Source organism: Chroicocephalus ridibundus, chromosome 8 (assembly GCF_963924245.1).
Source record: "Chroicocephalus ridibundus chromosome 8, bChrRid1.1, whole genome shotgun sequence".
NCBI classification, from domain to species: domain Eukaryota; kingdom Metazoa; phylum Chordata; class Aves; order Charadriiformes; family Laridae; genus Chroicocephalus; species Chroicocephalus ridibundus.
The window spans coordinates 160283-304461 of NC_086291.1; the positions used below are offsets into that span (position 1 = coordinate 160283).

Sequence of the window (144179 nt, forward strand, 5' to 3'; positions counted from 1 at the left end):
TCCTTTTTCAAATCATTGATGAGTATCTGGAACAGCAAGAGTCCTAACGCGTCTGTCTTTGAGATTCCATGGGTGACCCCACCACTGTAACAAATTTTTGCTTAGTCTTGAAATTTTTTAAAAATATTTTTTAAAAATATTTTTTGTAAGAGTATGTGGAAGGAAAGTGCCTGCTCCTTTAAGGGTATCTGGTCAAGAACCTTTTCAATGCAAAAAGGGAGAACAAGAAGAGAAGAAAGCCATAAACAAGAACATAAAGAGAGTCAGTCGCACTAATTGGTGAGGGAATGTTTGTTTCAGTGACATTATCTGATCAAAGGTCTCATCAAATTGGATACCAAGGAAAACCGGGAAGCCATAAACAAAATATGGAGACACAAACTTGACAGGCAAACATAACAAAGACAAGAAACAAACTGACTCTCAGTTAACTGCAGGCAAACTGGGATTTTGCAACTGATGAGGATGCAAACCTGAGGGTCCAGAGTGTTGGAAAGGCATCCGTGGAGCTATACAAGTTATCAAAGGAATGCACAGGGGAAGGGCATCTGGAGGAATGAAGGAGGAATAGAGAGAATGGGGTATAGAAAGGGCCAGTCGTGTGTGAGAGGGCAGTCAGTGCACTTGTCTGACAGCCCAGCGCCTGACCAACACAAGTCTTCTTATTAAATCCCATCTTCTTATTAAATCTTTTCTTAACTCTCTCTTTGTAATATCAGTATCTATCCTGTGTGTGCGTGTGGTCAGGATGAAATGCCAGCTGCTGGGGGCCCTGTGTGCGTGGGTTTGGTGCCAGCGAATGGAGTGGGGCTGGCAGTGTGGTGCTGCGGCCTGTGGTGCGGCCTGTGCCAGATGCCGGAGCGATGGCGGGCTGGGAACAGCTTCTGTCCCCAAAACCTGCTGCTGGGGGGACTGGGGTCGGGGAGGCGAGTGAGGAGCTCAGCACCAGAGCGGGACGGTGGGGACAACCCGTGTGCTGGCACTGGGGGCAGTGAGGGCCAGTACCTTCTCCAAAGTGGGCGTGCGTGTCTCGTCCGCTGGCCAGCTTCAAGCTGGACTTGCTGGTAAGTAGGAGATGCTGGTTCCAGGCTGGGGTATGGGGCAGGCAAGGATCCATGCTGTTATCCAGGGAGAACCATGAGGGTGGAGGGCCTGTGGGATGATGCCTTTGTGGCAACCACCAAGGGAACGAGCCAGCATGGCGGTTCCAGGGCTGGGACCCGGGGAAGGCACTTGGCAGAGAGAGGGGCTGGGAACATACGTGTGCTTCTGCATCCAGAGTCTGTGCATGTGCCTGCACCAGAGACGTGTCTCTGCCAGCCCAAAGGAGGAGGGAACGTAGCATTCGTCAATGTGGGTCCTGTTTGTGGGTGCTGCTGAGAGCAGTGCCTCGTCCGTGGCATCGTGTGAGCGGCCGAGCCGGTGTCCTGTGTGTGCCCGAGTGTCTGTGTGTGTCCGTGTGTCTCCAGGGCACACTCTGCTCTGCTGCTGGCTGGGCCTGCAAACGGGAAGGTGGCAGCCACGTCCTTCAGCCTGGGCAGAGACCCCGGTCCCCAGGCACGGGCCGGGGTCCAGTGGCCGGGCAGGTGGTCCTGGGACAGGCTGCACAATGTGACAGCCGCTCCTAATGTCCCATAACGTTTTTTAGCCATAAAAAGATTTTTTTCTTTTCCATCTATGGTGGATTAATTTATTTAAGACTTTTTGTTAAGGAACCTTGTGGAATGTTTTCCAAGTAACCCGAAGATCAGTTTCCAAGAAATCCAAGTAACCCGAAGATCAGGTGGATTCCCTCACCTTCGTGCCTGCTGACTCCCTAGGAGGTCTCCAGCGGTTCTGTGGGCCCTCACTTCTCTTTACAAAAATCGTACTTCCCAATATATCATATGTTCCAAATCTGTCTGCATTATTGTAGTTTCCACTATTTGCAATGTGCAGAGATGAGGTTTATCAGTCTGTAGTTTTCAGAAGTATTTTCAAAAATTTCCAAAATGTTTACACCTTCAAGTCTATATATGCGTAGGAAGCTCAAGGAAAATATTGTGTTAGCCCCGCATGTTCTCTTCCTGCTCTTGGCCTTTAAAAAAAGTATTATTTTCAATGTCCACGCTTTTTGCAAATTAATGTTCAAACTCTTTTTTGGCCTGCCTTCTTATGCTTTCACATTTAACCTGACAAATTTTGTGATCCTTTATAATTTACTCATTTGAACACAACTTTAACTTATCAAAAGATTCTTCCTTGTTTGCAGCAATTGCCCTTTTCATTCTGCCTAGACATGCTGACTTGCTTTTGCCATTTCTCAGGCCCTTCTGGAAAAACATGAATATATAAAGATGATCTGCTATGTCTCCAAGTGGTGTCCTTACACAGCCTTCTGTATGCCTGAAAAACTCTAACTCATGTAGTTTTCAGCACTATTCTAACCTTTTAAATTCTTTTTAGCAAGTTTTCTCTTGTTTTTAGTGTATTTTTAAGTTATTCCTTGTTTCTGATAGTCAGAACCAAGTCAAAAGTTAATTCATCTGGAGGATTTTTCACTAACTTCTTAATATTATACATGATTTTACTTTTTTAAAAAAATCATAAGAATCCTTATTTTATGTTTGTCTGTAAACTCTAATGAAAATAAAGATGAAACTTTGTGAGGTTGGTTGTTTTTTTTTGCCAGAACGTGGAAGTGTTGTGTAAGTAAAAGCTTATTTTGGGTTGTTAGCCATAGCCCAACATATATATGTGTTCTGTTATATATAACATATATATCACATATATAACATATGCTCTATGTTATATATAGCATATATGTTAAATATGTTAAATACAATGCATAATACATAAGATAAATACTAGATTATATAGTATGTATATTATATATACACACACTATGTAACATATTGTGTATGCTGTATGTTATATATACACTATATGTAATATATGATTCATATATATATATTATATATTTATTTGTAGGACTGGCTATACAAGCTCTATTACCTATGTTTTCTACTGTGTAGTTTGTTGAGATTCCCATGTCCGTTCCTGAAAGTAGGCTCTATATAGACACCTGCCTCTGCACAGAGGGAACAGAATAACACTGAGCAGTAGAATAATACTGAAGGTTCTCAGAATACGGCTTCAGCTCTGACTAGCAAATCCTGACATGCTCTGCTACCTTCAGGTTCCCCTGCCTTATTGAGCCAGAAGACCTTACCTCTTACAAAGCTGTCCTACGCAGCTTTTCTCTCGTCTCAATCTCTGACACAAGAAGGGCTGCTTTCTGTAGGTGAGATTGTCTGAATTGTTCTCCTCGTCGTCAACGCTGAGATAAAATAAAGATTCATCCCTTTTCCACATCAGGTGTTCATCCTTGGGACCCATTTCCTGGAACAGAGACAGGCATCTTGGGAAGCTGGTGGGTGCTTACCGCTTGGGTAGCGAGTGGCCTAAGAGCACAGGTGGACTAGGTTTATGAAAGAACTCTCATTAACTTTGCAGACCCCCAGTGGCGCACGGAACGCATAAACCTGTGCATCAGAATGCATAATTCTGATGAAATGGACTAACTGGAGGAAGCAACTACTAATTTAAGAAGTTAGAGGCACAAATAAATCCTCACAATTTAATGCAGAGGGGGAAAAAACTTCCCCCAGTACTTCCTCTACTAGCAGACGAAACTGCACGTGTGAAATTCAGTAAGTATTAGAGCAACTGGCCTGAACTGAGGCTGCTGGGAGGATGGATCAGGGGCTACATGTGCCTGATTTGGTTTTCTTAAAACTATCCAAGGCAGCTAGCTCTGCGAGACCTGACGTTGCACTGACTGTGGAGGAGGCACATACCCTTACTGCCTTTACTGCATATATGGTTGGTTTATGTTTCCATACAAGCATAGTAACAACTTCCATGACCTATGCATATTAATTTACTCGTGAATAAAATAATCGTGTGCTTTCGAGGGTCTTAGGGCAATTTTTGAAAGGGTACCTTTGTTTGCAAGCCTTGCAAAGTACCTTTTCCTCAAACTGCTCGTGTGTAAAAATGTAAATGATGGCCTACAGATGCACTTCTGTCAAGAATTACATAGGGTTATTTCAATTTTTTTTTCAATACTAAATGTTCTGTGTGTTGGATTCAGCAACTTTCCCTATGTGACATCTGAATATAGTGCCCTTTTGCTGTAGTGGTGGTTTGGGCTGTCACAACTGAAGGAATCTCAGCAATCAGGCTAATTGCTCTTTAAGCGGCCATTGCCCCATGCAGGTAGAACAAAGGGCGGTGGATGACAACTACAGGAAAGTTTATGACGAGCGAGCGGTGTTTGCCGGGACTGAACCTGTTTCTTGGCAGAATCATGAAAACGCCCCCGCCCAGAACCACGACCGAGGTGTCGGCGTTCCCCCCGCCCGGGAGGAGACAGAGAACCCGGCTCCCTGCGAGCACAACGCAGCGCTCCGGATACTGGGGCGGCCGCTGCCGCCCGCCCCGCCCCGCCCCGCCGGGCTCAGCACGGCGGCCCCGGACAGCTCCGCGGCTCCCGGACGGCCGCCGCTCCCCGCCGCCCCAGCGCCCCCCGTCTCGGGGCAGGGAAGGGGCAGCCCCCCCGCCCCGACAGCGCCCCGGGCGCCCGCCCCCCTGCCCGGGCCGCCCCGGCTGCCGGCTGCCGCGTTCCGCGGGGAGCGGCCGGCGCTGAGCGCTGCGCCGGGCAGGACGGGGGGAGGATGGAGACCCCCCCGCCGCCGGCCCCCCCAGGTACGGCGCCCGCCGCCACCGGCTGCCGAAGTTGTCGCCGGCGGCCGGGCCTGGGCGAAGTTGGCGAGGCGCGTCGCGAGGCAGGGGCACGGCCTGGGGTGGGAGGTGGGGGGGGGGCACGGCCCGTCCCGCCGCCCCTGCGCCCGCCCCGCGGCCCCCCCCCGTGCCGCCCGGCACCGCCCCCGCGGGCTCGGCGCAGGCGTGGGCCGCGGAGCCGCGGGACGGGAGGGTCAGGCGGGGGCGGGTGGTGTTCCGAGCGGAGCGGAGGAGTGGGGGCTGCCCGGCCGCTGCCGCCTCTCATGCCCGCACGGCAACAAAGGGCGCGCTGAGCGGCGGGCGGAGGTGCCGGGCCCCGGCCGTGCCGGCGCGGAGGGCACCGGGAGACGATGGCGAGGAAGGGAGAAGCCTCCGCGCCTCTCTACGGTGAGCGTGGGGGCTCAGCGGGGCGGGGGCGGCGGGGGCTGGTGCCTTCCTCCGGCCTGTTCACCCGGCGGCTCCGGCCGGCGTGCGGCGGCGGCCGGAGTTTGTTTCCCCTGGGCGGATGCCGGGGGCGGGTGGGCGTAGGGACCCCCCGTGCAGCGGGGAGCCCCCAGAGGCGCCGGGGCTCTGCTGGTGCTGCGGCGGGCCCGGCCGGGAGCTGCCGGGAGGGCCGGGCTCGGAGCGGGGGGCAGCCGGTGGGGCAGAGATGGGGGCCGACAGGGCCGGACTCCCCCGGCCCCCTCCCTGCCAGCAGGTGCGTGGCGGCCGCTTTGTCCGCGCTCCGGGGGGAGAGGCTGCGGGTCGGGGCGGCCGGGCCGGGCGGAGGGAGGGAAGGGAAGGCCGCCGGGCGGCAGGTGCGCGGCGGCAGGGAGGGCCCGGCGGTTGTGGCCGCTGGGCCGGGCCGGGCCAGGCCGCGCGGGGCCGGTGTGGGGCTCGCGGCCGCTCACCCGCCGTAGGGCCGAGGTTCCGCGGCCGGTGCCGGGGGTGCCGGTGTTCGGTCTCAGGGGTGGGAGCGCCGGAGGGTGCCCCGCTCCCCGGCGGGGAAGGTCAGCGGGGGCAGAACCTCATCCCCCGGCCCTGCTCCGCCTGCCCGGCGGGAGCCGGTGTGTTTGCGGCAGAGGACGCGGGGCTCGCCAGGCTGCCCAGCCCGTTTGAAGGTGTCGCTACGAACCGATTTCTTCTCCCAACGTGCGCGAGATTTCCATGGCAAAACAAGTGCAGAACGGGCAGAGCCCCTTGGAAACAAGGCTGCCGCTGTGCGCGTCCCGGCGGCGGCCGGCCATTGGCTGCGTGCGGCGGCCGGGCAGAGCGGGGCCGGTGGGGCAGCCGGTGCCGGGATGTCACGGGCGCGCTCTGCGGAGTGTTTACAACTCGGAAAACTGTTATTTTATAATTCATCTCTGTGGTCTGAACCTTGGTCTGGCTGAAAGAAAATTCACACCTTGGCTTTCTCCCAAAAAGGAAAAGGGGGGGGGGAAGCCTTTAGGGGGGGAAAACAAGCTAGAAAGAAATTAAGTGTGTTTCAAAGGTGAAATCTAAATAGGTGAGAGTGTAGTTATTTAACTTCTGAGAGAATCTGTTCCCGCTTCTGTGGAATTCCAATGGTTTTGCAGGTTACTGCAGAGGGAGTAGGCCTAGGACCGTGGATACGCAGCACTGATGGTAGAAAGGTGGGCTTGGAAATACTCTTCTGAAAGAAGAGCAGGCATACAGTATTTATGGAAGGGAAAATACCTTTGGGAAGTGTTCAGTAAGTGCTGTGTATGCTTCCTCACTTGCCGTTTGTAAGCAAGAGCACCCTGGTAAGAAAGCCATGACAGGGACTGCTGAGCGTTGTACTGTCATAATACAATAATTCTTTAACTTCATTTTTTCGGATAAGAAAGGGTGATCCGTTAGTTATTCAAATTGAGGGAGGAGGGCTGTGTATCGCTAATCAATTTGTAGTTCTGAAGAATTATTCCGACAATAAATTTTGCTATTTTAGCTGTTTCATGTCATCAGTGTGTTTACTTCCTTTTATCTCATTTGCATCTGTGGATTTGGTTAGTGATAGCATGTACTGTGTTACCACATTTGCAGGGATCTTGAGTAATTGCTCTAGTCTTGTATTGGGAAGCAAGGTTTGAATTCAGACTTGTTTTCCCTGTTAGATCACATAATGTTAAAGACTTACAAAAGGAAAGCGCAGCATTTCTAAATTCAGCATATACAGTATGCTTTCCTTTTAAATTAGGTTGCTGTAATAGTTATTCTCTTGACTTTGTTGTCTCTGCCAGTAGCTGGTTATTTATTAGCCCACAGGTATATTTTTCATAGGTATAGGTGTCTTAAACCTTTCTCCTTGGAATATCAAGGATTCCTCAGTTTCAGCATTTATAAATGACAACGGCAAATTCTTCTCAAAAGTGCAGGTCCTTTAAATTGCGGCATCAGTCTGATTCTGTAAGTCGAGCCCATGGTTGACAGCTGACCTTAGGCTCTGTGAGCAGTTTTGTAACTGCCGCGGGTTTTCTCTTTGCGGCAACAAGGATCCCATCCGATGGCTGGTTATTAGAGTGACTGCTGGAAGCCCAAGGTGTGGGACAGAATGGTTGGCTGGTGGTGCGATTGTGGCTCTGTAAAGGTTCTGATAATCCCACAGGCACTTTGAGGCCTGTTCCTCTTAAGCTCTCCCACTTTTAAGCTGCGTTGTCTGTCTGCATGTGCGAGTCGGATTGTGAGTTCATCTTCGAAAACAAGCTTCTTCGTGATTCCTTAAGTTTAGTCTTCATTGGGGTAGCTGTAAGCTGTCTCCAGGAATTGCATCAAGTTTTTCCTTAAAATGGGTTAAATATGAAGGATTTGTCAAGAACAATGGCATTGACTTTATTGAGGCCTCTCTCTCTAGCAGGGGACTTCCAGATGAGAAAAACCGAAGTTTTTTCACAACAGGAAGGTTGCCACTGAAGCTTAAGGAGGCAAATTACTCATTATTTCCTTTTCTCATTATAGCTCATTTTTGAGGTTGTGGGATCTTTATTTTTTAGCCAAAGTAGTATTAGGGGCTGTGATGTGACCGTTGAAATGGATGGTAAAATTCTTGTTGACTTCACTGCAGAATGAGGCTCTTAGCGGTGATTGTGCCATAAGCAATTTCCTGTGGTAGCGGACTGCAGTTCAGTTGTTAGCTTACAAATCACCAAAGACCAAATGTATGATGACATGGCCTTTAAAGAAAGCTTTTATCACTATTTTAAGGAACATTATTGAGAGGAAGTATATAAAGTGCCAAATTTTATTACTTTCAACTCAAATTTAGCTAGCTAGCTTTTTTGTTTCTGCATGTTTAGATCCTCTCTACGCCTGTGATTTCTTTTGCCAGTAGCAGCTGCAACCAAAACTTGATCTGTAATTGGGATTCCTGGTTACTGCTGTGAAGTGACCGTGCCAGTTTTTTTTACTAAAAAGAATTGTATTTGTTTATTTTCCCAGGTGGGGGAGGTTCTTCTGTTTCCCTTGGAAGAGCTTTTGATGACTATGAAACTTTCTATTAACATGTGTTATTTCTTGTAGCTTGGCCTGCATTTCCCTTTCTTAATCTCATCCAGCGACACGTGTGGGCCGTGCAGGAAGGGCATCCCCAATCTGAGGCAAATGGGCTATTTAGCCGTAGCAGCGTCATACGATGTGGAAGCTGTTGGCTGTGACGCTGCTGCAGATAAAGCCTCCTTTGCTCCTGCTGGTAAATCCTTGTGTGCCATGTAATTCATTTCACCTTCTGAGGTTCAAATTTCATACCAGTGGGTGACATTCATAGTAAAGCTGAAACTTGATTTAGCACTTTATTCATATTTGAATATACTCAGAAGTGTTAGAAGTAGGTGAAACTCGGATTCAGATTGTTTGAACCTTTCTTCCTCTGACGTAAATTTGGTCCGCTTTATCTAGGCTTTGCAGTGCCTATTTTAGGTGGGATAAGTCATTTACTCTTTGAGCACATCTGCTGAACCTAGGTACAGAGCTTCACCAGTGTCTGATTTTGCTAACATCCTAGTTTTAGGTAAAACAATTCACTGTGTAATAAATTTAGGATGCTGGGGAGAAAAGCAGAGAGAATTTCAGAAGCAGCACTTTGTAGTGTGTTTCCTGTTCTTTATTATGGCACACAGGTCTCTTTGAGTGGGAACTTTCTCTCTTAGCATGCTGCTTCATCTTTTGCCTGGTGCTGTGGTACTGTCCTCCACAACATCCTTGTCCCAAGAGTTGCAGTCAATGGCTCAATATCGAAGTGGAAACCAGTAACGAGACGTGTCTGTATTGGGACCAATGCTATTTAATATCTTCATCAACAATAATGGATAGTGGGATCGAGGGCAGCCTCAGCAAGTTTGCAGATGACACCAAGCTGAGTGGCGCAGTTGATTCGCTAGAAGGATGGGATGCCATCCAGAGGGACCTGGACAGGCTTGAGGACTGGACCCATGAGAACCCCTTGAAGTCCAACAAGGCCAAGTGCAAGGCCCTGCACCTTGGTCAGGGCGATCCTTGGTATCAGTGCAGGCTGGGAGATGAATGGTTTGAGAGCAGCCTTGCAGAGAAAGACTTGGAGATACCAGTGGCTGAAAAAGTGGGCATGAGCTGGCAATGTGTGCTCGCAGCCCAGAAAGCAAACCATATCCTGGGCCACATCAAAAGAAGCGTGTCCAGCAGGTCGAGGAAGGTGATTCTGCTGCTCTATTCTGCTCTGGTGAGACCCTGCCTAGAGTACTGCGTCCAGCTCTGGGGTCCTTAGACACAGACCTGTTGGAGTGGGTCCACAGGAGGCCACAGAAATGGTCAGGGGGCTGGAGCACCTCCCCTGTGAGGACAGGCTGAGAGAGTTGGGGTTGTTCAGCCTGGAGAAGAGGAGGCTCTGTCCAGGGAGTCCTTATTGTGGCTGTTCAGTATATAAAGGGAATTTGTAAGAACGGTGGAGAAAGGGTTTTGTTACCAAGGCCTGTATTGACAGGACAAGGGGCAATGGTTTTAAACTGAAGGAGGATAGATTTAGATTGGATGTAAAAAAGAAATTTTTTATGATGAGGGTGATGAGATGCTGGAACAGGTTTCACAGAGAAGTTGTGGATGCCCCATCACTGGAAGTGTTCAAGGCGACGTTGGATGGGGCTTAGAGCAACCTGACCTAATGAAAGATGTCTGTGGCAGCGGGGTTGGACTAGATGATCTTCACAGGGCCCTTCCAACCCAAACCGTTCTATGGTCTGTATATCGCTTTGTATTGTAGCAAGCACCTATTGTCCAAGTTGTTTAGATAACTAAAATACTTACACCATCCCTCAAATTTGCCTGGGTAGTAATTACATGAAGGAGAAGGTGGTGTGTTGACTGAACAGTAGTTAATTAAATTGAATTTTATTATCTGTTCCAAATTTTTTGCATTAAAAAAATAAATTCCATGAGTACTGAAACTCAGGAAGCCAGGTTTCCTATGCTCGTGTCTTGTGACTGATTGACTTTGTTGTCAAAGTCAATGAAGTTTTGGGGGACATGTAGAGAGTAACTTGCTTTCCTCCCATCTTTGGTTCTCTGCAGTCTAATACGGTGTTTGCTTAACCTTTCGTGTCTGGCGGCATGTACAAGGTAGTCTTTCTCTGCCATCTCCTGATTTTCACAAAATGTAAGATTATCTTAATATGCATATCCACTTTTCTAGCAGATTTAATGGAAGTTAATGATGGAATCATAAGTTACTGGAAAGTATAAACAAAATGCATGCAGAAGGTTTATGCAATCACATTGTAGATTTATTGAAAAATAGGTTTAATAAACACAACACTTAGAATACTTCCAAAAGGGTGACTTGTTGAAAAAAGCCGAAGGTACTGCAGTATGTACTTTTGTTGACATAAAAGTGACAAAACAATTTTAGGTCACTTACGTGGCTGCTGTTTCTCTTTTGGCTTCATAAACATAAAATGAATGCAGTAGGGGAGACACACAAGACCATCACGCTTTGTGTATGTGAGCTAGCTTTCTAACACTGCAAAGTATGAGGAACGTTTCTTCCCAGAGCAGAACTGGGCTCTAAATCAGGTGTCTGATGTCGAGATGTGCCTGCATACTCCGAGCTGTATGACACATTTATTACTTGTAGTCAGGAAGTTCATGATCCTGTTGAATGTTTTTATAATGAGTTTGTTTTCTTGGAATAGATAAGACATAAAGTATATATCATAATTCACTGAACAATCAGTATGGTGTCAAGAAAGAATTAGAAAAGCAGTACAAATTTGTTTCATTTTACCATTTTGTCATTAGAAGACTTTAACTCAAATATATCTCTAAAGAAGTTAATAGAAAGTTGTGCCCCAAAACTTTAGGAAGTATAGGACTGATAATCCGAACTTTTTCATGTGCATATTAAATTACAATTTTAGAGAGAAAATAAAGATCCCTATAGAACTACATGAGAGTAAACACAAAGTTTTGCAATAGCTTTCTAGATAAATTACATTTGATTATGTAAATATGCATTTCAAGACTGCTTAAATACACGTGTTTGTAATCCGTACTTTGAAGACTTTAAATGCATGTTATTGACTGCAATAGGATATGATATAAATATGTATCTAGACAGCATTAAAGACACATACTATTTTTATTGGACTACGGTGACTATCTCTATTAATGTGTATTTTAAAAAAAAGTAGAGTATTTACCCAATAGAACAGAGAGTTTCTGAACAGCAGTGTGGTTTATTGTGTATTATGGTAAAACCCTGATTACAAAGATAACTGGACGTTCTTAGTTTTTTGTGCGGTTGTGGTATTTCAGAAGCGTGGTGATAGTGATACCTTCATGGGATTCCTACGTTTTGCTGATCTCGGAAACAGTTTAAACTTCTTTTCCTCATTTGTATTATCATGGAGAATTTTAAGGGATGACTTGGATTTATAAAGCTAGGTGTATTATAAGTTTTTGCAAGAGGTCTTCAGCAGGTTATTGACGAGATGTAAACAATACTTCAGTTAAATTTACAAACATCTCTTTTGATACAAAAATAAGTGCTTACTTTATTAATCTAAGTATCTGAGTTGAATTCGGTGTACCACCTTATAATATGAAAAGTACTGTGTACCAGAAACGGTTAGGTCAGTAAGTGAATAGGCAGTAAAACCAGTAGGATTTACTCAATACAAATGGCTCATCTAGTGGTCTAGTGCTTCTTTGTATTTCCTGAGCCAAATTAATTACTTCAGTTTCCGGTCCAATTAAGATTCTGGAGTATGTGAAAGCATCCAGACTCTGATTTATCATCCTTTAGAGCTTGAGTATTGTAGTTCTTTCAGTTTATTGACTTAAGCTGAGCCGTGCTTGGGAGTAAGGTGTTGCTCAGCCATGAACAGGGATGACGCAATTGGAACATCTTTAAGTAAGGAGATTAACTTAACTGTTACACACAGTTATACGTTGTTCAGTTGGTTATTGCTGAGGGGTATGACTGTCACTGAACATTACCTAAAAAGAAATAGTTTAACAAGCTAGGCTTCTTTATGATTAAATAAACGTTGTTTTGTCTTTTAACAGGCAGGATATTCCCCTCAACTACGTTGAGGGGACATCTTCTCTGCTAACATACACTTTAAAAATGATGTAATGAAACTAACTCTGACCTTTGCACAGTTTCTACGTGATACAAACTGGAGGGAAGTGTGGGTGTGTAATGGAGCTGTCACGCAGGAGGACATATAGCACAAACCCAGGGCTCTAAGTGGAACTCCCTGTGCTACGGGAACTCCCTGTGCGTATGGAATTTTTAAAGCCTTTAGTGTTCTTATTTCCCTGGGCTGTGTGCTCTGAAACAGGAGACATTGGACAGAAACATGAAGCATAACTTGCAGAGTTAGAATTACTCAGCATAACTTGGTAGTTTTGCCAGAGTCAGTGAATCCTTCTGTTCAGGAATCCATGGATATTTCTCTGCATCAGGGCACCAAGAACACTAACAGGTCATCGTTGCCCTGAGGAGTCTCACCTGGGGCTTCCCCCGCCTCCTCTGCCCACGGGCACCATTTAAGCTCAGGGCAGTGCCTTTGGTTCCCGCTGGAGCTGTGTCCCGGGGGTGTCTGTCCCTAGCCCTCTTTCTGAAGGGCTCCGTGGAATCCCCAGGCGGACCCTGGCCTGTTGCCCTGTCTTGCCTGATGGTCACTGAGCTGTCAGGAGGACCTTTGCTGTCCCTGCTTTGCCTCTGGCGCCGTAGGTGCGAGGTCGTTGCACAGCTGGTGTTTTGGGCATCCGGGGTTCCGGACTTGCCTTGTCTTAGGGAGCGGTCCTGCTCTTACTCCTCCTCGGCTCTCTAGTCTGTCTCCATGTCAGTTTGCCTTTTCAATATGACTGTCAAACACTAAAAGCTGATCCTTTTTTGGATTAATCGGCATTTTGTGCATTTGCCACAAAGAAGTTGTTTTCACATCTCAGCTTGATAAAAGAGAAGTCAAAGAAACCTCTTTGTATCAAATGCAGAGACACTAATGACTTTGTGAAAGTGAGATGTGGTGCTTTTCTGATAACTATTTGATGTGTTTATGCTCTGGTGTGCTGGCAGTTAAATATCCTCAGGTGTTCCATCTCTTTCCAAGCTTCTCTTACTTTCAAAACCAGGTACAGCCTTAATGTAAAATAAAACCAAAATGACATCTAGCCCTGCCTATTTTTCTCTGATGCACATACGTGTAGTATAGTTGTTTACATATCCTTGAAAGCCATAGAGTCACAGAATGGTTAGAGTTGGAAGGGACCCTGAAGCCCACCCAGTGGCACCTCCTGCTCTGGGCAGGGACACCTCCCACCAGCCCAGGTTGCTCCAAGCCCCGTCCAGCCTGGCCTTGAACCCCTCCAGGGATGGGGCAGCCACAGCTTCTCTGGGCAACCTGGGCCAGGGGCTCACCACCCTCACAGCAAACAATTTATTCACAATATCTCCTCTAAATCTCCCCTCTTTCGGTTTAAACCCGTTCCCCGTCGTCCTATTGCTATGTTCCCTGACAAAGAGTCCATCCCAGCTTTGCAGGCAGGGATGGGATGCTCCTCACTGTTCCTTCTAACTAAGGAAAGGCCACGCAGCAATACTTGCACTTTTCCAACCTTGATTCGCATAAGTGAAATCATCCTTTCCCTCCTAGACAGCACTGAAGAGAGCTGCAGCAAGTGACCGTACTCCTTGAGTGTACTCTGTTGAGCAGTCACCTCTGAGGTCAAAGCTCTTTTATTGTACTAAAACCTGAAACCATGCCTTTGGTTGTCCTCTGACAGCTGCCAAGGCAAGGAAGTTTGGCCTAAAGAGATCCTCTCCCTAACAAGGACAAAGAACTAGGGTTCTCAAAAGATGTTTGGTGAGTTAGTTCTCCAGCAGGAAGTCTCATGCTTGTACCTCTTTCTTAAACCAGGAGATAATCCATTAAAATATATGGTTTAGTGTGTGCTTCTGACATGATAAGGATGGGAACCTGTTTCTGCCTCAGGAGCATGTGTCACCAGAAAGAGGAGCTCTAACACGAGTAGGACAGGATTCTGCTTAATTATCTCTTCTGCACGGCAGATAATATATAGAAGAAAGTAAGTATCTTTTTCAGGTTAAGAGATTCCTGCTGGGCCAGTTGCACGCAGAGCATCTAGACTTGCACAAGCTGATGTGCCATGAAATCTGGTAGCTGAATTAGTGTCCTTCATGATCAGTGAAATAAATGAATATGCTGAATAATAGCTCTGGTACTTATTATTTAAGATTATTTATACTGGATCGTACAGTAAAATTAATTGTCTTTTTTCATCACATGCGTTTCTACAAGAGAATTTCTTGGACGTGATCAGGTTGCTAAAAAAACAGCTGACTAACAGTGTAGCAAAATACAGTATTTATTTTTAGATTCCCCCCCCCCCCCCAGCAGAATGATAAATAGTTCCTACGTTGCTGCTTTGCTCTATCTGACAACAGGCAATGAGCTGTATCTGTGAATACTCCTTTTTGTTGGTTTCGGTACAATGCAAGGTCTGTGCTAGCATCTAGACAACTGCTATAAACAGGAAAATCATAATAAGTGCTATGTCCCTGTGACCAATACTCTTGAACTCCTGTAATATTTACCCCCATGAGTAATTTAAAGGATTGAGTGGGATTTGTGAGATAATAAAGTGCTTAGATATGTGTATGTACATATATATATATATGAAAATATGTATATAATAGGTACATACATATCCATTTTCTGTTAGCGTTTTTCTAGCATCTGTCCAGGTCCCAATTCCACCTGGACAGAACATCAATAACAGAATTATTATGGCCTTGAATACTTAGTTTCATTTGGAAAGCAAGTACCATAAGATGCGCGTACACTATATTTCTGTTTAGGTAGTTGATGCTGCTCACTCGCGCTCATGGGCTCTCCACAAATGACTGAGTGTTGTCACAAGGCGAGTGTGACGCCAGCCCAGTCTCTTGCCACCAGCGTGGGGGCAGCCACTGCTTTGGGACTCTGTCCCAAAGGAGAACCTCTGTCTTGGCAGCTGTCGTAAGGCTTATTTTGCAATTGTAGAGAAAATAATAAAAATAGCTCAGCTACGGGAAACTGCTGGCCTTTTCTGCTGATCCCTTTGTAAGGAAAGGTTTCCCTTTCAACCAAGGGAATAAAAAAATCTGTAGGTAGTGAATGAGTGGTTTGGGATACTGAAAAACAAAACAGGAAGAGAAATCAATGAATGTTCCTTAACAAAACAAAAGCAACCCCAAACCAAGTGAATCTGTAACTGGGGATAGTAAACAAATAAACAGCCCCCCATGAATTCTGTGCCATAAGCTATGAGTGACGATGCATAGTCACCTGGAAATGCGTCTCTTGTTTATGGCTAATAGCTTGCTTCTGGCCTGCATAAAAGGTGAACCTGAAAGAGGAACTGGTTTCTGTGGTTAGTGTGGGAGCGCTGGAGGACAGGGCAGGACTCTGTTCTGCCTGGCTCTTCTTTTCTGGCCATTTCAAGCATGTTGGCCCTGCCCTGCCCTGGCTGCTCGTCCTCTCGTACAGGTCTGATGAGCACTTGCAGACCCTTGGGATAGCTGGGCAGTATCTTAAAACATGTCTTCCTGATGTTAGTGCAGTTTAACTTAGATATCGGTCGTGGTTAGTGCAATAAAGGGCAAAGCCGTGTGTGTCCCTGCTTCCCCTTGCTGCCACTGCAGCGTACGGTGTTGTACGTGATTTCTTCTTGCGATCGGGATTGGTTTGCTTTTCACCTCTGTCCTCACCTTTCCTTTTTCAAAGATGGATGAAAACAAAATATTTGATTAGAAGATTAAGTTATGTACTTATACTTCTGCGTGCTACACTTAACATTTAACGACAACTCCACGTTACGCTCTTTCTCTGCTGCCGCAAGTGCGTTACAAAAGCAGCAGCAAGTGACGTTGTTGGCTGCAGCCGCTTCTTGTCCATGTGAGACAATCTCCCAGCCAAACGCTGCTGGTGTTACAAGTGTAGACGCTTCCAAGGAATTGCGAGGTTGCGTTCCTGCAAGGAAAAAGAAAACTTACTGACATTATGAGCATAGATGAGAAGTTCTTGTACTATGTTGTCACTGCAGGCATCTGCATTTGCATCACCTGTGCACCTTGTGTGTGGAGCGTCTGCTGTGTCTGTCATCATTGTCTGTTTGTCTCTCTAAGCTCTATCTGTCTTTTTGTTAAAAAATAACCGTTTTTCTTGAAAGTACAGTTTTAGTTTATTGTCTGCTCCTTCATTGTTTTCTTCTGATTTAGAGGAATTTTGTGGATTTTCCTCCCCACCCTCACTGTGCTGGTTTCAACACTGCAGATCTGACCTGCAGCAAAACAAAAGTGAGTGAAAGGCAAGGGATTTGAGGTTTCTTCTGTGTTATGTTTGTGTTGTATGTCACTATCAACATTTTTTTAATTTTTTACTTAAAGTAATTGCTTGTGGCCAAAATATAATCATAGATAGAATACAAGATTTCTGTCAGGATGACTTTGTACTTGATTTCCAGCTGTGAGTTCTTCATAATGCGTGATTTCTCCCTGTAGGAAAAACTGCCATTTTCTTTTGGTAAAACCTCAGTAGTGAAAAACATTTATCAGCAAGTTGTTGGAGGTGATTCTGTTCATTTGTTTTGCGGCTTTCATAGAACTAGGTAGAAAGCACATGGCAGTGGACTTTCTATACAGCTCAAAGTTATTTGCAAATCTTTTCCAAATCTTCTGGTGAGTTATAATGCTGGATCTGTAATAAAATAAACATTTTGGCTATGAGAAGAATCTTCCTCTGAAAGCACTGAGTATGATGAATATTGTCATGGACTACCGCATTAGAAAAAGATCAGGAAATATTTAACGGATAAAGGAAACCTCTTGTTTTCGTCAGTTAGCTTTTAATGACTTGTGTGATACTCAAGACAGGAAACTTCTAGAATATATGAAAAGCTCACGCTTCAGGACCATTTTCTGGTCACTTTTCTTGAACAAGTAATACGCTCAAAGCAATTGTGAATGTAATTGTATGGATACAACTCTGACAAAATATTGGAGTATCCCAGAAATAACAGGTTTTAATACCTAATGATCAGAACTGCATTTGGCTTGATGTACACATTTCTGGTGGTGCACTTGCAAAACCACCGAAACACTTCTAGCACTGGGAACACGAGTGGGATGGAATGTGGACTGTGTGACAGATTTTTGCTCAAATTCTTTAGTGAGTGGGAAGTTTTTGAAGAGGAGGGGAAAATCCAAGCACGGAGGTAAAGAAAATGCCATGTTTGGGTGCTTTGGGTTTTCTTTTTTTTTTTTCTTTAAGACTGAATGATGGCTTTAATGCATATAGTGAAAACACGTAATTGTTTCAGTGTTCCAGCACAAGCTGGATAACAACTAAGGCAGGGCTTACCGGGGTAGGTATCAAAATTGTACTGAGGGAGACAGGGACTGTGTCTTGACATAAAACGATCGGTGAACATGTAGCTAAAAATGTGTCGCAAGACTATAGAGGTCACAGGCGAAGTGACTTCAGTATTTCCAGATTTCTGAGTGCAGTAATTCACAACTCTAACAGGTTTTTTACTTTTTTTTTCCAAGTATATAGTGAAGTGGGAAGAGAGGCTGAGGATAGTTATTGGTACGTCTGAAAAAGCTGGGGACTGAAAAGCACTGACTTCCATCCTTAGAACAGAATAGTAACTTGTAACAGCCTTCTGGCATGTGATCTTAGAAAAGTCGGTTTTGTGTCCTAGTATTCCCAACCTGTCATGTTTAAACTATACTAGTCTTCTCAAGTTTTATAGAAGCTTTGATTAGGTTTAGTGATTGAGATCTCGCGCAGAAGGTGGTCTAAGAGAAAAACTATTTGTAATCCTTCATTTTGCCTGTCAATAATAGGAAAACACATGGTTGTGGTTCAGGTAATATTTTTTGTTTTTTCTTCAAGCAAGTTCATTATTGCCTCTCCTAAATCATTCAGGATATACATTTATTATCTTCTTAAACTGCATTGTGCCAGTACATGCTCATTGTCTATATGGTTCTGTCGAGAAATCATATGGGGCTTACTGTGTTTCTTTGTAAGCATTCAGGAATCATTTCATTAGTGTATTATCCAGAAGTCAAAACAAAGTAGTAACATATTATAACTATCTCATTTATACGCAGTTTACTAGGGTTATAGTTTGACTTATTTGGATTCAGTTGATGGGAATATAATGTTCAGTTGGAAAATGCTTAGATGCCTTAGAAGAAATTATTGCCGATGGTTAAGATCAAGTCACATTATGGCTTGCAAGGAATTGTGTCTTGAAAACATGCTTGGATTTGACCTTCTTTCCTTTCAATTCATATCATTCTTAATCACAAAATTGCTATGCTTTAGATTCAAAATTTTAATTCAGAAACGGGTTTTTGGAATTGTTTATTCCATTTCTCAGCTGTCAGGATAACTGAAGTCCAATTTTAACTTAATGCCCTTAGGCTGCCTACTAAATATAACTTGTCGTAGACTTGTCTTTAGTGAAGGACATATGGATAAATCTGCTGTTGTTCTCGGGCTCCTGATGGGTCTTGTAAACTCTCCTACACTTACGTCACAGTTTGTTTGCCACGTGTCCTACTGCATCATCTCATTCCTGCCTCCCTTGCCTACCTGATTAGGCGTTTCCATTTCCACTTGCTTTGAAGTTCACCCCCTTTTTTTTTTCTTTTTTTTCCCCCCTCCAGAATAATTTTTGTTCCAGTTAATCAAGCTCCATTAATTTCAATTTAGATGGAGATCTGGTATTGTATCTTTTAAGCCAGAGGACAAATATTGCCATTGCTGCCTGGAAAGCGGAGAACATAAGAATTCTAAAGCATTTGATCAGTCCTGTTTAAGAGCAATATGATTTTAAAAGCAAACAAAAAACCCCAAACAAACAAAAAAAACCCCTTTCCATCCTGGGAACAGCACTCACAAAAAGAGACGCATCGCTATTGCATGGACCAGAGACTCTTTTTCAGCAATAATATTGAGCTTGTTTAGGAGACTGGGGAAATGGAATGGGGCAACACTTGTAATTGTTTCACAATATAACAGTTTACCACTGGTAGCATGAATTACACATTTCCTGAAGCTGCTACAGATCTAGTTTCCTCAGACTTAGCCTCTTCTTGCACTCAGAAGTTCTGCTCAGGAACTTTGAGGGCTATAGATACTGTGCAAAATTTCTGGATCCCACGTAGTTGGATACTTCTGCCCTCCATGCTCAGCTGTGCTGCAGGCATTCGTTCAGCCATCCCAGCAGCGCTGGCAGCTGTTAGAACAATCATGTATGTGCTGTGCTGTGGGGGGGTGTAGGAGGCTGACCCTCTTGGAGGCACAGCCTTACTTCGTGTGTCCCACCCCTTCCGTTTGGTGCATGTGTTGTAAATCTGTGTTTGGAGGAAATGTCACGCCTACTGTGTGTTCACTTGGCAGTTGCTACCAACCTGGAGGTGCTGGACTTAAGCCATGTGGTGCGGACATCGTTTCTCCTTCCTCACAGTTCCCCATCTTCCGAGGAAAAGCCTGTTGTTTGTCTGACTTGGAAAGCTGTGGCTTGAGCCAAATTGCTGCTGTTGGTCATCCAGGGATCAGTTCCCGGGAAGTGGTGTGGGGGTGTTGTGTTCTCACTGTTAAGATACAGGTTATATATTAACTGATTGAGTCTGATCATCTGTAAATGGGACCTGAAATGTTCATTGTTCAAGAGAAACACATTCACACAAAGACTAAAGTGAAAGACTGATTAGTGCTTGCGAAATCAAATATTTCAGAGGTGAAAATTTGTGACTGTTGTCATTTATTAATGGAAAACACTCTAGATGTTGAAGAGGCTGGTGAACCTTCCAGTGTCCTAAAAACAGATGAATGTTTCTTTCTTGATCAAATTTTGATCTCCTGTGTGGATGATGCTGTTCTGATTCAGACCACGTAGAATCCCATGTGACGGATCAGCACACCCCCACAATGGGGGAAGGCTCAGGGGAGATGGGCAATAACCATGAGCTCTGGGAATAATGAAGGGAAAGACCAGCAGTTACTGTAAAGAAAGCTGAACGCTTTCAGCTCAACGCAGAAAGAACTACATGGTAACCTTTGTTTTAGATATACAGTGGGTAACATAGTTGTGTGAACTGCCTTTCCTGAGACAAACAGTCATGTCTTCCTGAGCCAACCAGACCAGCATGGGGCAGGGCAAGTACATACGTGGTGCAGCCCATCATGAAGTCTAAAAAGAAAACGACCAACAAAAGGACCTTCAAAGAGGGCCATGGGCTTGAGCTAGCTTTGACTCGTGCATTTCTTCCCAGCGTTGTGATGATGGAGCACATAGCGACAGGCGCTGGGAATCATATTTGCGTTGTGATCCAACTGTACATTGCAATTGCTATATTGTGCTTGCGTTGTGATTTCTGTACGTGGTGGCATCGCTCTGCTAAACCCATGGAATGCCAAATATCATCAAATAAGTAAACTTGATACTAAACATTAAACCCTCTTAGTGTGGAATATCTAAAGTAACCTGGTCAGAGAGTATCAAACTCTGACACTAATGGACTCGTGACATTCCACAAGGGAAGAAAATCCCCTATTTTCAATGACTGACTTTAAACCAATTTTATTTGCTGTGAGTTACATATAACTCTTACTTGAGTTATAGACATCAGGTTTTCTTGCAAGTAAATTCAAAATACGCATTATTAAAGGCTACCATTAACCTGATGTAAATCTATGGTGACTATAAACGATAAGCATCTTCCTCCGTTTGTCTGCTATTAAAAAATATCCTAAAGCTTTAAAACCTAGTTAACCTTCATAGCTGCATTCAAAAATAACAGTAACTTTCTTGCATCTGTAATTCTATAAATTTGTAAAGGTTCTTACCAGTTTTGTTCTGTAATGTTGTAAAACAGTATATGTACTATTTGGCATTGACCTGAACTGTATATTAAAACAGTAACCTTTTTCTCTGAAATAGCTGTGATATGATGTTTTATTTATGCAACTTAACTTTCTTTTAAAGTAACAGTGGGAATTGTGTTTTTCTTGATCGTTACGCTTTCATACAGTGATCTGGCAGAAAGTCTGGGTGAAATGGCTAGTTTGGTTGGACTCGATGATCTTAAAGGTCTTTTCCAATCTGAGTGATTCTATGATTGTGACATACCTGATGGGGTAACGCTTCCCTTTGGATGCAGTATCACAGTATCCAAAGTCAAGGCCAGGCCTTCTGCAGTCTCATTGTGTGTACGCCGTTCCTCTCTTTTCTGTGGGGACTTGTGCTCAGACTGATGAAAACTAACTCTCCCGAGGACAAAATAAAGAGTGTTGTCTTTGGCCAGCTTGGCTGCCGAGCTGGCTTGCTGTCCAGCCGCAAATATGGAAGGATGCTGGCAACTCTGACATGAATTGCCTCGGGCTGCTGTAGAATTAGGTTAAATAGCTTCAAATTTCTGGTTTACAGGTGTTTACAACTCAGTGTTTTTAAACAAAAAGCTGTAGCTCTTGTTCCTCTTGTGAAAGTTTGGGAGCATTTTAATATCCCGTGATGGAAGCTGCTGTGTGGCCATGGTCTGTATAAATACAACTACACTAGTATGGAGCACAGAAGGGTGAATGTATGTTTAACGCCGCGTCACAGACTGTCAGCCTGTTAAACTTGCGATGGCTGCGAGTAGGATTAACGTGGTTTTCTAAAAGCCAGTGTAGAAAGCATGTGGGAGTAGTGGTGGACTTGTCTCATCAACTACCTCGCTACCTAATGAAGTACCTTGTGTTTAATCTGACATTTGGTCCTCTTGTACTGATGGCTGAGTAACAATGCTGTGACAATTGCAGTCATCCCATACAGGGTGGAGTGGTGTTAGGAAACAGTATGTATTGAACCAGACTGGACACGCTCTGGCGTCTGCTCAGAGCTCTGGTTTCTCCGCAGCTGTGTAGCCTGATAGAAAGCTGGACTGTGACTTGCCGAATCTTTGTTCTAACCTTGCTATTGCCACTAGTCTTCTGGATGACCTTGGGCAAGTTACTCTTTAGTCCTTTCACCGATTATAAATTACAGAAAACTATAACATTTTGTATATGAAGGCATTGTATGAGAGCTAGGTATTGTTCTTCTGTTCCTTCTCAGTTAAAGATCTTGCTCGTGTTGAAGTAGCAGCAGATAGCACAATGATTTTTAAGTAGAAGTGTAATCTTTAAAGTCTTAAAAAAGAAAAAAAAAAAAAGTCTGTGGATGCCTGTGCCAGTATATAGAAATTTTACTTCATTGGATACTTTAGGATTGATGGATGAAGAATTTTTTATATCGTAAATAATTTTTTAATATAACACTAAGATTTTAAACATTCTTTAGTTTTTCTTTCCTATGTTAATTAATAAATTACTCAGAGAACTTCCTTTAGTTAATTCTCAAAACATGGATAGCTATATAGTCAGAGAATTCCTTCCTTCAGCTCCTCGCCTGACCAAGAGAGTATTTGTTAGAGTGAGAGGGCTAAATTTAATGGTATCACTACATAACTGTTAGTTTAACTTTTACTTTCAGTAAAAACAGAATTCTAGTGAACCAGACTCAATAAGTCTAGGAACGATTAGATAATTTTTATTGAAAGTTATCATTGAGCCCAGTTAACTTTCCAAAGGATATATCTGTCTCTGATAGAAGAAATCATTACGTTTTAGACCATGGAAATTTCTTCACCTTGTTTTCCTGTTGTCTGCACTTGTCAAATTCCTTAAAAATAAATTTTCTTTGTACTCAATGTGTCTTGTGAGATACATAGCTCAAAACCTTCTCTCTTCAGTTTCTGTCAGCTATTTTATTCTGTAAAGGTGATCCTCTGGATAAAGAAGTTTTACTCAGATGTTATGCAGGTCATGATAGCCAAGGGTATTTCTGAGCCATTGTGGTGTCTTGGCTGCATGCGTTCCTCGTCAGTGGACGGGCTTTTGAACAGATAAACCCTCCTGCTGATCTGGTGTCTGTGTGCTTTGGAATGCCTTTTACCTACAGGGAACGGGGGATGCAAAGTTCCCTCTCTGTTACCTGTAATCCACAAAGGGATTCTCTTCATGAATCTCCCTTCATCTTCTGGACATTTGAAACACGGGCTTTTTATTCAAGAGCGGAAAGGTGTTCTGGAAGCAGTCAGTGATCATCTTCTCCAGCATTAAGATAAAGAACAAAGATCTAACAAGAGCTACCCTGGATATAGTGGGAGGTAAAAAAAAATAACTCAAAGCAAGAACCCTCTGCATTTATTTGGATTTCCATTGTTTTCTGATTTATACCTTTTGTCTTCAAGTGGTGAAGACACCCTAAAGGTGACTGTCCCATCACCCCTCATTGCCACAGATATATGCCTTGAGTGCAGGTGTAATTAGCGTCCTGCAGCCACAAGTAGTCTGTCCTCTGAAAGAAGGAAGAACATCGTAGGGTAGATGCCTTCTACTGTCACTTCTAATCATGAGGTCAGACTGATAAAAGTGTCTGTTGTCTTGGGAGTTTGGTGACGCTTCAAAGAAGCTATCTAGACCCAGACAGACAAGCTGCGAATGTTTGTAACAATTGTTAATTGTTAAGTTGGTGCCCTGGAGAAGAGAGGATCAGTCTGACCTTCAGAGTCCTCTTGTGTTCTTTCTGCCCGTTGCTATTCAGCGTCTGACAGCTTATGGGAGCTGCTTTCTATGAGCACCCCTAGTGATGAAAGACTGATGTTAGCATAACTTTCAACAGTCATGAACAAGGAGCATACACGTGCTCAATTAATTGCTGTTTTATGATGGTAAAAATTATTTACCTGTGTCTCACTTGCTAATAAAACTAGGTAAATTGAATATTAAGTCTAATTTAGAGACTGACTGTCTTGCTGTTATCACAATGTGTAAGTAAATATTCCTGTAGGGAAATGTAATCGGAGGCGTGTAAAACAATGGGAAGCAAGAAACTTCCCTGAGAAGGGAAAACAAAAGAAAACAACTTGGCTGAGCGTGGGGTACTTTATAGCTGGCTGACAGGGAGTGGTAGGGCTAGGATATGTCTACAGCGCTGTCGGGATTCAGAATTTAGGAGACTTGATCGTGAGCTCACATTACGTGGAGCTGTTTTGCACAGATCTCAGAAGAGGTTACTGCTGTAAAACGTGAACAGGGAGGTTCCCACGGGGGGATGTTCTGGCTGGAAGACCAAGGGAAGTCCTGAACAAAGTGCCCCCCCCTTGGGTCAGGGTGCAATCAGCATAGTCTAGACAAGAGCCCAAATTATTAGATTGCAGGCTAGGCTGGATAGTAACTGTTCCTCTGTTCTGGAGGCAGGGCATGGAGCAGGATGCAAAGCAGGATTCACAGCAACAAAAACTCACAGGAGCATGAAAAAGACCCAAGTAGGAAAGCTCCTGGAGTGAGGAGAGACCTCGGTTCAAGTCTCTGCGGTAGCGTTATTTTTATTTATATGTATATATATATATATTTATTTTTTTTTTTAGATGACAGCTGTTCAATATAAAGTCAGTGCTCTCACAGGTTGGAAACCAAACCTTCCCAGCAAGAAAATGTACCTGTCTACCGGTCCAGTTTTCCCCTTGGCTTACTGACTATGATCTCCCAACTTTTACATTCCTGTCCCTGCAGTGGTCTGCTCGTAACAGGATCCCTCAAGTTTTCATAGTTTCTTTTTTTAGGCCCCTAATTGAGTTTATAGACCTGCCCCTTCACCTCAGGCCAGCCTATAGTGGATTACTACAGTGGAGAAAACCTTTCAGAAAATAGTAAAAGACCAGTCAGAAAGCTTTAGATTCTGCTCTTTGGCATCTTTTTCTGTAGCATAAGGTTTGCTGCTTAAAACATCAGATAAACGCAACACTTTTGCTATTTTCAGTGCAAATGTTTGTAGGTTTTCTTGGAATTGCTGCTGTGTGTAGTGATTGCAACACATTTGAGTTGCTCTTTAAGAACTCCATCTGTCTTTTTTAAAAAAAAAAAACCCAGAAGATAGAATTTAGATGAAGTAGAGAGAGATGAAGTTTCTGAAGCGTTATTTCAGTCTAGTTCAAGTCTCACTCAGCTTACGGGAAAGACAAACACAGGCCCTTTCCTGTGGAACAGAGAGAGAAATCTGTCCTTTTAACTGAGCAAGTGATAAAAGATTTGCAAATGTTACTGTAGAATACTTGATAAATGCATGCATAAACAGTGTTCACATTAATAAAATGTGTTAGTAAATATATCCATAGTCATGGGAAGACTAATATCTATACCTTTAAAGTCCAAATGCTCTGGTGATGTATGTGAGTATTCATTGTTGAAAGTTTAGAGCTATGCTATTCCAGCTGGTGAGCGGATGCTTCAGTGAGGCCAAAGCTTGACGCCGCAGAGTTGTGGCTGCAACACAGTGCCTCAGTGGAAGAGGGTTTTTGTTACTGCTGTTCCCCTTGCTCCATTATGTGGATGACCACAAGTTTTTAATCCTTAACGTCACTGCATGACTTTTCTTTTAAAAAGTGCTGGCTGTGAAACTACAGGAGTTATGTAAATATCTGAGTATAAAAATGTATCTGTTTACATTATTTAGTCTTTGCAGCTGTAGCGATCCTTTCTGGAAGACCCTTGCACACCACGGTGTTAGTAATCCACATAACAGTTAACCTGGAAAGGCACTGTGCCGTGCCGCATGGACGGCTCAGTCTTCAGGGCTGTGGTGTGTCCTCTGGCTGCAGGAGAACCTGGCCAGCGTAAAGGAGGAGCCTCTAGACACCAGCAGTGGCCACCTTGACACCACCGGCATGGCCTTGGCTTTACCTTAAAGTGAAGAAGCATGTTCTCATGTCAGCATCCTTTCTTTGACAGTAGAAATATTTAATAGAGTTGTTTTCTTCCAAGAAAATCCTTTAAGACCTCTACAGACCAAAATGCTGACGAACTTCTCCACAGATGACAGCATGCCATGCTGTGATTTGAGGTCGGTGTGCAACACTGTGCAACTTGGGGTTCCCAGCATCTGAAGGAACGTCAGATTATCATACTGTCCTCTTCTTCCTTCTAGTGTTAGCACCAATAAATGGTATTTTAATCAATACAAGCAGCATTATAACTTTTGTGTTTGTTTATTATTAACAAGATTGTACTTGTTAATAATACAAAATGGCTTATCATCTCTTTGGAATACCAAGGGCTTTCTTTGCTGTTTTCAAAGCAGCATATAGTGTTAGTGGCTTGAGGGAGTATAGACATTCTCTTCAATCTTCTGTAACTCAAAAGGGCTTAGCTGGAACCAGTTCTGCAATGTCGCATATCAAAAAAAAAAAAAAAAAAAGAAAAAAAAAAAAAAGGCCTTAGTGGAAATCAAACACAGCATTTCAAAATATTATACCAGGTTCTTAGAGACAAGAACTGTTTTAATTCCAGGTTTATAGAATCATAGAATCTTCAAATCTTCATGGTTGGAAAGGACCATCGAGTCCAACCATATATATAAACACCTCCCCACACACCCACCCCCAACAAAAACAAAACACCAACCCTACCGTCTCTGCCACTAGAGCATGCAATGCCACATCCATTAGGACCTCCAACTTAATTTCAATTTTGAGACCTTTCTATAATAATGTGTAGTAGCTTAGTAGACAACAGAAATATTGTCCAAAGGGGGTGATAGCTGTTGTAACATTCTCGTTTTACAGAAGCACTAGTTACAACTGTCAGTGATTTTACATTAGTTTTTAAAATGTGTTACTGTGTTTCTGTAACATTTATTTTTTGCTTTGTACCCTTCTTTGAGCTGGTAAACAGTCTGTATAATACCAATAAAAATAGTCTGGTGTTAATCACACAAAGTGGCAGTAAGCCCACCTCCATTTTAGGCAATGCACTTTCTAAACACAAAAACTGAGCAACTCTGTGATTAGTATTTCTCTTGAGAAAAGAATTTCCAGTCTGTTGGTGTGATATCACACAAACCTAATGAAGCCTGAGAGCGCTGCATGGAACAAATTAAGCAAGTCAGGGCACAAATCTGATCTTGGCTAAATAGATTAAAAACTGTAGCAAGTCAAGTGAAGTTAGTGAGTTATTCTGGATTTATACCATTTTATTTAGACCGGAGAATGGCCCATACTACTGTAAAAATAGAAATGGAATCAAATCCCATAGTATGAATGTCCTCTCAGACTTTTGATATAATCTCAAAATTTGGCCGTCTGATAGTTGAAACAAAAATGTTAACATGCCTAATAATGGTAATAAACAGTTGATAGAATGTGTGGCAAAAGGTTGGAACACAAAAAGGATTTCAGAAGCATACATAATGGCATTTTTATTGGGATACTGATTCTGGAGTTGCTCTGAGGCAATTTGTTTTTTCAGTAGCCTCAGAGTGTAGTACACACCAAAAGATCATGTTTTCAGATTTCAGACAAACAATATTTACGCTACAGCGCCGTCAGCATGGCATTTACCTTTTTTGCAAGAGATGTTTAATTTCTGTCAAAATTAAATATTAGGGGTCCTTAGATTTATTCTACCCACAGAAAACTGATTTCCTGCAAAACCAACAGAGTTTAATCTAACTGAAAGTTAATTACATCTTGAAATCTCTTTAAAGGCCTAGACCGGTCTTTGCTTCTGTTGTCATCATCCCCCACCTTTCAGAAGCGAGAATCTGCCCTCCTCTCCCCCGGCGAGAAGGACGCCTTTCCCGTGGATTCCAGCAGCAGGCATGGTGGGCGTATGCGTGCGGAGAATTTGGTGCTGTTCTTTCAGGTGCCGCTCAGCTTTAGTGAAGGTTTTGCTTTATCTCTCCATTGTATCTTTAGAAGTCTTGTTTCTAAAACAGAATTATGTCTCTGTGCTGGTCTTTTAGAATTCCCTCTCCTTATAACACAATCTTGCCCAACACCAAGATTCTTAAAACGTCGTACACATTTATCACAACAGAGGGAGGAAAAAAGTAGAGGTTCAGAAGATTATTGAAAATGTTCTCTTCAACCTTTTGATAGAAATGTAAACAAAACTGATTAAGTTGTGTTGATAATTTCCACCTTTATTTCACTGAGGTGTGCTGCTGAATGCTTGTGGAAGTCTTTGCACTTTCTTAGGGAACTCACCCTTAATGACAACGAAAGAAATTCAAACAGTAATTCAGTCAAGTGGCATCCTAAAGCGACAGAGTGTGATATGAATGGTTTGAGAACACCACCGTAACTGAGACTGAATTACAGCCTCCTTAACGTGAGGTCTGTGAATACCAGATGTATAAAACATTTTTATGTCTAAGGTTGAGCAGAATGAAAACCTGTCACCCAGCCGCTGCCCTGTTGTATATATATATGGCTCAGTGGAATGACAATAAAAAGGTGGTTAGGAAGAGAAGTGAGAATAATTTGGGATTCAGGATGGAGGATTATTTAAGGGCATGTGAACTAGGAAAACGAGGATTGAAGGACATGTGGTACAGAAGGAAAAGGATTACAGGGCCTGGAACGTTGGAGGACACAGATGATTGGAATATAATTTATGAATATTTGCACATACTCTGCTTGTACTTGAGCCAGGGGAATTCCATGAAGATCTGCCTGTTCCTGAGGGATTACTGTTTTAACAGAACAGGCATTTCTGCTGAACTAGAAATGAAGCGTGTAGTCTGCTAGCTAAGTGTAGGTGATGCAAGCGTTATCATGCAATAACACATGGACACATGTCACCTGGAGTGTTAAAATCTTGCATTTCAGCATCACAGTGAAGAAAATCCTTCCAATTACGATTTTAAATCTATGTGTGTGTTTGCTCACAGACACACATGGAAACAAATTGTAGGTAAAATACAATAATTGCAAAATTGCTAGTTAATAGTATTTTTTAGCTTCTCCAGAGATCTGGAATATTTAGTGAGTGCTAATAATAAAGTCATATATTTCACATTTATGTGTAGTATAGTGCAGATGTAGTGTCTTCTTCCTCACTTTCCTTTTTTAAAGAGATTAGTGGATTAACAGAACGCTAAGGAAAAAGTAGGGTATAAGCACGCACTATGAAATCTTCCCTTCACCCACTGACAGTTTAGTTTTGCAATACCTTTCATTCGTACCAACCAGATGTTCATGAGAATGAATGCTGCGGTGCGGTGGTTCACTGTAGAAGCCAAACTCAGACTGCAGACCATGAAATTTATGTTGGTGTGCAATTGCCTCAAGGTCTCAAGAGATTAGATTAACGTACTAGGGTAATGCATTCTGTAAACTCAATTCTAATTTAAGCATGGTATCTAAAGGGCGTGAAAAGAGTTCTGGGACCTGCCCTGTCTGCAAGTAAACGTGTCCCAGGCGTGTTCTGTCGGTGTACCATTGGGAAGGACAGAGTAGGGTTCTTCATGGCACCAGTAGCAGAGTTACTGGCCACTGGCACCTGTCTTACTGCTATAAAGTTCAGCCTAGCAAAGCATGTTAGCAGCACCTTCATGGCCAAATCTTAGTCTCACGTGCTTTGCAGCATTTGGCAAGAATCAGAGGCAGACTGTCCTTCAGCACATCTTTTTGCTGTCTGCGTACTAATAACTGACTTCATACGTGCCAGAGAAAAGTGGAAGTAACCTGGGTGTTAACGTGTGCCATTTTAAATACAGTTTTTATTGGGACATATAACAACAATAATAACTTATTGCTTATTATTATAATTGTTCTTGACTATACTTTTCAGAGCCAGATACCCCTAATAGAAAAAAGCATTGCAGTGGATTCAGCAACAAAAATATAATACTAAATGTTCACATTTCAGGATTTATTTTGCTTCTGATTCCTATGATTTCACAGTTTTCACAGGTTATTACAACTTTGTCCCAATAGTCTTTTATAAGAGCAGGCACTCTAGTTTCCAGTTATGATCTACGCAATTATTAATATTTATCAATTTAAGATATCAATTTGTGGGAATACGTTGGAGATTAAACTCCATGTTTTACTTCTGAGGCTGGGCAGGAGTTTTCTGATCTTTCAGCAGAGTAAAACAAATCCTTATTTTTATGGCTTCCATCTTCTCTCATGTTTTTGCAGCTCTTTTAAAAATTGTCTTGGTGTTGCTAAGATTAATATGTATTCTGAGAATCTCCCCAAATCATATTTTACCTTCTACTTTGGTCTGGTTTTGATTTGTCTTTGAGGTGTTTCTTCTACACAAGTTACTTTTCAGCCTGTTAAATATTCATGTTTTAAACATTCACGTGAAATATTTGGTTCCACAGTGGGCTTTGTTTCCCCCCACCCTGCCCCAGAAGCTGGAATACACTTTTCATGTCATTTGTGTGTAAAGTGTGAGTAGTAGCCTGGAGTTGCTACAAAGCCTGTAAGGGTACCTCTTCCCTCTTAGATAACAGTGAGGATCTGAAATGGCATCTACATTTGACAAACTGTCCAGCTTCTGGACCCTGAACATTTTCTTTTTAAGATGCTACTACTTGCGTTTCTATAATGGAAGCAAATGTTGGGCTGGGTTGGCCTTTCTAAGTAGCCTTTATTTTGAACAGCATGTTTAGACTGTAGAAGGCATTGTAGAAATGTTCCTACAGGTTTTATCTTTTGTAATTACCTCTTCACTAATTCCACATACCTTATGGCTGATCCGCATCTAATGATTCTTATATATGGAGTATACTCCTATAATCATTTCAGTCCAGACTGAGCATTCAGGACTGTTATTTATGCTGTTGTGTCTGTGAATTTACATCCAGGTTTATACTCTTCAGCTGTTTTGGTTCTAAATTGATATATCAATAGCAATAGAAAACGTGTTCCTAATTGCATCGCAGACTGGTAAATCTGCAAACCAGTTATAATAAACCGAGTCTTTTACATTGAGCACATCATGTATTTTGCTATTGGTGGGGAAGGGGGAATCTGAGCCGGCTCCGTGTGCTTTAGAAAGGAACTGGACACCTGCTTCTGCAAGAACAGGTTGTTTCATAGAAAGACTTTTCTCATAATGCACAGTGCTCTGTATAGAGGATCGGGTATTCATGTCTGCAAAATATCATTGCAAGTTAGCCTTTGTACAGGTTAAAGAGTCACCATATATCAGTTTTTTCAGATCTCTAGCTAATGTGAAGTTTTTCAGACTTAATCCTCTTGCATTCCAAATAATTCAAACAATTTTCAGGTCACCATTGAAATAGTATTTTTTTTATTGTAGTGCCTGATAATGAGATGTATGAAGACACTTTTTTCTGCGTCAGTGTAACAATATCTCATTAATTGGATATGTTGGAAACACTGACAAATTCCTTTTAGGAATGAAAACCTTTAACTAATGCTGGATTACTTAATTATTAATAGTCTTATAACCTTGGAATAGAACCTGGCTCAATGGATGCAGACCAACTTGGCATAACACTTTGTGCCTTTAGGGGTCTATAGAAACAGAAAACATCAGTAGTCACAGTCCCCTTCTTTTGTATAAAAACACATTTAGCTTTGTTTGAACTCAAGCTTTTGATTCCAGAGGATTTTGTATAAAGACAAAATAGAGAATATAGTGGAAGTCTGTTTTCTATTAATAAGTGGAAAAAACTTGGAACAAAGGGTCACTTCTGACCATTTCTAAGCAACTGTAAGAGATTTATTTGCTCAAATAAATTCTTAAATTAAATCTGCCTGTGTTATCTTTTTGTGAATATATTCACTGTTCCAGATACACAGAGCCATTGTTAACACTGGTAAGGCTGCAGAGCACATCCTACAGTAAATGGCAGTAGTCTCAGAAATGAAGGCAAAATAAAAGAAAATGTGGCTGCCTATTAAAATACTGGATCTAATTAACATAATCTTACAAACTCCACTTGTAACTGCATATCTAATGGTTCAAAAACAACCACGGAGAGCTGGTTCTTTGTTCATTGTACCAGACAGTGTGCTGTGCATAGACTGCTTTCAGAAAGGCAGGCATTCATAATAATGCATCTTATGTACAGTGTTACACAGACATAAATTTTAACCTCTGTTAAAGCAGCAATAGTCATGAGTCACCAAATCTCCATCTGAATAGTTTTCTTTAGATCATTCTTTTTTCTTTTTATTTTTTTACAGAATATCTCTAAAAGGTGTGCATATCTATTCAGAGGATAGACAGTGAATTAGCAAGTGTCTAATGATAAGGCTTCTAAATCTTATCTGTGAGTTAATCATTTTCTGGACAAATCTATTGTTTGCCTAATGTTGTAATCAGTCTAAAGCATAACCAATTATTTTTGTATTCAAATATCATACCAGATACTAGTAACCAAGTGCAAAAATTGGTCATGCAATCGGGCAGTTAGACTTTCATGTGAAACTGTGTGCATGGTTGAAAAAATGCCCTTTGTAGAGGGAAAATAAAACATTTTCTAGCTTTTGGAAATGCTTTAAACTGTCAACGTACTTGTGACATGTTAAATTGTCCACACTAATGTAGTGTAATTTACCACGTATTGCGCTGCATATATGATCTATTGGTATTTCAGCAATGTTTGGGCAAAACAACCCTTCATTGTAGAGGGCATTCTTTTAAGAGAAAATGTTTTACTAATGTTAAATATGCTGGAATTTCTGATATGTTGGTCTGTGAGAAAAAATTCACAGTCAGTCTTCATGTTGTCGTCCTGCTGTGATGGCATGGTTTGCCTGGGGATCCGGGCGGGGAGCCCCATGGCTGGGCTGGCCGGGCAGGGCCTGTGCCACGGCCTGTGCCATGGCGCCCAGGCGAGGCCGGCAGGGATGGCCTGGCGCCAGGAGTGAGCCCTGGCCATCCCTCGGCAAGCCTGCGGCACAGAGGCAGGGCTGGGGTCCAGCCAGGGACCGGCGGGGTGGTTGGAGTGAGGGCCCGGCCTGGTGGTGAGTAGGGCCAAGCAAGGCCTCCACCTTGGGGTGGCTGGGGGCCAGCAGGGAGGGCGAGTCTGGCCAGGTGTCCGGTGTGTGGCACACAGCCCAGGCTGGTGGCCCGGCACAGGCATGGCTGCCATGCAGCGGGAGCTGTAGCTCAGGGCTGGGAGGCTTGGCCCTCACCCCTCTCCAGATTTGGGGCAGAGGGTGGCCCTCAGCTGCGCCATGCTGAGGCCCAGCCTGCAGCCAGGCAGAGGGCTTGCAGGGCCATGGCACTTGCACTGCTCTTAGTCATGCATGGTCCAAAAAGCTATGCCTAAGGCATAGAACTGAATTAGAGGCAGAAAACACCTTGCTGTTTCCAGTTTTTAGTCTCTTTTTAAGAAAAACAATGGTTTTATTTCAGATACGAAATGTGGGCGTGCGGTGGAGGGCACCACAGAAAATGCATTGCAACAGCTTGCCAATAAAGATAATTAATACAATGATGACATCCAAAGACTTGTTAAGCGGAATAAGTAAAATTTTACTAATTCCCCAAGCTATGCAGGGAGATTTTCTGTATGTTTTTCTGTTTTCTCTTGTAAGCAGCTAACCATAGTTGGCTGCAGTTTCCAGGCCAGATTCTCACGGACTGGAGGGCTGAGGCTGGAGTTTCCAAAAGCCATGCATTAAATTACTAGCGACAATTTTCCCAGAGACATTGTAAGAATGTACTTTATAGACTTGTATCCCCTTTTCCCCCAGAACAAAGGACTGTGGGTGTGAATATTTGTGTATTCTATTGAAAAACAAAGGTTGAGAGACAGTAGTTTGTTGAGTGAATCAGGATGTCCGGCTTGCAATTTTTAGAAATTATTGTAATTTCTTAGTGTTGTTCAAAGAAGTGGAACTTAATGTGTATGCTTCTGTCAGTAGATTACACCAAGGCATACCCTCATGTCATTTCTCTGGTTTTGAACTGACCGACACTACAAAGTTCTTATTCAAATACTTCTACTCAAATAGAGGGGAAAACGTGATTTGCAATGCTGCTTCCAATACTCTGTTTACATCTAAAAGAAATTTTGACTTTGTTAAATAAGTTGTGACTTGAAGGTACTGCATAGACTGTCATAGTTTTATAGTGGATACTTGTTAGTATAAAAAAAATAGGCAGTAAGAGCCAATTTTAAATTGCTATTTGATCATAGTTCTTAAAGGAACGTGTTTGAAAATCTATGAATTGTCTCTATTTTGAAGTAATTAATCACATAGGACCAAGCCTCTGCCTCACAGGAAATTATAGTCATTATCAAAGGTCAGAGTCCACTACAGTGCTAAATATTTAGTGGAATAAATTTTGTTAGTCTTAAAAATGTATTGTAGAGGAATGTTAATAATCTAATTTTCCCTTAACAATAAATTCCAACTTGTTGTAGAGCTGAAGGTGATCTTGCTTATTTTATGCCTTCCCTTTGATTTCAGTATCATCAGGCTCATTTAGTTTGTAGTAATAGGGATGGAGTTTTTGTTGTTGTTGCCCAAAAACCAGAAGATTATTTGAAATTCCTGTTTTCACCTGCAGGAATACAGAGGAACACCCTAAAAGTGGGGTCCTAGTTGTAAAAGTGAACTCGCCGGTTGCTGCACGTACTCAACATGCAGCTTGCCAGAGGGCGGCTGAAATGGAGGGGTAGTACATGTGTCCTACGCCAGGACCAGGGCAGTACACAGCAGGAATGGAGCCTTCAAGACATGAGGAGCCAAAACAGGGAGATAAAACTGACGTAACTGTCTACAAAATTTGGAGGTCTGAAACGTTGTTTTCAAGACACAAGCTGCATTTTAAAATGATAGAAAAGAAAAAAAAAAGAGGAAAGGATAGAACCTTATCTTACTGTTTTGCCATCTGAGAACTGGATAAGTAATCATAACTGAAAAGTAAAACATTAGTTACATTTTGAATTATGGAACAACATGAGGCACACGGTAGCTATGTACGTTTTATGTTGGAAAATTTAACAACATGTTACATTAGGATTGTTGATGTCCAGTTTTCACAAAGAATGTTAGCTCGCTAGACAAATTCAGCTAACCTAAACCAGACAATCATTGGCCATTCTTAGTTTAAATCCGCAGCCATTAGAAAAGGCCTGGTATACAGAGGAGGACAGCTTCTCAAAGTCATGCATTGGTGTTAAAGCTCTGATTACTGCAGTTTCAAGACGGCTTTTGTGGATTAGACATTGGTTTATTCAGAAGGTTGTGGGTCTGACTGTCCCTTTGCTAGCAAAGTTACTGAATGCATTTGTACTAATAAAATAGTGGCAAATAGATGATGTAGACAAAGTCCAGAATAATCCAGCTTTTGTTTCCTCGTGACATTTTTATATATGAAAAATGTGTATAATTGTACTTCCTTTCCTAGCAGAGACAGTGCAGTGGTTTAATTATTAATGGTAAATGCTGATAGATAATATCCTCCTCCTGAGGTTATGAAAGTGTTATTTTAATGTTATTTTAATGATTTATGGAAAAAGTCTCAGATGGTATGGTATCTGCATGCAGCATTTTACAGCATAAGATAAACTAGAAAAGGTTGCAATGATATGTAGTGGTATAAAGCATTTGGGGCTAGAGACTCAGCTAGCAGAAAAAATAATTGGCTAGCGTCTCTTGTCCTAGATCAACTGGTGTAGAGCAGCCTGGAAATGGAAATTTGGCATTTTCTGATCCTGGGTAGGAAGCATCTCATTCTTATTTCAAATCATCACTTTTTCCAGTTAAAGCATCATCAGAGACTTTATTTTAGATGCTGTTTTTCCTAAAGCATGAGAGTATGTTTCAAGACCAAGCACCCAGCTTGATTAACAAGTATAAATGTTGGGAAAAGGAGATACTTAACAAAACAGTTACATCAAACAACTGTATGATAACAGCTTGCTTTTCCCTAGAGTTCACCCAGTCTTCTGGGCCTGATCTCACTTGGACAAAATGTCTCGTAGAATCACAGAATAGTTGAGGTTGCCGAGACGTACTCTTCCCGCACACTTTGCTCCATTTTGGAAGCATCTTGGTAGCTGTGTTTTTGCTTGGAAATTCCACGGAACTTGTGGCTGCAATAGTCCCAGAAAAAGAATAAGAAATGGAAGATGTGAGACAAAAGAACAGACATTATTCCATCTCTAAAGAAGAATCGGGGGGGAACCGCTAACAAGCACATTGAAGTGGAAGCCTTAATGAAGCTATGTAGGTGGTCCAAACTGCCGGCAAACTTACTGTTTAGGGAAATGTGAAACCTCCACTGGCTATCAGTCTTCTTGATTGCATGGCAGAATTGCAGTTTAGCAATCGATTAAGTTGTAGTATGTTAAACCATGTACATTTTTAATCCCCTTTCCGTCATTAGTTGTTTGACAACTGGTATATTTTAAAATCTGCCTAACAGCCTATGTTATCACTAGTATCAGAAGAATGTTAGGTGGGGACGTTTGAAATTTGATCATACCACACTGGTCAAACAGATTTCGATGTTTTGTCTAATCTTAAGTGAACATGTTAATTGTACAGGCACCACCTCAGGAAAAAAACATTGTACAATTCTTGGACAAACTGATACTCAGCTGGGTGTATGAGGTGTTGTCATTCACTTTGCTGTGTGGCTATGACATGGAGAACATCATGCTTCTTTGCATACATGACTAATTAGGACAATGCAATAACATTCATTTTAAAGTTTTAGATACTTAGAGCCTAATTTCGTGCTTAGTTTTTGCAAGGTGGAAAAAAGGTCGTCCTTTTCCATTGGACTGTCACTGACCTCTGGATTCCCAGACAGTTCTCTTGATGATATGTACATTTGTAGTGCTTATGGCCTGGACTGGTTGGGAAGCGAAGGAGTCTGGATGATGAGTAAAACTGGCGCAGAAGTACATAGTACTTTGGTCATCTTGAAACCTCCTTAAACCCACGTCTTTCACTGTGTTGTGTTTTCCCCCCTCTTCTATCATGTCCTTCAGTAAGACTTGTGATACTTCGTTTGTGAGCAGCGCCAAATGCCCTCAGCTCCACTGTAGACAGTGGCAGTCATTTTTGAAACTCAGACTGAATGTGGATGGAAAACTGTGACTTGCATGTGAAGGTTTGCGTCCCTGCAACTGTGTAAAGAAAAGGACACTTATGTGGTGAGGTGATCTGTTTGTCTCATCTGTCACCTCCTCTCCCCTCTTCACCCCTTGTTTTTTTGCAAGTCATGAGCCGTATCAGTAGCATAAAGGCCGTACTGGATTCAAATGTCATTTGGGTTTCAATGCTTTGCCTAGTTCATGAGTGCGCCCTGTGTGACCATTGTCTACCTAGTCAGCCCCTTGAATGCTCCGAGTGGTGGCTGTCCATGGACAAATAACCTGAGCATAGTGGCCAGCCAGTGTAATTCCAAAACACCCGTTGCATATCCTTTTGCCTTTCCAGAAAAACAGGAAATGTAGTGGAAAGCTGATGGAGAACTACAGGAGGAAAGGAATGTGTGGACATGGGAACGAACTGGAAGAATCATGTGGGAGTGGTTAGAGAATGTAGAAGACGGAGAGCATTTACAGCAGTGTCAGTTGTTCTGCTGTTGAATCACAATTTTTTTCCCCATGTGTTAATCTCTCTGAAAATTCCAGAGAGGGAATGAATTCATGCTGATCCTGTGCAGTAGCAAGTATATAGCACCATGAAGAGTTGTTCCCTTGGGTGTGTAGCTTACTGGGAAATTTATTGCACTGTGCATTACAAAAAATTACCTGTCCTGGTTGCTATTTGTTACTGCCGTTCCTGTTTTGTGAGTTCATCAAAAACCTGTTGCAAAACATTTTACTTCGAAGTCTGAGTGATTGTCATATGATAGAGCAAATGGTTTTTCATTACTGTTAATAACTTTCCTCTTGAATTACTATTAGCAATGCAATCCAAGCCACCAGTTAGATCTTTTTGAAGCTTTGCATTCTGGGAATTTCTAATAAGATGAACGATAGAGTACTTTTGGCATCTGGCAGAAAAAAACCCCTAACTTCTGTGTAATACCATAATAAGAAATTTTTAGTTAAAACATTTAAAGGAAGGAAAAATTATTTTTTTATATTGGAAAGAAAGAACTTGCTGGTCTGGCTGTATGTTACATATTAAATATTGGAGTAGGGACAGGATTTGTGGTTGATCCACTGTGAGCTACCCGAACGTATACGTAACGCTGTTCTTTCTGACAGTAACTCTTGCAGCTTCATGGAGTACCTTTCTGTTCGCCATAAGGGAATGTCTTCCAGCCTCCTGTTCTGCAGGGTGTGTCTGAATTCAGATCTCTTGCATGTTGGGCTGGAGCAGTCTGTTTGTTTAGTGGCACACAGTCACCATCATCTCTTGTGGCATCTGTGTTTTTAAGGAAAAAAATGCCTTGGTTGTTTTTTTGGGGTGTTTTGGGTGTTTTTTTCTTTTTCCTTTTTTTTTAAATTTTATTTTTTAATAGAAGCTCCAGGGAAGGATGCCGGGCTGTGAATTTTGCCCTGAATTATGTACCCAAGTACCACACTTTTAGAAGACTCTGGCATCTGAATTTGTGAAAATATTTACTTTATGGCTAGCTATTGCGTGCAGGTTTCAAGGTCTCAGTGTTTTTGAGCTCACCAGGTGCAGGGATGAGGAGGAGCGAGACCTGGGCACTTGGCCCAAGCTGCCAACAGGATTATTTCATACCATGAACTCAATATAAATTAGAAAGTTTGCAGAGACAGTTGTGATCCCAAGGACTCTTTGCCTGGTGCCGGACCCCTGAGCCCTTCCCTTTCTCCTGAAGCCCCAGCGCTCGCAGTGTCTGACATTTGCTGTCCCCTGCTGGGAGTGCACAGCTTCCTGCTGAGAGAATGGGCTGAGTATAGTCCTTGTATATTTTGTATTGGTATTGGGATCAATATTGGTTCTTCAGTGTTATTAATGTTAATTATCCAATCATAGAATCATAGTATAGGCCAGTCAGTCTCACCTCTGTGCCTGGTAAGATTATGGAGCAGATCCTACTGGAGGCGCTGCTGAGGCAGAAGAATAACGAAGAGGTGATTGGGTACAATCAACATGGCTTCACCGAGGGCAAATCGTGCCTGACAAACCTGGTGGCCTTCTATGAGAAGGTCACAACATCAATAGACATGGGGAGAACAACTGACATCATTTACCTGGGCCTGAGCAAAGCCTTTGACACTGTCCCGCATGACATCCTGGTCTCCAAGCTGATAAAATATGGGTTTGATGGACTGACAATTCAGTGGATGAAGAACTGGCTTGACGGCCGCACCCAAAGAGTGGCTGTCAATGGGTCCATGTCCAGGTGGAGGCCAGTGACAAGTGGAGACCCTCAAGGATCAGTACTGGGACTGGTCTTGTTTAACATCTTCGTCAGCGACATGGACAGTGGCACAGAGTGCACCCTCAGCAAGTTTGCTGATGACACCAAGCCGTGTGGGGTGGCTGACATGCTGGAGGGAAGGGATGCCATCCAGAGGAATCTTGACAGGCTGGAGAGGTGGGCCCATGCCAACCTCATGAAGTTCAACAAGACCAAGTGCAAGGTCCTCCATCTGGGTCGGGGCAATCCCAAGCACTGATAAAGGCTGGGCAATGACTGGCTTGAGAGCAGCCCTGAAGAAAAGGACTTGGGGGTGCTGGTGGACGAGAGGCTCAACACGAGCCGTCAGTGTGCACTAGCAGCCCAGAAAGCCAATCGTATCCTGGGCTGCATCGGGAGAAGCGTGGCCAGAGGGTTGGTCGAGGGAGCTGATTCTCCCCCTCTACTCCACTCTGGTGAGACTCCACCTGGAGTACTGTGTCCAATTCTGGAGCCCCTACTACAAGAAAGATATGGACGTGCTGGAACGTGTCCAGAGAAGGGCCACGAGGATGATCAGAGGGCTGGAGCACCTCTCCTATGAGGACAGACTGAGATAGTTGGGGTTGTTCAGTCTGGAGAAAAGAAGGCTTTGAGGAGACCTTGTAGTGGCCTACCAGTATCTTAAGGGGGCCTACAAGAAAGCTGATGAGGGACTTTTTAGGATGTCGGGTAACGGTAGGACTAGAGGGAATGGATTAAAACTAGAGATGGGTCGATTCAGACTGGACGTTAGGAAGAAGTTCTTCACCATGAGGGTGGTGAGACACTGGAACAGGTTGCCCAGAGAGGTGGTGGAAGCCCCATCCCTGGAAGTTTTTAAGGCCAGGCTGGACGGGGCTCTGAGCAACCTGATCTAGTGGGAGATGTCCCTGCCCATGGCAGGGGGTTGGAATTAGATGATCTTTAAGGTTCCTTCCAACCCTAACAATTCTATGATTCTGAGTACCTGTAGAGAGCTGCACTGAAGATGCACTTATTTATTCGGTGTTCTTCTACTGGCAAGTTAATCATCGCCTGCCTCAGCGTGCTGGCTGCCACTATCCTGTTTTGTTAGACTTCTGTTTTGCTGTTGTTAGGTGGCCTACGTGACATAAGGCTGTGGATTCCACCGTAGGAACCCAGAGTCTCTCTAGCCCTGACTTTAATCACCTAATGTTGCCATCTCTTAAGTTATTTTATTGTCCCCAATAGCTTCTACTTGTACGATTTTGTTCAACCTAAATTAATGTTTCAAGTGCAAAGGAAAATATTTTACTTAGTTTTTGGATATTTATCAATTTGTAATGTTTAAGGTACCAGAGCTCATATGCATGTGTGGGCACACGAAGAAACAACCAAGAGAACTTCTCCTGCCATGCAAGGTTCCTGACAAACATGACATACACAGTCTAGCCTGTGATTTAATAGAGGATCAAGACGTTAAAACTCTAGTACAATTATTTAATGCAATGGTATTGCTGAGTCACATTTCAATGTGTCGTATCCATTCACGGAGACTTTTATGCTGAATTCTCAACTTTTAAAAGATGAACACATTTTTGTTTTGTTTCTGGAAACAAAAATCTGTCTGCATGAATGGCTAATAGGAAATTTAAAAAAAACCCAGCAACCCAAAGTCAGGAAAGTTTTTTGTCTTTGGAATTTAAAAATGGAATTCAGGGCGAGTTTTATTCATCCCCTCATTAGCTTTTCTGACTGACAGAGCAACAAACAAAAGACTCATACTGTCATGATAAGAGATATTTCAAAGAAATCTACCATTTAGTATGACTTATTACACAAGAGAGAAATCATAGTGTGCTTTTATTATAATTGAAATTTATGTGTATACCAGTGTATGATCTTCTAATGAGTTATAGCTGAATCTTTCAAAGGGGAAAAAAATCCAGTATGCCTGTAAACCAGGTACAAGACTTACTGGAAGAGCAGTTTTTATATTAATGTCAACATTTTGACTTACTAGAGTGCTTCTACACGTGTGTCATACAGTAATAATGTATTATTTTATATTACTAGTATCATTAGCCTGTTTCTGTGTAAGGAACATTACATGTGACTTACAACATAGCTTAAGATTGCCTAAAAAAAAAATCTTTAAGTAAAATTAAATTAACTGCTACTAAACAGTAGCGTGTCAAACATTTATTTGGATCCTTTGCAAAATTGGACTGTAAACCTTGCAAAGGTTAGGCTTTCATATATATCAGGAAGTTTCTGCTTCTGAAAGGGATAGAAGAATTGTGCAAGAACTTGTGTTATTTTGTTTTTTCGTACTCCTCCCCAGAATAGAAAGGCAGAAGCATCGAAATCTTCATATGATTTTTTAGAGAAGCATCAGCTGGGATGAATCTCATTCATTCCTAATAAATCCCGAGCATTTATTAGCAGCCTGATTTGTTGGCTTGTGTATTTGTATCCGAGCATTAAATTAGCAGATAGTATACGCGTACCCTGAAGGAGGCATTACTGTTGCTGAGGCAGTACTTTTGATTACTCGATCATCCCTATTTATTCCAGTAGAGGGAAGCAGTGCATACATGTATTGCTCTGACGCCTCTCTAATAAAAGTGCGATTCTCTTGAAAAGCCACACCGATCCTAGCCACAGGCACATCACGTGTAATCGATGACCAAACACCAAGGAAGAAACCTGAAGAAACAAATAGTTATTAAAGTAGAAATAGCATTTTATTAGAGTTATGTGGTATCTTGCTGGGGAAACGCCATGTTAGTTGGTTGTACATCTGTGTTTAGCACTGTCTGTTTGGGGCCTTCTGTTACTGTACTATAATGAGATTTTCTGAGCAGCTTTGATGGAGGTGCCAACTTGAGTAGGAGCACAGAATCGTAGTCAATCGGCTTCTCTGCTTTTCTTTTTTTCTGTATTTGCCTAAGGATAGCAGGAAGTCTTGGGAGGCAGTTCAATCAACATTTAATATTGTACAAAAAATCAGTCTGCATCCTCATCAGATTGTTCTTACCTTTGTTTACTGGTACTGGTTCTACTAAATATCTCATTTGGTAGACATTAGAACATTGCTGCTAAGTTCTGTAATAACAAAATGGGCTGTGACTTCATATCACAGGCACCATTTGTGAACTATGAGATCATTCTTCTTTGTCATTGTGTACTGACAATGACAGGGTTGACTTCAAAATATTATTTTTGTGGTTCCTGCATGTACTTCTGCCCTGTCTGTAAAATTACTGCAGAAATGCCTATACAAGTGTATGTGCTTCTCATTACAGAGTTCTACAATTGCTGTTTTAATCATATTCCACAGAGAATGGAAATTTCAGACTGGTCAGGATCACCACAAGGGGATTCTGTTCCTTTGTGGCTAAAAGGAGAGGCTGCTAGCTTTTTTTTTTTGTTTGTTTTTTAATGGCTTCAGACTTTCAGATTCACGCACTAACTACATGCCTGGTACTTCTTTCTCTATGTAGGCATTACACTATCTAACTTAGAATTCTAAGACTTTCTAGCGCCAGCTCCTGTTCTGCACTTTTGTGCTATGCAGAAATATGAAATGTACATTTTATTAAGGAAATAGTTTAGTAAATTATGACTACTTCTACAGATAAATGTTCCACTTGACAAGAATGAAAATTTGATATACAGCAGACAGTTTACATTTTAGACTTAAACATGTCAGAATAAGTCTTGTTTTTCTACTTGTGTTACTTTGGGGGAGCTTGTCAGGTGTGGAGAGGAAGGAAGATTTGGCCACCTGTGACAAGGAAAAACTATTTTCTCTCACAGTAGCACAGCCTACAAAAGCACAATAATTACCAGCAGTGTGATACTTTATTCTCAGTTACCTAATCATCAGTATTTTTTTCGGTTGTATTGACTTGCGTAAGATTATTTTACAAATGGTATTTAGGTGCAGGCATTTCCCTTTCTGCTTATACATCGTAGGTTAATACAAGCTGGTAAAAGTTTTTCCTCTTCTTTCATACTGTCATCTGGCCTGGAGTAGGTGTGCAAGGCACCCAGTGATGGCTTTCTACTCAGAGAAAGGCCTGCCTACCTTGTGAATTTCCATTCTGATTGGAGGAGTCCCTGACGCTCAGCTTTATTTTAAAATCGATTTAAATAGTATTTTTGTATATCTGTGCTTGCTGGAGAAAGTGTGCTAGCAACACAGGAGTCCACAGCTGATGCCTCACAAAGCTCGCTAAAGTGACCCAGGTACAGTAACATGGATAGAGATGAAGAAAACTACTATGGAAAACACGGTAATTTACCTGCTTTCTTATGACACTTCCTAAGCATCTGATCTGAACCTCATTTATTTCAACTGGGTTGTTTCAATGGACTTTAATGGGCTTGGATCCAGCCTCAAATGGTTCTCTATAACTTCTTCAGTTATTAGCAATATCCTAATTCTTTTCCAGCATGACATTTGCAAGTTTATTTAAAATGCAAATCAAATGTAAACTTTATATATGTATTGTCCATTTTTATTTCAGATAAGTAATTTAGATTTGTTTTTTAAAAATCATTCAGTAGTAAAGTACAACAATTAAATTCATATGCTGTTTGAAGTCAGAATTGGCGAATGAAATATCTTGTGAAATAGTTTTTGTGATGATATTATGATTTAATTTACAAAATTTTCCTATTATAAAGCAGCCTGTGAATAGATCTGTCTCATCTGCAAAGAGAGAATATAATCTCAGTTTTTAATCCTAGCAAAAAGATGACCGTCATTATCCCACACCACTGCTTTCTTCCTTATGCCTACTGAACTCTTAAACTTGGAATTTGCTTTCTAAATACGTTTGGGCTTTATAGCTAAGGAAGTAGTTTGCTTTTACTAGGAGCTATGTAAATACTAATGACATAAATAATTGCCACCTCACCCCCAAAGGATCTTCTCAGTTCTTAAACAATGGTAGTAATTAAGTAGAGAATTTGATATCTAACTTGGAAAAATGAGAATGCAACAAACAGCGGTTTTCTGTTGTTCCATGTTCCATGTTTTGGTAAGGAATATGCCAGTGACACTACAGACTACTTCTGTCAGTGAATTTTAATGTATTTTTAACTTAGAATGGAGTTACCTGCCGTATTCTGTGGTGGATTTATCCCAGGAGCTGAGCAGCAGAGGGAGGCAGTCTGAGCTGCCCGGTGCCACGCTGGCGCGCTGACTGCCGGCAGCCAGGAGCACTTCTCCAAAGAAGTTTGCAGTTCTGCAGTGTTTTTACTGCTGTTAATGACTGTTGCTATCTCACAGCATCCCTCTGCTTGCCTGACGGAGATGAACGTCTCCATCTGAATCAGAGCTTGTTTTCTGGAGTGCTTTGTCTGTTTTTCTTTTCTCTCCTATTAATTAGTGGATATTAGTTCTCATTATAGCAGTATTGTGGAGTTCACCCACTACACTTGAATGTGCTCCATAAATACATGTATCTTTTGACATGTATTTTCTGTGTTCCATTTCAGAAGCACACAGGTATGACATAAATAACAAAACTCGAGCTATTTACAATGATGGACACTGTGTAAATAGCGATCCTATTATGGAAAGGACACTTGTGGTAACACATTGCATCTTCCCCAGCTGGTTATGTTATTAAGCCATTCTGCTTAATGGAGACCTTGTGGAAGCTGATGAGATTGCCCCTGTCAACAAGCTTTCCCAGCGCAACACAGACTGACTGCAGAAAATTCTATAAGCAAAATAAAAGTGTGTAGCTTCCCTGCTGAAAGTCTATTGTGCTTTTGAAAATCTACCTTGTTGCCATACCAAGGAGATCAGAAATCACTCCTTCCTGTCTGGAAAGTAAACAATGCATAGTATGTGAGAAAAGATAAAAAGAAACAAGCATGTTAAAATCCACGTGGGCGCACAAGGTCTCCGCTGGCTGGAACCAGACAATTACGGCAGCGTGGGGCGAGGTGGGCTTTAGGAGATCTGTTTGGCTGTCTCTGTTTGGTATTGTGTGTGGTACACTTGCTTTCTGGACCGCGGTGGGTTCCAGTAGTACCCATGTAACAGCATAACCTACACCTTCCACTCCCCAGCACTGCTGTCACATCACTCCCACAAGGTTTTGGCTTTACCAGTCTCTCTGTGTTAAAATGTATTTACTTTAGGAGCTTGGTAAGGTGAACCTGAACACCTTAGATGAAGGGCAAATAGAATTTTACTATGTGCTGTATTTATTGTACCGGTCTCTGTGTATTTTGATAAGGTTTTTCTGATATAAACCAAGAACAAAGTCTGGCATTTAGTTAATAAGTAAATTCTGCTTTTGAGAAGTTCCTGAATTCTTTTCTAATTGAAGAAAATAAGTATTTTTTCTGTGGGTGGGGGAAAGCTTAGGCTGGCAACACCCTTTAATACCAGGTATAGTCAGAAGAGGAGATCCTTAAGAAAGCAGTGAGAAAGTACTCTGAAACAGTAATCTGTATTGTAGTGTTGACATTTGAATGAAGGAGTAATTTTCCTTGCACAACGTTTGCTTCAGTAAATCTCCATAATTACTGAACTTAAAAAAAAAATTCCCATAAAGCTAAATAGCCAGCTTCAAAAGAAAAATCCAAATCCTGGTCTGTTCAATGAAGGGCTGCTTCTTTCGCTTGAAACTTGAAAATTTAAATCCTGACATAAATTTTTGTTACTCTTTCCTGAGTGAACTCATACTGCAGTTCATCTTACTCAAGTCCAAAGTTGATGCACAGATCGGTGGGTTAGTATTTGGCAGTTTCTTAATATAGTTTGCTTTTGTTTAGAGTGAATCAGTTGGAACTATGCTAACCAGGATAGCCATGCGGAAAAATGTATCGCGTTTGACTCCTTCCATCTGCAAACTCTGGCCAGATGTTACTACCTGTCTCTAGGGGGGACCTAACTTGACCTTCTAGTCATTCTGAGATTCATGTAGAGCAACAGCCATGTTCAGGGATGTATCCGTAACCAACGTTTACTAAACCCACTCTGCCTCTAGCGCTGGGAAATGGTGGTGGGTGTATCCACTTGGGAGTTAAGAGATGGGTGGAACACATGCTCTTCTGCCTGCCGTGCAGCTGTACCTCGTCTGCGAGTTGGAGAAGCTGGTGCAGTTACCCGTCCCATGCAGGGTGGTGTTAGAGCGAGGTCAGCACGGACCTCCTGCAGTCTGCAGCCATGCTCTGTCATCGGCCCAGTGCAGAAAGGGCAAACCTGCAACTCTCTGTCTGTAAAGTCCTGTAACCGGAGCGGTGGGAAGTAAGAGTAAGTCTGCAAGACTGTGAGCGTAACAATAAGTACGGACATGACTCCAAACTGTTATTTTAGAGAAAAATCAGAAGGACTTAGCCTGTAGCTTCAGAGAGGTAGGTTCACTCGCTGCCAAACACGCTTAGCATGCGGCTGTGAGACATAATCCTTGTCTCTCAAATATCAGCAACTTTCTACGGTGAACACTGTGCATAGGTGTAGTGATAAGATGTACATTAAAGGTAATTTTACATGTGCTAAATGTGAGGCCCTCAAAATTTTTAAGCTGGAAGAAAAAAGTTTTGATCTCATCTACAAAAAACTACGTAATTGTATCAGTGAATTACTGATATTGCCTGCATTAAATGATTTTAACAGAACTGATTAAATAGGAATATATGGAAAATGTTCTTTAAAGATTGTAGTTTACACACCCCTCTCTATAGATTTTATTTTCAATAAGAACATATTTTTATGCTGTTTTATTTTAAATGCAGGTGAACCAAGGAAATTTGACCCAAAGTTCAGAGGACCTATTCATAACAGGTAAATACCTTAACTCATTCTATTTAATTCTTCTGGGTTTGCAGTGAACTGGGGATAAAAAATTTTATTAACAAAACTTGTGAATTTGATTCTGCATTTCTTTTAAATCCAGAAGACAGTCCTTACCGGACTTGAGGATGCATGATTACTGGGGAATATTTGGCTGTGTGCTCGTAAATTCGTTCTATTTGAATGCCAATTCTATATACTTCATATTGTCTAGTAGCTGCTGTCTTACCTTGTGCTGCTGTAAGCAGGACCGTTTGAGGCGTTGTTAGGTCCTGGGGTGCCACGGCCATGTGGTGCGATCTGTCTTGTTTCCATACAGCACAGGATGGAACCCTGGCACACTCTGTTTGTCAGTTTGCAGCTGGTTTTCCTGCTTCTGCAGTCACCTCACCAAGGGATTTATTTAGTTCTCTCCAGAACTAAGTGGTGCGTGGTGTGCATCATTACAAGAGTTCTGTGTGTGGCCAGCAGGGTGAATCCCTGGCAGAAATTGGGTGCTGCCTGAACAGTGGCAGCGGGGAAGTCCTGTCGGGGATGTGGCTGGCTGCTGGAGCAGCTCGGCCCTGGGACCCTCACTGGAGGGAACGGTTTTTACATGTGTGAAGAGAGTCTCTGAAGTGAGCGAGACTGCCTGCGTCACTGTGCCCTGCGGAGCTGGATCCTCAAGTATTGCAGTTTAATGGTATTTTAGAGCCATCTATTACTGTGCCTTTCCCTCTGGTGCGTGAGGAGTGGTGAAACTGGTTTGTATGCCAGCAGGACTTCCCCTGGTTTTACTGGTACTGTGCGATACAGTTAGTATCTAGTTTTGCACCGTTCTGCACTGTGGTTTGCTGTTACATCTGTGTAGTTGCTGTGACAGCTTCTGCAATTCCAAGTATACGTATATATATGTGCTATTCTATTTGTACATTCCACAGCAGCTTCTTTAAAACACAACCAAATGAATACAATACAACACTGCTATACCACATGTGTCCGATACATTTTATTATGCTTTGGTGAGTTACTATTGTTGGAAAAAATATAAAAAAATCAGTTCCCTAAATATTAAGGGTATGGCTTCATTGTACAGTAGACTGTAAGGCAGGGGTAGCTGCATTGATACTTATTGAGCATACTTTGCAATGGGGTGTACTTGGATTTAGATTCAACCTACCATTTCTGCACGATACCCAGTGACTTGCCTGGCCTTTTGGGGTCATCAGTGCAGTACTGTGCAGTACGCTATAGACGTGCCCTTGAAATAGGTTAAGATTATTATTAAATTTTAAAGGCAGTGAATGAACTGAGTTTTTAGAATTCCTTTTTCTAGTTACTACGATTAAATGAATGAGACTACACAGTCTTTCAAGCAAATAAAGACTATCTAGTTCCTATGACAAAATGCCTTCTCAGAAGATATTCCGAAGAGTTGAACAGGAGGAAAATGGGCATCTTCCTTGATTTGTTTCTGACTTTGGGGCTTCCTGCTTTTCTGTAGGAGAAGAGATACTCAGAATCTGAAAGCATATGTTGTCCAGACAAATGAGTGCTAGTAATGAATACGTGGGTGGGGACAGAGCTGTTTGTTTGCCTTGCCATAATGGGCGTAACTCTGTGTACTCTGCGTGGATGGGGAAACAACTGTCTTTGCTTTCTGCTGATAAAATAATTTGTCCTGCTTTTAATTTCGTTGTCAGTTTTCATTGGTCAGGGAAAATTTTGTCTTCATTTTTTTAAAAACGGAGAAGTTTCTAGGGAGATGATAGGCTGCAAATTGTACATATCTGCATTGAGGAGGAAAAGGTCCCATCCCATCATGGAGACTGCTGAGGCTGATGCGGTTTTGGAGCTGCCGTGGAGCAGATACGATGTTTTGAAGTTGTTGAGCACCAAGCTATTCCCCAAACCACTGACAGCCTGGAAAACTGAGAAACAGAAAGCCAGGTCTTAATAATTGTGTATTAATGTCTATTAAAGAATGGGTTATTCCCACAATCTTTGTCGGATGGATCCTTTGCAGGAGATTCAGTTATCTCAACCTTTTTTTTTTTTTTAAAAATAGAACAGAGCTGTTGCAAGTGTCTGAAGTGTTGGGCAATGGTGGGTAAAAGGAGCGTCTAGCGAGGCAAAGTGTACAGTGTTTTGCTGGTACCATCATTCTCAAGGGGGCTGTGTGTGGAGTTTGGTATGGTATTGGAGTATGGTTTGGTATTGGAGTTGGGGTGTGGTTTCAGGCAAACATCTCTTTATTAAAAAGGATTAAAATGCAATGGCTGCATTGGTTGACTCTGAGCCAACCAGCTCATGAAGATACAAGATGATGTTATCAAGATTATGTCTTTTATTGGTATGACTACATACTGCAGTCCTTTCAGTTTTCATTCTCGTTCTGCAGTGTTCAAGCCTGTCTGCCTCTGTTCTCCATAGAAACGTTAGCGTACAGTGGAAATATGGGTTGAAATAGTGGATTGTATCTGACTTTGTTATTTATTATACTTTACTGTATCATACTTTATTGCAAAGCCTCCTGCCAGAACAATCTGGCTTGACTTCACTACGCGTACTAGTCAGTGCTGCAGATGAGAGCAGGTCTGTCACCTCTTAGAAGGTTCAGTAGTTCACAAGCAGAGTGGAATCGCTCAGAAAGCATCTAAGAAATCGTGGGCGATTTGTCAGTGTTTTTCCAGATGTAAGTGTAACGTAGAGAATATGTTCTAAACTAGCATTTCCTATCCTTTGTGAGAAGAGTAAATTAGAGAACCACAAGTTATTTATCAGTTTTATCTTTCTCAGCAGAAAATTTATGACAGAGAAGAAGACTGCAGCCTTGTGGTACTCTCACTTGCACATACACACTGTTCTCGTCTTCGCAAGATGTGTTTCTTCTTTCTCTTTCTGAAAACTAATAATTTTAGAAATAAATGGAAATGTTTGTTTAGGGAGTTGATCCTAATTTGAGAAGTGTGTTTATGATACTGCCAGTGAGACTTTGTATGCACTGTGTATAGGAGTGAATTTAAGTGATAGTTTAGGGATGTTATTAAGTGTTCATCTATGTACATTGCTACCAGAAGGTACTTGTAAGATTTTATATATAGTATCCACCAAGGGAGTAAGCTTACAGGTTGAAGTGGTAGCTCTGCAACTTCTCAGCTCAAAATGATGTGGCAGGAGTTTTGGTAGACAACTTTCTGGAGGAGAACAGAAACTCCTGGTGTTCCTTGTCAGTCTGAGCTGGAGATGTATACCTGCCTGACACCAGAGGTGACGATCGCTTTAAGTGAGTTCATATGAGGCAAAATCTGGCACATTGTATTTTCAGTCTAAGCTATCTCTGACTCCTCAAAGGCAGAAATTTCCTCCAAGCCATCTTTCCTTAAATTCCGGTAAGGGAACGTATGCAGTCAATACAATCATGGCATATTTTTCTAAACTGCTTTGGCAAAATCAAATTATTAAATCCTGACTTACCTCCAATTTTGTGGAGCTTGTCTTAACTCTTTCCCTTGCCCCTGGTTATTTTTCTCCCTCCTCTATGTAGTTTCTTGGATTTTTCTCATATTCCTCTTGCTGGTTAGATACATTGTAGGGTTTTTTCCTTGTTATGTTTTAAAAACTCCTGACACCTCCTGGACTATCTTTAATTGTTCAACATCTTTCTAGAAATTCAGTGTTCTGGTTAAGACAAAGATCAACGTTTCCTCTGTGATTAGAAAATTTATTTAATGGATTTTCATGCAAATTGAGTATTAGTAAATTTCCATAACCATTTAGCTATCTTCTCTAAGAGTTTGAAAAAAACTAATAAAAATGCCTGACTTTAACTAGCAATACAGACTTCACCTTCTCACAAATATAAATGTGTCACCGGTAGATATCTGCATGGCAGATCACTTGATACTGTGGTCAATATTGAAATAATAAACAATTTTGACATTTAAATTATCCTTTGTACTTTTTAAACTAAATAACATGCTAAAGATGTTACTTAGACTACACTAAGAGTCTACCACAGAAAAATGTTGGTAGAATATAAAATCATTTTTTCTTGCTACTGGTATTTTGTTAGTCCTTATATGTTTTGTTACTTGTTGTTGTCTATGTTATAATGTGCCATGCACTTGCTAATATGAGTGGGGAAACCTACAGTTTTCTTTGAGTCCTTGTTTCGTGCTTCTGGGTTGGGGTAAACAGTGTCTACAGATGTTGCTCATTTGCAGATATCGAAATTTGAGTTTTCCAGAACTAAACAATACTTCCTTAAGCATGGTGCCTATAACTAAGACATATCAACTTAGTAAATCCATGCAGGCCAGTGCAGGTCAGTTGTACTCATTAAGAAAACGCAGAAATTAAGATGATGGAAACCAGCTTGTAACGAAAACTTGTATAAATATCTTTTTCTGTGCAGTTTTGGCTTCCGCAGTAGAAGTGGCCATTCATGGGGGGATTTTGAAAGGAACTTTCTCTGCAAACATTTAATTTATGGGCTCCCTGCACATTTATTCAGGCACGCAGGACGATGCCTCAATGTCACTGTGCTGATGGAAATACCCATTTGAACAGCAGATCTTTCTTCTCAGTTCAACCCCAGTGAAGAAAGGGGTCCTCGGAGCTATTCATGGCACTGTGTGGCATATATATTGTATAACATCACCTTGGCACCACGCGATTTGGGGAAGTCTCAGAACCCAAGCTGTTGGTCAAGCAGGGAGGAGAAACTTGGAAGTGAGGACAGTAGCGGTCACCTTAATCTGTCAGCAGAGTTGACGGTGGTAACCTGAAACTCATGCTCTGAACTTCTTGAGTCGTGTTTTTCCTCTGTGGTTGCACTATTTGTAGGTGCTAATCTACTGCTAGTGCTGTTTAACTAATAAACGTTGTAGTTTATTGCTGGTGCAGCATCTTGAGTGAAATTGCAGTTGTGACAGATTGGGCGTGAAACTGCCAAACAGAGAGAGGTTCTAGTCGGTCATTAACGATTAAGTGCATGAACTGTCAGTGAATAAATGGCTTTTATGCACTAATCCTGTGTGCAGATGATTTTATCTTTGCATTCATGTATTTGCTAGGATGCCATTGCACACGTGCAGGGTATTGTTTGCGTGCGCCGCCATGTGTAATGCGGCAGGAGAAGCCAAGGAGGCAGTGTGCTTCTGAGAGAGGGTGGAAAGCAAATCAGGCACCATAAATTAAGCTAAGTGACAGCAGTAAGCAGTAAAATGTGATGTGGGAGCCTGAACTGTGCACTTAACCAAATGAAGGTCTTTTATTACGTTATCTGAAAATGATGAATGTGATGGTTTTGTCAGCAATTTATCTCTATGGAAACTCCTGTATTCAAATACATAGACACACTGGTTTTTGATTCAGATTATGGAACTTGGTTATCTAAAAAGTACTAAAAAACATCAAAATTTCCAGTACTGGCTATTAGCATTTTTAATATTTTTATCATCTATACCATAAGAAATGTAAAGTGCTTTTTCTCATTAATCCTTGAATGTTTACACATAATTATTATATAAAAGTATATAAAAGTCTCCCCGGAGCCTTCTCTTCTCCAGGCTGAACACCCCCAACTGTCTCAGCCTGTCTTCATAGGAGAGGTGCTCCAGCCAGATTTATCTACTTCTTATATATTTTTTAAATACTTATATAACAGCAATACTTGGCAACAGTGAGTTTTACTAGGTGCTGTACAGAAGTTTGTGTATTACAAAGGAGAAAAATTCCTGCATTCTCGTAGAGAGTTTATGGGTACTTGCTCATGGTGGCTCCGCAAAACTTTAAAAGGAAGCTTTAGTGCAAATGGGTGTAACCTTTAATTTCATTTAGGTATCATAAAATGAGACCGGTGAGAATTGGACTGGAAGAGGTTTTTGAGACTATAGGAGTTGTAATTAAGGTACTTATGGTGCCATATTTCTCTTGAGACATCTTGAATTAAATATTGTATCTCTTAAAAAGGGCTCTGATGGGGTGAGAGCCAAGCTTGAGCAGTCTCAGAACTGCTTCTGAACAGAGGCTGGGAAAACAAGCAGCATTATTTTAGCATCACTACTTCTGCTTTAAGCAGTTGTCCTTTCTTAGATCACTGTCATATTGACCTTGAATCATGTACCACCTTGGCCTCACTAAAAATTTATTTCGGTGAGATGCTAAAACCCTGTCCCTCTAGAGAAGTGTACAGGATTTTTCTTTCCTTTTCCACACCTGGATAAACTTTTCAAGTTCTCCAACTGTTTAAAGGATCTGCGTTCTTTATCTCCTTTATGCTAAAGAATAACGGTTCTCTGTAAGAGGAGATGTGGTTTGGAAAACGGAAGGAATGGTAGATGCTAAAAATGACTGTGTGTCAGTTGGATTTGGACTAGAAGAATGCTTTTACTGGTGAGATGCAGCTTGCATCCGCTGGGCTCCTTGCCATGGCCTGGCAAGCAGAGATGACCATCACTCGTTTCATGAAGGCCCTTTGCTCTAGCGGGAGGCTGGCGCTGGTGCTCACGAGGTGGTGGCTGCTCCCTCCTCAGTCACAGAGACGTGGCACAGGATGGGCTTGGGTCCTGCGGCTGGGGACAGCCCCAGCAGCACCGGCCGTGCTGACACACCAACCCTTCTGATTGGGGCCGTCAGCGATGATCGTACAGCCCTTCTTCACCAGAACTCTGCCAGATAGGCAGGGCATGGCAAATGACAACAGCGATTGAAATCCTTTGGATGAGGAGGCTCTGGGCAGCACACACTTTTAATTCACTCCTTTGTTAATTAAATCCTGTCAAGACCATTAGCTGCAAATGTTTCTTAACCAGTGAGGCCTGCAGAGGCCTGTCAGACAGTAACTGCTGTGCTTCCACGGGCCTTCGGCAACAAGGGCTTGTGAAGGAGAGAACTGCTTGCCCCGGCCGGAGCCGTGGGGCCGGTGGTCCCCACGAGCAGGCACTGACCTGTCCGCTTGGGAGTGTCACGCGTAATGGCGATGGCACTCCTCGAACGGCTCTGGCCAGGGTCAGACACTGGAGAAGAACCAGTCTAGCGGTCTACATCTCCATTCCTCTGCCTGCGTGAACTTAATATGCAGACCAATAAGTAGAAGACAATAATTTAATTGAGTACTCTGTTTTCTCACTGGCTCAGTTTTCAGACTGGAGAGTGCTGTTCTTTGATTGCTTGTCTGTAAGAGAAGGTATGGCTCTTCACAATATGTTGGGGGTTTTTTTCCTCTCCCTAGAGCATATTTTGGTTGTATTAAATGAGGTGTAGCAGCTGAGTCAGAATTTTGTGCTGAGATCAGGGGTAGTTGTGTATAGGCTTTTTTCATTTCACGCTGCTATTCTTCTATTCATAAGCTATTTATAATACAAGTAAGTTGTGCTGAATCTTTCTTTCATCACATCATTGGCAATATTTGATACCAGCGTTACGGACACGCTGAGGCAGATGTCCTGTAGTGGCCAATACCATAAGTGATCTCATGGATTCAATGCTGTAAGGTATTACTTGTTTTAAGAATATTTAAACCTGTTGTTCAATATGTATTTATTGCTGTCTACAGTGCAAAAGGCATACACGTTTATTTGCTGTTCTTGCTGCGAAAGCAGGGCCTTACACCTCAAATGTGATGTTGTGAGTAAGACTTCTACTAAGTGCGGATGCAGACATTCAGATGTTTAATACCCTGTGACACTCGGTGTTTTCAAAGGGTCATATTAGACACCTTATTTTTAAAAAGTGCTTCTTTCTGTCCCTAGGCACTGTACAGACACTGTTTGCTGTGTGATCTTCATAGTCGTCATTCTGGGTTACATTGCATTAGGAATTGTGGGTAAGTAAATGCAGGTATAGTAGTGCTTTCTCATACCCAGGGGAGGCAACTTTATGAATGTTACAATTTTTAACTGGGATGTCCCTTTTGCTTATATCTGTGTAGAGTTTTCCAATCAATAAATAAATTAACATTCAGTGTCTATTGTAATTAGGGAAGAGTTCAAAACTGTGTGTTTATTGATGAAAAACTCAAAATTAAGTATGTTCAAGTAAAAATGACATGGTTTTATAATTTTGCTATCATAAAGTGTGGTGGAAAAAATCACTTTCATTTGGCATTAATCTGGCAGCAAAAGTTAGAGGTAAACACTTTGGTTTTAAGAGGCTTTTTGTTCTGAAGATATTACTGAAAGAACCTATGTGAGGCCCTCATGGCCTAATTGAATTGTTCCCACTTTGCTTAATTCCAAATTGACACCAAAATTGATCTGACTTGTGAAACTATTTGGAGCAGAAATAGTCACGCAACTCCCAGTTATAGGAGATCGGAGACGCACTTACCAGAATATACATGCAGTGTATATCTCTGCTTACTAAACCTGCTCTGAAACAGGCTGAAGAAAAGGAGATAATTTATTAGTCCTAAGAAGGAACAGCAGCTGCTGGACTGTGTACAGCTGCTGCAGACCTGCCATGCCTCCCACTTGGTGCTGGGAGTTTGCCAGGTCCCAAGGACATCCCTCTCCTGTCCGTGCTGTTGTCCTCCTCTTCCTACCTGATAGACTGGTTCTTCATTGATGTCCTGCTCTCTCCTTCAGTCACTGCTCAAATGCAAAGCCAGAGCTGAAGAAGCTGGACTCAGAGGAACATTTGCTGTTTTCTTGAGCATACAAATGCTCTGGTGACTGGTGACTGCCCCTGTGCAGGCAAACAGTATTCTGAAGTGCTGCTGCCCAGACAGAGGGACAGGAGAGCATGGACAGTTTCTAGCTGTACAGTATTCTTGTGCTGCCAGATCTTGTCTCTCTTTCCAGCACTGTATAAATCTCCTATTTTTTTTTTTTGCTAGAACTCTATGTCAACTCTGTATGTGCAGTTTCCAAAGAACCCCACCTGCTAGACATTGCAGAAGTAGATAGCAGCAGAAGGGGACCGGCCAGTTCCTCGCTTCTTCATGTCTGTGGTCTCAGACAACGCAGTTACTGTGATGTGAGACAGAGACTTAGTCATATTCCCTGCTCTGCACATGCAGTGCTTTCCCACAGCACACAAGGCATCCGAACAGCTGTCTCCTGCAAACCGTATGAAATATTGGTTAGAACTAGAACGTGTTCCTGGAACCAGATACCAAATTTGTAGCTGATGACTTTTTCTACCGTTCTTACAGAGAAGATTGGAATTTTCAATCGAGAAACATTTCTTTCCGCTCCAAATCCAGATCCATGTGGTCCCTGCTTTTCATCTTTCCTTGCACTGTGCTTCAACTATTCTTTTAACTCTAATTTGTTTCTAAGGAAAAGATGAGATCAGCTTTGATGCAGTTCCAGGGGCCAGCCCTGGACAAAATACATGAGAGTCAAAGAAGTTTACAGAATGGTAGGGGTTGGAAGGGACCTCTGAAGATCATATAGTCCAACACATTAAAAGAAAATAGATTATAAGTCAATCCTTAGTCATGAATTATGGCTTATTATAGGGGGAGAAAAAAGTAGTTTTCTGCAATTTCTTTTAGAAGTGTGACTACTGCTCTGGATCCTGTTTAATTTGGCGTGAGAAGTAAGCAGTAAATGCTGGTTCATTGCAGAACTGCTATGACTGAAAATCTGAGTCAAATTTTGCTGTCAGTATTGTAGGTATAGCACACATAGGCTTCAGCTATATGTGTGTCTGTGTAACAGTGAGGTAGAACTGTGTTATGTTTCAGGGGGGCTGAAATGTAGTCTGAGTAAAAGGTAATCAGTTCTCTTTGAAAGACGACAACAAACAATTTTTGATACTCACCTTAGTTCTGCTTCGGTGACAGCTGCTGTTGAGTGACTGTACTGAATAGAAATAGCTATTCCATGATTAACTTTCTTATCAATCTTTTATCTTTACAGATGAACTAAGTGTGCTAATTTAACATTCCATGTAGTTTTCCTTCATATCAAACGGACTTAACTCTTCATGTTTATTTCAGAGACTCTAGGCTTATCCAGGCGATACTTTACAAATGTTTAGCCTCTTAATTTTAGATTATTTTAATTCAGAAAAGGCAGCAAGTAAATTTTCTTGGAAAGGAGCCTCACATTCCAGAGGGCGGGTTAATTCAAAGTGGTAACTCTTGTATTGCTCCAAGGGATGCTTAAACAATACCAGAGTTATCAACGTGGCTTTGCAAATTCTGTATCATGTGTTCTATTACCTGTTTCAATACATAAGTAAATTGCTTGTGTTAAAAAGACATAAGAACAATTTAGCAGGTCAATTTCTCCATACATTAAAATATTACAAATATACCTTTAAGGGAAGCAAAATAATGATATGAAAGGCTGCCCTTTCAAAAATACACAGTAGAGGGAATGAAACAGATTGTATAAACAGATTTGCAGTTCATTTTTAAGTATCACAGGATGCCATTGTTCTAATCACATTTTCTCCTTGACAGGACACTTTCCAGCCTTTACAGCCACTGACATAGCCCATAGAGCACCGAAAAAAAAGGTGTGCATCTGACAGACATTTAGTGACAGACATCAGCTATTTTTGATACTATGCATGCGTGTTGGCTCCGCATGAATAAAAGGACTGACATAACTGCAGGCCTCCTGAAAATGCTATATCGGTGTCGTAGGATGTCACATTGCTGCTCTGAGGGCTGAATCAGCTGTGTAATATGGTTCAGCTATTCTTTAATTTTCTTTTTTAGCCCAGATGTTTGTGCCAGCACTCAGACTGCAGCCTTATGAGCATCAGAACATGCTGGAATAAAAAGTTTTATGTGACTGGATTCCTTTTCATTTAGTGCTTGATAGCGAGTCACCATTAGTGCAGTACAACATGCAAAACATGGTGCTGCTCTGTCAGGCTGGTTCTTACAATAACCTTTGTCACTTGGTGAGAACTGTTGAATTAGGTACTTATTCTTCACTGACTAGGCCAGAAAAATTGTGTGTTTATCACATGGATTCTTTCACTGTCATTTCTCTGAGTTTGCAAAGAAGGTGACAGAGGATTAAGTTTATTAATAAATGTATATGTAGTAAATGAGACCCAATTATTTTTTTTCACTTTGGAATTTATCTGAGAGGTGTCTTCATCCATTCACCCAGCAGCTCATCCAAGAGATGGAATTTCACAAAGTGTGCTGAATCTATTTTTTAAAAGCTTTTTAATTGTGTTTTACTAAAAACATGACTGAAGCCTTAGGCACACAGGACAGCTACTGCCAAGCAGGAGTAGCTTTAGACAATTTGGTAATGGCAAAGCAGGTACAATCTGAACAGAAATTCTGTTTGGAAGTGAGCAGTGTGTTCCATTGATTATAGTCTGCTAATTTCTGCTAATAATTGAGAAGCACAGCGCAAAAGATAAGTGATTAAATTTGAGACCAAGGATTGATACAAACCCAGTGGAACCAAGGCAGCCTTTTGAAGTATTTCAGCAGACTTTGTGTAAGAAGTAAAAGGAATGTGAGGAGAATGCACTGCTCTGCCCTTTGGATGAGCTGAGTTTTACCCTGTTGTCTGTGTTGGTCCACCCAAATGGGCTGAAGGAATCGAGCTGGGGTCACCTCGGCCCTTCTTATGGAAGGATCCTGAATAAGACTGAGATAGCAAAAAGGAAAAAAAAAAAAACCAACCAACATCATGTTGCAGTGTTTATCTCCTTTCTCCCAGGTTTGTCTGAGGAGTGAATAATAATTCCAGGTTTAATATGCTGTGCTACTTAGGAAAGGATATTGTTAGCAGCAGCGACTACTTCTGAATTATCTATACGAGGCAGGTATAAGTCTGGCTACAAAATTCTCATCAGTACTTTGAATCTGGCATTGTGGGGCTTATCTCTACTGCTTCCTCTTTGCTGGTGTTAAAGAAAAAATACAGTCAAATGCAAAAAATTAGTCCCTTTAATAATATGCCAAACTAATTTTGGGGCTGGGAAAAGAGCGATGTATGAGAGTCATTAACATCATACACGTAAGGCCTGAGAGGTCGTTCAGATCCGTATAGGAGCTTGACCCATTTGCAACCAGGCTTTTGTGTGCAGGAAAAGCAAGGTCATATGGAAGTAGAAAGAAAAACTCCTTCTTGTCAGAGTTGTGATAAAAGAAAGTGTGCATGGTGTAACCTACGGACTCATTGCAATCGCCAGAGAGTCGTCTGCTTTCTGATGTCGTGTACGCATATGAGTTATCAACTAACTGTAGGAATTCCTAAGAGAGAGTTGGTGCCTCCTAGATATTCCTGCTTAGTAATGCTACTGAAATAAATAAGCAGGGACTAACAAACTAAAAAGTTAATGGGGTTTAACACTGGTGAAACCCTTTAGCTTTCTCTGAGCATCAGAACACCAGAGTTAATCTGAAGTGAGTTTAATCTGAATGTGCAGAAAGTGTTTGATACCAAGCAGCAGGTTAATTTCCAAACTCCAAAACACAGGAAAACTAACATAGGTTAAAATGAACTAGCAGATTCATTTTGGTAACCAGGTGAAAAGGTTTTCATTCCAGGTGAAAGGTAGCATTACGGATTTTCTGTAACTATTTGCAAGTCGTTGAAGACATGTTGTGCATCTGTCCTGAACATTTCAATACATTTGCAGTCTGCTGCTCAGAGAGCTTATATAGATTCTGTCTACTGCACATGTCATTATTGTTGAGCGTTGTTATTCTTACCAAAGTGACCTTGAGGAAAATGACAGTTTCACAAATGACTAAGTATAATGTCACAAAGTTGAGAGAAAATGGGGTAATTACAGAGAAGCAAGTTCAAGGTGGTTTGCATAGATCAAAGCCTGGAGTGTATGCTAAGTGGGCTCCTGACATTCAGTATATAGTGCATTGGGGGGAGGTTGAATCTAAAATCTTTGTAATACCTGTAATCTTTTCCACATAATACAAGCACGAAGAAATGTTAGGGAGGAGATCAGCAGTCTTTTCTAATAGTTCTCTAGCAACCTGATTTTAGGGTGTCAGCTCAGAGTAGTGATATGGAATTATATTCTGGCATTATATCTTACTTTCAGATGATGCTTAAAAATAAATGAGATTTCCATTATTTAAACTTAGTAGTCAGAACAGTTCAAAGGCTAGTCATTGGCTAGTCAAGAAGGAAGCTTAGTCAGGTCTGCACACTACAGCTTAGAAATAACAATACCAATAGTGATAGCTGGAGCGTACTTGATCCTCAAAGGGAAATAATAGTGCTGGTGAAAATGGCTTGGAGAAGAAATCCTGCTTCGAAGTGGAGAAAAGAAGTTTAACAGTTCAATACAAACCTCTCTTCCCATTCAATACTATGGTTCACGGTAGCATTTAATTGCCAGGTGCAGGACTAATAACTGCAAAATGGAGAGTTGCCAAGTGAGAAGTCAGGAAATGTTTTCATTTACAAAGTGAGAGTTTGTTTCATTCCTAGTGCAGATGGAGTCCATTAGATTCAGTCACACACCCAGCTAACGTCATTAATTTTGATGCCGTTGTGGTTGTCTGAACGCTCTTTGTCTACATAGTTAGCTCCTCTTCTTTCCCCTTTTAATAGCTATTAGTTTTTAAGCCCATTACATCATATTTCAGGTAGAACGAAGATGTGTGTGCCCTGAAGGTAAAAAGTGAACTGGTTTGCTTTCTTACTGATTTGTCCATACCTTCGTCTTACCGCAGTTTAGTTTGGTTTATATTTTAGTTTTTCATTAGGAAATCTACAAATCAGTCGTGATCAACAAAGATTAAAATGGCCCATTAGAGGTGATACATTTTCATGCTAGCCAGTTTCAACTATTGACTGTGTACACTTGATTAAAATATTAAAAGATATGTGTATATTTGCAGCTTGGGTGCACGGCGACCCCAGGAAAGTGATTTATCCAACTGACAGCTATGGGCAGTTCTGTGGTCAGAAAGATACCGCCAACGAGTGAGTACTAAATGCATTCACACACCTTTATTACTCATGCACTATGAACAAAATGTGAGGTTTCAAATGTCTCTGTCTGCTAGGGGTTCTTGTGGGAAGTTGAATAGACAGTGACACTCTTACTGCATTTATTTCAAATAAAGTTCAGAAATAGATGAGTTGCTTAGTGCAGATCTAGACCCAAATTGTTACTATAGTGCAGTTATTTTCATAATTCATAGAATATTTTTGGTAAAGTATCAATATAACTTAAAGATTTACATCACTAATTGCATAGAAAGTGAGTGCCAAAGTTTGGATAGTTAATAACCGGTTGCGTAATTCTTCTGTCCACCTTGGGATAAGAGTAGTCGTAAAGCATTGTGGCCTGGTTCTCAGTTTTTCTCAATGTGCACCAAATAACAGAAAAGATCATGAGGAAAAGCTCTTGTGTTTTACCCAGTGCTGGTAGAGAGGAGACTGAGTGGTCTGGGAGACAGGCAACTGTAACCATACCTTCCTTGGGGTATCAGCCAAACTGCTCTACTTGTCTCAGTTTCCCAGTCTTTTTAAATTTTGACTTGTGAGAGTTAATTAGTTGATATCAACAGAGTGTTTCTACATAAAAATAACTGCTCAGGAAAGAAAGACGTTGCATCAGTGTTTTCTGTGAAAATCTACATTTTTCATGATACAGAATTTAAAGAAATAGTTTTTCTTTTTCCCTCACCTTCTCACTTTTAAAAAGCAAGCATTAGGGACCCTTTATGCCCTTGTTACTGTCAAGAAGCTGGACGCTGTGCAGGAAGCAAAACAGAAACTAGTGTTTGGTAACAGCTCTTTGCTGCTGCTTTCTTTTCGCATTTAGTTTTCTGGGGAAAAAAACTGAGGAAGCCACTGTCCAGAGAGCAGTTCAGAAGGGGAGGAGCAGGAGTTAGGGAGTGGAACAGAGGCAGAGCTAGGGGCTTTACATCCTCTCAAGGGTTTTTACAGAGGAAACTGACTGGATAGTGTATGAAGATCTGTTCCACCCTCCAACTAAGATTCCTCACAGCAGTTGTTGGAGAGTCCAACTTCCTGAAGGGGAAAAACTAGGAGAAAAAGTTTTAGTGTTGTGTGTGTTCCCCTCACTGCACCCTCCGTCCTCGCCCCCATATTCGTCCTTGTCCCCTCTGTGGTGTGTAGGAAGTGGTGGGCATATTGATTTGGGAGTCTCAGACATATACACACTGTGTGGCGTGTAGCCAGATGCTTCTCTCTGATTCTCATCATCCACTCATTCTTGTTTTTCTCTTTGTTACTCAAGTCTTCCCTTTAGTTATATCTTACAATGTGATTTCCAGTTTGTATTCACAAATGTCCCTGCATATATGTGATTGCTGGAGAACAATACAGCTACTGAGGCTGCATTTTGGCACTTATTTGCTACGTTGAGGAGTTTCTTATAAAAATATAAGCCAAAAGACACATTATACAACCTACTGGAGAAGCAAGAATGTTTCTGGCAGTGGGCCAGGAGGCCCCTCTGAACAAGTCCCTCTAGTCCCTAAGGGTGGAGGTGTGGGATGTGTTGTCAGGCCTTCGTTGATACCATTGCCAGATTTTTCAGACACCCTGAAAGTAGGTGGTGTAAAAGGCTAAACCCAGGACTGCGGTTTTCCAAAGTCCCCAGTGTCTTAGTCTGAGACTTTTTCATTGGAAAGTGATCACAGTCTCTGTGTTTTGGATCTTGTGCTTGGAACAAGCATCTCCAGCAATCTCACTGAAGAGTAGAAAATAGAAGCTAAAAACCAAGCCAACGCTCACAGCCCGTGCAAAAACCCATTTGAACTCCAATGAATTCCACGCAGTCAAGTTAATTCTACCTCAGGTTGTCATGAGGGTCTCTCTTAGGCCTCTTTGCATCTCCCTGTAATCCATCCATTACTCTTCATGTAATATCTAAACTTGTTTTGCCTTCTACAGACCACAGCGTAATCACAGAATACAACACGATTTCAATATAGAGAATACAGGCCTAGTTCTCGGTGACTGTTTTCTTGCGTTATGTACATGTTTAAACTTTCTTTTCTGCTGTCGATATCAGCAAGTGGGATAAGGCATAAGAAAAAGAAAAGAGATTTCATTAATGGCTTTGAGCAGCTCACAGATAATAAATACTGTCAAGAAACTACTAAAGAACGATGACATTTCAGCCCAAAATTTTATTCTGTTGATTTGAAGAAATAACAACTAATGATAATGAATTGTATTTGCCAGGATGCATGTTTTGTTAAAAGCATGAGTAGAACATATCTCAGTGAAAACAGTCCAAGTTTTAAAGGCAGCTTGAATGGCTGTGATGCTGTGTAACAGCTTTGAAGGCATGGGCGTGTTCAGCAATTGTTGGGGGCCGCGTGCTGGTGGAAGATCAGAGGGTCCATCCTGGAGTGGGGGAGACAATGGGGAGATGCGGGAGCAGGACTGGTGCCAAGCCAGCAGATTGCAGAGGGGCAGCCTTGTTCGCCCAAGCGCACTTCGTTGTTAATACTGTCCTGCTGCCTCTGTGCCCATCACCACGGTGGGGTCAGTGGGGGCTCAGACAAACACTTCCCATGTTCTCTTTGCACATCACAGCCCATAGCGGGGCATATGCACCGTTACTTCTTGTAGGGACACTGTGTAGCCCTGGCACGGCTAGCTGGCTTCGAAGTCTTGTGTGAAAAGGGCAGGACTACTGCCATACCATCTTCACTACAGCTGCCTGGCAGTTTTCTGACATAGCAAAGATTAACTGCATATTTTTCTATCTTCAAAACCCAGATATTTTAATCCAGAGATTTTGGGGTAATCATTTTTCAACAAATCCAAAGTAGGGTGACAGCTACCTCAAGGTCCTGAGTTCCAGAAGCTGTCAAGTGTGTGGATTCTGGGGTGCAAACCCCTCAGTCTGTGCCTTATTTACATAAAAGGAGGTTTATCAGCGTTATTAGCAGATGCTATTATCATTCTGCTTCCTGGACAGCTGCTTTTGCTTTCCAACCATAAAAAGCTTTTGATTGATTTTGGTGCCACCTTCTGATCAACAAAAAAATAGGCAGCTTTTACAGTGTAGCATTTGCTGATGGTAATTTTGCGTGCAGTACATACACAACGCGTTCAGCATAAGCAAAGGGACCACAGTGGTTTTGCAGGGGGGTTTTACAGACCTCACTTCATGGAGGCAGGACTACAGGTACCTGTAACAGGGCCTGGGTTTGTTTCGGCCTAAAACCTTGCTGTGGGAAAAACTTCTCAAAATTAGCATTCTTTAGAACAAATACTTCTGGTTTCAGAGATGTTTGGCACAGAACATTCAGGGCCTGCTTGGGATTTGTTTTTTTGTCTTATGTTTACACTATGACTGTTCACAATAATAGAATTTAAATCTCAATGTATACTATAAATTTTTGAATGGTGGGATGTATAAGCACCCATATTTATAATATTAATTATCTTATATCCACTTCCCTAGGAACAAGACCATTTTGTTTTACTTTAACATTCTGAAATGTGCCAGCCCCGTAGTGTTAATAAACCTACAGTGCCCTACAACACAGGTGAGTGAAATACAGAGATAAAATATTTTCCCTGCCTCTTAGTCATGGTGCTTGAGAACTAGACATAGATTCATTTGGATTTTAAAATTGCTGTTAGTATCCTTCAAAATATAATATGTTTGTTTTATAGATAAAATGTGTAGCACAGGGTCTCTGTAGCCTGTGATGGTCAGAAAAAATAAATAGAAATGCACATGTGTATTTTGGATAAGAGTTGGCCAAAAAAAGTCTCTTTATTTGAATACAGCAATTTGTTAGTTATGAATTCATCAGACAGCTATCCAGTAGTAATCAGTGCATGCAGACGATAATTCTGATTGACATCTAGGGTTTTCCAAACTAGACATGTTCAATAAAATATGGATATCCTGAGTGACGGGAGCGTCTGGGGGTGGTGAGAGCCTATGGCACTTTCAAAAGTGAAGATCTTGAAGGCTTGTTCTTGCCTTATGCCACAGTCTGTGCTCCCTTAGCTGTGCTGCAACTTCTCGTGAAGTTGTGAAATAAACCCAGCCACTGACCGTGAGTGGGTTACAGTTATCCTCCTGATCTTTTTAACATCAGACCATTTTACTGACCTGCTTTGTTGAACAATTACACAGCCAGTTATGTCACTTCATCTTACGAGGCAACAACTTATGGCATGGGGCAGATCAGAGGAATTAGGTGCAGGACTGCTCTCATCCAACTTTGCTGCCAAAGTAATTGTACCGTGTAATTAAACTGCAGGTGGCAGAGTATGGTCTCAGCCATTTTGACAACATTCAGTGAAGTCCAGTATTAATTTGAATGAGGGTTGTTGTATGGTAACCAATTTATTGATTCCAAGTGTTAATTGTCTATTTATTTGGCTATCATTTTAAAATGTTTCCCATTCCAATTTGCCCTTACTCCTCATCCCTGTCCTTGATAGATGTTTCTGGCGTATCAGTTAGTGTGACTGTATGGACTGTTTGACACAGCTGAAGAGATGGAAATCTCCGTCAAGGAAGAGCAAGAACCCTCTTAACACTGAGCAGTTGCTGTCAGAATGGAAACTTTCTCTATCAGCAGCAGATTTGTTACCGGAATCCCCATCTGTCCACATACAGACACTGGCACTGTTACCCTGCCATCTTTAGACTCTGTTCTGGGAGCAGTTCAGCCTGCTCAGAAATACTGAGGTCCTTGTGTGGGATTTGGCTGGTGCCGTGGTCAAGGTGGCAGTGGTCATGAATCAACTAAGGTGAAATACTTGTTGAAGGACAGTTGGGGCAGTAGAGCAGTTATTTTGTTTATTTTCAGACACACGTCTCCAAAACTTAGAATGTTTTTGAATGCTGTTTGCTATTGCAGATGGTTAATTCTCTGGTCTTTTGTGACAATGCAGAAGAAACCTTTGTTTGATAATTCCTCTTTTGAACTGCAGGCAGGGTCTTTCATTCCTGTCCCATGAGAAAAACCCCCAAGAACTGGCATGGGAAGAGCTTCCATTCTTGAGTAAGACCATGGATTTGAAAACTGTCATTATAGTTCACTGAATCCACAGACAGCACATTTCAGCCTGTTTCATAGATGGGAAACTGAGGTTATAGTGGAGCGTATGCTTGTTAGTCGCCTGCTGTCCCAGCAAGGACAAAACTCTTCTTTCTCTGTTCCTTGGCCTGTGGGTAGTCCATAGGACTGTAGTACTCATCTAAAAAGACGCTCTTGCAGCTTCTACCCTCTTCTAAGGATTAGTGCATGATCTTTTCCCCAAATTCCTTTAGGTGAATCATACATGGCAGAACGCCCTTGAGGTAAATACAGTTTTATGTGTGATGTCCCTCTGGCACTTGAATAGCAGCTTTGGAAACAGAGAACAGCCTTCTAGAAAATGCTGAAACTTGCTAAGAAGATGGACTTCCAACCACCTCACAGTATTTAGGAACACTGAGGAGTCAGAACTTGCGTGATTCCAGCGACCAGCAGAGCTGTCATTGTGCACTGGGGGCAGCTGCTTCTCCAAGACATAAATCTAAATCATAACTTCTGAGTGGATGCATTCGTCAAACCCCAGTCCTCACTTGATTTCTCACAAATCGTTTGTAATGGCTGTACCTTGGGTGGTATGAATTTCATTCCTGGCATGCGCACTCCTCTTGCGTTGTAAGTAGGGGAGATTCATCATTAGTCAGTAGTGAAAAGTCACCTTTGAGTGATTTACAGCTAACTTGACTTGAACAATATCTGTGGATATGTATTTGCCTGAAGAGATTGTGTAGAAAGGTGGAACAATTTTAGCTGCATGAGACTTTTTTTTAATAGAGTTCTGCTTATAAGTGTAATAGCAAGAAAGTGTGTGTATCCTGTGAGAGTAGCTACTGCACCACATTGCTTATATACACTGCTGCTGATGGAAGTAGAGGAGGACCCGTCAGGTTTTTTTCCCGGTGTTCAAAAAAACCCCATTTTTTTTTCAACAGATTGAAAGCTCTGCATATCTACCAGAATGCTTAGAACCTGAGAAGATACAGAGAGTGTCTTGATATGCCAGATACAAGGAGAGACTTTGAAAGTGTATTCATCAAAGATTTTTTTTTTTAAGTATTCATCTAGGGAATTGAGAGGAAAACCTATGTCCCTTTCTAAATTCTGCAGTAAACATTACTGAAGGCAATTCCATAAAATAGTGCACTTTTCTAGGTGGCCTTTTTCTTGCTTTTTAATTGTGCTGACTTTCCTTATCCTTCTCTACTCTCAGTGTATCTTTCCTATTTTTTTTTCTTTTCTTGCAGCTTTGTGTCTCGAAGTGCCCAGACAGGTTTGCAACCTACATTGACGTTCAGGCTTCCTACAGATATAAACCAGACCAGTGGAATTACTTCAGGCAGTTCTGCAAACCTGGTTTTAACAATCCTCGCAAGGTGTGTATGTATCAGTCGGTGGTGGGCTACATTTTTTCTTCAACCAATATGTAATATGCGTGATTTTACTGAGCTGCATCAAAGCTTTGAATTATTTTGATTTCACCATACAAAGACTTGTCCCATGTACGTGGTTGGTTTGACAGTGATTTAATCAAGGGTGAAGGTGTTGTATGCACACCAAACCCCCCGCTCTTTAAATGATTCCTTTTTGCTGAAAAGAATATCTGCAGCTACCTGGGTAGTTGCAGTACTGTGGCAAGCAGTATCCTTTAGTACTTCGGTACTCTACAGCAGTAGAGCAGAGTAACTCAAACCAGCTCTTAATGCTCCCGAGTCATCTATAGCTACTTAGTAACTTAGCTAGCAAAATGAATCTATCCTTCATGTATCTGATTTTATACTCAAATACACAGTGTTATTTCTCCCATCTTCAAAACATCTTGCAATTCAGCTATTTTTTAATTGTGTTAAATTCTTACTCTTCCTGAAGAGAAAAGGTGAAGAGGAGGCAAGGAATAATTTCCCAGTCACTTCTGGCTTAGAAGACTGATCCAAACTGAACAGGTTGTCTTTTTTTTTTTTTTTTTTTTTTTTTGTCAGTAGAAAAGGAAAGAATAGTCTTTTCCCAAATCTCAGTGACAGTTTGCATTCTCACTTACATCATGAATGTATCTGTAGCTCCACCAGTCAAGTTTGGGGAGGAGGCTCCAAAGCCCGGTTTGGGGCATTTTCTCAGACTGGGTGAGAAATAAAAACCACGTAGTTATTTTACTATGTATTCAGCATTCCTGTTTTTCCCCTTTTTAGTCTGTTGCTCAAGTCCTACGTGATGAAGATTGTCCTTCGATGATCATTCCAAGCAGGCCTTGTGAGTGATTCTACTTCTTACACACATCTTAGCAGATTATAAGCGTTCACATTAAACCACAACTCCAGCCCGAAAAGTGTTTTGTGGTAAGGTCACCAGGAGCTGTCTGTTATCTGCCAGTGATGTCCATTCATTTTTAAACAGTTTAAAAGTATAAAGATTTGTTATTGTTTCTAACTGGCATCTGTGAACATTCAGCATGTGATTGGGTCAAGCTGAGCTCTTTCTTGCTCTTGAATCATCACTGATAACAAAAGCTTTACGGCGGAAATTGTGTCTTTCAAAACATGCAAGTGAGCAACCTCATTGGCATCAAGGAAACGCCAGGAAGGTAGGAAGGATCGTGTGGCCAGATGTTGAAGTTCAGACGATACTTGAGCCCAGTTACAATGCAGCTCGCTTTTCAGTTGCAGCGCTGGCTATGCAGGGCACGCAGAGGAATTAAGGGACCAAAAAATGTTTTTGTCACTATGGTCTTTCAGAGTATTTCAGAGTAGATAACCCCGGGTCTCGGAGCTTATCTCAGCTGCAGAGGTGTAATACCAAGAGTATCTGTCACTGACCCAGAAGCTCATGCAAATAAGAAATTGCTGTTTATTTTTCCGTGCTTTAAAATAGACATCACGTAAACCAGGGACATGTTATCAAAGAAGAGAAAATATGGATTAAATTTAAAAGAAAATATTAAGAATTTGTCTGAAAACTGATGTACTGACCCAAAAGACAGAAAACAATTTGCAAAGAAGCTATTATCTTCTTTTAGAGCACAACAAGGGGCAAAGATTACAGAGGGAGCAAAAAGAGACATGTTACTTAATTATTGCCTCAGAATAATTGGTAGGATAGATATTCTAGGCTGAATATCTGGCATCAGTATTTGTTGGAACCTGGTAAGGAAAGCACAGAATTGCTATATAAAGTTAAAGTAGAGCTATGTTGGAGGACTGACCTGCTCTTCCCTTTGGAATGAAAACCAGGAGCTTTTGCAGCAAAGAGCAGGGCAGCATAAATGAGCATGTAAACATCTGTCTTTTATAATCTCTTCTGCCATCTGTCTAACCAATAGTTTCTGTCTTTTTTCCATTCCTTCCTCTCCAAGAAAATCTGGTGATAGTGGCTGGTACTGCAGCTTATCTGGCATATGAGGAACTGACACTTGCTGTTATGTATTGTTTTGGGTGCTAATACCATTCGTGACCCGTCATGTTGAGTCTGTCGCTGGGGGCTGGTGTCATTATTAGTATGAAATGACATATTTGAGAAGCTGCAGTTTTTATAAGCTGCCCAGATACTGACAGAGAGTAAGTTTCGCATTTATTACAAATTCTTAAACTGCTACAGATACCACTGTTGTTATTTGGTAGCACCTGGAATCTCCAGTTGAAGGCTATGATCCCACCGTGCCTGAGCTTGGACAAAAAGCCACAGAGCATAAAAGTCGTAATCTTGAATGTAATGGCTCTTCCAAGATTTGTCAAAGTCAACATATCATTAGATAATCAGTTGAAAAACAATTGACTGTAAATCTGAAATTACATAAATGTGTTACAAAAGACAAGAGAGAAAAGCGGAGCTTGACATGAAATGTAATATATGTGTTTTGTTTTGATATTTTGAATAGTTCTTAAGAGATGCTTCCCAGACTTCTCCACGAAGAATGGTGTGCTCACCGTGGCAAATCAGACTACGTTCAGAGATGGAAGAGGGAAAACAAGAAATGTAACTGATCTTAGGGAAGCTGCAAAGTAGGTTTTACCCTTCTTCAGTTCTACTTGGTTGGATTCTGAGATTGTGAAATCATTTAGGAACTGAAAAAAAATAACCAGAATCTGTTGTAGCAGATGGCTGAGGGTCCCCAGGCAGGACTTGCTAGCAAATGGTCTCTCTGTGCCTGGGCACTTGCGAAGTTCCAGTAAGGAAAACCAGCACTGGGGTACGCAGAAATAAGCAAGGAGCCAGAAGTTTTAGTCTGATTGTCTCAGAGCGACTATCAGTTTTTAAATCGTTCTTGTTGGTTTTCCTAGCAAAAATTAGTATTAAAGAAAGCTAAAGGAGGTTCAAAATGAAATCCTTGTGCTGCAGGACTCAGGCGACTCAGTAATGGCCTCGGCTATTTCTATGATGGCCTTTCCACTAACGTGGACGGTCCTAGTACTTTGGGCATCTCACCTTGTCAGAGTGCTCCTGGTTTTAGTGCATGTTTAAAGGTCAAAAAGTGACGTTCTGGGCTCTGGTGCATGACAACACCTCCCTTGCAGATGGACGGCAAGCGTCTCCAACCCTTGTCATCAGCCAGGACGAGAGAAAACTGCTGCAAAAGCCTCACTTTTCCAGCTGCTGCCAGTCCTTGCCCTGTCTGGAGGACAGGGTACCTTTTCTTACCTCTTGATCCAAGGCTACCATATTCCAGCGCCTTACCAACACTGATAACACCTGCGACTTACCAAGTTCCCTTCTTCTGGCATCTACAACTACGTTGTCAGTTCTTTGATAAAAAGATCCTTCATTTCATCTTAGGAAAACATTAATATGGGCAAGCGCTTTGCAGGATAGGAGAACAGTTCCATAAAGTCAACCTTTTGCTTCACTGAGCTGTTTTCTGCTTCTCTGCTATGAGCAGTTCTACACTCACAACTTTTGGCTCTTGGTACTTAGTAGATCTTAATATTATACACCTTTTTTGTGACAAAATAAGCAATTATATCTGGTGATAGTTAGTACTCAAATCTTTTTCAATAAAGCTTTTTTAGGAGCTGTATAGATGTTTTTACACAGGTTTTTTCTTTGGTGTAACTCTGATTGATGTTGACTTGGTTACAGAACTGGGGCTGGAGGATGGTAATATGCTCATATCACTAGCAAAGATATTTCAAATCCTTTCACTGAGCCTATTTGTTGTTTAAATAAATTCTACTTTTCTACCCAAAACAACCTTTACTTTGGTTTGTCTTTTCTCAGTGGCATCAATAATGTCCTGGATGCAAGATCAGTTGGAGTGAAAATTTTTGAAGACTATGCCATTTCTTGGTATTGGATTTTAATGTAAGATTTTCATGGGTATTTTTAATTTTTTCGAAATTCACTTTAGAGCATGCAGAGAATTAAGGAATAGATCTTGTATTTGTTTGTACCAATCCCACTTTTAAACTCAAGGAGCAACTGTAATTTCCTTTCCTCACACGATAATAATGCTGTTATGGTTCTGTACGTGACCTAAGGATAGCACAGCATACACACACGTCGAGTGTCAGTAGACTTTTAGTATCCTACCAGGCAGAAAACCAGGAGATGCTGTCTTCTGTTGCAGGACCCATCTGCGTGGTAATTCCAAAAGTGAAAAATCTTAATTAAGAGACTTTGAAACCAAGTGCAGTTGCTAAGTGTCATTAGTATATATAAAAACCACATATCTAAATTCATACTAGCAATATATAGTTAAATCCATTATAATACATAAATCCAAAATAAATCCATAAATTCAATGCAGCAGGCAAAGCAACATCAAGAACAAAAACTACTGAACAATATTAACTTCATCTTGCAATTAATACTCACTAATCACCAATTACTAAAAAATGCAGCACTGTAGCAAAAGAATTAGCTATTTTGCTGAAGTAAGTATGTAAGTATATGTGCATTCTTAGTCCATTAATACTGTTTTTGATGGACCAGGGTGTTTATCAATTTAAACAGGGGCAGAAGTCTTTGACAGGTGAGAGCCTATAACATGCACATATTAAGCACACATTATTCAAGCCTAAATGCAAATCCACAACAATAAATACATCAACTTTAGACGACAAACTTAATGCGGAAAATTAGTCTGTTCAGAAACATAAGTTGTCAGCTTTTGAAGGTGTTCAGTCACTGGTGGGAGGACAGCTTTCTTGTAGTCTCATACTGTGCTCACAGTAGTGGCAAGAAACTCACTGGTATTCAGCAACCTCGGTTCTCTCTAGATCTCTTACTGAAATCAGGGTTATGGTGCAGATTCTTTCAAATTGCTGAACAGATAGGCTAGGAAGAAAATTGACCATTTTTTGAACAGAAATTCTAAATACTGAAGCCAGTTTCCACATTTCAAATACGATATAAGAAATTGTTGCTACTTTTAAAATAGTTGGATAGAATTTTCTTCAGACTTTTCAACAAATGATGGCCTACATCAAACCATTTCTGGACAAACATATTTAAGTGCTAGGGTCTGGGTGATGACAGTGAAGGGCTGACAGTGAAAGGAAGCTGGATTAAAAATTAAATATAGAATCGCTCTAGTTGTCTTAGCATACCCCAAAAGAACTGCTGCTTTCAAGCCTCAGTTGAAGGGAACCAGTCTATTGAGGACAGCTGTTACCAGGTACTCTGTTTTGGTGTCACTAGGGCTTAAGGTAACTTACTGCTTTCAAGAACAGAGTCATAAGTTCCAAAACTACAACTTCTTTTGAGGAATACATTCTGAATTTCAGAAAGCCATTCGGAGCGGGAAAATACACCATGCTAAAAAGCCTTTAAAGGGCTATCACTTAAGACCAGCTTACAAAGGTTTAACTAAATAAGCTGATGTTCTTTTTTTTTGTCCCTCTGCTCATCTGGCTTAGTTGGCCCAAAACATCTGGGTTTGATTGTTCATGATCAGGCTGACCCACTTTTTATCTTTGGTAACGGCCTAAATAAGCTGGGAACGTTCAGAAGAGACGTAGTAACTTCTCTTCTGTAGAAGAGTAGAACAAGTAGAATAAGTAGAACACAGGCAAGAAGAGGTTTTAAATTTTTTTGAGCCTGTACTAATACAAAATTCTGATGTAACACCTACTAAAAATTCTGAGAAATTAAATGTTCTGTGAAGCATCTGAGCTGGATGTTTGTTGGATGGGATTATTATTCACATTGCTTTTTCACATTGCTTTAGAAAGTCTCGCTGAGTAAAAAGGCCTTTTGCAGTCATTTTTTCCTTTCTGACTTGCTTTCTGGGAGTGAAATGAAAACAAATATTTCCTTACCACTGGCTTGATAAAGTGAAGACGCTCTGTAGATGGCTTTCCTGGGGGCCTCATTGGTAGCTCTTAACAGTCTCTTTTTATGCATCACAGTGCCCTGATCATTTCCTCTTCTGATGGGTAGAGTCACTGGTTTTCCTCCTAAATTTTATTCTTTTTTTCCTAGGAAAGCTACTGGAATGTTACTTTACTAACATTGTTTCTTTGCAAGTAGGGATATTTAATGGTGGCCATAGAACAGCAGCCTCCCCACACATAGGTTATTCCCCCCGTTTAACTTTCTGTACTGTAGACTAGACCATGGCCTGGAAAAGGCCGGGAGTTGTTCAGCTGGTGCAGATGACCACGAAGGCATTGTACGAGTCCCGTTGAGCCCGAGAACCCCGTGTGTGCAAACGTTTCTGGCTGTGCACTGTGAGATCATCATATATAAGCTATTAGTTTGTAAGAGCAGATAAATAGCCATGAGGATCTGTTTCATAAGGAAGATTTTGAAATACATTTTTACAAATCATTCTCTTATGTGAGATGAAGTGACCCTCATTTGGAGTAACAAGCATGAAAGTGAAGATTTTCACACTTGTTTTCCCTGTGTTTCTGTTTCTTGTCTTTCTAGTGGGCTTTTCATTGCAATGATTGTGAGTCTGCTCTTCCTGGTGTTATTGAGGTTCACGGCTGGGGTTCTCTTCTGGATTTTCATCTTTGGTGTGATTGGAATTATAGGTTATGGTAGGTGTAATCTTCCAGCCTCAGAAACTATTTTTCCTTATTGTTTAAGTTTGGGAAAACCAGTAATTACATCAATTAAATGTACAATTGGGAGAATTAATGCTTAGTTTTAGACACAGTTAAGTGAGGAGGGCGTAAATGGCATAAAAATTTAGTAACGGTCCAGCTGTTCTGATACTTAGCACCGATGTAGTAACCCGAATTATCTACCCACAGTATACTTACTCTGTATTCACTTGTACTGATAGTTCTTTTCTACATACGTGATTTTACAGTTGATTAGTCTCACAATAATGCATTTTTGGTTTTTGCATACCTGACATGCTGAGGACAAAACACTTGGCTACCAAAAGACTTTTTAAAAGAACTTGTCTTTGCACTCTTCAGAAACACTCATTTTCTATTGATTGTGTTTTAAAAGGCATCTGGCATTGTTACTGGGAGTACGATCATCTTAAAGGAATACCTGGCTCTGACCTCACTGTTTACGATATTGGATTCCAGACAGACTTCAGAGTTTACCTGCAACTGAGGCAAACATGGTTAGCGTTTAGTAAGTGCCCTTTAAACTTGATATCTGTTAACGGATATTCAGGAGAATCAGTCACTGTCTTGCTACAGTTTCTGCCTTGTTAAATCTCCTCTGCATATGTCACTCAGAGAAGTAAGCAGAATTCTTTTTCTTTGTATTGTGCAAAAATCGACGTTTTTGCAAGGAGACTAGTATATTTCTAAGGGGAGATAATGCAATCACACTAGTGATGAGAGTGAAAAATTCTTGCGTTATTAGCATTCTGTGTGTTTAGTCTTCATAATGGGGAATTAGAAGGCAATAACTAAGTTAGTCCTGATGAAGTTGCATAAGGAGAGGAATTTTTCTCTCACAGTCTGTTTATTCTCCCTCTTTGAGGGCCCCGGAAATGAGATTAATAACTCCACATCTTTGTAGGACTGTTTACATTCAGGTCACTGAATTTTCTTGGAGGCTGATGTAAGACTGTGGAATGAACCATTGCAAATTTCATCACCTTTATTTTCAAAAGTGCTTCATCGCCTTCTCTTACAAGGATAGTGTATTTAAAACAAAGTCCTACTGGAACAAGACAGCCTGCAGCATACACATCCCTCCCCAGGGAAGGAGGGGTGGAAGAGAGAACAAATACCTGCCAAATATTACTTGCAGTGCTGTTACTGCTCTATTAGAAGGCGCGTGCACACACGCTGATGATGAATGGGACATAGCCTAAAACACTGCCTCTCCCTATTGGGAGCTAAATGAATAGAGCAGTACTTTACTGCTTAAATCTCCTTTCTCTGATTCGTGTCTTCATTTAGCTCTGTGTTGGATCATTGAGCTCGTGAGGCATCTGCTACGTATTGTTGAGGCAGAGCTTTTTAGTATGCTATCCCTAGAGAATATCAGGACTTTATTATGCTTTTCCTTGTAACTCTCCAAGCTCTTCCCATGCCTGATTCTTAGCAGCCCATGTATAGTTTGTCTAGAGGTCAGTGTCACTTTGAGATGAGTAAATTGAGGTACTCAGGAATTAAATTACTTTTACAAAGTCACCCAGCAAAGCAGCTAAATATCCTTGAAGAAAATGTAGGTCCTCTTAGTTCTAGTCTTGAACGCATCATGTACTGACGTTGGTTTACTTTTTCACAATGTTTGTGACATTTAAGCTACATTAACTTAACAGAGCTGAACTGGAATGACACCAAATTTAAAGAAACCTGGTTATGTATTCCTTCATGAGGAACCGTATCAAAAATAGGTGCTGAAATGCATGCGGCAAAAACTTTGTTCTGAACGAAGTCTGTGCCTCTGAGCACCACAGCAGTCACTTGCCACCTGCAGTTGTGATGGATTGGGGTACTGATAATACTTGGGGTCCCAATTTAACATCATCTGGGTCTGTATTCTGAGACTATGTCTAAGCTGTGGGAGCTGAAGCCAATTCCCATGTCCCTTTGCAAACCTCCAGACAAGCCAAGGCTTAGGGACGATATCCCTTCTGTCTTCCCCCACAAAACCTCTTGGTTGCAGCTGGAAGGGAGAGGTCCTGCTGTGTGCAGCCACCCACAACTGCTGGGCTGGTTTAAATGCTGTCTAACCGTCTGAAGCACCTGGAATTAATGATCTGTCTCAGAGGCATTAAAAACTCTGTCTTCTCTAGATGAAGTCCAGGGAATTTTTTTACTTTCTGCTGCAGAAGTAGGTTTTGAGCTGACACAAATAGAACTCGGACTGAAGCAGACTCTTTAAACCAGATCTGGGTTATGTTTCAAACACTGCTTACAACTAAGAGTGGAAATGTTCTGGGACATGGTGCTCTCAGCTTTCCGAGCACCGTGCTGAGATACAAGTTTGTATGATTCCAGCAGCAAAACTGGAAGGTGAAAATAATTTGTCCCAAACTGTCCTATCTTAGCCTCATTTTTTTAAACTCAAATGAGGTGAAAGGAGCGCGTGTCAGGTTAATACTCAAAAAAACCTATTGATTTTTGTACACCTAAATGTTAGAGTATTATATATCAGGAAAATACACTCTTCATGAAAAATTCGACTCTGCACCTTGTTTTTATTTATTTTACTGTCTCTAACTACTACAAATTAGTATAAACACGCAAAGTGTTTGTTTATGGAAAGTAGAATTTGTTACGGGTGAACTATATCTAAGGCCAAATACTACAGTCACATTTAAATAAATTATTCTCTTTGGCTGAGAATGGTATGTTCCGTCTTTCTTCTAAAATTATAAATGCTAATGTCGGGGTCCTACACATTCTGACTAACTCTGCATGTCGAGCTTCCCTATGCTGGAACTTAGAAAACTATGAAATGGGATTGAAGACTGGCAGGTGCAGTGGAGAAAGAGAGAACTGCTCTCGCAGAGAATTTTATGGAGTTCATGAACAATAGTGTAAAATACAAGGAAAAAAAACACCCACCAATTTACAGAGGCAGCATATTGGTTCATTTCTTGATAAATCTAACTGGTTTTGTTTGGTTTTTTTCAGTGATATTACTTTGTATTGTTGAGGTCATAATCATACTGATGCTGATCTTCCTAAGGAATCGGATCCGGATTGCTATTGCACTGTTGAAGGAAGGTAGTAGGTATGTTTGTCTGATTTTAATATATTTTGAATTTTATTAAGTGATCTCTAGGGTACACTCTTCTTGCGCTTCATCTTGCACTACCAAGGGCAGAAAGTTGGGGGTTGAAGTACAGCTCTGGATTTGTTGAGCCGAATGGGTATATAAGGAACGCCAGGTTCCTTATATAATGAGGTTATTAATTAATTATTAATTATTAGTTAATTATTAGTTAATCAATTATTAATTATTAGTTATTGTTAATATAATATTAATGAGGTTGTGCTTATAAGAGCTTTCTCTTTTGCAGTAAGACATTTCTTAACGTCTCAGCTCCCTGCCTGCAGAGTACATACGCTGTTAGTGGTACATGTAGCCTTGGTGCAGGGAGGTGTATCAGCAGAAACGCCAAGTGTGGTGCACTGTTATCAGGAGTCTGGAACCAGGAGCGGCCAGCTTTGCTCTCTCATTGCGTTGTCTCCGGAGCGACGTACTAGTGGTAGAGGACTGGTGGTGTTTTGGCTGTGGCTTTTATCTAGGAAAGACTGGATTCTTCTGGCTCCAATCAAACTTTCGTGTGGACATGCATAAATCTGCAGAGAGAAAAGGAGACTTCATGACCAGACACTGCAATAAGGTTCAGTCCAAGAGACTTCTTTTCAGCTCAGAGTAAAGAAGAAAGCAGAGCAGGATGTGAGAGTTGAAGGCCTAGGAGACCTCTTCATTTTGTGTTTGCTGAAATCTGCATAGACTTTGTTCACAGTGGTTCCTGTTTTACACAGTGCTAACACTTGGTTCTTGTTTTAAAAAATGGGAATATAACAAAGGAGAAATGGACTTAAGACACCAGGCCCTTGGATTTCATTGCAAATAGGCCAAGGTCTCACAGGCCTTGGAAGTAGAGCTCTGTTGTTAGAGTATGTGGCGTTAGCTCTGAGTTTATCTGTGTGCACTTGCTTGTAGTTTTCTGCCATCTCCGTTGGCATTGTGGTTCTCAGGAATCAGGATTTGGGTTTTTTGTAATGGGATTAAGAAATACCGAAGTTCTGCATTCAGCCAGGTACCTGTTTCCTGTTTTATGCTACTGTGCAATTAGAGCATAGCAATTAATTTTGGCAGCATTAAATTATACTCTTTAATTCCTGTTCATTAAAATCCAGGGACACTTTTAACACTCTGCAACACTTCTGTTCACAACCTTGACAGGTAGAAGGATTTCAGAAAGTTCATAAACTTCCTGCTGAGAAGTAATAACGTTCTGTAGTTTTTCAGCAGCCTGGAAAGGTCACTTGATGGTGATGTTTTTACTCTCATGCATAATGCATGAGGTGAAACACTGTGTAATTACTGTAAGCCTAACAGACCGTGCCCTGAATTCAGGAAGATGACATGTAAGCTGCTAATGACTGGAAATCAAATTACATTTTTCAATACCTTTTAACTGCTCTTTCAGAAATACTACAATGATAATGCTAATAATTGACTTGAAATCCATAGTTAGAAACAATTAACAGTTGTTACTCAGTTTGTTGGAGTAACTGTCCGTGGTCTTCGTGGTAACTAAGGCCCACCATTAACTGCTGAACACTGCTAATACGTAGTGATTATTTCTCCGACAGCATAAGGCTGTGTCCTCTTGTGTGACTCTTAATGGACTTTTAAATCTTTAGACTTGGACAGAAATCGACGTGTTGCTCTTGTCCTCTTGATTGCACAGGACGCTTCCCTTACATTCCCCCAGCATTTACTAGTTTAGCAGCAGGAACTGAGTAAATTTGTCTCCTTTTGCATTCTGGAAACTGCCTCCTATAAAACAAAGAGCATCAGAAGTGACACAAGTCGTAGAAGAAATACTGTAAGAAATAATGAGAGACAAAAAGGCTTGTGATAAGCTTACACGGTCACTGGAAAGAAAACTTAAGAGTCGGGAAGAGGTAGATGACAGGAGTGTAGAGAGAACCAACCTGTAAGCTTGAGTGAACAAAACACGTGCTCTCTGAAATTGCAGCCTGTGGGATTCCCAGCTGGAGGTGCTCCCCTCAGCGAGAGCTGCAGCCAGTTTCCCGGAAGGACTGCATCAGCTCGTCATCTTACCGAGAGCCGTACCGGCATGCTCGAGCTCCTGCTCACTAGTCACGTTCCAGCCACAGGAAGTACTAGTAGAACATCAGCCTCTAGAACATCAGACGTGGTGTTAAAAGGAGGTCTCTAAGCTGTCAGCAGTGAAAGGCTATTATTGCTTCTGCCTGCCAGCAGCCAAAGGCTCGCACCCTCATTTATGACACATGCAAGGAAAGTCATGTCATCACAGGAAGGTGTCGGCATGTCCTGGCATTACAAAGACAGGTCGAATGGGAAGTCCCTGCCCCAGAATAGTTAGTGCTTACAGCAGGAAAGGGGCTGGGAACAGAGTCCTCAAATACAAATTGTCAAGAGGTGATTTCAGGTGTGCAGGAGCCAAAGGAAGAGCATGGGAGCTGAGCAAAGCGGGACGAGGAAATAAAGGGTAATGTCTGCAGCAGTCAGCAAGATGTGATTGAAACGGGTTTGTGACCTGGAAGGAGCCGGATCTGTGAACCAGTAATGGAGAAGGAGAAAGAAGAACAGAGGCTTGAACTTGAAGAACTGGTAAAGTTGACTGTAGTGCTGCCAGTAAAAGTGGAGTGGTAGAATGACAAAGTGAAGATGTGAAGACATTTGAAGAAAGAACGTGCAGTTTTCTGGGATCCCAACACTAGATTATGCTACCACTATCAACAAGTAGCTCAAAGTAAAGGGGATAATGCTAGGACTGATAAAAAGCTTGTTTCTTAAGTTATTATATCTTACACATATGTTTTGTTTCTTTCATAGGGCTATTGGCTATATAATGTCTACATTGTTCTACCCAATCGTCACCTTCATACTCATTGCGATTTGTATTTCCTACTGGGCTGTGACAGCTGTGTATCCTTCTGTCTGTGTGCCTCTCTGGAGGAACAGTCTCCTGGTCTGCAAGAACAGATAATTCTCTGCTATTTCACCTTAACCAGACCGGTTAAGAGCGCTATTTGGTCATTTAGCACGTGCTGCACTGATGCACTCTTCCTCGTGGCACATTTGCATGTGATGTACAAATCAGACAGTGAATTTAATTTCTTTAAAAAGAACTGGACTAAAATTCATGCCGAGGCAGAGGGATCATACAAGGCCTTGAGTACTAAATAAGGTTGACTTTAAGGGATGAAAAAGGGGCCCTCAGCAAAGAGTGAATATGGCCTTTAATGTGCCGCATGGTCTGTAGGCCTGATGTTGAAGGTCTCTCAGATACCTGGGGGTGGGATGGGCTCCAGGTGTGTTTAGTTCCGAAAAGTATAGGAAAGGAGTGAGAGAACCTACAGAGCACTGAGTCCTCTCTAAATGGCGTAAGAGCAACCTCTGTCTGGTCCTGGAACAGCAAGGGTTCGGCAAGGTATCAAAAAGGGGAAAATTGCTTTTTGAAAACAAGTTGTTCTTTCACATGCAAAGAGGGTTGGTTATTCCTGTTTAGGACAATGTTAATTTATCTTTATGCTCTGTGTTTACTTCCACCAAAATATGAACTGTCAAAGAACTACTGTATAACCTGCCTTGTTAAAGGTGGATGTGCAGGAGAGACTGAGTGAACTTTCAAGGTCATTCCCCCTGCCCATTCTGATCAGGGGCTATTGCAGCCCTGGGATGGAGTTTGCCTCAGTTCTCTAAGTGACGAGAGTGTTCCGTCTTGTCTATCAGCCCTTCATATACACCTCTGCAGAGCAAGAGCAGTTTTTCTGTTATTTGCACAAGTTCTTTAGAGCTTTAGACCCACTCCTAAGTTGCTCAAAGCCTATAGTTCTGTAATTCCTCCTTAAAATATTTCATCCAGTTTTCTGGCTACATCAGGAGAACCTGTGTATAAAGTAATGGCTAATCAAACACTGTGCAAGTATGCAAACCTGACTTGTGACCCAGAGGTAAGTGTAACAATATTTACCTATAGTGAGAGCTATGCCAATTGCATTTCTTAATCATTATTAAATTAAACGGTAGTAGAAAATGTGCATATTTTAAGTAATGATTCCCTATGTTAAATCTGAATATAGTACATAGCGTTCAGATAACACTTCTTTGTTCAAAGCAATTTACAGACATAAACTAATTTTTCTGCTAAACTGTCCTGTGAGGCAGGTAAATATTAATTGTTCTAATTTACAGGGTGAGAAATGAAGACACGGAAATACAGGTTTATTTGGAAAGGTATTCTTAAATTTGTGAGGATTCTATTTCGTGGTCCTCAAAAGGCAATGGAAGACTTTGAAAGCTATGCCTCAAACTTGCCCAAAGACCAGTGGTGTTTTGAAGCAGAGGTTTACCTAAATATTGGGGTTCTTTTGGCACAGCAATGACCTTTATGAAGCTCCAAAAATATTTGTCTTTTGTTTTGATTTGTATTCAGTCAAATGTTTTGACTTGACTGTGGGGTTAAATGTAAGTATTTTTTCAAAACTAGAAATATTTATCACATGTTATATCAGGGTTATTTTCAGGTGTTTCAATTTCAATGTACTGCTGTGGTTATGTATATCCCAAACAGTTCCCCATCCTGCTGATGTCTGAACACTAAAAAAGAAAGAGATTAGAAACTGACGGGTTTTATTTCATGCCCAAACTGAGCAAATACATGGAATGAACAATAGAAATATGGAAAAGTAATTCAATGTAAAGACTACTCCTGTTTTAATACTCTGAGATAGGTAAAGGAAATGGCGACCCCATCCACAGCTTGTATAAAATGGCATAACTCAGTTCAATTCAGTGGTGGTGATTTACCCAAACTGCAGATTTGGCCTCTGGTTTTCAAGTTGGTTTTTTTTTTTTTTTTTTTTGTTATGTGATCAGGTTGTCTTTAATGAAACCGAAGCACTTATGTATCTTAAAAGTAGACTTCTGAAATTCAAATTCCATTTATGTAGGTTTCAGGCATGTGGTGAACAACCCTGTTTGCTAACTGAATAGTTTAAAGTTAAGCACCTGCATAAGACATTAATGGGAATCCTTAAATATGTAAACAGGTTACATAGTATTGGAGTGCTGTGTTGAATGGGCTAATGAAACATCAAGCAGAATTACGTTATTTGTATTAAGCTGCTAAACTTCAGAGTCTGTACACAGAATTCATTGCTTATCATTGTGTTATTTATTTTTCTTTCTATACAGAGTTTTAACACAACCAACGTTACTAAATTGTGTCCAGGTGCTCAGTGTACTTTTGCTTTTTATGGAGGAGAAAGCCTGTACCATAAGTATATCTTCATCTTCCAGTTAGCCAATGCCTTTGTCTTTCTCTGGTTGGTGAACTTTGCAATTGCACTGGGTCAGTGTACCCTTGCTGGTGCCTTTGCCTCATATTACTGGGCCTCTCGAAAACCAGCTGATATTCCACTGTGGCCGCTCTTCTCTTCGTTTGGACGAGCAATACGGTAAGGCTGTGGAGCTGGATGTGAGCCCTGTCATGTATCCAGCAAATGCTCTTTTACATCTAGGGAAGCCAGACTTAGAGTATCAAATGAAAACGGTTAGCCAGTGTTGTGGTTTAACCCCGGCAGGCCACCAAGGCCCACCCAGCCGCTCGCTCTCTCTCCCCCTGTGGGATGGAGGAGAGAATCAGAAGCGTGAAAGTGCGAAAACGCGTGGGCTGAGATAAAGACAGTTTTGTAGGTAAAGCAAAACAAGGGATTCATTCACCGCCCCCCATCGGAGGCAGGTGCTCAGCCATCCCCAGGAAGGCTGGGCTCCATCACGTGAGATGGTGATTTGGGAAGACAAACGCAGTAACTCTGAATGTCCTTTCTCCTTTTTCTCCGCAGCTTTTATTGCTGCGTCATATGGTGTGGGACATCCCTTTGGTCAGTTGGGGTCAGCTGTGTCCCCTCCCAGCTCCTTGTGCCCCCCCAGCCCATCGCTGGCGGGGTGGGTGAGGAGCAGAAAAGGCCTCGAGGCTGTGCAAGCCCTGCTCAGGGCTAAGGCATCAGTGTGTTATCAATGCTGTTTTAGCACATTCCAAAACATAGCCCCGTACCAGCTACTACGAAGAAAATTAACTCTATTCCATCAAAAACCAGTACAGTCAGGAAAATGTAGTTGTTAGGGGGAGGCTGAATCCTGTAGCCTGATAGTGACAAGGCTGCTGCAGCTCCGTGGCCCCAGGCCCAACCGGTTACAAGGCTGAGCAGGTATTCTCAGCAGGCCACGCGCCCAAATACATGTATACAGCACATTATACACAGCTGGCCACACATCGACAGACACACACAGCACTCACACAATCACCAACAGCACCAACAGCTTCATCCTGTTCCTCTCTCTGGCAGTTCAGGATGAAGATCCATTAGTATATGTAATTCCCACTAATGGACCTTCCTCCAGTTACAGTTTTATTTATAGATATACATGCACATGCATATATAATTGTACATACACACATATGTGCAACGTAACAGTCATTTATTTTGTTTTAGCTACCATACAGGTTCGCTGGCATTTGGAGCCTTAATTCTTGCAATTGTCCAGCTTATTAGAGTAATACTGGAGTACTTGGATCACAAACTGAAAGGTGAGATTTATGAATCTGCTCTAGGTTATTAAGACCTCCATTGGTCTTAAGAATTCCTTACTTTCTCAAGATGTTTTTTCAGCAATGAAGAGAGATTAATTCCACATTATTTTTAGCCATTGTAGTTCCATTTGAAGCCAGTGAATTTGTGCTGATTTACTCAAATTCAGTCTATGTTCTTGGGAACTTAATGCAAAGCTCATGCGGGATGTGGGTCTGATCTACTTGAAAGCTAGTTAATTAAATTTGGCTGAGAAAGAGAGTGCATACCTAGAAGAAAAAAAATAATGTTTCTGCTTTTGTCGCAATTTAAGATTTTCTTCTGAATAGCTTTCTATGTTCTGAAGACTGTTCATGCGTTCTGTGTATGATGTACTCTCCTTTTTTTCAGGTACACAGAACTCCTTCACCAGATTTCTACTCTGCTGCCTCAAATGCTGTTTCTGGTGTTTGGAAAAATTCTTAAAATTTATAAACAGAAATGCCTACATCATGGTATGTGCTGTCTCAGCATGTGTTTTTCCCTATCTGGGACACTAAAATACCCTAGCCACTGCTAGTTGGTCAACAGCCATCAGTAATAGAATCTGCTGAATAAATAATGGGATTTGTGGGAGTTTTCGGGAAGTGCATGTGGTCCTACCATTAAAAAGTAAGATCTTTTTTTTCTTCTTCTAAACTAAGCCTCTTTTCATGTCTGTCCTTGTCCACCCTCCTTGTCCCCCAAAGTAAGTGGGAAGGGATGGCACAACTGCTTAACTCCCCCTCTGATTCAGCAGTTGAAATCCTGATTTCAACAGGAACGTTAGCTTGTTTCATATTGCCTGTTGATGACACTTCTGTTTGGAGGCAGTGTCTGAATAAGGAGGTCAAGAGGCATGTGGTATTTGTATTTCCTCCTGGAAGTTAAAAGCACAAATTCTACTAGCAGCAGCAGTGAGATTATTCTAAAATAACCCTTCGTAGCTTCCAGAAGAGAAATTCCAGATTTACACCGAAATAAACATACACAGATTACAGCCTAGGATGTGTTCTGACTTGAAGAAATTTTGGTGATTGAATGGTACAGTCATGGGCTTGTTGTCTCAAAGGAGGTGGCTGTAATGGGTCCGTTATAACCCATGTCCCCACAATTGATGTTTCAAATTAATGCCATCTGGAAGAGGAAGTATTCTTTTCGACTGTCTTGTTTACAGTTGGTAAACTGCACTAAGAGCTGTTCTAGCGTATCTTACCCTTGTGGACACTATTCCAGGAAGAAGAAATGATTTTGTTCCTGAATAACTTTAGCTGCTTTACTTTAGGCTGATGTAAATCCACTGACTTTGGTACTGGTATTGCTGATTTCTTGTTAAATGAGAGCAGCGTCAGGTCCAAGGAGGTACCTGCAGAGGTCAACTCACTTCTGCTCTTCAAGTGCCTGCTCCTTCCCACTGACTATAAATCTAGTGTAGGTAACTAGCACAGTGAGAAGAATCCCTGAGCAAGTACCTTATCTGCTCTACTTGGCAAACTAAGTCCTGAGTCTGCTTCCTGCAAGATCTCGAGGGGTGGCATGCTCATCACCAGGTGATTTGAAGGGGAAAGGTGAATAATGCTGTGTCCCAACCTGGTGGGAAGTACCGAGAGGTAGGAGGTGACTGGGGGAAGCGCTTTGTGTCCATCTGAGTTTCAAGGACATGTATCAGAGCTATGCATTACATGCAGTAAGATTCTGGCATACAAGGAGGTATCCTAATTATTTAAAATACTTAACAGCTACTATTATTTTGCAGATTGCCATATACGGTAAAAACTTCTGCACCTCGGCAAAGGAAGCATTTTTTTTGCTCATGCGGAATGTGGTGAGGTAAGGGGCCATCTCCTAGTCCTTGGAAATGTGAGCATTTCCTGCTGTTGCACTCGGAAGACACGGTTCTTTCCTCTCTCATGTCTCCTCCAAATGTTATTGTAAGCTGCTTCAGTCCTCAGACGTGGCCCTCACGTCTAACACTCGGTGTGGGGCAGCAGTCTGTCCAGCACAGGAACCTGTGCAAAGCTGATACAACCTAACAGTTTTGTCGTGATTTCTCTTTTAAATTCATAAGCACCCAGTAGTGGCTCCAAGGAACCAGGGAGCCCCTGAGAGGAGATCTGAGGACACTGTATGTGTGTTTCTGGAGCTTTGGTCCACTCACTGTCTGCAAAAAGGAAAGCAGAAAGACCTAGGTCTTCAGATTCATCCAGAAAGCTCATGGGGTGTCAGAGAGTGGCAGTAAAGAAGAGAGAGTATTTTGCTTTCAAAACCAGTATCTTTAACATAACCAGATCTCTCCTGGTGCTGGGAACTCCCCTGGCCCTTTTCCCTGCTACCAAGACTGCTGCCAAACTCCCTCTTCTCATCAGTACTTTTCCTTATTGCTCCTGGCTCTTCCTGTTCTACTGCGAGATCAAAAAATAATGGGAGAATAACTTAGGAGCAGGCCATGTTGGTGCAATAGCAGACAACCTAATTACCAAGCAGGAGACACAGTAAAACTGGTTAGGTGGTTTAAATTATTAAGTGAAGGACTGGGAGGAGGAGAGGAATGGAGGGGGAGGCTGAAAGGCAGGAAAAAGGAAGCGATGCTTAAGAAAGAAGAGGGGAGGACTGGAGACGGAGGAGTTCTGCCTGTTGCCCTGCGTTAGTACCGGTGCGGTGGTGGCCGCACCATGCAGTGTTGGTGGAACGGGAAGGTGAAGCTGCCTCCGTTTGCTTTCAGAACATCACCTCACTGTCCTTTCTGCTTTTGCTTTTAATCAGAAAGAGCAATAGCTAAAAGCCAGGCATATAATTTAATTGTTTCAAATGGAGATTTTTTTTATCTTGTGTATTTTGCTAATTCTGAATTCTGACAGGTTAATGATGATTTGTTCTCTTTAATATTTCTTAATGTTTGTCTTTCATGGTAGTCAGTGCTGTCTGTTACCATATCCGTAGCCTTCGGTGCTGTCAGGAGGCTGGTGATACAAAGCGCATTTTCCGTCCCATTATTTACCTGCAGTTTCTGATAAGACAGACTGGCAGGATTTCGAGCAGAAACTCCCTGCTGTTGCTTTCAATGAGGGCTGTGGATTTATTGTGAATTTTTCTGTCGGCCGTCATTCATTCATCTGTGATTGTCTCCCTGCCTTCAGTGTTGTACCATCAGATCTTAAAATAGTAGATTTGGCATGTTATGAGGTCATGAAATGTGGCCAGGTAGGAGCAAGTGAAAAGAAGACCTACCTGCAATCTACACAAACATTGCTTTTTGGTTTGGTGTGTACTTTGCCTCTTCTGGGCTGGCTTATCTGTGACCCTTGCAGAAAGGCTGAAACAAAAATATTTTGATGTTTTTGTTTTTTGTTTTTTTAACCAGCAAGAGCAATAAACAGCCTTCAGGCGCTGTAGTAGAGTTGCTGCTCAGGGCTTAACTCAACAAGGGGCTCGGTGCTTTTTTGCCCCATGGGATTAGGCTGTAGCAAAGCCCATCTCAGTGTTGCCTTCCTGCGTTGTTGTATGGTCAGCCTGTGAAACCAGCAGAAGAGAGCTTCCTGGTCATGTTTTGTCAATTATCCATAGATTTAAGGAGAAAGAATACAAATGTCTGGTTTGTGATGGTTACGTATCATTTGTCCTTTGCTGAACAGAGTTGCAGTTCTGGACAAAGTTACAGACTTCCTTTTATTCCTGGGGAAAATTCTCGTTGCTGGTGGTGTAGGTAAGCTAATTGATTTCTTCTAAACGGTACGTTCTGTTTTCTGGCACCTACGAGTATGCCCGCCATATTGACATATGCTTAGTTAATGGCTGGATGTTCTTATTGGTCTGACTATTTGGGAAGCTGTTCCCGTGTTTCTAGGATTCGCATGTTTGAACTAAATTTTTTTTTTTTTTAATTTTTTCCCCTTATCCCCCTGCCCTGGTGTGTTGTTGACGTCATCTTTTCCATAGTTGCTTTTACTGCTCTTGCATGTGTTGCTGGCGCAAGGACTTCTGTAGCCAAAGCATCATAGCTGGATCAAACCAATTTCACATCCAGTGCATCAGCCACAGTCAGTTCTCCTTTCATAAGAACTGAACAAAACTGCAAATGAGATTCAGCTGGTAGCAGACAGCGTGCGTACAATGGGAGGTGGTACAGGGCTGCAGGAGGTGGGCCTGAAGCGCTGCTGTGTTCAAGCCCATTATAGCTATAAGCTATAGTAAAAGAAATAGAATATTTCTAATATCATTATAGGGTTTTCTTAGTTATCAGTAAATATCAAAATATATTATTCATGTTTTTCTGTGACAGAAAAGTGATTTTTTTCTAAAATGAAGGACTTTCAGAAATTCAAGTTGCCGGTATTCCCTTATGGTTTTTCTAAATTGTCACAGCAGTTTCAAACATTGTTTTACAAATAACCGTATTTTGTATTCTGTATATTTTAGATTACTAATGAATTATATTTTGATCAAAAGTTGAAAATTAGTACCATTAGCAGATATAAAATATTTTGTCATTCTACAGTTAGAATCACCTTCAAACTGGGGTAGCAAATTTGATTTGAAACATTCCCTGAAATTTAAGCCATGAAATACTGAAATTAATTAATGTCTCAGTTCTCTTTGAGAATAAATTCTTTGGGTAATTTCCATTGTAGATGCATTCGTCTGTTCTAAACTTATCGTCATGCTTATCACTAGCACTGCTATTTCTCCTTTTATTCCAAAATAGTTAAGTATTTCTTCAGGCAATAAGATTTAAAGCAATAGAATTTTTCTCACTCTTTTTTTATTTTAGAAAAGATCCACCCAATGGTCTTTGCTATCCCATGTCATTGTCTTGTTTATCATTATTTATTAATTTTGCTATTAAATCCAGTAGAGTGATGAAACAAACCATTTCATTAAAGTCTCTCTGGGCCCGTGAATATCTCTTCTGTCAGAATATAGATCCAGCAGATAATTAGCGTTGAGGAATTAATTGTTTACAAACTCTTATTTAAACCAGCCTTGGGTCTGTTGTCTGTTTTGTCTCATCCATTCTGTAGGTGTTGGGAAACCAGAGTTTGCATAGGAATCAACTCATCTTCTCTGCTTCTTGCAGGCGTTCTTGCGTTCTTCTTCTTCACGCAGAGAATACCCATCTTTGCCCAGGAAGCACCGATGTTGAATTACTACTGGGTACCTTTGTTGGTAAGGCAACTGTCAGATCTCCAGGTAGAGGTGCTCAGGGCATGGTGTGGTGACAGCTTCTGTCACCCGCTCGGTGGCACGCTGTCCCCTGCAGGGAGGACTCCAGTCCTTCGGGCAGAAGCGGCACCGCAGTGACTGCACCTTCAGAAGAATCAGGTGTCACATCTGCTTTGCTCAGACTTATAGCAAAGGCGGGTGGTGAGGCCCTGGTGACAGTGTGGCTCCTAATGGAAGGGACTTGGGATGCGTCTCGCTCCTTTTGTAGCCCCACCCCCCCCCACCCCCCACTCCAGAACATCTCCAGGATGAGTAGTTCTTTAGAATAATCTTGAAGGAGTTCAGAATATTCTTGGCATGTATTGTCTATGGGAGTTGATGTGGCTCCAGTTTGGCAGCAGGAAAACAAGTGGCTACTGTATGTGAGGGTACGGTATCCTGAACCCCTGATCCCTTTCCACAGCAGCAGTAACCTTTGGTAGAGCTACAGAGCTGCCATTAAATCCTCCCAAATTTGCTTAGCAGACTAGGCTTTTGACTTAACACTGCCATATTGGTGCCAAACTAAATTTGGGGGTTTATTGTGGTTTTGGTGTTGGTTTTTTTTTGTTGTAGACGGTCATTATTGGCTCCTACCTAGTTGCACATGGGTTCTTCAGCGTCTATGCAATGTGTGTTGACACGCTCTTCCTCTGCTTTTGTAAGTACTGCGTTCTCGTTCACTAATACCTGCAAGTTACAGGAAGAGGAGTAGAAAACCACCCTGTCTGTTCCGTACAGAATTCTGGTGACGTGCTAGCAGACACTGAAAAACAAACCGCTTCTGCGTTTCAGATTGGCTCCTTCATGCATTCTGCAGTGCAGAAGAGTTTTAATATTCAAATTTAATTAGTTTAGGTATTGGAGGGTAGCTGTAAGGCTCATGGGGATAGCTGGCTTTTGTTTTTCAGTTTGCGTCTGGGTGCTTTGCAAAGAGCCCTGTACAGCAATGATTCGCTCAAACCTCTTGTTAATAACAAAGTTATTCTTTGGTATATAGGTGGTCCTTTGTTTTCAACTCAGTAGCCCTGAACAAAATATTATGGTGAATTACCTCCAAAATTGTGTAAAATACCATTTAAAAAACTATCTGTCCCTTGGACCCCCCACTGGCAGGCCATCATGGGCACTCTCAAGGGGTCTGCTCTTCCGTGTGCCCAGTGAGAGAATACTGGAGTCCCAAAAGAAATCTGTTGGTCTCAAATTAGGACATGATTGTAAGAAGACAATGTACTTATTACAAAATACATTCCATTTGCTAGATTTACTGAACTAAAGAAATAAAGATACAATTTTTCTACAATGATAGTTATTCAGGTAGGTCCCAGTAGAAGCTACGTGGCAGTGATTGTTCTTGCAGCTGGTGAATTATTTGATGATGCTAAGGGAATACCGGAGTACTACTAGTGAAAAATGGTCCAGTTTTAAGAAGTGCTTAAATCCACAGCTCTCTTTGGGACAAATTTTCTAGCAAGCAGTAGTCAAAATGCCAGGCTTCGGTGGAGGCATGAGCGTTTCTGAAAATTCCCACCTATATTGCCAAACCAAAATGCTGGAGCATAAAAAGGATGTATTGCTGGCATTTAAAAATGGCTAGATGTTTGGGTCTCTGCTTTGTGTAAAACCTCTTCTGGTTTGAGAAAATAGGAATTTTGTCGTGTCCTTCATCAACTTAACAATACAGCTAAATTGCCTTGATTGAGGTTTGTTTTTTTAATGTTGAGTTTTTTGCTCTCTCTCCTTTCTTCAATTCTCTGTGTGGGTGTACTGCTGTTGGCTCTTTTTGGCTGCTTTTGCTGCGTAAATTCAGGTGAAGACCTGGAAAGAAATGATGGATCTACAGCAAAACCCTACTTCATGTCAGCTAGCCTTCACCGAATTCTAGGGAAGAAGGAACTAAGCCCTAAGAAGGCAGTGGGATAACAGACACTAAACCTCAACATCAAAACAGTGTCACTTCTAAGCAAAACATGTATAAAATAGGCAAAAGTAAAAACTGTAAATGATGCTTCTGGTTAATGGGTGATTCTTTTTTCCTTTTGCTTATATCTAAAAAAATGAGCAACATTGGTAACATTTAACTAGTTTAAATGCTTAAACTAACAGCTGTGAAAACAAGGCCACGTTTTAGTTTATAGAGTGCCTGTGAAAAGGAAAATGTAAATTTGAAGCTTTTTTAAGCCTATAATGATGTTTTAATAACTTTTGTAACACAAGTTGCTGCCTTAGATGACAGCAGTTTTGATAATGTTTCTTTTTATAAGTGTATATTTGTAAAAGAAATTCAGGCGATTTTTTGAAAGCACTAACATATAACCTAATTAGCCATAAAAAGATAGTTTGAGACTCTCTAGTTAACCAGGAGATGGTACTAAATTTGTAAATATGGTGCTATGATTGTATTTTTTTGTACGAGCTGGTTCCCAGCTATTTAAACTGTGATTATACATGCATTAATGATTCCCTACACTGAAAAATGTAGTGATATTTTAATCACACCCACAACTGCGTCTTTTAAGAAATGGTGGTACCTGCAGGTCCCAAAGGCGGCAGTCAGAGAAGACAATAGTTGATACTGCTTAAAGTGACATTTTCTGTGAGTTGTGCTTAAAAGATGATGCGACCGAGAGAAGGTCCCACTGCACTTGAAGTGATTTGTGGTTCACACAAATGAGGTTTCATCTGGTACAAGATGGTGAATGTATCGTTTTTAGCTGATGTCTAAGTGAGATGCACTTGTGTTAATATCCCCCTGTCTCTGACGAGTCTCTGATTGTGTTCTACATTATGAGGAAGTTGAGCTTCATTGAAAGGAAAACCAAATGCAGTCTTTTTTTCCTTGGAAGAAAGTCTTTGCCATATACGCGCACAAGGAATGCTTCCAGCTCGGAAGGGCTGCTTAGCCAGCGTGGCACTGACCGTGCGGGCCTGAGGCCAGCTCTGCTCTTTCTGCGGGTCTCCAGGCTCCCCGTGGCTCACGCAGAAAGGCGTTAAGACACTGAACTTGAGTCTTCTCATGATGCAGGATGAATTATTTAGTTACTGAAAGATGCTCCTAAAGATTTAGTTTGCTTTTTGATTATTGAATTTGCCCAGTGATTAGTACAAAATCTATTGTTAGAAACTACATTAACATTCTGTTCAGTTTTGTGGCCCTCCCATGAGCAGAGCTGTCACTGAGGTGAGCAACAGCTCTGCTCATGGAGAAACTCTTACACACGAGTACTTCTCAAGTCTGGTAGTGCCATGAGCTGAGCTGAAAAGGTTTTAATTTATTAGTCTCATGGATGCCCAAGGACCCAGCCATACTGAGGCCTGCCCCTAGTTTTCATGGATTCCACCGCACTGAGCAAGGTGTTCCATTACTGTCCGCTTCCCAGGAGTGGCACGTGCCAGACCTCTGCCAGACCTGCTGCAGGAGCTCAGTGCCTGGAAATACTCTTCTAGCTCCAGGAGTCTGTTGGTCTCTCAAAGAGAAAGGCAAATTCTTTTCCAGATGATCTGAATGCAAGTTTCTGGGGAAAATTTACTGATGATCCACATGCCAAAGTGATTTTGCTCTCCAACTTAGGGCTCCAGTTTGTGATGACTGTACTAGAGAGGCAGAAACACTGTCCTTCAGGCAACAGCTCTGGGGTCACCTTGATGCACAAGGGGTCACCACCCTTGTGCCTGCAGTCATGGGCACGGTGGGATCTTGAAGTCCTGGGAGCTGAGGGCAGGTGACAGGACACTCGCACACATTCGCTGTCACCCAGCAGGCACCGCAGCCCTTTCCCCGGAGGCAGGAGTGAGTGGTTCAGTTTAGGATTCAAATAATCTAAAACAAGGGCGTACAGCGTCAAACCTAACCACTGATTGTGGGCAGCTTCAGTTTTTGATAAACCCTCGTGAGATACCCCAGAGGAAACCTGACTTTCAGAAAGGGCTGAGAAACCCACCTTCGGAAGAAAAATCAGACTCTTGGCTGGTGAAGTTTTTCATCACCATCGTCCTTCTTTTCTCACTGTGGGCATGGCATTGAATATACAAGCCCCCATTATTCTGATCTCTTCTGAGAGTTAAGGCAGTAACTTTTTGGGGTTTGTGTCGCCATTCTGTGATCAAAAAAGCTGCTGGTCTGATTACAGTCCATGTGCTAAAGCTTTTTTTTTTTTAAAAACATACCACTGTGTGATTAGTTTGCAGCTAAAGAAACTGCATTGAGTTAATCTGTATTTCTACTGGACTTGAGTGTCTTACTGGGAGCTCAACTGAAAAAGCGTATTTCTGAATACAGCGTGCTTTTTTTATCATATGAATGTAACCATAGATTTTACTAGGAATAAAACACAATAGAAATAGTATACAGTTATTTGATTAGAAGACTTTTGTAACAAACCTATGCATTTACTAAAGGAATTTCTAAAAGTGAAAGTTTTAAATTGTATTATTATTTATATACAGTAAATATATATATATATGTATAAATTTGCTCCACTCACTATTTTGTGAAATTATTTAGAATGTAAGTGATCATCATTTCTGAGGAGAAAATTTAAAAGCCATTTTCTTAAGGATATAATTATGACAACTGTGAAAATACAAAGCAATACCATGTAGATTTTGTGATCGATAAATTGAACAAATAAATCATAATGATTTAATATTAAAATTGGCTTTTAAAAAACAAATTGCTATTAATGAATTAAGTAGAAATTAATGCAAGTATTTACTTGGGAAAGAATCACTTAAAATATTTTAAGACTAACTTATAATGGTTCCTAACTAATCCTGTGGGCCGGAGTCTGCAGACTTACACCACAGAGGAGGTACCAGTAGCGACGTTTAGGGATTTGGACATTTATTTTGTTGCTTGGTTTAATATAAAAATTTAAAATTCCATTCTTCACTTTAGGGAGTGGAACATGCGGCCATCTATGACACGGTAAAATATGTCATATCTATAACATACTAAAATCTGTCACACGTGCTTTGCTCCTGAGCCCGCGGGAGTGGGGGACCAAATTCCCACCCGTTCCAGGCAGCACAGGATGGCCTGGGGACAGGCGGGACAACCGGCGGGTGGTAGTCCGTGCCAGTGACAGAAGGGACAAGGGGCCAATGGTTGTCCCGTGCTGGGGGGGTGAGGGACGCTGGAAGTGAGCACCTCCGTGAGAGGTGCCGGGAGGGCAGGGTGGCTCTGCAGAAAGACCCTTCTACCTGACAGAAAGGGCTCTTTAGAGGATCCTGAACATGCAGAATGTAGAAACCAAGAAACAGCAGAAAACACCCATTACCACATCCACGCAATCACGTTTGGTTTAGTTCTGGTTGGATGCATTGTGTCTCCCTACAGCATATTAATGGATGTTTTAGACCAAAGTTTTAATGTCAAGCCTTCAAATTTTGTAAAAAAAAAAAAAAAAAAAAGAAAAAAAATGAAAAAAAGAAAAGGAAAAAAGTGACCCCAGAAACAAAACAAAGAAACAAGAAAGATGGGATCATTTCTTATGCTGAGGGTTTTGGTTTTTTTCCAAATATGATTCAGAAGCTGGCTCTTGGGTGTTACGAGGATGCTGAATGGTCTTTTGAACATTAGGATTTAAAAGTATGAAATATTTTACTGTTGCATGTTCTGCTGTAGAACAGGAAAAAAGATTTTGGCGGACGCAATGTCAAGCTGATTCTGGGACAGTCAGTAAGTGTTCTTCTGAAACTGGGTTATCAGAGATGGATTATGAAGAATAGACTGACTGTGTTCGGAAATGTGGAATGTCTCCCTTTGGCCAGTTGCTCAGCCCGGACAGCCGTGTCCTCCCTGACAAAGTGCCTTACTGGCTATTGCTGTACCTGGCTTATGTTTTGAAGTTTATTCACACCGTGTAGACTATAAACCAGAAAAGGCTAGATAGGAAAAACAATACTCTCTTTATTTCAAATCAGCTGCTGTAAAATGAATGGTAGACAAGCTGCCAGATGTGTTTGAACTGCACAGTGCGGCGCACGCAATTTCCCTCTTGCTGTTGTCGGATGATGAAAGTAGCCTGTGGGGTCTGGGAGAAAACATGACAATTGTGGTGTTGCAAATAATGAAATAAAAGCAATGCAAGACTGTTCCATTTTTAGTACTAGATTATTTTTTTTATAGCTTTAATTTATGGCGTAGTGAACTTCTGCATAGGGCCTGTTCTTCTTCCAGTTACAACGATCGTACTTCTTGCACCGGTGTAACTGCGGGGAGAACTGGGCTCTTGCTACTTAAAACAGAAGGAAAAAAGCTAGCAAATACATAGTATATTACTGTAATACACCTATTTGCATGTTCATAAGCATAGAGTTCATTCTTCATTTCAAGACTGATAATTTGATATTCTGGAAATGTTTTATAAATTATTCTAAATTTTTTAACTTTTGATACAGGCAATGGTTTTCGAGGTAATATGTAATTTGTATTACGATGTAATCAAATTAGAAAGATAACTGTTTCTTCATGTTTAAGTAACACTAGTGCTACTAATATTAAAATTGTCTGTTACCCTATGCTACAAAAAGCCCACATGTACTTGTCCCAAATAGTGAGTTGTAAAATCAGAAAAAAGGCTCTTTAAGGTTTAAGAGATGGAAGGGAGGTTACTGTTTCATTAATGTGATTATTAAGGTTATATTACTATCTTACCAAACCAAATTAACACGAGCATGACCATTTGAGCTCTAAAACCTGTTTGCTTCTGCTATGCAGAAATAGGAACGTACTGTTTAAATATCTTTGATAACTAAAGTGTTTAATATTTAATTTTGTTGTTACTTCACTGTTTTGCAGCTCTTGGGGATTGTTCTAATAAAGATTTCGATACCAAACCGGGTGCACGTGTCTGTGATGAGCGACGCACCAGGCCCAGGCCGCTGCGGCTGCATGGAGCCTCCACCAGGCCAGGATCCCCCCTGGCCCTGTGATTCCCCCCCCACCTCAGGATCCCCCCCAGCCCAGGGCAATAGGGTGTGGGGCAGCGCAGGGCAGTAGAGGGCAGGCTGTTATAAATAATAAATGTAATAATAAACACAATTAAACGTAATAATCACAGAATCACAGAATGGTTTGGGTTGGAAGGGACCATAAAGCCCACCCAGTGGCACCCCCTGCCCTGGGCAGGGACACCTCCCACCAGCCCAGGTTGCTCCAAGCCCCGGCCAACCTGGTCTTGAACCCCTCCAGGGATGGGGCAGCCACAGCTTCTCTGGGCAACCTGGGCCAGTGTTTCACACCCCCAGCTCTCTCAGCCCGTCCTCCCAGCAGAGGGGCTCCAGCCCTCCCAGCATCTCCGGGGCCTCCTCTGGCCCCGCTCCAACAGCTCCGTGTCCTTCTGCTGTTGGTGCCCCAGGGCTGGAGGCAGCGCTGCAGGGGGGTCTCACAGAGCGGAGCAGAGGGGCAGAATCCCCCCCTCGCCCTGCTGCCCACGCTGCTGGGGATGCAGCCCAGGCTGCGGGGGGGTTTCTGGACTGCCAGTGCACATTGCTGGGGTGTGTGGAGCTTCTTGTCCACCAACACCCCCAGGTCCTTCTCCTCGGGGCTGCTCTCAATCCATTTTCTGCCCAGCCTGGATTTGTACTTGGGATTGCCCTGGCGCACGTGCAGGACCTTGCACTTGACTTGGTTGAACTTCATGAGGTAATAAAACATGACTTTTTGGACTGAACTTGTTTTGAGATCTTCTTATACCCAAGGTGTATTTTAAATCAGCCAAATTCACACCTTGGAATTCAGTGGAAATCTCTTTTTGATTTTAGGAGACTCGCTAAAAGCCATATTTTTCTGCCGTCTTCGTGCGAGGGCAACAAAACTTTCCCTGCACACCGCGGGTTGACTCAGCTTTCCTGGGAAACGCTGAAATCACGGCTGGAGCGGGATCAGGCCAGAGTTCTGGTCTGGCCACTGGCCCATGTGACAAGTAGGGGACAGCAACTGCCTGCAGTATGTTTTTCTGGCTGATGAGGGGAAAAAAAAAAAAGAAAACAACCAAAACCAATGCAAAATCTTTCCAGAGATGCGGGTGGGTTTCAGCAGAGGCAGCTCTGGAGCAGTTCTGTGGAGGCAGGACAAAGGGAGAACGGGCTGGAGGGCAGTCGCGAAGGTATTGTGTGTTGTGAGTCGTTCCGTATGTGGGGAGCCTTGTTCGAGGATGCTTCTGGCATTCAGCCGTCGCTGCAATGCAACCTTGAGATAAAGTTTTTGAATTACCAGAAAAAGCTGTGACGCCAACAGTTTTGGGCATTGCTGTCATCTTGGGCAGGGTGGGACCAGTGGTGGGAGGAGGTGACAGCTGGAAAAGCTTCACTGGGGACAGTAGGGCTGGATGGCTGGGATCCGCTGGCTGAACAGCACATCGGTGCACTCACGCTCACGGGGCACGCAGGAGCTCTGCATTCAGAGTTGCAGCATGTATTAAGGGAAAATGGCCAGTGTTATCAGGCTTACACCATAGGACAGTATTTCTTGGGGAGGGTTAAACACCCTCAGTGTTGGTGGGTTTGTGCTGCCTGTCCGCTGCGGGCGGTGGTACCTGCACAGCTCTGCCGTGTCCCGGGAGGGGTGACAATGTAGAGTTGTGACAAGGCAAACACGTACAGGGAGGAGAATGGCTCAGCCCGGAAGTCTTACATGTGGGAAATTTCATCCCAAACTAAACAGTGAAAGGTGAGCTGTAAAGCGATCCTCAGAGGGACACGGGTGTTCCTTGGGCTGCCAGGGGCCATGCGGCACAGGCAGCGGTACTGGCCTGGGAGAGAACAGCTGCTTGGAAGAGCTGAGACACTGCTCTTTTACAGTAAAACCTCGTGAAAGCATATTTTTTTCTTTCTTTTTTTTTTTTTAATGTTTGATCGGACGCAAATTTGGCAAGCAAAACCTGCATGCTTTTTTGTTCTGCAAAGCTCAATTCTCGCCATTGCAATAAACAACAACAATAATGGCAGAGCGCTGTGTATGTTAAAGGACAATATCATTGTCTGAATTTGGGTGATCGTGTATAGCCCTGCAGAATCTATCATGGTGTACCCAGATGCTGGAAGACACATTTGTAATATAAAAGTTATTTTAAGGGGCTTTTGGAGCATAGACGACCTTTACTATGTGTCTCATATGTACATAGTTATTTTAATTAAATCTGGATTTATTTTTTTTTAAACTACATTGGTGTCTCCTGTTAACACACATGGTCTGTTGGAGCTGACTGCAGCTATTAGTTATATTGTTCTCCTTCAGAAAATTTCAGGCTTACTAACAAGAATGCTTTCTTGCCTCCTTTTAAATGTGTTTTCAGACTGATGTGTTTTATATCTCACATGGTTTTCTTGCCATGCATATTACGTTTAAATCTAGCGCTGGCTGCACGCCATAGAAACTTTAATCCCCATCCAGATGAATTCATAACCTCGCCTGAGCTTTCTCTCACGTACTGGCAGCCTGAGCTCCGCTCTTTTCTAGGCCTCCCTCTTCTTTTGCAAGGTTTGTTGCTTCTGCTGAAGAAGAAAATGGTAACATAACAGACCCGCTATAACGAAACAGACCCTCATCATAAATACTGGATGAGAATGTTTCTGCTCTTCTCCTGGCCAGTGTTTGATGTCTACCACCTGTGATGTCTCTGCAGATGGACGGTGCTGTTGGGGCATTTTCTTCTAAGAATGGGCATGTGCTACTTTGCAACTCCACACGTCTGCAGATGGCGAGGGGAAGGAAGGGGTGGTTTTGTACAGAGCTTCATAATGTAGTTTCTGGTTGCCATCATTTTCAACACATCTGACCAACTCAATTTCCTGTCTTGAATCAACTTTCATTTCATCAGGTCCCAAGTTCTCATTTCTGTTGGTTTGGCTGGGCTCTGCGGGTGATCTATTTTAATGGTGCAGCCTGAAAGAGTCCAAGTTTGGAACAGAAGAGAAGCAGCCTCAGGAGAAGGTTGTGTGCTTAATTTGCTCCAAATGATTATGTCAAAAGGGGTTGTTTTTTTTCATTTAGTTGGTTTTGGTTTTTTTTAGTTTATGCAGTTCCAGTTTCTTACGGAAATACTAAGTACTTAAATATCATCATCCTCTTGGTATGATGATGCTCACAAGTGGGCTATTTATTTTGTGAGAACACTAACAATGGTCCAAAACAGTTTAACAAAACATAGTACAACACTCAGCTGCAGTGGTGCTGGGTCACTGGAGCTTAAAAAGGTACACGTTATCTTTGTGAGTTTAATGTTAGTGGCTCTTGGTGTTCAGAGGTGGCAACTCTGAACTGATGTCATGACAAGAAACTTGTAACTGCAGGTTTGAACATCCCCGTGGAGCCCCTCTGAGCATCTCGGCCCACTACCATGAAGCCTGTACCAATTCCTGCAGACACACTGAAGACCAAAATGGTATTGAAAGGTAAGGTTTCTGTCAATTTTGGTCTTAAAATCATATTTTGGTTAAGTGCCAGTGTCCATGTTATAGGAATGCTGGTATTTCTGCTGGTTATTTCTGAAAATAGTAAAAAAGGTAGCTGGTAGTTGTTTCTGCATTCAGCAAACTACAGTTTACATCTCAGTTAAATGATTTTTTTTTATGGTTGGCTTTCTCAGATGACCTGCTAACTCACATAAAAGAAAATAAATCAAACATTTCCTTGTGTGACTTTTTTAATGGAGTAGCTGTCTTTCAAATGCAAGCTTAATTTTAAAATAAGAAAAATGTGTAACTTTTTTATATTCTGGTGTACTGTTACTTTTTCTAGATTTACCATATTTTGGTAATAAACTTTCTTTGTAGGAGGTTTGGAGCAGGAGACAGCTTTTTTCCATGAGGTCAACCTGGGAAATAATATTGGTGCGGTTTGTGACAGCAGCTGTTAGATCATTCGGGGCAGGGGAGGGGGGGGTTGGTTCCTGTTGAGATGTGAGAGGGTTTAAAAAAAAAAAAAAAGGCACAAGGAAAAGGCCCCCCCAAGACAGCAATGTCTGAAAGAGAGCTGATAGTCATGTATCTGCCCAGGAATAAAAAATGAGAGGGGTGGGGAAGAAGTCCAGGGAGGGTTGTGTGAAGAGAGGAATGTGCAATTTGCAGGCAGAAAGGGAAGCTGTGAAGGCTTTTCCCAGGACTACTGCTGATTTGCTGCATGCTCGGGGGGGGAGGGAGAAATTAGAGGGAGCAGAAGAGAAAAGACGAGTGCTGGAAGGGAGACAAATGAGGGACGGAGAGTCAAACATTCGACTTGGTTTTGGTTACCCCACCTGTAAAACACAGGGCTGCTAACCCTGGTAATGATTAAACACTGTAAGGCTCACACGTCTTACATCGCACTTCAGACAACTGGTTCAACCAAAGGAGTAAATGCTTACCGTGTTGTTATTTTTGTTTAACTTAAATGTTTCACAGCTATAAGTAACATATGAAGTTAGTACGCTTTAAAGAACAAAACAAATGAAAAGCACATGCACATGCATATATATAAGATTATGATGTACCTTTCATATTAATACACTGTGGTTGTCCTCATCAAATTGATTTACCCAGTTTTTAACAAGGAGGGAGGGATCAACAGCCTGTGCGAGGGCACCATATTGCACCAGCAGCCTGGTGAGAAGAGGTGAGACCTCAGAAGACTTCTGTTGTGTCACCTCATTTGATGACAGCAGGTCAGGAGGCAGCACTGGTTCTGAAATCACTGTCGTATTTGTCATGTCAGGGGAGTATATTTGGAAATACAGGACTTAAACTCTAGCAAAAAAACCAAACGTAACTGACAGACCATTTATCCCTCAAAACCAGGATGTTCTGAATGGACAAAGAAGGGATTTCCTGGTTCTAGGGCAAGTTTAGATTGGAAACCTGCTGCCCTTTACCACCCTCGCTACTCCACGGATGCCGTATGGCCAGGCTGGACGCCAAATGCCTGGTCCCCTTGATGCACCTTTGGGGAAGAGCAAGTGTTGCATTTCTGGATGATGGCCTTACACACAGAGCTGTATTTGTAAAATGCTTAGGAACTATTTGGAGATTATTGCATCACTTTAGAAACAAAGATTTAAGCCCTGAGGTCCTAAGCCTGAGTTCAGAAGGAGCGTTACTCCCCTCGTTAGGAATACTCTGTCTGCTATCTTCGACTTCTGTGTGTTTGCAACAAGGCCCTTAAGCAGCAGGACAGAACTAAGCAAGGTTTCATGAGGGATATTCAACACTCTTCTCAAACAGCAAAGATGTCATGTATCTTTTTAATCTCCCCGCTAATCTAGCAAAATACAGACCTAGAACGAAACACATCCAGGAGAAGAGAAAAGGTACCGGCACCGGCGTTCTCACTGGCCTAGGAAACAATAGAACAATGGAAACGGCCTGCTGCATCTATCAGCATAATCGGGCTTTTTTTGCCTTACGCTTGATTCTGTCTGTGTGGCAGAAGATGAATTCTTTCCTTCTTAGCTACACTAAGGCATAACCTGTGGAACAACAATACTAAATAACGCTTTCATCCAGGAAAGTTTGCATTTTTAGCTCTGAAAAAGCTGGGATGGGTATATCCTATAATCCACTCATATTTTTGGTTACCATAATAATTTTCCAGCACTAAAAGAGCTGAATGCTGCAGCATGGCAATGCGATACAAAATTATCTGCCTTTTAGCCTTACTATTACTTAGGAAAATCTGCTGTGGTGCTGGTGCTGTACCCGCGAGGCCGTTCTGTGCCGGGCCCCGTGTGTCCCAGTGCTGCTGGAGGAGGGGACGCGGCCACCAGCGCCTGAGGCCTGTGGCTGTGGCGGCGCCTCGGTGCCTCAGCACAGCCGCCAAACCCTCGCCAGGCCACAAGTGAGGTCCCCAGCGCACGTTCGTCAAAACCGGCGGATATGCTGGAAACGTAAGAGTTAATTTAGACAAACATTGTAAAAGCCAAATAAACTACTGAAGAATCGTTTTGCAAGAGGCCTGTCTAGAGGCTAAAGACAGAGGGTGTCAGTCTGCATTACTGCCCGCGCCCACCCGCATCAAGAGCCAAGTCAGTAGTGCTGGGGTGCTGGTGGCGGTGCAACCGCGGCGAGTTCCAGCAATAAACTCCTGCATCTAGAAATATCAAACCAGATCCTACATTTTTCGTCAAAGCAGTCTCCTCTGCTGCTTGTTGGTCGGAGGACCAACGTGGTGACAAACAAGTTCTGTTGCTCTGCTTGCCTCAGAAGGATCAATCTCTTCTGATTGAAGTGCAGATTTTGAAACTAACTGAAAATAGAAATTGAAAATAAATGTCTGGGTCAAAACACTCTTCCAGAAGCTGAGAGCAAGCACTGTACCACTTCCCGCACCTAGAAATAAGCAGGGATCAAACTCTGCCAGTCCTGCATCAGAAAACAGAAGCCACTTTGTCATGCACCATGTAAAGTATTTTGTTTATAGCTCAACTTGCTTTCTACTCAAGGTTTCACCAACTACAGCCATACTGCGTCAAAGGAGAAGATGGTCTAACTCATTAAAGACTTGCATAACTTTCAAATAAACAAAACAGAAAAAAGCACTACTTGGATTTCAGTGTTTTAAAGACTTTTTCATATGTGCAGTGATTTTCAGTTTTGTCTTTTTATTGTTGATCCAACTCGCTAAGATGCAAATATCTTGGGGAGTCTTGTCAAATATCAGAACTGCATCTAACAGAATTTCTGCATAACTTGGGATAAATGCAAGCGATGCAGAAGTCGCTGCCCTCAGGACTCGGAAAACAGAACCCCCCCCCCCCCCGGGTTCAAAAGAAATTGTGAATATGCAGCTCTTACAGATCATTGCTACTATGATCAAACACGTGTTTTATTTTGTTAATCGAATTGTCTTGAAACTGATGATTTTCAGGGATGAGGAAATATATTTATTTCAGGTGCTTCCTTGTGAATACTTATTTTGCTCCTCTCAAGGGTCACTGAGAAGGTGAAGGCGAGTGTGCCATGGAAGAGGATGCAGTTCTAACAGGTAAGTGTGCTGTACCCCGGGAAGATTTTTACACATTGAAAAAGCTTCTCTGCTTTTTTTTTCTCTTCCCTGTCATCCATTTCATAGAAGATCAGATTTAAAGCCATTTGATTCGGAAAGTTTAAGTTTGCCTAAATCAGGATCAAATGCGGAACACAAAACCACCATCCTTAAAGAGGAAGACTAAGTGTTGATGATGGGCCAGCTGGGGATAACGATGGATGCCAGGATACAGAATGAATGCAGATAAGAATTAAGATTTATTTTCCTCTTGAAGACTACTTGTGATGCATCGTTTCTTGAAAATAGAATGCAGAAAACATTTGATAGGGAGTTGTTTTAGCATATATGTAAGAACTAAGAACAACTCAGTAAGTCTTTAACTTCAGTTTATACTGTATATCGGTCTACAATAATGCTTTTCCCCACAGGAGAGAAAAATGGCTATCACACACTGGTATTGCAGTTATTACTACCAGACTTATTGGAAAAATCTGTAAAGAATTTTAAAGTTTTATAACAAATATAGACTTCCAGAGTTTGAGATTGTATTGCTCTACGTGACGTAATCCCAACATACCTGTTTTTTCAAAATTAGGTGGTTGATGAAAACACAGGCCGAGTACCTGCAGTATTCCCATTTCCTTTAACCTCCAGGAGCAGAGGCTGCATGAACGTTATCTTGCTCAGAACGTGGTTGGACTCTGCTTTTCTTAACAGGGTGAGCATTAGTGACAGCCTTAACTGTAACTGAAAAGGCATCCTCTTATGACTTAAAGGAAAAACTGTTCTGCTTGAAACCAGGGCAGCTACACTCCATAATTAATGTTAGAATTGCATTCCGCTGCTGTGTATTAAAGCCAGTTAAAAGTAGACAGTAGTGCAGCAGATACCCACCACAGTTCTACACAAGAACACCTAAAATAGGGAGCTAGCAGATTGATATGTTTTCAGGAACTATTAATTTTATTTTAAGAGAAAATAAAAGAGTTAGAATGTGCAAACATATACTTCAGTGTAAATTAATTTATTAACAACTTAGAGGCAGTTTGTGTTTCTTTTGTTAATAGTCTTGTACTATCTGTGTCTGTCCCTAGATGTCACTATTCTGGAGACTCATCCACACACAACTAAGCCGTGGATTTTCAAAAATTGACTAAACCGGTTCAGTTTTTTTTTCTGCTCTTCATTTAAAGGAATGAGAAGTTTCATTTTTTGAAAAAGCTTGGCTTGTATGACTAGTCTAGTTGCTTAATTTTTAATTCTGGGATGAGCAGGATTTAAAAGTTAACTAGCAACGACAATAACACATAGAATTAAATTGACAGAAGTTTAATTTTTGAACTTGCAGAATATTTTCTGCTGCAGGAAAAATGCACACATTTTTCCCAGGCAGTTGCCCCGGGAGCGTGTGTGGAGTGGCTGGGTGTTTGGAGTTTACGCGTAGGCTGCTGTGCAGGCGAAAGCCAGGAGTGAGGTGGTCAGCGTGGGACTGAGCGCCCAGCCAGGTCTAGGGGCAGCAGCCCCCCTAGCCCCCTGCGGGGTCCCACCCCGATGCCCAGAGCGGGCGAGCACTGCCCACGCTGCAGCGGGTGCACCAGCACCAGTGCTAAACACTCCAGCTTGCAACCTTCACGTCAACGATCTATACTTCCACCAAAAACCAGCTGTCATGCTGGATTATGGACAAAATTGATTTTACCTGTCAGAGACTACTGTGACTTTTAAATCAGTAATGATTTTAAGTGCAATGTAATTTAAAAAAAAAGACAAGGAAAAGGGAGACAAAAGCACAGATGAATGTGTCAAAATATTCCTGGAATCTGTCTTTTATGAAGACATTATTCCTTGTACACCTACTTTGACCACGCATCCTCCTAACTTTGCCAGTTCTAAGGAGTGGTGCATTGCAAGACGAGAACACAGGGGTTCAAGAAGACACACCACAAACCCAGGGCTGAGCTGTACAATCTGGGGGGGGGGGAGGAGCGTGGAGACAAGAATCATCAGTTTCTTCAGAAATTAAAACCGTTCATAAATTATCTATACTTACAAAAAAGGAATATTTAAAGGAAAGGTGGAAGTGTAATAAGACCAACTTGCCTAAACTTTAAGTAACTCTTCAACTTCAGGTGTAATCATAGAAAGGATGCAGAAAGTAGTTACGGTTACTGTAGCGCAAATATAAAAATTAACATGAACTTCTGGCCAAAAAGCCAATTTACGAAATCAGGCAGCATTAGCAAATATCAGCAAGGGGAAAGAAAACAGCATTGTGTACATTTATTAATACATCTAATCAAGAGCAAGGCTAGTGCTGATCTGTTAACTCAGTCAAAACTACAGCCAGAGAATACGAGAGGGCCAAACTAGACCTTCACCTGTATCAGTTTTGACCAAAAAAAAAACCCAAACAAACAAACATAAAAAGAAATCTATGAACAAGTCAGTAGCACAGTTAATACCAAAGCCAACAAAAGCGAGCTCTCTAGATGATTACAAACTAAATGGTTTTGGGTAGCGTGGGCCTGCTGCGCTTTGTGCTAGGAGAGTTGAGCCAGACAGAAGCCTCTCCAAACCATTAACTCTTGGTTTCGAGAGACACCAGGGTACAGAAGAATTGGTACAGTGCTGGGAGCCCAGGAAACGGGCAGAGGAAAGCCAGGGAATCCAATAATGCAATTTCATGTCAGTCTATTAATTTTATTCAGGAATTTTAAAATCTTAACCACACCAGCAATAACAAGAATGCAAACAATGAGACCATCAAATTGGCTCAACCTCTTTTTAGCAAGGGTGATGCTGGGCGCGTGAGCAAGAAGCTGCACGTGTCAGTCTGATACAACCAAGATAGGGAAATAACCTAGGATAGGAAAGTCAGAAACTAAGTCATTGTAAGCAGTTCACACAACACATTCTCCTGTTTAAAAAATGGAATTACTGAAGGATCAGGGTTTAGTCAGTATTTTAGCTAATTAGTTAGTTAATTGAGACATAGTAAGAAAGAAGCGGGGTGAAATTCAGTATGGTAAAATAGAAGCTGCTTACCTGGGTTGCAATGAGCTATGGAGAATGGTAAGCAGGAGACAACAGCTAGTCACGAACAGAAGGAGGAGGGCAGTGTTAGATGAGTAACTAATTGGCTTTGTTTGGCCGGGAGGAGATGACTGGGTTTTTTTGTTTTGGGTTGTTTTTTTTTTTCCTCCGAAGAAAACGCCAGGTTTCCTGTGGAGCCTGTAAAAATTTCTATTATTGGAGACATTTAAGAGCAAATTAGTCAAACATCTCTACTAGCAGTAGCTAAGATATTTCATTGTGCCTTGGGGTGAAAAGCAGGCTAGAGAATGCCTGAGTACTTTTCAGATTTATTTTATAGGAACATAAGCCCCTATTTCCAGTGAATAGCTGGAATTTCAAAGCATCCGCATTCCAGTATTTCATTTAATTTTAAAGTTTGAAATATTTCTAAGAGATCTCAACGATACTGTAGCAATAGACTATTTCTTTATACCAACTTCTAATAATAGACATCCTTTAGAGATTCTGTGAAATTTGCACCAGGACAATATTTTTCATCTAGATCTCTCCCTCCTCCCACAGCAGGTTGAATATAACAAATGTGATCCAGTGCCAAACTGCGTTGGTTAGACAGGTCAGGGAAGGAAGAGGAAAAGGAGGGGAAGACGACAGCCAGGCTTCTCACAGTACTTTTGAGACAAAACTTTAACTTTTTTAGGGATATTTCTTCCTTTGAGAACCTCTTGATGCAAAATATGGTTTGCATCATTAGTTCCATTTTGGATTTCTTAAGGTACATTGCACATGCACGTAAGCAAGTGCCGCATGATCGTCCTTACCTTCTAGGCTAAACACGTTGGGATCACAGGGAATACATTATAAACACAGTTCTCCGCAAAAGCACCACGTAGCCAAGCACTAGGCAGAGCTCTATGCTGTTCTCCATTCAAGACACATCACTTTTAAGTGAGATATTATGAGCAATTTATTTCATACGCTAATTACAACATTTCAATTTTAAATTGAACCTGTGCGGTCTAAAAGGTGCTGACTCGGCAGAGCACATGTTCTGCTGTAGCTGCATCTCTTCCTGTAAAGAGAAACATGAATTTCCTCATCATGGCAATATCCGAGTTACATTGTTAAACAGCAGGAAGCAGTAAGGATGGCTCCGGGGTCAGAAGAGCTCAGCGAAGTCACAAATGCAACCCAGCACATAACCAACAGAAGAGGATAAAACAGGCTACAGCAGCAGCTTCAGCCGAGAGCAGCAACCAAAACCTGACCAAACCTTGGTTTTCCAGGTGCCTCGTCAGCCCCATGCAGCCCAACAGCGGCACAGCTCCAACATCCCCGAAGGGGAGACCCAAAAGTCCAGATTCCCTCCTGGAGCTTCCCATTTTCAGCTTTACATTTTCCCAGCCACACTTACAAACAGCTGCTGACGCATTCACAGTAGCAAAAGATGAATTCTCCTGCTTCCTATTTTCACAGGGATATGGGAAAATTGCTCCCCATTTACTTTAATCCTGCACTGACTTGGGAACTGAAGAGAAGGGGGTGTTTCATAAATAAGCTTAGACTTACTTTGTTTCAGGCATCCTGAAGCTGCTTAGTCCTTCAAATTAGAGTGCATAATTGCTTTTCTTGAGAGGGACTTGATGTAAGTCCAGTTTCATTTTAAAACAAGGCAACTGAATAGTATATTAAAATTGCCAAGTTATGTTAAAAGCTAAATTAGCATTATTTAGCATTTAACTAGTAAAACTTCAGCAGTAAGGTTGTCCTACTTGCATATCAGACTCAACAAATGAACAAAAACCAGTTTGTCTACTGCTATGCGTGCAGTTTTGTATCCTGCAGATACACGGAGCTCGCTCAGGTACCAGAGACCACATACTGAATTCAGCATTCCACCCGGAGTATCGCACTAAGAAGTGAGAGAATAAAGTGTAAAGTCAGCCAAGTCGCACAACACCCCACATCTTTCAAGTGTTTTGTGGAAAAAAAAAAAGTGTCAGGATAATATTAGCCTAGATGAACCCCTGTGAGAGTGCAGATAGATTGCTTTTGCTACTCGGATTATCTCAGACACCTACAAGTAGCACTTGAAACAGTGGCAACGTTTAATTTATGGAACTTGAATAATTCAGAGCTTGCCATTAAAGTTATGCTCTCAAAAGCCATCATATCTTTCCATGGTGGCAGGGAGAATACTACATTTTCCATGTTGAAGTGATCTGACCAGGACAGGTAAGAGATTTCACAGACAAGACACTAAACCATAGTTCAGAGAGGAAAAGGGTATGGACACACCTTCAAGAGTACGATTTCCTTTTGATGCAAGGAAAGTTTAGGTGTGCAGATGGGGTCTACTCATCTTAAATCCTTGAGGGAAACTAGTCTGTGAAGACAAAAGTCAGTCAGATTGACGGTGTGGACTAGCCTCTGTCCATCTAATCAGTGTACCAAAACACGCTCTGCAATCGAGTCTTAGCACAGTTTAAAACAACGTACACTTTTCTGCCTTTGACTGAATTCCAGTCTCTGTTCATATGCAGGCTGATACAGGTCAGTTAAAATACTGAACTAGATTTTACTTTAAAAATGCAAACTCTGTTTAAGTATCACATATTGGTTACCATCCTGCTTAAGAAAATCACAACATAAAACCACTGAAGAAAACAGAAGCTGGAGTAGTAAAAATTCAGTGTTACAACAGACGCGAATTTAGGGTCTCTGACTTAAGTCACAGTTAAAAATCTGTCGTATACACCCACCGTTTCCCTCACCCTAAAGCTGTGCATCCTCACCCTCGGGAGCGGCACTGTTTTGCGTACACTTACTTTAAAGAAGTACCTATTTGGGGTGTTCCAAGACCCACCTAACCCCATTAAAGGATTTTTAAAACCAGGTGAGACAGATGTGAACACTTCTGAAAGAATTTGGTGTAGTGACCCGAGTACATCAGGGACCTTCTCTTAAAATTGAAGATTCAAGTTAAGCACTTGACAAATGATCACAGTTCAGCCATAAACACAGCAACGTTTTTGCTTGGCATGCTACAGCAGAAACTTTATTCAGTTCATTTTGAAAATATTTGCAACCAAAATTTATATTTGTAAACTCACAGAAATAAGCTTTAACATAACGGCTGTATACAACTCAAATACAGGTAATATTTTTAGCAATAACTTACAGATACAAACTAATGATAAACTACAATTTCACAAAGAATTGTAAACATTTTGCACAATTGTCAGTCCTTTCTTTTAGGCAAAGTGCTCTTTTGATGACAAATAAATTAACACACACATAACTAGAGTGGACTACTTCCAGACAATACAAAAAGGTGTTTAATAAGGCTTGTAAACAATGTAATAGTTATTTATGCAGAATCCATAAAAGTGTCTTGCAGGCTAAATATACTTACATACCTGGGCAGCAAAAACAATCTTGGAAATGCTTTAGATGTTAAATAAAAAGTTAACATTAATATCTTTCCAATGATATTTTTAATACACAATAAATGACTTAAGATTACATCCTTAATAGCTTATATCCCTGACCAAGAGGATTTAGGTGTGACTTATTGGCAGTTGTGTCATTGAGTGGGGGAGCAAAGGCTGTAGTCCAAGAGCTGTAGGTGAATGAGCTACAAAAACAGAAATATTTACTGGTCAGCTTCATCAGAGGTAGAAAAAGATGACAAGCTAGTAAATCCCATTGGGTAACAACAGCTCCCCGGCCCCAGCCACCGCAGCTCTGCTCCCCCCAGGCCAGCAGCCTCCCCCTCCTGCGCCCATAGCCCACCTCGCAATGCTTATTTGGACAAAAATAAGCTCAGGCCACACGTGGCTCAGTCTAGTTCTCCCAAAACCTCCGCAGTCTCCCCTAATCACAGATACAAGCCACCACTGTTGACTTGCTGGGTCACAGGACACACAATGACCGAAACACAATTTTGACCACCAGGCTCCCCCCCAGCGTGTGTTAATGAGGGAGCCTGCAGTTTCCAGTGAGGTACTGGATTGAGCAACCTACAGTCCTGGGGCAAGAGTCAGGGAGCAGGTGGTAAACAGTTTTCATTAAAATTACATATCACTAAAAGAGGTGGCATGGACATTCAAAAAAAGTGTTTGATTTCTTATTACTAGTATTCATAGTCTGGAGGAAGTACAAAAAGTGGTCTTCATACCCAGATCTTCAGCTAGGCTCTTACAGCTTGAAGAGGCACCCTCCTTGGTGAGGTGCAGATAGCAACTACAGTATTAAGATATTTTATAAAGAATACCAGAAATCAGAAACCCATTACGTTTCTTTAATCAACACTTGGTAAACTGTTCTTGCTACGGCCGATAACAATTTTACTCGGGCATGCGAAGTTGTCCCACCTACCATCCATGTAGCTGTGTAGAGCAGTTAACATAGTCCCGTCCTGGGGTACGTAGGCAGAATACGCCATTTCTTCTAACATGGGTGGAGACAGCCTGGAGGGCTGAACTGCTGTAACGGGAGCAGTAGACGAGTGATTAGGACTAACGTGCTTCTTATGGCGTGCTCTGCAATTTTGAAACCACACCTGAAAAGGGAGAAAAATTTACATCATGTTGATAGATTGCATTCTGTTTCCACATTAGCATAATAAAAACCTCAGCATTCTAACTTCATCGGAATTCAATTAGTTAACTGGGCCTTTAACAGCCCAAATGAAGAAGTACTCATCCTAAACCTAGACACGGAGCCTCGAATGAGCGTGGTCAAGCCAGGAAAAGCTCTGGGAGAGGTGGGGGAGGGGCTGCTGCCCTGGGCACCCAACAGGACACGGCCATTTCCCTGCCCCGGCACCAGTAACAGCCAGGCAAGGGGGCACAGGACACCCATTTGCCTTCTCATGTGGAGAACTGTGAAAGCTCCCACTTTTTTAAGGCTTGATCACAGCTGCGAGATGCCTCATTCCTATGGCAGCACTCTGCCAATCTTCTAGGCTAGAATGAGCCACAGGAACCACAAACTTATTTTTACTTATATAAACATATAAATATATATGTAATTTTAAAAATAATATTTATGTATAAAAAGCACATGCATATAATGTTTTCAGAGAGTCATTGTCAAGTAAAGATTCTAAGCTTGTGTTTCTCAGTTTTGGATGACGTGGGTACATGGGTACTCTGCTCTCCAGAACAGGTCACTAGGTATTTACTTACTCCTAACGCATCGTACCACAAGCCATTTTCAAAAAGAGCGTGGGCCTTAAGAACAGGCTATTGAAGTCAGAGATTTATCTTTAGAAGAGCTTGGTGCCAATTCCTACGCCATTTAGCCTGAGAAGTTTCTTCCTGGGAGACCATTGATCCTCCACACGAAGTGCAAGAGGAATACAGCAAGTTTTCCAAATTAATTTCAGACACCACCCTTAGTCAGGAATAGGTCTAGAACAAACATGTTATGTTAAAACTGCCAGATTAGATCTTTTTCCATCTCAGAATAACTACACGGAAAAGATTGTCATTAAGTGTTTCCAGTGGCCGACTACCAGGCTTTGCTGTTCAAGTAGCTTTGCAGGGTTACCTGTATAACACGCCTGCTCAAGCCTGTTCTTTCTGCCAGTTTCTGAAGCGTTTGTGCATCTGGATTGTTGTCCTGAGCAAACTGTGCTTGCATAACCTGAAAAGGCAAGAAAAGAGATTGCGGGGCTTTTGTGTGCAGCCCTGAGAGCGGCATTAGAGACTCCTCTCAGCCGGAGCCCTACTCCTTGACTGTTTTTAGGAAACTGTTGTAATCAACAGTGCCCAGACAGTCCCCAATACATTAAGGAAAAAAAAAAAAAGGAATCCCACAAACCGGAAAAGCCAAAAATACAAGCCCCTTACTATGCTTAACTGAACTGAGACATTTACCAGAAACGAAAGAAATTAATTCTGCATGACAGTGGTAAAAAACAAAGGAGGTGCTTTGTTATGATTGTGTTACAGTCTGTGGGACAAAATTCCCTGGCAAAACAGTTAAAACACGCTTGATAAAGAGAAGGTCTACAGCAGCAGACCAACAGCACAGAGAGCTTCGATCCACCTCTTGGCTCGTCAGTCACGACCTGCATTTCATCTTACAGGGGGCAACTTTACCCTCTGTGCAGCCGCGCGGAGGGTGCGACTGGGAAGCCCTTTGTGCCTCCTTCACCTTGAGCTGACCTGAGGAACACAGAGGCCCCACCTTGGCTGACCTGCACTGTGTAATTGTTTGGTTACACTCATTGTTTTTACAGAAAATTGAAGACAAGTCATTAGGATATGATTTTTTTTTTCTGAGGAAGTAGGTGTCAACTTGGCCTGATCCTGAACAGTTTGAGAGCCTGTAAGAGTTTACCTTCTTTAAGGAAGCAGGGCTTCATGAATTCCTGAAGAGTATCTTCAGCAACTTAGTGAACTGTAGTTTCCCATTTCTGGATTTAGTTTCCCATTTCTGGATTTTGTCCCGTGATGGACTGCAAAGTTTGCCTGGCTCCATCTTTGAAGATTCAGACTACTTCCCTCCACATCCAGAAATGATGAAACTATTTACTTTCCTACTGTTTCGTACAAAGACATCAAAAAGCGAGGACATCCTTTTGTACAAGTTCTTCACGAGGCGTGTTACTACTCTGACAGTCACTTATCCCTCTGACGCTTCTCTTTCGGGCATCAAGGACAGCTACAGAGTCAGATGCACCAAGCAGAAAGCAAGTGTCATTAATAAGAGGCCCTGAGATCTCAAACACCTGCTGGAGTAGGGTACAACCTATTTAAAACAGGAAAAGAAAGGAACATGGAAGTTCCATTGACAGCAAACAGGCAGAAGCCCTTGAATACAGTTCCTGCCCCGATGGCTGGGTCTATCTGCCCTTCAGCTACTGCTGGAAAAGAAAGTTCCCTTTCACAGGAGTTCAAGCCTGATGTCCAGACCCCTTGCCAGGTTATTCCTAACACGCTTGTTTCGCATTAATGCCACATTCTGTCTCCAGCCACGGCTGAAGTCACAAAGCAAGCTTTGAACAGCCCCATGCCACGTTGTATAGCACTGCTTAAATGCCTCACCTGTGTTATTATACCTGAACTTCAGTTTTTCTCAACTGCTTTCACCATGAACAAGAGGAGGAAAGGCCAAAAAAACAGAACTCACTGAGGCAGTATAAAATGAACGGTGCAGTGGCCACACGTGACCAGAAATTCGCAGACACGTTGTAAACTGAAAGCAGAGATGCGTAGCTAGGATTAGGTAGAAAGCTGCAGCTTCCTTCCCGCTACAGGCTGAAACCTCTAAATCTGGTCTGAAACCTCTAAATCTGGTCTCACCACTGCCCCTTTCTTGGGCAGCTGGCCCTGGACATGGTGGTTTTCCCTAGAAAGCTAATTTAAGGGAAGCGATGATCCAGAGGGTTAAATAGCTCTGGACTGCCTTAAAGATGAGTTAACTCTTGCCAAGTACTTCAAATGCACTTTCCCTGTATTTCACTCCACCTCTCTCTATGAAAAAAAGTGTGTTTTTTCCCTTAAATGTGCAGCATTGAACACTAAGGCTACGCCTTGAAATACAACACCAAGACTACACTGGCTTCGGTGTATTTTTAACAGGCAAAGCTCAAAGACACTTTGAGGAAATCAGCACGTGAAGCATTTTGGAAGGGCTGGGAGAAGAGGAAGAAGAAAAGGAAGGAAAGCAAAGACGAGTCCCTGTTGATAGTCTCTCTTCCTGGTGTACAGAATTATAGCCAAGACTATAACATATGATCTAAAAAGCAAGTATCGAGGAGAACTGCCTTAGGAGAAAAAAGGGCAATCAAGAAATGAATGCACAACTCCTCCCCATCTTCTCTACAAACCAAAGCAAAGCAAGACACAGGTGTTGACAGGAGTCAACCTGTGTTCGTGCGAATATAAACAGGAACCCACGATACTCACCTGTTTTGAGAACGCAATCTTTTGCAGCCCTTATTGCGCACTACAACAAAATCCAAACTTCCACCCTGTTAATGTCTTGAAGTCATATACAGTACCCATCTTCAGTACAGCTCTTCACATTACATAATTCTAGAAATATTTTGTCTTTATTATGTGTAGCGATGTAAATGCCTGATAAAATAGATTTCATTGAGCAATCAAAATAGAACAACCTTTTTATTTCCACCCTGCGGAATTACTAGCTGCCCCCAGGGAAATAAAAAGCTTGAAGAGTAACTATTTCATATTAAACTGCTGAAGCTAACAAACAATTCCAGAAACATGCTGTGTCTTGATAGTTTATGAAATAGTTGAAAGCATGCAAGCTTTTTCTTTCCCCCCATATGCATCCGATTTGCTATCGGTTCAGCACCTACGTCCTGCGTAAACCTACATCTGTGCAAGTTCTCAGCACTGCCTCTACCTGGAGCTGGTCTGCCGTGAAGCTGGTCCGAGCTCTTTTTGCTGGTTTTGGATGATTGACATCTTGTTCTGTTAGTAACGCTCCTTCCACGCTAATCCCATTACCTGAAGCATTAAAAAGAAAACACCACCGTCTGCTAAACATTCAAAGTGATGTTATTCCTAAGTCAGACCGTCCTCCGACAATAACCAACAGTTATTCAGCCAGATGAATTTCAACTTAAAAAAAAAAAAATCCATATTCTGTTCAAAGTTAAATTGATCCATCCCTATTACCCATTACAGCCTAAACGACTCCCTTGCAAGCAAGGGAAGGAATAGATCCAGCATGTTATTTTACCAACTAGATATGCTCCTGCTTTCTTTTCCTTAGGACAGAAAACAAGTTATACAAACTTAAAAAAGAATTAAAACATCAAATAATTTACACATTATTTTAATTCAAGAACCTGTGCTTCCAGCCTTAGTAAAGCTAGGTAATTACCTCTTAATAAGGAAGATGAAGTAAAACGCAACAATTTAATTAAAACTAAACCACAAACACAGTTCTTCACAAAGGCAGCATGTTACCATTTTCAACTTCTCTTTTCAGGTTGTCCAACATGCAGTCGTAATGTACTCTACAGAGGACTTTCTCTTCAACCAAAGCGAACTCCTCTCCTGTAGAAAGCTGCCGTTTGCAGGAGAAGCAGGCAAAGCACGCCAGGTGGTAGACGTTTCCTTTCGCCCGCCGGACCCAGTCGGTGGAGTGGATGTGCCGCCCGCAGCGCGAGCAGCGGGTGCCGTATCGCCTGCAACGACAGCGGCCACTGCGGGGTGAGGCCACCGGCACCGACCACAGGAGGGTGATGCTGGGGGGGCCACAGGCAACTGGGATGAGGCAGCACGGACAAGACCCCCAGCAAACAGGCTGACCACCAGGGACGAGGCGACGGCACAACTGTGTTTTCATCGCAAAAAATCAGCAAGTTTGTATCTGAGAGTTTAAGGTAAGACCACCACTGAACCACAGAAGTCAGTATTTTCATAAGGCAAAGGGTAAAACTGAAACATCCTAACTGCTACACGAATTCACAAGTCTTCATCTTTCCTTTTATAAAAATAATTACTCTCAAAAAAGCTGTGAGTGGGAGACAGAAAAGGCTGACTTTGCGTTCAAAATTCTCCCAATTACTATAACTCTCCCAATCTCCCAATTATATCTCCCAAATATATTTCCCCTTACTGTAGTGGTAGTCTGAGTTGTTATATTTAGCTACATCATCCTTCACTAATCATTCGGTTCCCTTCAGCGGGAGAAGGGGGAAAACCTGTATCTTCATAGTTATTTCCTTAATTACTATCACATTATGATTTTAAAAGAAATTCAAATATCTGCAAGTACTTACTACAGTAGAATATTTCTCTTTGAAGAGGAAAGTAGCCACCAAGATATGTTGATTATGTAGATAAGAATTCGTCCTGAAAATCTTTGCAGACTCATAAGTTCTTTTTTTGAAGTCCCACAAAACTTTGTTTTTCCAGTTCGCAGTATCCAGCCTGCCCCCTCCCTCTCTCTCCGTGTCAAAACTGACTAGCTGGACACAATCCATCCACTACACAGGAAAGAATCCCATAAATAGTTTGGTCTGGGGAAGCACTAGCAATCACACCAAATTTTTTTGCTACTTTCTAGACCGAAGATTTTGTATCATGAGTACTTTCAATGCCAGTATGAATCAATAATATTCTTTCTTACAGGATTAGACCTTAATCTTGAAGAATGCTTCATATTCTAAATCAAGTTCATCACAGAAAGGTACCACTGCTGAAAGCTTCTTTTAAAGATGATGGGATTTATTCTGGGTTGGTTTTGTAGTCCCACGCGATACCAGCGGGGTCTAGTCCAAACGGGCATCATCCCAACTCTGCCTTGTATCCTCCACTGGCATCACCCGAGGATGATTCCGTGCACACACAACAGCTTTACAACATCACTGCGGCAGGGACTGAGTCCCCCCACGGGTGTACAGCACTAAATTACTGCATAAGTGCAGTAGCTGTGCGTAACGGCGGAGGGAGCAAGGGGGGACTCCGCTGTTACATTAGACAGACCTGGGGTCTCCCAAGCCCCTCGGAGAGAAATGTCAGACTTTAACCACTGAAAATAAACCCAGCAAATAAGACACAAAGGGCCTAAACGTGCATTTTAGTTGCAGCTGAAGTAAGAAGTAACACGCAAGTGTAATATGTTATCTAATAAAATGGTATTACTGTATGATATACCTGAAATAATCAAGTTTGCAGAAGATATCTTTATCTTTGATGTAACAGCTGGTATGCCTTCCTAGAGACGTTCTGCAGACACTGCAGGAGAGACAGCGCACGTGCCAGCAGAGGTCGTTTACCTGCAAACGCACAAAAGGAAAACACCCCTCAACGTTTGTGCTACCAATATTATATTCCATATTTACAAAAAACATTTTTCCATCCATACAGACAAGGCCAGAAGTGACAGGTACCATGACTCACAGAAAATTTATCTTCAAGGCAAAACATTTTTCCTGTAGAACTGCATGCCTATTAAGGGTTAATTAATTTGACTGAGGTCTTCAGAATAAGCTTTCAGAGGTTTGTAATTAAAAGCACCAGAAGGGGAAGCAAGAGATTCAAGTTCCACGTAGATATTTTGTGCCCAGTTCTGTTCTCACAGCCTTGGAGTAACAGAGCGAGTTCTGGCCTCGCATGACCTTGGGGAGGCAGCTAACTTACGTGCTTTTATTTCCTAGTCTGTAAAAAGCCCTGCTTAGCAAAGAACAAACTTTGCAAAGTGATTTGAAATTTTAAAATGCAAGTATTGGGGGGGAAGTCTGTCAACTAGAAACACACCATGAACCACATCTTTGTTTGCCAGGTTTCTGCTAAAGCAAAATTAGTGAATGGAGTGAGAGTTTCAAAACATCAGCAGTTATTTTAATAGCAAATTCAACAATTCTTTAACATGTAACTCCATAGTGAAACCAGACATAGTCATGGAAAGCAGCAGAAATCAGCAGTTTTGAACACTCACATATAATTTTGGGGCAAATAAATTGAGTGCAATTATTTTCATTTCTTCATTCCTATAAAGAGAGCTCTCTGTCATGCAGACATCGTACATCACACATCAGCTAAATAACTTCAATAATTTGAAAACCCAAGACTCCCAATGACCGTAACAATTAAGTAATAACCCTCTGGATAATCCCATGCTGCATAGGAGAAATTCTGTAAACCAAACAATACGTAAGTTTAGACTTCTTTTTTTCTTTTTCAGTTTTCTGAGCCAATTTCTCATCTCACAGCAAACAGCCGGTATATTGCCTGTGGCAAAGCAGCAGATTTGAGATAATCCAGGATGTGCTTTTCATCAGAACACTGCCAGACAAACCGCAGAGAAAGCGAGGTATTGGCTCCAACACTCATGCTGGAATCACCCATTTCAGTCATTCTTCAGGTTCTAACATCGCATTTGCAGTTGCCCAACGTTCTCCCAACTGTTATCCTGGTTGGCAGCCATCTTCCCGCACACTGACGAATTTACACCACACTGTAATATGAAACTGTTGATAGCAGCTGTCACCAAACTGATCCTCCCAAGTATTTCCCAAAGCTGCCGTCCTGCAGCAGACCAGGGCAGTGGCCCTTGTGAAGGGTCCCCAAGTGAAGGGCCGTGTGAGGAGCCCGCCAGCAGCTCCACAACGCCAGAGCCGACGTCCCAGCCACGCAAAGCTCAGCTCACTGCCGGCTCCTCGGAGCACAGTACTCCGCCACAGAACAGGACATCAGTAGCTTTGATAGTTGTCCCATTTGATGTTGCCCGTCTACATCCTTATTAATTTAAGGGCTGAAGACATACTGCTGATGATCAGCAAGATACACCAGTTTACCAGCACAGATTCTCCTCTCCCTCTGCCTACGCAGGAAGCAGTAACAGCTAATTTAAACTTAAGGCTAAATCATTTAGAGGTCTTTTGCTCCAAGCCACATTATCCTAGTTGTTCAGACAGGAGACAGCAACAATCAGTAAACGAGCTACCGAAACGTCACTGGAGTTAGTGGGACTGGAACCAAGTTCAAGTCAACTCTGCTCCCAGTCCTGCCGCACTACTCCTGTGCGAGCCCGGCTGGGATTTACTAGAACAAAAGGTGCATAACAGCTCCCCCACACCTGCACCTACCCTGTTCTAAATGAACACCAACCCAGCATACACCTTCCTCTGACCTCCTCACCCCAGCCGAGATCTAAGCAAAGCATCTAACAGTAACACCGAGACGCTTTCAGCGGCGTTACCGACTTTCACTTTGCAGAATATACAACGGCTTTATTTAAGGCTGCATCTAGGGCAATCGAACGACTTCTAGCATGACCGCCTGATTTAACTTTTGAAAGGAGAGAGGGCAAAACTCTGATCAGGATGATTTTAATGTCTGTAATACAGAAGGAAAAGAGCCCCCCTGCCAGACACATTAACACTTTATGTTTAAAGTCACATGGTTTTGTTTGTTTTTAAATCTCTTGCTCAGTCCTGAATGCCAAGGCTAGCAAAACTACCCGGCAATCACCCAGCTTGTTTCCTTACTAGACCACCTTTTAAAGGAATAATTTATTTCCACGTTTCTCAAGAGGCACTTTTTGCTTTGAGATTCACGACATCCCACGAGAAGATGTTTTAGCTAATAACAAGTCGGTCACAGCTCCACCGCTTCCCCAGCGGCGTGAAGCACAGCGAGGAGGTTACCCGCGTCCTGAACCGCCAGCTTTTCCTCCCTTCTCTCTCCCACAGCGCGTCAAAAAAACCCAACCCCAGCGCCGAGCGGCGTCCCCCGGACCACGAGCCGCGGTTCCGTTCTTCCCCGGGCCCGGGTCCCGCCGTCCCGCACACAACGAACGCCTCGCCTTTGACCGCTCCCGTCTGCGCAGCGACTCCGCTCGCAGCTGGGGGACGCGCGGCGGAACGGGCGCTCTGTCGCGACAGATGCGACAGCCCGAGCAGCCGCGGGACGACGGTTCGGGGAGGCGGAGCGGGGACGGGGCGAGTTTCCTCGGAGCCGCTGAGCCCGGCCCCGTGGGGCTCGCCGGGCGCTGCCCCGCGGGGACCCTCCCGGGCGGCAGCCGCCGCACCGGGGAGACGCCGCCGCCGGCGGCGGGCCCCGGGCTGGTGGCTCTTACCTTCAGCAGGTACTTGTCCACGATCTCCAGGCCGCAGCTGCTGCACACGCACTTGCTGGGGGCGCAGCCGGAGCCCGAGGCCATGGACCGCGGCGAGGAGGAGGGCGAGAGGGCGGCGGAGGATGAGCAGGAGTCCTCGTCGGCCGCTGCGGGGCTGGCCTGCGGGAGCGCACGGAGAGCGCGGTCAGCGCCGGCCCGACGGCGGCCGCCGCCCGCACCGGCAGCGCCGGGGGTCGCGGGACCGGCGGAGCCGCCGCCTGCGGGACCCGCCGGTACCTCCCGGTGCCGGAGCTTCCCCGCGGGGCCGAGCAGAGGGGCCGCGCCCGGGACCGGCGGACCCGCAGAGCGTCCGGAGCGGCGGCGGGGACCGGCGGACTCGCAGAGCGGCCACCCCGCGCCGGGCACCGGCGCCGCGCCCGCCCCCTCCCCGCCGCCCCGCGCACCTTCTCCGAGGGGCCGCCCAGCGCGGGCAGGTCCTTGTCCTCCAGCCTACAGACGAACATCGGGTCACTCTTCCAATACATGGCCCTGCCCTACCGCATACCAGCCCGGCGGGGCGGCCCCGGCCCCCCGCGCCCGCTCTCTGCGCTCAGCGCCTGCAGGAAAAAAAGTTTTGTTTTGGAGGGGGTGGACCTGCCGCGCTGGCCTCACCTCCTGCGCAAAACCCGCCTTCCCAGCGCGGCGGCAGCGAGCCCGCGCCCGGTTTTGTGCGGGGGGAGGGGGACGGGGGGGGAAAACCCCAACAACAACAACAAAAAAAGAGCAACGAAAAAAAGGCAGAGGATCCCTCCCTCCCCCCCCGTTTGTCTCCACCGTTTGCTGCCGCTTCCCCCCGCCGCCCCGCTCCAAACAAAGATTCGAGTTACATCTCCGCGTTAGCGGAGGAGACAGGCGCGGCGGAAAGCGGGAGTACGCGTAGACGGGAAAGGGTTGGGAAAGGGTTTTCAGCGCCGAAATCCGGACCCCAGCGCGCTCCTGTAGCTCCCCCGAGCCCGCCTCGCCGCCTCCGCTATCCCGTGATAAAACCTTTCTCGTTAAGCTAAAAAAGGAGCATCTGAGCTGCCCAAAGGCCGCAGCGTTACTCCGGTTCTGAAACCAAGCCTGACAGACGGCAGACATCGCTAATTAACACCAGTGCCTTGGGTCGCGCCGCGGACGGAGGGTGCTGGCAGCCGGCTGCCCACAGCCCCCCGAACGCTCGACCGTGTCTCTCAGCGGAGGGGCCGTGGGCGCTGCCTCGCCTTTTTCACGGTCACACACCGTCCCCGTAGAGTCCCCTCCGCCCAAACGCTGCTGGCGTGCTCGGGACAGTGCAGGAGAATAAAGCAGCCGCTTGTCCGCCGCAGGTGAGGTAAATAACCGGGGTGTCTGCTTCTCTGCACGTATTTAACTAGCCAGGTGTTTTTAATTAAACTTGTCGTTATGTTTCCATTTTTCCCCCCCTCTCTTTTGTTCCAGCTCCGCCTGACGATAGATGCAAGACATGTTGCAGAACCTCAGTAAGGCAATGAGAGAATTGCCCGTACGCTTAGAAACGTGACAAGTTTGGTAAAAGGGAGTTCTGCTTTTGAGAAGCTGAATGAAAGGAGAAACCCTGTATTCTTCTTCCCGTAAAATTTACGATCGTTGTTTCAAATCGCGGGACCCGATCCTGCAGGACCGTAACTGAACGAGTGGGGGTGCCGAGCCCCGGCAAACCCGGGGCGTCCCCGTCAGTCACTCGTTTGTCCAGCGCTAAAACCGATGTGACCCTGGACAGAACTTCGCTTAAATCTGGTCCCCGTGTCCCGAGCAGCCGCTGCTGCAGCGAGGCAAGTAGCGTTTGGGGTTTTGTTCTGGCCGCGACGAGGCTCGGCGCGACCGACAGCCGGCCCGGCCCGGCCCGGGGGCGGCAGAGCCGGGGCGGCGGGCCGGGTCCGCTCCAGCTCCCCCGCGAGGGGCGGACGCGGGACCTCGCCGTCCCCTGGGTGCCCCGGTTCCCCCCCCACCCCCGCTGGCCCGGAGGCGGCTTTCAGGGCGAGTCCCGCGGGCGCCAGGCCCGTCTGCGCGCGCCCTGCGGGGCCACTCGCCCGGAAGGCGGCCGTGCCCCGGGCACCCGCCCCTCGCCCGGCGACCGCGCCCCGGGGCCGCCCCGTCGCCGTCCGAGCGCTGCAGCCCCGGGGGCTCCGGCGGGGGAACGCGCGTCCGCGGAGGGCTCGGCCCGGAGCCGCGTCCAGCACGGACCCCGCCGGGGCTCCTTCCCCCGGTCTCCCCGCCCGTCACCATCGGAGGTACGACAGGAGAGCTATCGTTTGTCCTCCGCCACGCGACAGCGGGCGAGCACCTGCGGGGGTCCCCGCCGCGCTGTGCCGCGGGGCGCGGGCGGGCCCGCCGTCAGCAGCGCCCTCGGTAGCCCGGGGCGGCGAGTCCTGTCCCGCGGCGGCGAGCGGCGCGTCCGTCCTCGTCCTGTGCTGGCAGCGGGTTCCTTCGGGGAGTTCGTGGCGCTTCACGGCGGGCTGTGCGTTCGATTTCGATGAAATAACTCCCTTTCTGTACGCATACACCTTTTCTCTCTCAAAAATGCCGCAGTGGGCGCCAACAAAGTCACTCCGCCCGGTGTTCCCCGCGGCGGTTGTGACCGGGCGGCGGGAGTTCACAAAGCGGGTGTTGGAGGAAGATCAACGTGCGGGACATTTCTCGGGGTTTCGTATTATTTTCCGTTGCGGCAGCGTCCGGTGCACAGCCGAACAGGGAACGGCGGCCCCCCCCGGGGCGTCCCGCCGCCCCCACCCCGCCGCTTTGCGCTCCCTGCGGCGGGGCTCCGCGGCAGCCCCCGCCCGGGGCGGGGGTCTCCGCGGCGGCGGAGCGAGGGGCAGGCCGCCGAGCACGCCGTTCCCCTGCGGGGCTCCGGGGCCTCCCCGAGGGCTGGGTCCGGCGGCCCCGGGGTCGCGGGGGGGCAGGGGGTCAAGGCGCCCCGAGAGCCGGCGCGGAGTCAGGCGGGTTATTGCTGCGGCCGGGGGCGCCTCGCAGGCGGTGAGCGGTTTTGCCGAGCTTATCGGAGACGCGTTATTTCCGAGCAGAGGTCAGAAACACTGCAGTGTGCACGGGGTGGAAAGCGCACGGGTTCGGTCCGCGCCTCGCCTGTGCGCTCTTAGCACCGCTCTCTCCGAAGTCCAGCCTAAATTTCATCGTTTCGGTCACACGCTCTCGATATTTCAGTGAGTATTCCCAGCACCCTTTTTTCGGAGGAGATGAAAACCCGAAGACAGGCGGGCTTTCGGGAATTTCCGATTTCTGCGCGCCCTCGCCTCCCCGACGCCGTCTCCCCGCTCACCGGGGGGCGGTGGGCTCCGACGCTGCTCGAATCCCGCTGCTCCGCGCTGGGGGAGCCGGGCCCGCGGACGGACCCCGGGGCGGGGGAAAGGGATCCCGCCGGGGGCGGCCCCGGCCCGTTCCTGTCGAGGCTGAGAGCGGAGCGGGGGCTCCCCCGGGACCCTCCGACGGGGGGGCTGCGTCTGGTTCCGATTCCTCTCTCTCACGAGTAACGCGAGGATGTGTGTGGGTGGGAGTGCTAATCACTTACACATAGGAGAGATCTCGTAAATATCTGACGGTAAGGCACAGCACGAAGAAAATGCTGAACGCAGAGAATTGGGGTCTTTTTAACGAGAGGGTTTTGGCATACAGACTTCTAAAAGCCTGCACCGTAGTGCAAGTGCGTGCGGCCGATGTTTCTCTCTGGAGGTTGCTCAAGCGAAACTGGTTCTCCCGCTAAAACCCGGTCTGCTGGGGAATTAAAAACGGCGTTGTGGTCAGCTTACGGAAAACGGGCACCGGGACTCGGGCCGCGGCAAGCCCGTCCGCGGCTGGTCCCGTCGGGAGAGCGCTCGGGTCGCGGTGCCTCGCTCGGCTGTCGGGGGACAACGGGGGCGCGCGGAGCCCCCCCCCTTCGTCCCTCCCCGCATCCCCCCGCACCGCCCTCCCGAGCGGCCCCGCCGCTCTCCCGGGCCCCCGCTGCGGGGTCCGCCGGTGCCCGCCGCCCCCTCCCGTTGTCTGCCCTGCGGGGCTCGGGATGGGGGTGCGGGAGCCGCCCGCGTCCCGCCGTCTCACCTCCCCGCTCGCTGACGGGCCGTCGGCTCCCTCCGTGGTGGCGGGGGGGGGGGGCCGTGCGATCCCCTCCCCCGGCAGGAGCGGTCTGGCAGGAGGGACAGCTCGCAGGGGACAGGCCGACAGCTTCTGCGGGACTTCCCCGCACGCTCCCTCCTGTCTCAGCCACCTCCTTACGCGCACTTCGGCGTTTGCAGACCTGCCGGCATCGGGGGTTTTCCATCTGCAGCGTCCTGGGCTGTGGGGCCTCTGTGGGCCCTGGGACACAGGCGGGGACACGGGGCCAGCACTTTCGGGCTCGCTCCTTGTGAATTTGTATCCCCATGGCTCCAGCCACTCGTAAAAGCTTCAGGGTTTGGACTAGCCCTGAGTTCTCGGTTCCGGGCTGGTTTAATGACAAGTGAACGAACCCAGTCTCTTACCAATGAGTTGTTCTCCAAAGCAGTGCAACGCACGTTTCTTGGGCCAGGCTGTTTGTCTCCGCTTTTTGGGTCCAGGATCTTCCAAAGCTGCACACGTCTGGCTTTTGTTCGTGGCAGTTCCAGTGTGGGGCTCCGTGTTGCTTAATTGTGAGTGACCAGATCAGTCAAAGGGAAAAGTTTCTATTTCCTAATTGGATTCCTGAGCCAGTGGTTCCCTCAACAACATACAGAACTTGATGCAATTTGCCTTTTTTTTTTTTTTTTTTACCCTACAGGAAAAAACCTGGGGGCTGGAAGCGGGGGGGGGGGACGACGACAGGCAGAGGGCAAGAAGAGAGCGGGATGCAGCCCAGCATCTTGTTAGAGCACGGGCCCTTGCGCTGCAGGAGGAAGTGCAGGGAGTAATTTCGCCACCCCAGTGTGTAACTGCAATAATTTTGCTTCATTTACTCAGATCTACTTATTTCACCCCTTGATCCCTGCACTGTGAACAGCCTGTCTGGATGAAACCTGTGCGTGTTCGAATCGAGTGTTACACCTATGCGTTCTTGAAATCGCGGTGAATGCTTCATCTGGAAGCTGACTTTTTAAGTGTCTGTGCTAATTGTGTCACGCTGTCATTCAGTTAGGGAAAGTGCTGGGGACAGACGAAATTAAAACAGCGACCGAATTATGTAAAAGAGCATTTTGCCCTTAACGTACTGGAGGGCAAAACCAAACTGGAAGCCGTGGTGGGTCGTTTATAAATACCTGGCTGCAGCGCTCGCTGCGCCTTCGCGGCTGTAGGGGTGTCCCGTTCTCTGCCGGCGCGGGAACTCCGCGCTGAAGGCCCTGGAAGGTTCCCCTGAGCTATGCTGTCTGCCCGCTTCATTCCTTTCACTTCTGTTTATGCGATGGATAAACACTCCTCTGGCAGGAGACCCGGGCCGTCGAATGGAAGCGCGAGTGCCGGGGGGAGGCGGGGGCCGCCGGAGCCGCGGGAGCTCGGGAGATGCTCGGCTCCTTTGGCCGCCGCCGATGGGGACGGGGACCCTGCGGGGGGAGAGCACCGCAGGAACCCCCGCCCTGGATGGGCTTTTGCGAAGCAGCAGGAGAGATCCCCCGCGGGAGCGATCTCTGCTCCCCCGGCGGCTCCGGTGGCCGCTCGGTCGGGGCGGGGGTGCCACCGGCGGCTCCCCGCGGGACGCAGCGGGGCCCGGGAGGGCGGTCTGCGCCGGGACCCCGACCGGGGGCTGTGCAAACCCGGAACCCTCCCGGCTCCCCCCGAGGAGTCCTTTCCGTGGTGCCCCACTCCTGGTGGGGGCGGTCAGCGCGTCCGGGGGGCTGCGCGCACCCTCCGCGCCGTGCAGCCCGCCCCGGCCCCGCACTGTCCACGCGTCACCCCCCCCGGCCCCGCACTGCCTCCCTGCTGCCGTCCCGCTCCGCCCCCGCCGGGTCTGGCGCTGTCCCCCGGTCCCTCCCGCCCTCCCGCTAACCCCCCCCGTCCCCCGCGGGGCGCGGACGGGAGGAGCGACCGGGGCCAGCCCCGCGGTGTCCGGGGAAGCGGCGCTGGAGGGACGGGGCTGGCGAGAGAGACGCGCGGGGGCTGCGGAGGGACCGCACGCCAGCGGGCAACCCAGCCCCGGCAGCGGGCAACCGGTCCCAGCGCCCGGGGCGACCCCCGACGGGCCGTGGCTGCCGACAAGGGGGGGCTCGCCCGTCGCTCACGGGTGAGACCCCCGAAAGAGGGGGTTGGAGCCGGCGCAGGAGCGGGGCTGGCGGCTGCCCCTTTGGCCCCATCCGAGCGTTGCCGCTGAACGCCGGGCACAGGCAGGGGAGGTTTCCTCTTTCCGCGAATGAAAACTCCCTCCCCCACAGCAGAGCAAGTGCTTTTCCGAGAAAAATCATATTTGCTACCTTGGGGCCAAAATCCCGCTCTCTAATGCCGAAGGCTGTGCTCTGGTCGGCAGGTGTGTGGTGTGGTCCGCGGTGCCCTCTTTCCACACAGATACTGCGCACTGAGCAAGCACACCAGGGCCTTCCGAATGGGCTTGCTTTCGCTTGGCATTTATTCAGGGACTCCTAAGCGTCTGCGTTTCAGTTTTTCAGAGCTCAGCTGCAGACATGTTCAGGGCACTTCTCTTCAAGTAGTGCTTAGGTTGGTGAAAATTAGGAATTGAGGAGCTGTGCTACCTCTGACACTCCAATACTTCAGTCTCCCTAACCACTAGCCACTGTTGAAAATTTTGGCTGTTACTCAGGGATTTGAATGACTTTGGTTGCTGTATGATTAAGGACGTGACACTTCTCTGAGCGCGTTACAATGAGTACCTCGTTGCACACTCAGTGCTGTGACTTTCTCCTGGCGGATCAGTACAGAGGACTCTTCTTGGCAATGTGAATTAAAGGGCAGATTCGCTCTGTTTCAGGATGTGAGCTTTCAAAGCCTTCCCCAGCTAATTTATGACTTTGCATGTCGATGCAATGTTCAGCATGTGTATTAAAATGAAAATGTCTGTTAAAAACCAAGCACATTTGGGACTACCTAGCTGGAGATGTTTTGTTTACTAAGTGGACTAGTTGGGAAGGGAGCTCATGAAAAAAGGTGATTCATTCATACCAGATCTGAAAACCACAGCGAACCTCCAGAAACAAGATCCGGGTTCGCTGCCCACAGGTTACAATTGCCAAAATGTTTGCATGTGTCTGCAAGCAGGGAGGGAATCAAGATTTACAATTTTGTGTCTGGTGTGCACAAAGTGCTACTGTAATTCTCTGAAATAAAATACATTTCTTTTGAAAGCGCAGAGGCTGCAGGTGTTCAGTGTAGCATTTTAAGTAGAAGTTTATCATTTTTACACAGATAGGGCTACATTAACCCTTGACTGACACTCATAGAACTAAGCGGGGAAATTTTACCTGGTGCCAGAGTGATGTTGCTCTAGAGCAGCATGAAATGCCCAGACAGCGTGTGTTTCTGCCCAGACATCTGCTTTTGTTAGTTTACTGCTTGAAAGCAATCCAGTGCTTCTGTGCAGGGGACAGGATAGGGGACATGGCATGTAAATTTAACACAACTTCCTCCGTCCGTTTGCTTGTTCCGAGCAGTTTTCTTAGATGAACTAATGTGTGCACACATGAAAGCATGCTGGTCAGGATTTACAGTGCATCTCCGATCTGTGAGCACGTTGTGGCTTTAGGAAGAAGCCTTGTGCTGTGGGACCTTGGCTGCAACCGTTGGGGATCGGGATCCAGTCCCGTTCCTGCTGCGGCCAGCAGCACCCTGGCTGTTGTCTCTCTGCTTTTGCAGGGCAGCAAGGGAGTGTTTCACTGAGCGTACGTTAAAAAAAAAAAAGAAGAAAAAAAGTAACAGAAGAAATCGGTTATTTAAGCAGCACATTAAACAGTACCTAAAGTTTACTGGTTGCACGAACAGGAGGATTCTTGTTCACCTCACTGCTCTACACGAAACTGCTTGTCCCCTCTGTGGGGCCCAAGAGCCACTGATGTGTGTGTGTGATACCCTCTATAGGATCCTCTCAATACTCTTTGTACTCCACAACAAACGTCTGACAGAAGATACGTTTTTTTACTCGTGATCTAATGATAATCTTCTGTTCATTGCTTCAGTTTGGGACAGCAAGGAGAGCAACAGAGGGAATCACTGGAGATTTTAAAGGCAACTGTTTGTTTTAATCTGTGCAAACAAACATTCAAAAATGAGTCAGCTCTGGCTGATTACCTGGAAGAAGCTTTACATAAAGCAGCACTTCAGCGTCTCATGTTTTGCTGTTTCTTAGTACCATGTGTATGTCGGTGCTTGAGCAGGAGAAAAATTATTTATCTAACTCTCATGGAGAGAGCGTCTAATGGGATGAAAGAGAATTTAGAATTCCGTGGAGCACTGACTTGCCACCAGTGTTGCACAGACTATAATGCTGACACTATTCTGCTGCTGTGTTAGAAATGCCCAAACATTTAGCTCCCCAGCAGCCAGCCGCTGATGGCATCCAGGGGCAGGTTTACATGTCACCTTGCCCTGCTCTACCTGCTGAAAGGCTGCAGGACGTGGAGCCCAGTCGCGCTGGAGTCGGGGATTTTGGCAGGCGGAGAGATGAGTCTCTGAGAGCCTCCCTGCCTCATGCCTGCCGCCGCAGCTGCGCTCGCATCAGGGTCTGCGTGGTTTTGCTTCCTCCACGGCTGTAAGCAGAGCGGGAAACGGCCCCGCTTGCTCTTCTTTTACTGCTTACACTCCGCAGTGATTTCTGCTGCACTTCCATGTCTGCTTTGCACTGTTATTTTGGGAACCTGCATTTTCTTGTAAGACAAAATCATAGAGAGTTCAGACATGGAAATTACATTTATCCTGTCTTCATTGCATTCCATTTGGTATGTCTGCAGTTCATGCCAGTGTTCTGGGGGGTTTTCATACTGGTGGCCGATCACGCCCCACATTCTCACGGAGGAAGGGGCCAGGACATATGATGCTGCTTTATGTCTGAATGTTGGTGTTGAACGGGATACGCAGGGTCCCATAGCAAGTGTCTCAGACAGCTAAATCTCTGCGGAGGGACAAGAGGAGAACATATGGATTCTATTCAGTGCTAGAAGCTATGAATGTGCTATTCAGCTACGTTATGTATGACTTGGTGGTATATACAAGAAGAACGGAGTCTGACCAGACAGCTATTACATCTAAAGGCCAGAGAAGGTGTTACAATGAAGGACTCCTTTCCATAATGAATGGATGGTGAAAGTAGGTTTAGAATGATGATTGGTGCAGCAGATACGAATGATCAAATGTGCAGTACCCATCTAGCCACCAATAAGTCTTCTACAGCAGGCAGAGGCTCTAGCTAGGACTCATCCCTGCAGGGAGATGGTGGCTGCTCTGGTCTGTGACAGCACTTCTTGAGTAGACACAGAATTCCCCACAACGCTTGCCAAACTGACAGACAAGGTCCCTTCCTCTGCCCTGTGTGTGGTTAAGAGTTCTCCCTGCAATGTTTCTTCATTTATGCTGTCGTTGGCCATCTGAAGAATTTGAGGTTGACCTTGGCTGCATCTCCTGTGCATCCTAGTGGAGCAGCATTTGCTCTCTGGTGCTCAGGTATCAGTCTGGCTGGAGACCAGCAGCTATGTGGCAGGTCCCCTTTCTTGGACCTGTTCCCACGTGCGTGGGTGCAGCCGCAGGCTCTGGCTCTCACCAGGCTGCCGGAGCAGCCCTGCAGGGCGGGCTCGCGTGAGTGCTCGGGGTGAGAGGCTTCTCCAGCTGTGCACAGGGAAAAGCCTGGGCACCACTTGGAGAAAAGTGAGATGAGAGGAGAGACCCATGAACCTCATCAAGGTGGTGGGAGGGCAGATGGACCATCCCAACAAATCCTCTGCTTCATGCTGTGTTTCTTTTCTGCTTTGTGGCAGGGTAGTGACTTCTAGACCAGGACCTACCCCATGGCTCTGGCAACAAGCACAGGTGGGACTGGTATACGTCAGTGGCAGGTAGCTACAGTGTCCTCTGTGTGTGCAGAGGTGGGCTAATTTGGAAGACCTGGCAAAGATTAATAGCCCCCTGCCCCCTAGTTGTCACGTGCACGTGACTCGGTGTGTGGTGGGGAGATGGGTGCCTGGGCTCAGCCCCCAGTGTCATGTCGCCTGCAGCTCAGCCATCACCATTGGGTGGTCTTTGCTGGTGTCTCCTGAGCGAGTGCTTTGAGACCCTCCTCAAACGGGGTCTGTGGGCCACGTGTCTGATTGTTACCGGGGCACGTGCAATGCCTTCGCTAGAGAAGTGACCCCGGCTTCTACGTGGTGCTTAGAACCGAACGGAGCAGCTGCCTCGGGGAGAGGTGCCCCGCAGGAGTGTCGGCGCCGAAGGAGAGGGCGGTGTCAGCACAGCTCAACGAACCCGTTCCTCTCTGTCTGCTTTTTTGACAAGTGTCAGACCTCCCTCATCCTTAGGCTAATGTCTTTCTGGATATTGTACATTGTGGTTAAAGCTTCCTTGCACTATTCCAAGTAGCGGATCCTGTGTAATCCTCTGCACATGGCCCCATATCGCTGAGCAATCCCTGACCAGAACCCCTGAGCAGCAGTGAAAGCCGCCACCTTGGAGTCGGTGGGGACCGTGTGCGCTACCCCTCCCTCAGCTCACACCAAACAAAAAGCCTTGTTCTGATTTGGTTTTATCTAGGTGTAGCAATTCATGGTTAGGATTTAAAGAGGGGACTCAAAACAACTTAATGGTGTTTTGTGTACTTCTTACTTAAGTAAGAAAGCAAATTAAATCAGAATGGGATTCATTCATTTTAATTTGTTGTTGTTACTAATTATGTGATTAAGACCTCAAATACAATAACATTTTTATTCAAGAAGAAAAAAATATGTTTTAAAATAGTTCTGTAAGAGAAATAGAATTTTTTCTCAGGATCAGTCTTAAGAAATAATGTTACAGATATTGCTGGACCCTGCTTTTTCTGCAGTTCATGTCACTAAAGAAGTTCTGCTCGGTGCAAGAGGAGCATCCATCCCTTCCTTCTAGCTCTGCTGTCTTGCAGGGTTTGTAGAGACGCCATTGTAAGTAGACTGTTTTTACTATAAGTGAAAATTGGAATCAAGTATTTTTTCACCAGCTTGATTTGGCAAATGGACTTGTTTTTATCCACTCTGTGTAAGCGCCAGTTGCATTTTGATAATAAGAATAGTTAACGTGGGATGGCCGGCTCCACGAGTGCATCGTCGTGCTTTCACCGACCACAACACCTCCCGTTTTGCCACAGGGGCTGGGGCAGGTGGTTCTTTCTGCCCCTTTTTCAGAGAACAGTTACACACTGGCAACAGAAAGTTCATAATTTTGAAGATCAGTTGAGGACAGATGCTCCCACAAGGTGTGTTCGTTAAGGTTTGTGTTAGTCCTCATTAAGGTACACATGAAGATGTGCAAGGAGGCTCCATTCAGCTTGGTCCAGCAGAGAGAAGAGCTCTCATCTTTTCCAGGATCACCTGAAGCACTGTCCTCCTACGCCGAGAGCCCATGGCCGTGTCGGTGCAGGAGTTGTCTGTTCTGAACCCTCCTGCTGTTGTCTCGGGTGAGAGGTAACGCCCAGGCAAAAGCACAGGCGTGTGGATCTGATGCAAAGGGCTTTAAAGACCATGATCAGGAACGAAGAAGGAATCAGAGTTAGACCAGCTCAGTGAACAGAAGCGATGCTTTAAATACGTTCTGGCCTACATATTTATGCTTCCTTCCATTTAAATTCCCAAATCAAAACAGTTATTTTAGGGAAGTGTTGGAAGAGTAATGGATCCAGTCAAGGGGTGTAATATCTGCCTCTGCAAATGGGATACCGGAGGGAGCGGTTATTTTAAGGTTGTATGTGTACAGCTTGCAATACTAATAAACAGTCCCGGGGATAGATTATGTACACACACATGCATCTAAGAGTTGGTTTCGTAGTCGGTTTTTCTCTGTCGGTTCAGCGCTCTGCCCTGCAATCTGAAACCGCAGATTCCAGCAGCAGAGAGTCTGCGCCTCGTGCAAGGGTTCAACAATCTGCAATATGCATCTGAAAAAAAGCAATTCGGACGCCCGCGGCCTCACACGAGGCTCACCCTGCTCAGGGTGGAGACGATGAATCTATTGACTGCGATGGGGACAGGCCTGGCCCTGCTGCCACCGTGCAGGACGTTGTCTAGCGCATGGGTCCCTGCGCAAGCAGCTCGCGGTGGTGGTTTCTGCTGCCTCAGGCACCCGCCTCACGTGTGGGTATTTGGAGATGGGAGGTTTAGCACAATATCCAGTCCCAGAGTTTTGAGTGGAAAATGTGCTCTGACACCCGAGGGGTGTTGTGGCCGGGTTTTCAGAGTGCTGGGCACTGTCCTGCTGTCGAGCCGGCCAGTCCCGTGCCTCCAGCTGCCCCGGTAGCCCTGCTGGCCTCCGGTGAGCCCAGTGCCTGGGCGGGCTGGGGGGCTCCTGGAGGATCTGGGGGTGCCGGCTCTCGTGGCGGGGCACGAGCACCATCAGCTTCTGCACTGGCGTTCCTGGCCACTGGTGTGTGTGAGGAGCAGCGAGCCGGAGCGTGGCCCCGGGCTCCTGTCGCAGCGAGGGGCGGGTGTAGTGCTGCAGCGTACATCTCTGTACCTGCTGCTGTTGCAGTGTGTGAATAGACCTGTTTTGCAGAGAAGCGATGCCTGTTTGACTTGGCTAGGCAGAACTCAGCCTCTGGGATATTTTGAGGCTTTTTGACTTACTCTGTTTTGAGTTAAACCGTCCCTCCTGCCTTGGAGTCACAGGGATTCCGTTTACTGTGTTTTCAGATAGTTTGTACTCTCCTTAATTTTGTCTTTCATTTCTCAGAAAGGCCACCTTAGACAAGTGGTTTGGTTCATGTAACGTGTTACTTACACTTTTTGGATGCAAAAGCTACTTGCGTATTTAGTGATGACGAGCGTAGGAGTTCTGTGTTCAAAAGTCGAAATTCACGTAACGGCGCTGTGATCCTCACTCTGCCTTCCCTCTGAATAATGACCGCAAGATTGGTCTTCTCTAGGCAGATTTGAAGTTTCTCATGGAAGTATGCGTGTACACAGATGAAATACATATGTTTGTCTGCAAAGGAGTGGTTATGCTGACATTTTAGATATGCTGAGTGAAAGAGCATAATCCACAAATACGGGTGAATGCTTCGAAGTGCAGCAGTGCAGGTACAGGACTGTTAATTCTGTAGTGAAGTTTATGATTTCAGCCTTTTGTTCTGGAGCAGATTTCCACATTTCCTGTGATCTCAAATTCTAAAAAAAAAAAAAAGTGAACAGCCTGATTAAAAAAATCAAGACACTTTATTGAAATGTTGATCTTACATTTTACAGTTTAGCGGACATTAAAAAACCTGGACATTTCAACACTTGAAAAAAAATAGGTAGAAATATAATGTTTAGTTTTACTGTAAATGCTTTCTCTTCATCTTTGTTTTAAAACATTCCTCAAAAGTGACATATTTTCCCCCAAGTTGTTTCACTTCTGACAAGCTAGTGTTTTCTGAGGTACGTGTGTCCATCAGAAAATTTCGGACTGGTGCTGGTGTCACATCATAATTGTTTTTTTGTTTCCAGAGGAAGCCAAATTTCTTTAACCAGGCAGTGGAATTTTGCCTGTGTCAGGTTGCGTGCCTGTGTCTCTAACGGGGGAGGCCGCGGCGGTGTGGAGGGAGGGGTGGGATGCTTTGCTGATTCAGGAGAGGAGCCGTGGCCACGGTGCTGCCGCCGGTGCCTTGCCGCCTCGGCAGGGCCAGGTCGGGGCTGTGCTGTCAAAGAGGAGACACAAGCTTACAACCATTGATCTTCTGTTTTCAAGTTAACCGCTTCTGCAAGGATTAGCAGATTAAATGCCACTCATCCTAGCTTTATTTAATTTCAGCTGTCGTAACGCCAAAATATTTTCCTATAAAATATCAGGGATGAGGCTGCATTGCTTCAGTCCAGGGCCTTTTCTCTGGAGTTGAGTAGGCTGAGCTTTGCTGCCGTGCTGTGGACTCAGAAGAGGAGGAACTTGCACATGTTCTCCAAATCTGTTACTGATGTGCCAAAAAGCAACCGCATCAGCAGCAGCCTAGAAGCCATGGAGCATGTGTGGGACACTGCTGTGGGTGGTCTACCAGGGCCGGCAATGCCACCAGTGCCTGGCGGGCACAGGCTGCTCGTCCCACGGGCAGCCCCATGTTGTGGTGCCCCCTCCTGCCCGTGACACAAGGGACTTGCTGCACATCTGCAGGGGCACGAGGGAGGCGAGGGCTGGGTGCTAAATCTGTCTGTGCCTCAGGTGCCTCCTGAATAGCGGTGTTTGGTTTTGCAAACGATGCCACCCTTTGGTGAAGAGCTGTTGAGGACTATTCCACCACTGCCCATAGAGTACTTGGAAAGCCTTAGCTTCAAGGCATTACTGGTCTTGATCCAAAGCCAATGGAAATACCTGCATTACATTTAATGGCCTATGTAACGAGCACTTAACGGAAATGTAATATCTTATTTATTGGCTTACCTGATACCAGAGCGCCAATGAAGGAAAGTTGCTCAAATGCCTCCAAATTTCTGGCTCTTGAGCATCACTCTGCCACCTTCTTTTGGTTTTTTGTTTGTTTTTTTTTTGTGGGAGGTGGGTGCTTTCTGGAAGAACAGATGAGTTTTGACTCGAAAGTGAGAAGTCAGGCTTTAAGAACTAACATATACCAAAGAAGAAAGCCCTGAGAGCTTTCAGTCTGTGTGCCATGAGTGATGCTCCCCCACTCAGACAGACTCAGCCTATGGTCCTCCTCCTGCAGAAAGAGCCCCTCACCATGTTCCCCTCAGACCTTAATGAGTTTAGTCTGCAGGATTTCCTCTTCCGGTGACATTATCAGCAGAAATTACCCTGTACCATTACCTGTGGCCAATGAAGGTTGACAGGCCTCCCCTGGCTCTCCTCTCCTGGACTGCGTGCGACTCCCCGAGACAGGAAGGTCTCGTCTGGACTTGACCCTTTGAAGTTTCCCTCACCTCCACCTACCGCTCGCTGCGATTTCAGCATGGTGGTCCCTGTCCCGTGCGCTCGGGGGCTGCGGATGCTGCCGTGGTTGTTACAGCTGGGTGCCGTGGGTGCATGGGGGGCTGCGCTGCGTGAGCTGGGGGGGCTGCAGGGGTTCCCTGACATCCCTCCTGCCCAGCTCGGGGTGGCCGGGGCTGGCCCGTGTCCCCCTGAGGAGGGGTGCAGGTTTGCCAACTGAGGAGGCTGAAGGGATGCAGTACAGTTATTTCTCCGGCAATGTTTAACTTCAAAGATGTTTCAAGAGATAAAATGTTGGAGAAGAACAGTCACTCCGGTGGTAACAAATGAGCATCTTAGCAAGGTGCCAGACTGAGGTGCTCATGGCTGTTTCCACTGATTTCCCATTCACCAGCTGGTGCCCAAACCCGGCTGAGGGGTCCCGGGCATTTGTCCTGCTGCCACCCACCACCAGCAGCCTCCCCTCGGTGGTCCTGGCCTGGCTCCCGAGCACCGGGCAGAGCTGGGACAGGGGGTGAAGGGTGTGGGGTGCGAGGTCCTCTCGTCCCCCCTCGCTCTGTGCCGCAGCATGGCAGCGTGGCTGGGCAAGGGCTGGGGCTGTGTGGCACAGCTGGTCTGGGGGGGGCCGGGCCCCTGCTCTCTGCCCGCAGGTGGCAGGGACCCCTGTGCCTGGACACCCTCATCCCGAGCATCCTGCCTCATGGCAGGCTTGTGAGACCAGCCCAGGCTTTTGGCCTTTTTGAAAGAAAAACGGTGTATGGGATTGTTCATAAAACTCTCAACTCTAACTCTCCCAAGAATGAGTACACATGACCTTGTTTGTGTATTTTTGCAGCAGGCAGAGCTGTGCTCCTCTGGCTGTAAAACACTCTGGGCTTTGCTGCTCCGGGCGCAGCAGCGTCCTGCAGGTCCTTCTGTGTCCAGCGCAGTGGTCCGGCAGCAGGAGCGATGGGGAGATGTGGGCATTTGCTGCCCACAGGCTGGTTTGTCGTGTGTGCAGCCTGGTAACCCCAGTGCTACTCAGTCCTGTGCCACCTTGGAGTCAGACAAGCCTGAATGTGTACTAGCTTTCTGGGGGCAACAAACTGTCCTAACCCTACTCTGTGAATGCTGAATGAAGTCCTTGGTGAATGAGGGTTGAAATTGGAAGCAGCTAAGTAAGCCTGATACGTGCTATGTATTCTGTGTTCGTATACATAACTGTTCAGTATCTTACAAACACCTCTTAAGGGAGTGGTTTTCCAGCGATTATGAAAAACAAGTTGTGTAGCATCTGGGTATGCAGAACTATAGCCAAACGCCACTTTGTTATTCAGTCTTTTCCTTTCCTTGCGATTTTACTTTTAAACATTCATTGCATGGCTGTATCGTTCATCTTGAAAATTTCGGAAGGGCATACCTCAGGAGCGTTTTCTTTGTTTAGGACTCTGCTGGCTTCACTTTATGTCTTTTGGTTATGTCCATAGCCAGGCATTGTTTAGCCTACATTAAGTGACTCAGAATGGTTTCGGTTTACATCCACTTTATCGTTCTTATCTCCTATAGAATTACCATACACAGAAATTCAGACCTCTGTCTGTACAGCTAGATAAAGAAATATAACTCTATGCATGAGCTCCAAGGGCACTGTAAATGCCACAGCCTTGATTAAAAATGTCTACCTAGCAAAAAACAGGGAAGCCTTTTTGCAAGATGGAGTGTCTCAATTCTGGTCTGATAGTTTTGGGTAACAAAAGGCAATGTCCTGTGGCATCAGCCCTGAGAGGTGAAACAAGGTTCAGTAAAACACACACATTTCATGCCTTGTGGCTTCAGTGCTGGGCTCACAGACTGCGGGGAGGACTCCCAGGAAAAAGGCAACTTTGTCCTGCTTGGAGGGTACCCAGGAGAAACATCTTCTCCCTGACTGTAACTTCATCCCACTTTCCTGTCACCCTCTAGGGGAGACGCGCTCTGCAGAGAAGGGGTTACCATGGTGGTTAGCAGCAGGGAGTTCTGGTAGTGCTTTTCCTTGGCCCAAAATGCTGGATTGCTGGGAAACTTTCTGTGGCTGTGTTGGAGAAGCACCACCCTCTCCGAGCCCCATCTGCGGGGAGGTAACCTGGCGCAGCTCCCGTAGCTTTATCGTGGATAAGGGCGGACACAAGGGGGATAACTGCTCCTTGTGGAGCATTTCTCTCCATGGCTGCTGTCTCTCTAGGGGAACAAAGGGCCTTTCCTGCTCCTAGGTGAGGCAGCAAGTATTAAACGCTGGCTGGGGGACCTGCTATGGATTTGCATTGCTATGGCTGCTTCTGATTCTGCAGCTTTTCTGGGGCTTCATTAACCCAGTCACTTGATTCACAGCTTGGAGAATTAGTATGGTTTTCTGTAACTGGGAGGCCTTCATGTAAAGCTTGATCTTGGTGTAATTCTCAGTCAGTTTGGTAATTTTATTGGGCCTCAAAGTATTCTGTGGCTGGAGGAAATGCTCTATGTAAAACTCACAGCTTCATCTGGTAGTGATTTGTCATTTACCATGTTTTGGGCTTGCTGCCAGCTCAGCTGTTGCCAAATGAAAGGAAGATGAGGGAATAAAATGATTATCAGGAAAAGGCTTAGAAATGTTGCAAATGAAATAAACGAAGAATAGCTTAAAACTAAGATGAGGATATATATAATCAATCACAGAAATCACAGGGGCAGGCAGCAAGGGAGTTCAAGTTTCCCCTAGACTAGAGTCCTTTTCACACTGAGAACGTTTCGGTGTTATCCTTCAAATATACGTGATCAAGCGGACCACCAAGACAAAATTTCCTGTGAACCTGTAAAACCGTACTTATCTCTATTTTGTGTATCTTTATATGGGGTATCTATTATTAGTGGTTAAAAAGCCTGCAGTTATTACGCATTTACTCTGCGGTGGGAGCTGAAGGTCAGGGAGGTATACCCAAACAGGCAGCAGTCCTGCGTGGCTGGGCTGCGGACCCTGGTCACCTCCGCCTTCAGCAGCTGCTGGTCCGGGCTGGTGGAGCGGGTGCTGCATTTCAGCAGCAGCGTGCAGGGGGCTGGGAGTCGACTGCTGTCCCTCACCTGCTGAATAGGTGGAAGAATATTTTCAAGTGGACTGCCTAAATCCGTAACCACTTCGAAAAAGAGCCCTGAGTTTTTATTAATGGAAGCTTTGGTTTGAAGGACTGAGCGCTACAGGTGAAAAATTTGAATTCCATACATCACCTTTCAATGATTTGTGTAAGCAGTTGTTTCTTTACACTTTCGCTACTGGATTTTGGGTTAATAACGCACATTTAGTCAGAATTTGTGTCTTTATGTTCTGAAAAAATAAAAGGTCAAAAGATAAGGGTGATTCAACAAATACTTTATCCAAATATCACGTATTTCTAGGGCTTATAAATTGTTTTGGAGACAGTTCCACAGCTCTGTCAGCAGCCAGCTGTGAAGGGAATTCCCTACAACTTTTAATATGCTCCTAATCTAATAATTTTTCTTCTCAGCTATGTGAGGTAAGTCAGTAAAATTTAAGAGGCAGAAACAGAGGTGCAGGGAGATTGATGACTTTACTAAGGTCCTATGAGATCAGGGTGTGCTAGTGCAGTGCTGCCCCAGGTAGTGTGGTGTGAGGATGCTCTCGCATTAGCTCGCGACGATCACGCTGAATGCCGGCTAGGCAAGAAAGGAGTGGCACTGTGGGAAGGGCCATGCCAAGCACCACTCAGGAAGGCAGAGGGACAGCCTGGGAGACATCCTTTCAGTGGCTTATCTGGGTTGGGTAGTCAGAGGTGAGTGACGAGGTCTGGGCCCACAGCAGGAGCAGCAGCACTGTAATTCTGCTGCGTGGTACCTGGTGTGCAGATGTGGGCTTCTTACAGGCATGTCACCTTTTGGTAGACAGAAGTTGAACAAAGCAGCAGCTATTCTGGTAAACTTGCACTTCTCCAGGCTCCAGCTCTGCTTATGATGTCCCAGTTTTCTCAGTCCAGGTATCCTCTCCGCTAATGAACTACAAGGACTGCATTTGTTCTTCTTGATCCACTGTCCTTATCATGGTTATCCTTACATGGTTACTACTGCTACTTTCATCCCTTAGTCTCCCTTCCAGATCCACTCTTCCTCTTCCTGCCTTTATTTTAATTTTTCTCCTGCTTTGAGATGCATATTGCCTTAGCTACTGTTCCCCTGCTGTGCTAAATTGGTCCTTGAGGAAGGCAATGCCTTCCATCATCGCATATCATTGCTGATTTTCCCTTACAGAAAGGAATGGCTGCTGTCGAGGGGGTCTGGCCTTGATGATAGGCGGCTTGATGTCTGTTATGGTTGTAGCCTTCAAATACATGAGCAAGAGACATTTTCTCATCTTGTGGTCTTTTTATTCTTTCTTGAAGGTGCACTGGTACACTGAGAATAAGGAGCTGAAATTGGGCTGGCAGTGACTTCTTTGTGATATCAGCACGCTGGAATACAGTTCTGTCTTATTCAGAGGGCAGAACACTGTTGCTCTTGATGTGAGATGCACCCCTACCCCACCAGCTCTTCTCCCCACCAAGAGCCTTGACTGATGTTGCATACTTGTATGCTTTTAATGGTGGTGAGCAGGTGAGGCTGTATCTTTTTGATATAACTGAAAAAGCTATTAAATAGTGAACCTAATGGAGGACTAAGATCAAGGAAATGTTAAGTTTTATTCCAGCCTTTGAGACCAGCATCCTTGGTAGTACTGTATACGGTGCTATGTACAAACCTAACTTAGGAAGTGTTAATGTGAACTGAACCCTGTAGGGACAGCATACACTCAAAGAAATGTCTGTTTATTGTGCTTGAACTTTTGGTTAGTGAAAGACAGGATCCATTTAGAAAAGGAGATGGGGAAAGGAAGGCTGCCGAGATGCTAAATAGACATAGGAAGGCAATGATAATTTAGAAATGGATTTGTATTCCATCTCTGTGGAGCAGTGATGTATATACTTTTTGATATTTGGAAAATATGAATTTATTTTCCATGCTGTGCTCCAATAAAAGTGTGGATTCAGCTTTCCTAACCATGAAAATATAGACGGTCACCACACTGAAAACTCTTCTTTTTCATGTTTTGGTCACCTGTTATCCTATTTCCAATCATTTGAGGTCATTTGTATTAAGTGCTGTTTGAGCAATTTGGAAGATCTGTAAAGTTCAGTCTTTGAAATTAATTTTAGTATGTCTGGGTGCATTATCTGAGGCTGTGTGAGAAGCAAAGAAATTAATACAGTTCATCCTGGTTTGTTCTATGCCGGGGTCCATCATGGTTGCTGTGGTTTAACCCCAGCAGGCAGCCAAGGCCCACCCAGCCGCTCGCTCTCTCTCCCCCTGTGGGATGGAGGAGCGAATCAGAAGGGTAGAAGTGTAAAAACGCGTGGGCTGAGATAAAGACAGTTTTGTAGGTAAAGCAAAACAAGGGATTCATTCACCGCCCCCCATCGGAGGCAGGTGCTCAGCCATCCCCAGGAAGGCTGGGCTCCATCACGTGAGATGGTGATTTGGGAAGACAAACGCAGTAACTCTGAATGTCCTTTCTCCTTTTTCTCCGCAGCTTTTATTGCTGCGTCATATGGTGTGGGACATCCCTTTGGTCAGTTGGGGTCAGCTGACCAGGGGTCCCCTCCCAGCTCTTTGTGTCCCCCCAGCCCATCGCTGGCGGGGTGGGTGAGGAGCAGAAAAGGCCTCGAGGCTGTGCAAGCCCTGCTCAGGGCTAAGGCATCAGTGTGTTATCAACGCTGTTTTAGCACATTCCAAAACATAGCCCCGTACCAGCTACTGTGAAGAAAATAACTCTAGCCCATCCAAAACCAGTACAACGATGCATCAAAGGTCAAAGTTAAAAAGGAGAGTGAATGAGAAGTCAAGACACCAGAAGGAAAAAGATGTGTAGTGATCTCAGCCAAAAATACCAGTTGACCTTGCTGAGACAAAAGTGCACCCACTGGTCCCCTCAAACAGGATCTGGCTGGTTAGCAGCTAATGCGCAATTGCTAATGAGAAGGTGCATTTACCTCTTTTTTTGTTTGTTTGTTTGTTACTGATACTTTGCGTAAATGTAGGCTACAGAGGTTCACATAGCAGGTCTGTCAGAAAGATTAAGAAGTGAAGGTAAACGATGTGGGGGCTGGCTAGTCCTCATCTGCTGCCGTCCTTGGAGACATTCAAACCTTATCTACTTTCAAAGTGTCCCTGCTTTGAGTGAAGGTTGCCAGATTGCCTTCTAAGGTTTCTTCCAACCAAAATTATTTTATGATTTGTGATAACAGAAATTTAGAAAAAACTTTGACTTATTAATTTATTCTGTCTAGGTATTTCTTCATCATATCCTTGCTTACTACTCCAGTTCTGTAAGAATACCCCATTTTGATTAACTGCCTGGAAAGATTTGATTATTTAATGATATGCTTATGACTAATGCATGCTCCCTTCAGATGAGTGAGTAAAAATCCAGGCTAGCTGGCTACGAGTTACGCACCGAATCTGAAAATTAATTTTCTTAATCTGAACTGCAAGATTTATCTAATATTTTTGTCTTCTCAAAAACAATGAGAATGCCATTTCTAAGCCTCCCTTAGTAGAATAATGGTAATGTGCTTTGGAAACAGGAAAAACAGAATGAAAATATTTACATTTCTAAACAAAATATCTATCCAAGCAGGTAATCGCTCTGAGAAAAACAGAGGGAATGTCCCGAGGCTGACAGCAGCCCGTGAAGTCACACAAGCAGTAAGAATGGCAGGGAAGGGTAACAACTCTCTGTCTGTCTCCAAACTGAAAGAATATAGCATGATGTTTTTCACTGCACTAGCAGTAGTTGATAGAATAAGTGCAAATTCAACGGGCTTGTAGGAAGACTTTCTAGGCACATCAGAGTGTTTTCACTCTAACAAACAACCTTATGGCTATTTTCACAGGGTCATAGGATAGCTGTGGTTGGGAGGGGTCTCTGGAGATCGCCTGGTGCAACCCCACTGCTCGAGCAGGGTCAGCTACACCAGGATGAGTTCTTAATATCTCCACAGATGGAGAGTCCGCAGCTTCTCTGGGCAACGTCTGTTAGCGTTTGACCACCCTCGCAGTGAAAAAATGTCTCCTCGTGTTTAGACAGAGCTTCCTGTGTTTCAGTGTGTGCCCGTTGCCTCTTGTCCTGTCGGTGGGCTGCCTCTTCCTCCTCCCCTCCTACCAGGTATTTACACACATGGATAAGACCCCCTCCAAGCCCTCTCTTCTCTAGACTGAAGAGTCCCAGCTCTCTCAACCTCTCCTCATTTTCCAGCCTAGGGAACCAGTTCCCCAATGCAGAAAATGCAACGAACTTTTTCCTGTAAGATGACTTCCAACTCTTGCCTGAGATCGCCAACCTCATTGAAACTCGATTTGTGGACACCAGGGGTTTTCTCAGAGGACCATGTGTGCCCAGCAGGCCATACCCGCTGCCTGCAGCTTTCCCAGAGAACCCATCTGGGGGCTGCAGAGCCGGGGCTGGGGCTCTGGGCATGCCCCTGGCATGAGCGAGCGGCTGGGTGGGTCTCTGCTTTGAGGGTGCTTCTGAACAGAGCTGCCCACCAAGCTCCTGCCCGGGCTGGCGTCCCCACCGCTGCCAGCCAGCAGAATGACCCAGTTCACCTGCCTTGGACGTATTCAGGACACACGAGGTCAGAGTCTCACCTCAGGTTTCTAGGTTTTACCTGAAAGTTTGATAGTCATGGGTAAGCTGTTCCAGACTGAAGCCGAGGGTGGGATCCAGTTGGTTTTCTGGTGCAGTGAGCTGGGAGGGGAGAGGTCTGAGATCAATCAGTACATGAGCGTCTGTGGGCATATGGAGATTCTCTTTATGGATAAAACCAGTTGTGAATTAAAACTGATTAGAAAAAAGAAGAGCCACAAAAATGAGACTCCTTCTGATGACAGGATCAACTTCTATTAAACTATCCACAGTTTAGAGTTTGCTGCCTTAAGAGGCAAAAAGCAATCTTGATTTAAAACAAACAAATAAATCTCCCTTTTTTCCTGTTTGCTTATGCCACTATTCCCACTATGTAATCTGAGCATAAAGGAAAGCATGCTGCTAAACTTTCTGAAGCCTTCATTTAGCATCTGCATGAAGAACTTTAAAAGAAATAATACAAACAAGTTGAATGTATGTAAGGAGTCTTGGAAGATTATATCACAGATAAGGAAAATGCTTAGGATTTTCTTTTTGTATGTGTAATGCCTTTGCAACCTACTCGCAACATTATTCCCTGCATGAGGGCCCCCTAATTATTTCATCATGCAGCAGGAAATTCTGGTAGGTCATATATAAACAGCCCGAGGCAGAGACCTCTTCATCAGATAGAGCGTGACATCTGACATCTGTGCAGCCTGCCGTTCGCATGCCACAATTAGCCAAGCAGCCCAAACACTAACTAACGCAGGAGCAACTGGGAGCATGGGGCTAACTGCTGGTGGCAAAGGTCTCCCCAAATCCAAAACTAAAACTTATGCATCCCTTCCCTTTCCCGATGGCCACATCCCACCCCTCGCCTGGCTGAGCCTACGGCAGGCTTGGTCACAGTGCGTGTCCAGCCTGTCCTGGCGGGGTGGGATCCTGGCCCTGCTCTGCGCAGAGGTTCTCCCTGAGGACAGGGCGATGTATGCACCCCTTTGTTCGCATGTGCTGCGCAGGGCCATGGGCAGGCTGGTGGAACTGGCAGAGGAACAAGTAATAAGCCTGTCAGAGGAACGGCGCGGTTACCGCTCTGGCCAGGGCTCAGCCCCACACCACGCTCGGAGCACTGGCTCCAAAGGCACCAGCTCCCAGTGCCACCGGCTGAGAGCCTGAGGTGCTGTGGTGAGGAACAGCTGGAAGTAGGAGACAGCTAAAAATCAGGTGACAGCGATGGATTAGGGTTCTGTGTCCGACATGATCCATGTCTGCTTATTTTTTCTTCTCATTGTACTTATTTTTATGGTTCCTCAACAAAAAGGCAGATTATTTTTCCTTAAATGAGTAGTGGTCAGTGGTGTTTCCTTGCTATAGTAAATGGAAATGGCTTTTTAGGGAAATTGTTGCAAGGAGCCGTCTGTGGAGGAGTTTGGGAAGTGTAGGGAAACGCCAGCAGTCACCACTCTGGCCTTCGCTGTTTCTCACCTGAAATTCCCTGTGTCTCCACATCCCTCTATCCATGCCCGCTCGCCTGGGCTGTGCTGTGTGTCCAGGAGAATGGCAACAGCATTGCTAGCTCTGACACTTGGTTAGTTCGTCTGCCTTTCTTGGATGAAAATAATAGAGCGCATGAAAAACAAAGGAAAATTCTCTGAAGGAACGTTTTCGGGAAACAGCAGCTCCCTAATGTGACGTGTATTTTTCCCTCCAGTGTATATTTCCACTGTCTTCAAATATACAACTCAATTTCGTCATTATTGTTATTGTTCAGACTATTGGATTTTGTTTTCATATGTC

General features: G+C 43.8%; 2 protein-coding genes across 3 annotated transcripts; one reads left to right on the plus strand and one right to left on the minus strand.

Moving 5' to 3' along the window:
- The first annotated feature begins 4634 nt into the window (after nt 1-4634).
- Nucleotides 4635-93281, plus strand: SLC44A5 (solute carrier family 44 member 5). 2 transcript variants are annotated; one of them, XM_063343581.1, is made up of 22 exons: nt 4635-4749; nt 47232-47280; nt 55026-55099; nt 61073-61157; nt 64630-64714; nt 67471-67599; nt 68410-68470; nt 70092-70215; nt 71429-71512; nt 74084-74196; nt 74618-74749; nt 77218-77317; nt 80150-80242; nt 81183-81270; nt 82514-82776; nt 83815-83909; nt 84301-84404; nt 85685-85758; nt 87561-87631; nt 89003-89091; nt 89704-89788; nt 90938-93281. In XM_063343581.1, exons 1-22 carry the CDS (start codon nt 4719-4721, stop codon nt 91048-91050), a joined length of 2142 nt encoding a protein of 713 aa, XP_063199651.1. In that variant the 5' UTR covers nt 4635-4718; the 3' UTR covers nt 91051-93281. The 2 variants fall into 2 exon arrangements, with proteins under 2 accessions (XP_063199651.1, XP_063199650.1); XM_063343580.1 differs by lacking the exon at nt 4635-4749 and adding an exon at nt 4990-5172.
- Nucleotides 93282-109289: 16008 nt separating this feature from the next.
- Nucleotides 109290-123026, minus strand: LHX8 (LIM homeobox 8). The gene is made up of 9 exons (XM_063344141.1): nt 122022-123026; nt 120142-120294; nt 119699-119857; nt 116773-116894; nt 115078-115298; nt 114509-114612; nt 111680-111775; nt 110504-110687; nt 109290-109760 (listed from the first exon to the last, which is right to left on the minus strand). The coding sequence occupies exons 2-9, from the start codon at nt 120220-120222 to the stop codon at nt 109684-109686; spliced, it is 1044 nt and encodes a 347-aa protein (XP_063200211.1). The 5' UTR covers nt 120223-120294; nt 122022-123026; the 3' UTR covers nt 109290-109683.
- Between the last annotated feature and the right edge of the window lie 21153 nt (nt 123027-144179).

Bases quoted from the DNA above. Each gene is read 5' to 3' on its own strand.
- LHX8 (XM_063344141.1), bottom strand. From the start codon at position 120,222: ATGTATTGGAAGAGTGACCCGATGTTCGTCTGTAGGCTGGAGGACAAG. The intron at 116,895-119,698 runs GTAAGAGCCACC...GTGCGTTTGCAG, and splicing joins TGGACAAGTACCTGCTGAAG to GTAAACGACCTCTGCTGGCA. The intron at 115,299-116,772 runs GTATATCATACA...CTGTCGTTGCAG, and splicing joins TGCAAACTTGATTATTTCAG to GCGATACGGCACCCGCTGCT.
- SLC44A5 (XM_063343580.1), top strand. From the start codon at position 5,136: ATGGCGAGGAAGGGAGAAGCCTCCGCGCCTCTCTACG. The intron at 64,715-67,470 runs GTGAGTGAAATA...CTTTTCTTGCAG, and splicing joins TACAGTGCCCTACAACACAG to CTTTGTGTCTCGAAGTGCCC. The intron at 83,910-84,300 runs GTGAGATTTATG...CCTTTTTTTCAG, and splicing joins CTTGGATCACAAACTGAAAG to GTACACAGAACTCCTTCACC.